The sequence below is a fragment of the Magnolia sinica genome, chromosome 4 (assembly GCF_029962835.1).
Source record: "Magnolia sinica isolate HGM2019 chromosome 4, MsV1, whole genome shotgun sequence".
Lineage (NCBI taxonomy): Eukaryota > Viridiplantae > Streptophyta > Magnoliopsida > Magnoliales > Magnoliaceae > Magnolia > Magnolia sinica.
Window position 1 is genome coordinate 16,282,083 of NC_080576.1, and position 123,615 is coordinate 16,405,697.

The 123,615-nt window shown below is 39.9% G+C and overlaps 6 protein-coding genes, 1 non-coding gene and 1 pseudogene across 11 annotated transcripts; 7 read left to right on the plus strand and 1 right to left on the minus strand.

Moving 5' to 3' along the window:
• The first annotated feature begins 2,166 nt into the window (after window positions 1-2,166).
• Window positions 2,167-25,194, plus strand: LOC131242585 (zinc finger CCCH domain-containing protein 55-like). Of its 3 annotated transcripts, none has more exons than XM_058241324.1 (4): window positions 2,167-2,327; window positions 21,101-21,571; window positions 22,191-24,822; window positions 24,969-25,194. In XM_058241324.1, the coding sequence occupies exons 2-4, from the start codon at window positions 21,141-21,143 to the stop codon at window positions 24,996-24,998; spliced, it is 3,093 nt and encodes a 1,030-aa protein (XP_058097307.1). In that variant the 5' UTR covers window positions 2,167-2,327; window positions 21,101-21,140; the 3' UTR covers window positions 24,999-25,194. The 3 variants fall into 3 exon arrangements, with proteins under 3 accessions (XP_058097307.1, XP_058097308.1, XP_058097306.1); XM_058241325.1 differs by having other exon boundaries at window positions 21,105-21,571; XM_058241323.1 differs by lacking the exon at window positions 2,167-2,327 and adding an exon at window positions 21,021-21,043.
• Window positions 25,195-42,534: 17,340 nt separating this feature from the next.
• On the plus strand, window positions 42,535-43,975 carry LOC131244383 (transcription factor HEC3-like). The gene has a single exon (XM_058243999.1). It carries the CDS (start codon window positions 42,545-42,547, stop codon window positions 43,292-43,294), a length of 750 nt encoding a protein of 249 aa, XP_058099982.1. The 5' UTR covers window positions 42,535-42,544; the 3' UTR covers window positions 43,295-43,975.
• A 6,593-nt stretch (window positions 43,976-50,568) lies between these two features.
• TRNAK-CUU (transfer RNA lysine (anticodon CUU)) lies at window positions 50,569-50,641 on the plus strand. The gene has a single exon. It is a non-coding gene; the product is annotated as a tRNA-Lys (tRNA).
• A 4,675-nt stretch (window positions 50,642-55,316) lies between these two features.
• Window positions 55,317-69,257, plus strand: LOC131242591 (uncharacterized). Its single transcript, XM_058241330.1, has 5 exons — window positions 55,317-55,680; window positions 57,091-57,158; window positions 57,238-57,413; window positions 67,668-67,776; window positions 68,770-69,257. The coding sequence occupies exons 1-5, from the start codon at window positions 55,422-55,424 to the stop codon at window positions 69,076-69,078; spliced, it is 921 nt and encodes a 306-aa protein (XP_058097313.1). The 5' UTR covers window positions 55,317-55,421; the 3' UTR covers window positions 69,079-69,257.
• Window positions 69,258-70,981: 1,724 nt separating this feature from the next.
• LOC131242588 (serine carboxypeptidase-like 42) lies at window positions 70,982-79,033 on the plus strand. 3 transcript variants are annotated; one of them, XM_058241328.1, is made up of 11 exons: window positions 70,983-71,335; window positions 72,684-72,791; window positions 73,317-73,409; window positions 73,652-73,744; window positions 74,272-74,357; window positions 74,513-74,554; window positions 74,645-74,791; window positions 75,199-75,332; window positions 78,031-78,123; window positions 78,207-78,324; window positions 78,628-79,033. In XM_058241328.1, exons 1-11 carry the CDS (start codon window positions 71,104-71,106, stop codon window positions 78,790-78,792), a joined length of 1,311 nt encoding a protein of 436 aa, XP_058097311.1. In that variant the 5' UTR covers window positions 70,983-71,103; the 3' UTR covers window positions 78,793-79,033. The 3 variants fall into 3 exon arrangements, with proteins under 3 accessions (XP_058097312.1, XP_058097311.1, XP_058097310.1); XM_058241327.1 differs by having other exon boundaries at window positions 70,984-71,335; window positions 74,513-74,791; XM_058241329.1 differs by lacking the exons at window positions 74,513-74,554; window positions 74,645-74,791 and having other exon boundaries at window positions 70,982-71,335.
• A 6,119-nt stretch (window positions 79,034-85,152) lies between these two features.
• On the minus strand, window positions 85,153-87,020 carry LOC131242586 (uncharacterized). The gene is made up of 2 exons (XM_058241326.1): window positions 85,399-87,020; window positions 85,153-85,312 (listed from the first exon to the last, which is right to left on the minus strand). Exons 1-2 carry the CDS (start codon window positions 86,855-86,857, stop codon window positions 85,170-85,172), a joined length of 1,602 nt encoding a protein of 533 aa, XP_058097309.1. The 5' UTR covers window positions 86,858-87,020; the 3' UTR covers window positions 85,153-85,169.
• A 14,210-nt stretch (window positions 87,021-101,230) lies between these two features.
• LOC131242592 (uncharacterized) lies at window positions 101,231-105,131 on the plus strand. Its single transcript, XM_058241331.1, has 2 exons — window positions 101,231-101,378; window positions 104,591-105,131. Exons 1-2 carry the CDS (start codon window positions 101,259-101,261, stop codon window positions 104,897-104,899), a joined length of 429 nt encoding a protein of 142 aa, XP_058097314.1. The 5' UTR covers window positions 101,231-101,258; the 3' UTR covers window positions 104,900-105,131.
• Window positions 105,132-107,319: 2,188 nt separating this feature from the next.
• On the plus strand, window positions 107,320-113,971 carry LOC131242587 (serine carboxypeptidase-like 42; annotated as a pseudogene).
• The last annotated feature ends 9,644 nt before the right edge of the window (window positions 113,972-123,615 follow it).

The following is a 123,615-nucleotide window of genomic DNA, read 5'->3' on the forward strand; positions in this document are numbered from 1 at the left end:
TGGGTCAGAAGTATTCTAAGTCAGGCCAGAGGGTAATGGGTTGTGCGTCAGGTTTAGGTAAGAATTCTTGCCCTATGTAGTAACTGGGTTGGGCTTGGGCTGACCCCAACCCTCAACCCGGTCCAAACCAGATCCATTGCCACCCGTCCTCGTCTAGCCTCAACCAGCACCAGCCAACTCGTCCGAGTCACGAGTCCACTCAGATCAAACGTGTCGGAAAAGGCCTGAGTGGCCGAGTCTTAAAACCAGGCGCTGAACACGATCCGCACAGAAAACTAATTTTCTAAGTGGATCCAACAAGGGAGTATATATTAGAGAGGTGAACCATAGGACAAGTGACAACGTGCCATACGCAATGGAGATCCGGACCACTAATCATATCAATTACTGGACGAGACCAACGGTGGAGCGTAATGCAGGTCAATCCACATCAGGTGCCCACTTGCATGTGTATTATGGAATGTTAGAAAGAAAATCACCAAAAAGCGTACATTCAAGGTTATTTTGGTAGATGGACATTGCTTATTCAAGTAGAGTCCGACTCCTTACACGACCTGGATCTTGCACAGGTGGGCTGCGATTCCTCTCTCCGGAGCGAATTGTCTCTGTCCCCGTCGAAATGATCAGATACTGCCTACTTCTCATTGGCTAAACAACTCAAGTGGGCTTATATCATAGCAAACAAGGATGGGACCCCTAACATAATTTGCTGTGTGGGGCCATCCTTTTGTATGCATTTCATTAAACCCATTCATCATTAGGTGTACTAAGGAAATATAAAAAATCAGCCGAACCAAGAGCTGATCTTTGAACCTGAGTGGTTATGACCAATTTTTCATTGTTACTGTTGTTTTCTGGAAGCCGATTGCCTCTTGTCCCACCTACAGGCATTAAATGCTTAATACGTCCATGTAGGGGCTTTGTAGGCTCACCATGATGTATGAGTTTTATTTATGCTGTTCATTCATTTTTTAAAAATATTTTAAGATACAAACCCAAAAATGAGGTAAATGCAAGTCTTTCGTGGACCACATATTAGGAATTGAATTTACACCATTAAAAATTTCTTATGAGTGACAGAAGTTTTGTATCAATCTAATATTTGTGTTTTATTTTCTTTAGGGTGCATGTGACTTTATGAAAGGGTTCGATGGAAAATAAACATCATAATAAGGTTTTAACGGTGAGTTTCCTTATTGCCAGCGGGTTTCATTCCACTCGAGCATTGTACTTAATTTTTAGACTCATATCTTAAAATGATCTCCCTTCTCCATCACTCTCTTATGGATGAAAAATGAATCAATCTTTAACTGATTCATAGCCTCTAGCCAGGGATAGGAACTAGCAGTTTGCAAGTGCTCAACCAGCTAAAAGGATGATATGAATCTGAAAATATGATTCCATTCTCAGCTAAGTAGATGAAAGAAATAGAAGAAGGAAAGAGACATCAATTAGTGAAAAAATAAATGTACAATGTTAATAAACCCATACATAATAATGGGCCTCACAAGATCCCTGCTTGGAAGGATTATCCTCAGACACAATCTACTTCTTTATTGGGTCCTTGCTCTTGCTCCAATGGTAGACTCTTAGGACTTTCAACACCGGGTCAAGGGTTGGAGTACCCATAGGTGGTGAAAATCCCACTAAAGCGTGAGTGTGTGGTGGTGTGTGTGAGTGTGTTAAAATAAAAAATAAAAAAATCTACTTCCTTATTGTAGATAAGGTGCAAAATCATCTTCATGTGGGAGAAAAATAATGATTTTTCTTACATGATGGACACACTAAGTTTCACATATGTGAGATGACGACAGCTTGTGTATTTTATGCACATAAAAGATATACTCATAATCCAAAATAATCAAATGGTCCCGTACATGCCAGCATAACACATAAGTAAAATATCCAAGCCATCTATCCATTCTCTATTACAAGAATCACATGGGTCTGATCAGGTGGGCCACAATTAATTGAATAAATGTACGGTTATTAAATATCGGACAAGGTCGTCTAGCCGTCCGCGTATTGTTAATACAATGAAATATTAACTGAGTGGACCACCTTGAGATGAATAGGATATTTTACATTTATACCAGGCTCGTATATAAGGTAGCGTGTGCATTAGGTAACTTCCACACGTGTGTGGGATTAGCAAAGCTCCGTTTTTCCTACCCTAAAATCCGCAGCTGCAGGAGCTGTACTCGGGATATCTCTCTTTCCCTCTCTCTCTCTCTGTATACATGGAAATGGCAGGCCTTCCAATTCTACCCCTGTTGCTTCTAGGACTCTTTCCATCGTTCTTCGGAACGGGTTTTCCTTAATTCAAGGTGAGATTTCTTTCTTCCATTCTTAGGGTTTTGTTCATACGTCTGTATTGCTTGGATGGAACTCCATTTTCGTGAATTTTGTAGTGTAACCCTAGATTGTTCTCTTCGAATACCCGAACAACGGTTTTATACTCTGTAGAATCGTGGCGGCTTCTGATCTCTGTGACTTCAGATTTGAAACATGGTTTCTGAATTGTTTGGTTTTGAATTATTGCATTTCCGTTGGTTCTGCTGTGTTTGGATTCTTTATGTAACTGGATTTCCGTGTAATGGTGATTTCTCTGTTGCTGTTTGGATGTTGGAGATGAATGTTTATGTGCGGGGTGGTGTTTGGATAGTGTGAGTTTGGTGGGGCGTTCCATTCATTTTTCCCCCTTGAACTGTTGCTGTTGTTTTTTTGGCGGCACATTTTGGCTAGTTAGCTGCTGTGGGTGCTGACCGCTGATTTATTGCTTCTTAAGGCACCTGAATTTACTGTGCCCCCATGTCATTGTCCCACCAGTGTGGTAGGATCTGAAAATAAAATTCCATCTGGATAGGGATCAGTGGGATAGTGATTAGGGCCCGTTTGGGAGCGTGGATTTGGAACCCCTTGGATTTGAAATTCTCTTATTGTGTTTGGCACCCTAGATTCGGAATCAACTTTAATCCAAAAGTAGCTATGCATAGTATATTTATAGGGGTTTGAATGTAATTACTAAATCAACTTTAATATCTATAATTAGTGAATGTATGTAATGTTTGACACAATAGTTGTAATAAGCCCACTGAAATATTTACTTTGCCCGAAAATGATGAAATTCCAAGTCTTGGATGGGCCACAAGGACAAGATCATGTCCGATAACCAACTATTTTTAACTGTTGATTTACATGGATAATGTTTGGACGGCGCTGATCATCGTATTAAAGTAATTATATGATGCAATTAATAATTTAATTATTTTGGGATATCATTAGTGGGCCATGTGTCCAATAGATTAATAGTCTAGTGACACACATGTTACACATGCAACTCTTGGAAGGATTTTAGATGTAATCCAACCTTTTACCATGGATTTCAAACCCCCTGTTTGAGGGGATTTGAAACCCCTTGGATTTGAAATCCCCTGTTACTTTATGGTGCCAAACAACCAGGGGATTTGAAATCCCCTCAAATCTCCCCAAATCCATGGTGCCAAACAACCCCTTAGATTTGATTGGGTGATATCGTGTATTCATTGCTATCTTTGGGATATCCAAATCTTGGATGGATCCTATGTTTAGATTAGATAGATCCTTGGTTTTTCTTATATATTTAGTTGTTATCAAATAATAAAATTGAGGTTGATTTCCATAAACCATTAAGTGTCTTGTGCACTAGTAGGTAGAACCCCTCGAAAAGGATCAAGCATTCATCCCTACTTCTGGAGTAAGGACCATATCATTTGGTACTAGAGCACGAATTCTGGGGATGACCATACTTGCCACGTGAGCTCAATAGATGGAATCGATGGAGGCCAAGGTTGAAACGATGGAAGAACAAGTTCAACAACATTCTGGATTGTTGTGGGAGATCAAAGAGACCCTGTCTGCTATGAGTCTTCGATATGAGCGGTTGGCATCGCCGGTGATCAAGGATGTAGGAGTTTCGACCAATGATCGAGATGCAAGGAGCAAATCAGGTGGGTCCAATGGGAGGCCCAATGGAGATGTGCGGTACCCATCCAAACAAGGTACACATGTCTCAACTTTCCAAAGTTTGGTGGGAAGATCTGATTAGTTGGGTCTATCGTGCTGACCTTTTCAAGTTTTAGAATGTGCCAGAGGATCAGAAAGCTCTATTAATGTCTTTTTCATTTGGAAGGAGATGCAACGCAATGGTATCAATGGTATAAGAAAACACAAGTGACCTTGCCGCATGCCAATTTCATATAAGCCTTGTGCGTCCATTTCAGACCAATCAAATACGAAGATTTTGATGTTGCACTCTTGAAATTGTAACAAACAGGAACCATTCGCAACTTTCAAACTAATTTCAAGCGGCTCGCAAATTGAGTCGCAGGATGGACAGAAAAGGCATTCGTGGATTGCTTTATTGGAGGGTTAAAGGAAGAGATTGGGGTGGAATTAGAATGTTCCAACCATTACTTTGGTGGCCACAATTAGGCTTGCGCACATGCAATAAGAAAAACTCCAATGGCTTTATCGCGTTGAGGAGACCCAACCTACACCCAACACTAATTCAATGATACCCAAGGTAGGAGCCACTTCCATAAAACTGCCATGGGCAGAGATGCAGGCATGCTAGGAGAAGGGCCTGTGTTACAATTGTGATGAAAAGTTCGCCCTAGTCATTGCTGCAAGTTGTAACAGTTGTTCGTACTAAATGGTTATGCTAAAGAGGAGATTAAGGAGGAGGAGGGACTGAAGAAAGAATGAACCTTGATGACAAGGTTCTTCAAAGGGAGGTAGAATGGTGGGATTTGAAAACAAAACACAATAAAATAAAATAAATCCCTGCTGGATAAGGATTACATTTAATCGGGTGATATTTTGTATTTATTGCTATCTTTGGGATATCCAAATTCTAAACCTTAGATGGATCCCGCCTTTGGGATATCCAAATATTGGATAGATCCTTGGTTTTTTACCCCCTATATATTTAGTTGTTATCAAATAATAAAGCAGAGATTGATTCCCATAAGTCATGTCTTGTGCACTAAGAGGTAGATTTGCCTTGAAGAGGATCAAACACCCATCCCTGCTTCTGGAGCAAGGACCATGTGAAAGTGGCATACATGGACGAGATTGGAACATTCCTTCAGCAGGTGCAGGAGTACGTGCCACGGTCCAAAAATCATACTCCACAATTGATCTTAATCCTTCAATCCAAATGGACATTAAAAGACAAAGAAATCAGCATGTTCACACACAATCATAAGAAGTTTGGTTATTAGATGGTTAGGTAAGTCTGGTCAAGGCAATTCTCGGTTGGTGGCCCATCAGTGGAGAAGCCCTTAGGATGCATGGCTTGGATCATCATATACATGCACCAGATATTGAGGCATGGAATACTCACAGTAATTTTGAATGGGAAATTAGTGGATGTTCATAGGTTCTGTTGGCTGAAGTGGTGGGTCCCTCCCATGGTGCCACCCAAGTAAAGTGTGAGTATTCAATAGGAAAAAAGTGGTCATCCATCATTTCAGGCAATGAGAGCCTAGGGAGTACCTAACCAGATCTCTATTAAAGATTGTTTACTCCTTGGAGCTTGAATTCAAAGAAATTCATCTGGACTTGGAGCATAGACTTATGAAAACCCAGGACTCAGTTCAAATGGTTTGCCTTGCCAATTTTGAATATTAGTATATTTTTATTCTTTGGGTTGAAGAGTTTGAAGTTTGGGAAGAAAATTCCAGAATTCAAGCCTAACCATGTGAATTTTCTCCTCTTTTCTTCTTCTTCTTCCTGTACATGCCTGCAAGATTCAGAAGCCTGACTGTTTCATTGTAAAGTACATCCCAAAGGAGAAATCAGAGACTGAAAGTAATTCCAGAAACACCAGTAATGCTCTCTGTGAAATGGTTTTTTTCCCTTGTCAGTGACAACTCTCTCTCTCTCTCTCTCTCTCTCTCTCTCTCTCGCTTTAAGTAACTGAAATTTTATTGCCAAAGAAGAAGAAGAAGAAGAAGAAGAAGAAGAAACTACTACCACCTGAAAACTAAAGAGATGATGAGAAATCATCTCAAAGAAAACAAACTGACATGAATGCAAGGGATTCAAGCCCAGATGACCAGAAAATCACCCAAAAACAAGTTGGTCCCAAGAAAGACATCAAATGCATCTTTGAAATATGAGTAAACAATGCCCATCAACACCATGGACTGACTCTTCTATTTGACAGAATCTGAAGAGGAGTTTTTCTCTTCAAAAATTCTCAGATTTCTTCTTTCCTGACCCTATAAAAGTGCACATAGGAGCATATTCCACTGTGCATGCGTCGGAATAACCAAATGAAGATCGAATCTCGCTGCTTCAATCTGTTCTTCTTCACAATATCCGTCCACTCCTTTAAGAGCACATATTGCTTGATGCTGGGGCACTACTTGATGACCACACCATGCTGCCGACCCGCCTGATCAATAGCCATGACCAGGAGGTCCTTACTCAGATCATTCACCAGTGACACCTCCCTCTCCGTCATCTGTGGGATGAGGATGGTCTTCATCTCCTCTGTGTTGAGGAAGACATGACTTTAGCTTGGGTTGACACTGGACATGGTGAGCTCTCTCTCGAGCACAAAGATGGTATGTCTGCCATCCATCTGGCCATGGGCCCCAATCCAGGAGGAGCTGGAGTTGCTGTCTGGGAGCAGTGGCAGCTGGACTCCACTCCTGCTCTTCTTAGGCTTCTCCTTCTCCATCTTCTCCATTATTTGGCAAGATACTTCCACTAAGGCCTCTCCATCATCCCCTTATGGGGGGAAAGGGCCTTCATCCCAACATGAAAACAAGGCTGGAATAGGCTCATTCAGTGCCCAAGCAATGCCACTTAAGTTGAAAAAAAAATCATACCAAATTACCTCCATGATATTACAATGCAATCAGATTGTTGAGAGACTCTGCTTTTCTACACAAGGCACCTGTCTCTATTTTGTAGCCTTTGGCCTTTTTTTTTCTTCCTACAAATTGCTGTACTGCCATCCCTCTTATCCACCTTTTTGAATGCTTTATTGTCGTTTCAGAAAAACTTTCCAATTTCTAGATAAATGCATGTTCAAAATGAAGTCAAAATGATCAAGAGCATAGCCTTGATTAATGTATTATCCTGGGGAAAGGAACATTGGAATGTAAAAGAGATGTCATAATAATAAATTAAAAACACAATTGCTGCGGCATTTGATCAAACCAATGGGATTTCTGGTAATCCTTCGTTGCAAAGTACAAACCTATAATCGAAATCTTTATGGAAGGTGTGGTTGCGAATCCTTTGGATATGTGCCACAATATATAGAATCTGTTGATTCTTTAGTTATGAGGTAGCAAGTGTGAAAGCCATCTCATGTAAAGTGCTTACCTCAGCCCTATGGGTAAACATATGAAAGAGTAAGCATAGGCTAAATGTTTGGAGAGATTTTTGTGATGTGCTTCCTTCAGAGCCATCTTTAATCTTGGATAATGATTTATGGTTGTAAGCAATATCTACATTCTTGAGGGGAACAATTGCTTTCCAAGGCAGTGGGCCTTACGCAGGCAATTCTCTCCAATCTCTCTTGGTTGCCCATAAAAAATTTAACACTCACATTTCCTTTTATTTTATAGCTGTAGGGGTTTAAATAGATGGGGGTTAGGAGTTGTTAAATGAATTCATTTACGAGTTGAAGAAAGTTTATGGGCGAAAGAAGCTAGGAGATTTTTGGGAAGTTACTATTTTGGAAAATTTTGGGACAATCTGCAAAGATCCTTTCCTTAGGACAATTTTGTGAGGTGACCTTAGCATGCCATTAGATGAGTTAGAAAATTCTAGTTAAATTGCACTTTAACTGTTTACCAAAAAGTCAAAAGTAAATGTCATACCATTGGAATGAGTTGTTTAGTTGATTCTAGCATAGCTAAAGTGATGCAGGGACATGTGTTGACCTAATCCTAGATGCATGTATGATCAGCTTAAAGAATGTTCAAGTAAATACACGAATCAACTAACCATTTCCAATCAAAGGGATTAGTTAAATTTCAACACAAAGATGAGGTCATTCCGTTAGGATCATGCCCCTTAGCATAAAATCATGTAAACAGTAAAAAGGGAGGACCTAGGGATATGAAGATATCCCAAATCTAGCATAAGTTAGTCCATGGTCAAGTTTGGATCTGATTCTATTGACTAACTATTCCTCTTTTCTGTTCAAACTAGAAAGGGGGTATCCAGAGAGGAATGAAGGGTTCGAGATGAAGAAAGTACTGGTCCTTTTGTCGTCAAAGGAAAAGGAGGATGATTCTTACTTTTTCCTGCACCTCGAAGATCTAGAAAGAAGGAAACCTGAAATCGGGGTGGAATTCTCAACACCCAAGGGCCAATCCTGAAACCCTAATTCTTGAATAAAGAGGAAGAAAAGAGACGAATTTCTACTCATTCAATAATTATGAAAATAGGGTTCTCACAACGTATATATAAGCTACGGAAAAAGTAAAAGTGTACTAAAGTCCCTGAAAATAAGAAAAATAACAAAAAAAGACGAAAAATTAAAGAAAGTGCAATAAAGCCCCCGAAACAAGAAAAAAGAACAAAAACGCCTAAGACTATTACACCCATGTGGTAGGGTGTGAAATCTGACCCATGGATCTATGGTCAGGGTGCGGTCATGCCACTCCTACACTCGTAGCGCATCAGAAAATGGGTCCGATGGACCCAACGTTCATCCACATCAACTCCTCTGCTCCGATACTCTGTTGGCGACTCCTCCTCCTCTGGTACACTCTAAAGGGTGCACCACTGATGTCCGCATCATAAAGAGTGCTTGATTCATTCTTTAAAAAAAAAAAAAAAAAACATAATAACAAAAAAAATTGAACAGAACAAAGAGGAAACAGAGGCGGTGAAATGTTGAGAGACCAACCTAGCATGTCCCTCATCGAAAATCACATGCATTACCAGAAAGACCAAAAAGATCTTCCTTTTTTTTTCCCCTTTTACAAATATGCATTTACAAAATATACAAAGGCAAAGAAAACGGATTGGCAAGCAGTTGAATCCAAGAAATGGACAGACTATGATGAGTTACTTATAGGCAATTCTATTTTTTTCCTTGCTACAATTATTAAAATAAGGGATCCCCAAAGCCCAGAACAACATATGACCTTTGTGTTTTGAAACACCAAAGCCTTAGATCCAACTTTGCTATTAAACACCCTACTGTTTTGCTCTTTCCGCGAACCATATTGCGACTAGAATCGAGATGAAGAAAGTACTGGTCCTTTTGTCGTCAAAAGAAAAGGAGGGTGATTCTTACCTTTTCCTGCACCTCGAAGATCTAGAAAGAAGGAAATCTGAAATCGGGGTGGAATCCTCAACACTCAAGGGTCAATCCTGAAACCCTAATTCTTGAATAAAGAGGAAAAAAAGAGACGAATTTCTACTCATTCAATAATTATTAAAATAGGGTTCTCACAATGTATATATAAGCTACGGAAAAAGTTAAAGTGTACTAAAGTCCCTGAAAACAAGAAAAATAACAAAAAAAAGACGAAAAATTTTAAAAAGTGCAATAAAGCCCCTGAAACAAGAAAAAAGAACAAAAACGCCTAAGACTATAACTCCCATGTGGTAGGGTGTGAAATCTGACCCATGGATCTATGGTCAGGGTGCGGTCATGCCACTCCTACACTCATTGCGCATCAAAAAATGGGTCTGATGGACCCAACGTCTATTCACATCAACTCCTGTGCTCCGATACTCTGTTGGCGACGCCTCCTCCTTTGGTACACTCTAAAGTGTGCACCACTGATGTCCGCATCATAAAGAGTACTTGATTCATTCTTCTTTTTTTTTTTAAAAAAAAAAAAACATAACAACAAAAAAAATTGAACAGAACAAAGAGGAAACTGATGCGGTGAAATGTTGAGAGACCAACCTAGCATGTCCCTCTTCGAAAATCACATGCATTACCAGAAAGACCAAAAAGATCTTCCTTTTTTCCCCTTTTACAAATATGCATTTACAAAATATACAAAGGCAAAGAAAACGGATTGGCAAGCAGTTGAATCCAAGAAATGGACAGGCTATGATGAGTTACTTATAGGCAATTCTATTTTTTTCCTTGCTACAATTGTTAAAATAAGGGATCCCAAAAGCCCAGAACAACATATGACCTTTGTGTTTTGAAACACCAAAGCCTCAGATCCAACTTTGCTATTAAACACCCTGCTGTTTTGCTCTTTCTGCCAACCATATTGTGACTAGAACCATCAAGCATCATAGAATTCAGCTTCTTTTTGCTCAATAGAACCCCTCTCCTTGCTTGAAAGAGCTCCAATACCGATGCTGGCATCACCCATTAGATACTGAATAGATTGAGAATCTTCCACATGGCTGCAAGGAGAGGAGAATTCACAGTGGATGATCGGATGGGTGGCTGATTTTCTTTCTTCAAGGCAAGGATGCAACCATTTGTATTAACATATTCCTTTTTCTAATTCAATCAATTTTGAATAATTTTTCCTTTGCTGTCAACCAACCAATGGCCATAAGTTTTGGGGGCTCAAGAAACACCAGCTGTATGCCTCCAGTTTGGCACCGCTTTTTTTTTTTTTCTTTTAAGATGAGAATTTATTGCTGGAAAAACTACAAGGATTTGAGAAACAAAAAGAATAAAGAAAACAGAAAACTAACAAGAAAAGCCAAGAAAAAGGAAAAGAATATAGAAACCAGTCCCACAATTGGCAAAAAGCCCTAGAAGAGATCTACACAATGGAGCCCAATCCCTAAAAAGAGCTAACACCCTCAAAAAAACCCCTATCGAAGAAACGCTCAGGTTCTGGAAATGACGTTTTTTTCTTTCGGCCTAAACAACCCAAAGAACAGCCAGCAGGAGGATCCTCCATTTGCTTTTACCTAGGCCTCCTCCAGTCTCCCCATGCCAGTTGTAGAAAAGGAGCTCCACAGAGTTTGGCATTGCCTAGAAAAATTTAGCCAAGCAAAGGATGCTCTTAGATGTCTAAAGAGAAAGGGCAGTGGATAAAGAGGTGATCTACCGATTCCTTTGCTCAAAGATAGAGAAGGCACAAATTCCTTTCCCTTTTGTTGTATGAATAAAATGCTTTTTCTGTGAAGATTCCATTAGTATTTAACTCCCATTTCCATCTATCACCTGCCTTATCCTTCGTATTGCATTTTGTATTTTTTGCTGTAGACTGGTGAACTCCTCGATTTCCACCTCGGATAGGTTCCTTTGAAAATGTGGATTCCATATTAAGCATTTGCCAATCAAAATACAACAGTCACACATCCTTAGCCCCTTGTACAACTCCACTCCATGAAGGCTACTGTACATAACTACATATCCTCAAATGAGGGAAGCATACCATAAGATGCTTGGTTGGTCCCCAATACATAAAGGAAGACCAGGATGAAAAGAATGAAGCTTTTTGACTTTGCATCCAAAAGTCCCTTAGCAAAAACCCTCCAATCATCTCAGTGTTCAACAAATTTAGTTTTTGACTGCAAATGGCCCCAAAGCAAACCAGGATCATTTTCAAATTTTCTATTTAATAAGTTTTCGCTTCACAAAGTAGGAGTCTATTATCTACATATCTGAGATGGGCTACCTGGATCATTCTTGCCAGTAGAAAGGCCTTTTAATGCAGAGGCATTTTCACACTGGGCTCGAGTGGGGTTGCCTCAGCCAATGTGAGGCGGTACCCAGGTGATTTGGGGCCCACGAGGGGGGTTTGGCCGAGGTCCTAACCCATGAGATGTGGGGCCTGAGCTATGAGATAAATGAATTGATTCGCCATGCTCTAATGGTTCGAGCTTTTAGAGCAAGTGGTTAATTGTCTTGCATCACCTTTTATGCCTCTAACATCCCGCTCAAGGCTTTAACTTTTACAACAAAGAAATACGGGGATGTCTATGCATTCATGAGCAACAACAGCCTCGTCCTTGATGGGTCTGCCGTAAAGGGTGGCTCTTGAGAAAACAAAGCTGCCTAGAACTATTCTTAATATGTCAACAATGACTTTTGCCAAAATCTCATATGAACTACCAGTAGACTGACGACCTAAAATCTTTTAGCTCCATGACATCTTCCTTGGGGATCAATGCAATGAAAGAAGCCCTAGTTCCTTGGAGAGCTTGCCTATTGAATAGAACTCTAAAATAAATTCCATTAACTCACTGTTAACCTCCTCTTGAAAGATTGGAAAAATGTATTGGGAAACCATCGAGGCCAGGGGCCTTGTACCTAACCAGATCAAAAACTACTTTATCGACCTCTTCTTCATTGACCGAACACTCAATTCAATCGATGTTTGCTTCGCCAATTTGGTCAAATTGAAGATTGTCTAGGTTGGGTTGCCGCTAGATGTTGATGGAAGGAAGATTGGAATTGTAATCCACCACTTAATACATGTACTTTGTTTATCCATAAATTTTCTTCTTTCTATTTCAATGCAGTGAGTTTTGTTGAACCTTTCGTTTCTATCCCATTGAAGAAACTTGATTTCTTACTCTCTCATTCAACCTCACTACTCTAGATCATTGATCCCATTTAATATCGTTCTCGCAGACCTTCCTTCTAAAAACAACTTTGAGGACTCCCTTCTCAACCATTCATCTGAGGATAAACGTCCGGCTTCCTCTTTATGTTCAAGCTCTTGAATAGCTTGAGGAATATTTTCTTTTGCCTCCTGCAGAGAACCGAAATGCTCCTTCTAGGTTTCTAGCAAAGCTTTTAACTTCTTTTTTTCAGCTTTAGCATCGACTTGTAGCCAACCGAACATTCCACTTGTATATAATGCCACAAATCTTGAACTTTTCAATAAACCCTCTTCCAACCACATGAGCTTAAATAGAAGGGAGATTGCCCCACTTGAGAACAACCGGGCATTGATATGAAACAAACTTTTGGATGCCAAACATGAATACATCTGGGAATGGGTGTCCAACTCACTTGCAACAAGGAACATGTCAAGACAGGACGTGATTGGGTTAGATTGATTGCCTAACCAAGTATATTAGCAGCCCCTAATGGGAGGTCAATCAGCCCACGACTGTTGACTCAATCTGAAAACTCACGCACATAGGAGATTAAATGCCCATGACCCCTTTTCTCACCCACTAATCTGACTAAATCAAAGTCGCCCCCATGCACCATGGACTATTCCACTTTGGTCTTAGAGAACTGTGCTGTCCCCAAAAGGCATCTCTTCTTGATGAATCAAATGGGACTTAAACAACAAAACCTTTCAACAAAATATAAAAATAAAAAATGCTATCGACTAGATCCTGAAAAGAATCAAAAGAGAACTGACCAAATAGCATATTCGGTTTGTGGAGAAAATTTGAGTTCCATCCAACAACAATTCCCTATGCTCCCTTCAAATCCTGAATCCTTCTCTTCGGGAATACAATGAGGTGAACCTTTTGAGAATGATAAAGCTCTTTAACATGAGTCTTCTTTAGGCAACCAACCCCCTACATGTTCCATATAAGCAGTTTCATTTACAAGATATGCTAAGGCCAAGCTGTTCCATATCAGTTACGATACGGCCGTAAAGGCTGATACATATAGGTAACGACCGTAATCGTTACACAATATGGGGAGTGAAACAAGGTAGTTGGTTTTTTTGGGATTGTATTGGCTGTTACGGGGCCTGTAACGACCATTACAGGGCATAATGAGCATCACCCCAGTGACGGTTGCAAACCGGTTACTTTTTTCTATTTAAATCCATTTTCTCCTCAATTTCTGTTTTTCTTATTCCAAAAAATTTCCCAGGTTATTTTACAACAGATTTTGACCACTCTTACTATAGTTTTTAGGATGAAAATCGTAGATTGAAGCGATTGGGCAAATAGAAAGCTTTAAGGGCCATTTAAAAAAAAAATAAAATGAAAAAAGTGTTATTAATGCCATTTTATTTATTTATTTATTTATTTTTTTGATTTCTTGTTCTAATGCTTGTTTGGGATGTGTAAATATTAGAGACACATAACCACATCCATAAATTCACCAGATAACTAGATATAACACTTTCACCAAATGGTAGACCGTTACACTACTGTAAATATATGTTCAAGATAAAAAATGAATACATATTTGGAATATTTACATTATTTTGGATTTTCTAAATATTTTACAGAATTTGTCAGGCAGAAAAATGTTTCCGGCCGTATTAGCAGTCGTTACGCCACTGTATTGGCCGTTTGGTGGATACCTCTATTGGTAACGATGGTGACTGTTATGGCCACTGTTACCGATACGGAAAACCATGGCTAACGTTCTAAGCCTTCGTGCTTCCAAGCTTGCCATCACTATGATGTAGGACATGAAAATTAGATATTATATGCAAGATTTCGGGCTTTAGATCATAATAATTTAGAAACAATCACAATAATTCCATATCCCACATAAAGTCAAGCATTCAACAAGGGGAATCTACGAGGGTCCAAGCCTACACATGTTAGGGCTGAATCAATTAAAAATTATAGACCAAACAATGCTCAAAGGATAGTAGATTCATCCACACATGCAAAGGATTATTTCCCAATCCAAGGGATTTTCACGTTTCAATTCGGGAAAACCTACGGTTTCAAAAGTGGAATAGAACTTGGGGATTTGAGATGATCTAGGATTAGGATTATGGAAACGAGGCGAAAAAGGAGTGAAATAGATACGAGAGGGAACCTGTGATCAGCCCGCATGTGTGGACAACAAATTGGCCTCACCCATGTGCGTGGATGGTGGCACGCACGTGTGTGGGGCCCACGAATCTGGAATCGACCAACTAGGGCCTGGTCGGCCAGGGATAGGCCACCTTACCTTCAAATTTTAGGCCAAACGGATGATCGGTTTGAACAAGGTGCTCCATCGAAGTTTCAGCTCTCCTGTAGGGCTAGATTTTGGAAATCTGTTGTAGGGGAAATATTAGCTGCAAACGTGGGTGGATTTGATGAGGGGATGACTGTAGGAGATGAGGAATATGGAGGGTAGGAGATGGGGGCAATTTGGGATGGGTATGGCTTCGCACCACGGTAGTTAGCTCTTCGAAGAATTGAGGGTTTCGCACCCAATTAGGTTTCGACAACTCAGAAAATTAGAGAAGAAGGAAAACGCAGAATTTTATTAATCATCTTTAATGAGAAAAAAAAGGCTATAAGGGGTGCCTATTTATAATAAAACCATTTACCCCAAAACTCGCGCCATGTATGCAACCTATTACTTGGAGACGAAGTCATAAAAAATAACAACTAATTAAAGCAATCTAAACCGTCCATGATATTCCTAATAACAATAATAAGCAAAACCCAAAGTACTAGATTATTTAGAATAATAGGTCACGATCATGAGAAGCCATGGTGGGATTCACATGACGATCGGGTCCACTCCAACGAATCAAAATGCAGTCCTCTAACTAGGAGGTCCTCTCTGGACGTCGTCATCAATCCAGATCGATGGTGGGGCCTTCCTCCTTGCGTACGTGCGTAGGGGGGCATGCGTGTGATGTCCCCATCACACTGATGGCATTGAAGTCCTGATGCCTCCCGCCCTCTATCATAGTTAATTGAAGGAGACAGGCTTAGTGATTCCCACAAACTTTTTAGTTTCCTTTTACTAGTACCCTACCCCGAGCACTGAGGATTCTGGTGGCGCTCTTCCAAGGACTGTATAATTGCATTTAAGTCCTCTTCTTTCTGCTAAAAATAGATTCTTACAGCTTCCCCAAATTTAAGAAGAATTCTATGGGCCTAGGTTATCCTTTCCTCTATCTTCATAGATTCCAGAGGCTGACTGTACCCAAATGGGCTGCAGTGGGAGTGATCACCAAACTCTAGTGAGTCATCGAGCACGTGAAGCCGACTGTTGACGATAGTCAACATTGCCTGCTTCAATCCCTGGCACAGATAGGATGAGGAGAAGATGGCTGCAGATGGCCATCATCAACACCCAGGACTTGGATGGAATGGGCTGGGGTGGAAAACAATCTCCGCTTATCATGGATCAAAATGTAGGTGACTCTAACCTGAGTGTGATGTAGGGATTTCTTTTTTCTGATAACAAATTAGCTGCAGAGTTCAAATCTGTTATTGAGACCATTCTCATGGAAAATGATTATTCACATGGTTAGAAAGGTGAAGATGGGAGACACCACTGTGAAAATAATTTCATTGTCACTAATGGAAAAAACACTTGAATTTTCCATAGACTAAGGGGCTCGTGAATCTTTATGCCAATCATCTTTGTTTTATTAACCACGTTTTGCATGAAACATCAAATTCATGTACAAAATTGGGAAGAAGGTTCTTATCTCTTTCAATTAACAGGTATTTAGCCATCTTACAAGGATACTTGTTAATGTTCTTGTACATCCATGAGCTAGCAGGGTAGTTCCTTCAACAATAGTGCTTTGTATCTATGTTTTTATATGCCAATAGAGTTTCTCAAATGGCTGATATAAACTATATCTGTCTGCAGTATTATTAACGGATTGCATGCGACGAGGGTTTAGCAAGCCCCTCCAAAGTAGCTGATATGCTTACTAAACCCAGGGTCATCCTACCTTGCCATAAGCCACAGCCTCTTTCTCCGTATGATTGACTTGCTTCACAAATGACAAAAAAATGATATGATAAGATGATCTTCTTCAAGATGGTGTCAGGAGATCCACTTACATCCAGCTTCATGGGTTGGGAACCAAAAGAGGAAGCATAAACAAGTTCTATAATGGATTTGACACTTGATGTATATTGATGATACATACTGCCAAAGTGATGATACATACTGCCGAAGTGATTTATCAGAAGTGATTCAATTAACAAGATTATTTTGATTCGACATTCATTGCCATGTGCAGTTCTGCTTCTTATGATGTGTGGAACAAAGTTTAAGCTCTTTTTCAACCTCAACTTGTGAGAACTGAACATGTTTGTCATAAAAAGCATGACTAGATTGGGCTAAAAGATTCGCAGAGTGACTTCAGTTAGGTTTATATCAGAATTGAATCGAATTAATTAAAACATGTCATTTTCGACATGCAGCAGGCCCATCAATAATCTTAACAAGCGTAACCAGCGTTGCAGAAGCTTGTGGTTTTTGGGTTGAAGATGGAAAGTAGAAATCTTTTTGGTACATAGTGTGATCAATTGAGAATATGAAGCTCAAAATCATATTGGAGAGAGAACTGCTTCCAAAGTCTGTTCATTGCCTTGCATACGTTGATCCACATTGTGTTGAGTTGGCATCGTTTGAGTCTGTTTTCTGCTCTCACATGTATAGAGCTTCAGCGATCTGGACAGCGGTAGCAAAAATGGAAAGTAGTTTTAAGGAAGAAGTCAGTTTATCATAGGGTGATGGTTCTCTCACATTCTTTTCTGGGTGGACTTCTGGTGTGGGGAGAGACCTTTGACCCGGAAGCCTCTGTGCTTTTCTTGTGGGTAGCCAAGTGGTGTGGTCTCTTTCTTGCTGTAGGAGCCTAAGGGAAGAGGAATTTGATGACATGGTCCAGTTGCATTCTATCCTTCAGAATCATAGACCTTGCAGTGCTGATAGGTATGTGTGGGTGTGAAAAAGGGAGAGATTGGGTTGATTTTCTATTTATTCTTTCTGAGGCAGTCAGATCCCCAGAGCCGAGATTGAATAATTTGGTCATGGTATTCATCTAGTTATTCAGGGGCTGCCAAAGGTGATAGATTTTGCATGGTTGGTGGGACGGACTAAGGTCCTTACTGTGGATGACCTTCAGAAAAGATAAATGATTATTCCTAATGTATGGTTGTGTATGAGGGACGTAGTATCAGCTGACCACTATTCTTGCACTATTCTTGCACTGCGTGTTTGCCAGATCAGTGTGGGAGCATTTCTTTTGGTATCTTTCACTGCTGCTGGGTGATTCTAGAATCGATCGAGTCCTTCTTCCCCGTGTTGCATGGGGAAACTGTGATCAGTGTGTAGGCTTGCCTTTTTAGCAGGAATCTGGACTATCTGGTAGCAGCGAAATGATAGAGCTTTTCAGAACCAAAGTAGGTCATCGATTGAGGTGTTCTTAGAAGGGCAAAGATGGATGTGGTGGATTAGGCATCAGATCCCTCCTCAAGTTGTTATGCTGTTCCCTCTCTTTCTTGAGCTTTTGTGTTGTTTTCTTGGCATATGTATCTCATCTATGTCCTTTTAATAAAATTCAGTTCTCTCTATTAAAAAAAAAAAAGAAGAAGAAGGGAAAAAATGTTGATCTACAATGTGTGTACGAAAAATTTCTTGGGCTTACTAAGTATCACGCCAATACAACAAACACATCGCCACATCTTGATAGTTCCATATTTCCTTCATGGCATTGGCATGGAAATTATGAGACTTGGATTGATTCTCACTTGAGTTGATTAATGCCTCGTTTACTTTCCAAGATTCAGGATTACATCTTTTATTGGCTTTGGAGTGCAGGTCACGTGCTTAAAAAATGATCTTTTGCATTGTGCATATAGGTGCAAATTCTCTCTTTTGGCTAAATGTAGCTTAATGTTGATGGGAACCATTGATGGCTTGGAAAAATATAGGGTAGAGAATGTATAGAGATGTGTTTGAAGTAGGATAATTGTTTTAGGCCTCATTTCTGTTGTTCTTCAAAAGGTGTTCTAGCCAGGAGCCATCATCTATGCTTGCAATGGTTGAAGGCAGACACGCAGTTACTTGAGATGGTGGTTTCTATTTGTGATGGCATTGTTGAGATAGTTTGTTTAATGGCCTGTTTTATAACTCTTTTTTAACAATGAGGATGGCGTATGGACTAGTGGAAAATTGGTGGGTTGGTTTAAAGGGTCTCCCTTGTGGGTGCCCTTGCTTCTTCGACTGGTATATGTGGATAGTCTTAGAGGATCTTTGGGTTTCCATATATGCTTCTTCTTTAATTTAAGTCACATTTTTCACAGAATGATTAGAAGAAGAAGGAAAAAAGTAAATCCCCTTTGCATTTTGTGTAGAAAAACATTTTGGTAGAGCCAGATTTGTCACCTTTGATTTTTTCAGGCTTGCTTATCCAAACATTAATTGGAGAACGCGATGTCATACTATTAAAATGATATAAAATTATTCACTTCAATACCTTCTTGCTTAATACCAATTCATGGTGCCCTAGGAACTCTTGATTGATTTTTCTGATTCAAAGCAAATAAGAGATGGGTTTGGCTATGACGAATTCAATGTTCTCAATTAGATTAAACTTGTTTATAAGTGGATGGTATGCCAAACTTTCTCTTCAAAGCATATTGGCTTTGAACACTTATCATTGATTTTGCCAATGCATTTGGGTTGCCCTGCAATGATTGAATGACCAAATGTGATGGATGATGCATCTCTTTCCCATCCTACATTCTCCTTAGAGGTTCGATGGTCGAAGGCTTCTTCTGAAATGACTATATCATTTTATCAATGTAGTTGCACTACAGATAAGTGAGCATCTGTCCTGAAGTTCGGTCACTGAAAATGAGAAATTAAGATATTGCTCCAGGATCATTTTGATGAAGGTAGAAAGGGAGTTCGATGGCATCAGGTAGACCCTCCTTTCAAGGACTAGTAACTCACCTAAGTCGGATGTGGCTAGTCCAAGTTAACTTAGTGATGTAGGACAATTAACCATTTGCTTTAAAAACCCGATGTGAAAATCCCACATGCCACCCCACTCAAGCTCGGTGTGAAAATGCCCCTGCATTAATCACCCTTGGTGAGGAGTCTCGAACAGGAGACCTCCCGCTCTAATACCACTTTGATGCAGGACAATTAACTACTTGCTCTAAAAGCTCGAATTGATAGAGCATGACGAATTAATCCCTTTATCTCATGGCCCAGACTCCACATCCCATGGGTTAGGACCTCAGCCAAACCTCCCTTGTGGGCCTTACTTCACACTAGCCACCTGCCTCACATGAGCCACCAGCCTCACACGGGCCGCCCACCTTGAGTGCGCCTTTGCATCCCACAGGCCACCCCACTCGAACCCGGTGTGAAAATGTTCTTGCATTACTCAGACTTGGTCGAGTCTGATGCAGTTTGGCACCACTGGTTGGGATTGAAAATAGAGGGTGACATGGATGAGTCTTGACTCGAGTCGGGGCCGTACAAGTCGGTCTGAGTCACCGAAGAAGGAAAAATGCATGCCTCCTTTGCTTATGGCATTATTGAGGGACCATTGCAATATGGTTTATGCATGCATCTGTTGTTGTGTACAAGTGTGCATGTGCCTTGTTTGCAGCGGAATGTCTGTTGAATGTCCATCCATGGCCCTCCTTTGCTTGCTTGCCTTTCGGGGTGTGTGTGTATTAATTAGGCTAGGGATTAGTATTGGGTCAGAGTGTGTTGGGTGTAAGTATTGTCAATCCAAGCACTCTGCGATGGCTGGTTGTAGAGCACAGGTAAAAGAGGAATTTCGATATCTGGTGGGCAGTCAATCATAGAAATTTTGCAAATCAACCATTTAATAACGGACCTCAAATTGTTAGGGGAGAGGCTTTGATGATTGTGATATCACGATATTTATTGTTGTAACAATAAATTGGTTATATCACAATATTTGAACAATGATTTTCTTTTCAAAAATATCATTATAATGTTTCAATGTCAATATATCTCCTATATTTGCAATTATGATCATGAGTCATATGGCGGTGTCTTTTGGAACTAATTATCTGGTTGAGACATGATGGGATGATGAAAAATTGTACCTTTTTTTTTTTTTTTTTTTTTTGTAAATTTAGGCATCAGTGTTGATTTTCCTTAACTGATGTATCAGGTACATTTAAGCTCGTTGGTCTCTCCTTTTGATTGCTTATATTTACAATCAGATGAAACATTACTCTTTCTTTTTCTTTTTCTTTTTTTTTTTTTGGGTAGATTTCAACTGCTATAACTGGTTATTTTGTTTGAAGATGTTGCTGTAATAACATTTGTTGAGAATAGCTGTAGTACTGTACAGCTTGCTTCGAGCCATAAACTCAGTACTGCTGCGTTAAATTTCTGCAGATAATTCATGGAAAAGTAAGAATATATGTTATACGGATCCGTATGTACTGCAGGATTTTTTTTGGTTTGAAGGAAGTTTGGTATTGTGAAAGGAGCTTCTTTTGGAGGGGCAATGGCCGAAAATGTTAGAAAACGAGTTTCAAAATGGGATTTGGTACCAGAAACTCATTTTTCAAGTGAAACTGTACAAGAGATTCCTCTGTCTGGGAAAGCAGGCAATTCTTGTCATGAAAAAGAATCAAATTCAGGGTGGGGTTCTTCAAAAAGTTCTGAAACCCATGTCACAAAGTCACCTGACATGGAAGCCAACATGGCTGTGAGATCTAAAGATTCTTCTGGAGCATCATGCTGGGAGCACATGCCTAGAAGCAAAAATGAAGGGAAAGATGGAAACATCGACAGTGACAGAGGGGAGATTTCACCAACCGCAAGGATATGTGATAGAGATCAGGGTTATGGCATGCACATGTCTCCAGTTCTTGATGCTTGGGGGCAGCAGAGTCGCAGTCACTCTCCGAAGAGTAGGTGGAGCAGGTCACGCAGGTTTGTGGCTCTCAGACCCAACTCATGTTTTAACTGCACATGCAGTCCTATGACTGTTATTCCAAATGTTTTATCATCCAATGACTTGAAATTCAGGAAAAGCCCTTGCTGTTATGATTATTCAAATGCCAGCAATGTTCCCCTTGTGGTTTCTGGATGAACTGTATGGTTCTATTTGTATGCAAAATTACAGTTTGTGGTTTTGCAGGATCCTATAATGTGAGGACCAGCTAGACCACTGATCTGATTGGCTACGCTGTTTATGGAGGATCCAAAAATCTTGCAGATTGGAAGATCCTAACCCTTGGGTTGATGGCCTACAATAAACAACCCCAAAAGTCTTGCTGATTGAAAGATCCTAACCCTTGAAAGAAGGGGGTTCACATTGGCCAACAAACTGAAGGGTTTAGTTCTTCCAATCTGAGAAAATTTTAAGACATCCGCCATCAAGGATGGTGCCTTTCAGATCACTGGCCTGGATTGCTGAATCATAGACCTCATATACAAGGAATTATGAGAAATGGCAAACTGTACACTTGCAGGGTTCAAAAGTCAGGACCCTACACTTTCTTTGGGGTTGTGTATGTTTTAATTTGGTTTCTTTGGATATAATATGCAGGAGTAGAAGCAGAAGCCCTCCCCATGGTTTTAAGCGTGAACGGCGTGACTGGAATCACAGTGGTGGAACAGGAGGATCATCTGCACCATGTCGGGATTTTAGTAAGGGAAGGTGCAGGAGAGGAAGTCAATGCAGGTTTCTTCATCAGGACGGCTATGCTTATGATGGCAGGAGGCATTATGATGGTGATCCTGCAGAAGGCAGGGCAAGCAGACAAGACCGAGGTCCTGGGTATGCTGGTGATGAAGCCTATTCTGATTCACAGGAGCCAAGTGATTACTCACGGGATAAGCTCTCCCATGGCTCTGGGAGTCGCTATGATGGAGACCGAGAGAAGCATGACCGACAGAGGAACATAAGATCTTTGGTTCGCTGTAATGATTTTTTGAAAGGCAAGTGCTACAGAGGATCCACATGCAAATATGTTCATCATGGTGACTCTACTGATGGTTATGGTGGATGGTCATCAAAAGAAGGGGCAAGAGAAAGGGCCCATGACAGAAGAGAGTCTGACATATCTTTTGGACATGATCAGAGGCGTGAACCTCCCAGGAACAATGACACTCCTTGCAAGTTTTTTGCTGAAGGCCGTTGCTACAAAGGTGAAAATTGTTGGTTCTCTCATCTGGGTTCAGTGCGTGGTGTTCCAGAAGGGAGGTCTAGGGATGATGGGTGGAGCCTTAGTTTAGGCACTGAGGATCCAAAATTGAGTGATAAAGCTCCTGATGGAAATGTATGCACTTCCCCTCGTTGGGGTGGTCCCGAAAATGAACCATGGGGTGGTCCAACATGGGGTGATAAAGGATCCGACAATGATGTGGCAAATTCCCCTCAGTGGGGCCACAACAGCAGTGCAATAGGTGTTCCCGAAAAGAATAGACTGTGGGAAGGACCAAAATTGGGTATTGATGAAGCATCTGACAAAAATATATCCACCCCCCCACGGTGGAAGAGCAATGAAATTAATGCAAGAGGGGATGCTCCCGAATCAGGCCTTCCTGAGTCAAGTGATACAGAAATTTTTCTTGATGCTACAGGAGTGCCTCCTACAGGGACAAACAGAGAGGGATTTCCTCACCACATGGATAGTCAAGAACCCATACACAATCCTCAGGATTCACGATCTCGAAATCCTGAAGAAGACATCAAGCATCAAATTTTACCAAAGGAAGTCCCTGATATCAATTTACCTGCCTGCGAACAGAATACAAATCCTGAAGTTTCAGGCAAGCAACCACAGCATGCTTTGGAAATTCCAATGCAGCCAGAGGTATCAGAAAATTCTTATATTCAACAGCATCCTGGCTTGAAAGCAGATGGTCAGGTGTTGTTACCCTGTGATGACAGAAATAAGGTCACTAACAGCAACAAACCACACAATGACATCGACTCTGCAAATAATTTTCCTGCTAACATTTCTGCGCCTGGACAATGCTTCAATGAGAATGGGCATAGACGACAGATAGTCCCTCCACCGCTTCCTTCAGTTGTACAAAGCTCTTTTCCAAATGGGCAGAGTCAATGGCTAGACTTTCCATCTCCAAATAGTGAAAATTTTAACCCAAGTGCGCATACTCAACAAACAGTCCTTCCACCTTCAGACCGTCAGAATTTCTACCCGAGTGGCCACAGTCAACAGATAGTCTTTCCGCCTCCAAATGGGCAAAATTTCAACCCCAATAGCCAACAGATGATCCCTCAGCCTCCTTCAAGTGTGTGCCCCCAGACAATGTTGGGTCAGGACGAATCGACTAAAAGGCCTGGCGTACCAGATGTAAATATGTTGCCCGTGGCTTCTGAGACTCCGATAGCTCGAAACACAGCCAGTGAGCAATTCTCCCAAATAACAGATATTTCAGCATCTCTTGCTCAAATTTTTGGAAATGGGCCCCATCTTCCACAATTATATGCCTCCCTAAGTAATCTCAGTGCTGCAGGACTGGTGCCTTCTCTCCCCTATTCCCAGTCCAAAAACATGCAGCCTCCTGCACCCACTGCAGCTCCATCCATTCAGCCCAATCAACGCTCTTGGCCCCAAAATCAGTATGACCCCTTGTGCAATAGCATGGAGCCTGTCAATCTGGATATCAATGATCATCCCCTGGGGGTTTTATCAAATTCCTTTGACCAGAAAACTACTGGCTGCATTGAAGAATCACAAGCACCCTTGAAGAGCATGGTCCCATTGCCAGCTACTAGTGGGCATAATGATGGTGATCCTCATGGTAGTGGTGGGCCAGAGGAGAAGTTACATCAAGAAAATCAAAAGAACATGGATTCTATGGCTAAGGAAGTGAATGAAGAGACAAATGGCCAAAGTGAGAAAGAACAACAAACTGGCCATTTGAAGGACATGGATGCAGATGATGCTCAGGTCGACGAAGAGAGTAAGAGAAGCAAGGATGGGAAGGGGATGAGGATGTTCAGATTCTCACTCGTGGAGTTTGTCAAGGAGCTGCTGAAGCCCACTTGGAAGGAAGGTCACATGAGTAAGGAGGCTCACAAAGCCGTAGTGAAGAAAGTAGTCGAAAAAGTGACGGGTGCCATGCAAGGTCCTCTTATCCCTCAGACTCAAGAGAAAATCGACCATTATCTATCTTCTTCCAAACCCAAGCTTACCAAACTTGTACAGGTTCGTGAGTCGTCTCAACAAGGTTATGATACTTCTTTTCTGCATATATCATCATCCTTTAGTTGGGATAAGGCTTAGATGGTGATGATATCATCATCATCTTGTTCCCATTAATGATTTAATATTATTATTTTTCTTTGATGCAGGCTTATGTGGAAAAATATCTGAAGACTTGAGAGCATGCTTGAAATCTCAAGTATTGTTTATCTGTTTATTGTATCATAAAGATGCTCTTACATCTTTATTTCCTGACTGGAAATTTTGTAAATTCAAGCTTAGGCTTGGTCTATGTAGTGCTACGTCAGTGTAAAATTGAATTAATTCACTGCAGTATTTTTGTTTAGTTGAACTGCTTTGCATTCTTCTCTTTCAGATGTTGTACACCTTCTTTCATTAGCTAGCAATAGCTGTGCCAGGCATGACTTCTGCTACAAGTTGGGATGCTCCAAGAAATGGGATGTAACATTGCTTGCATCGTTATCTAGACACTTTGAAAGCAAGTGCCAAACCTAGGTATTTAGTCCCATGCACTTCAATAAATTGTGAATGCTATAGGAGTGCCATACAGTCATGCCTAGCACGGCTAACAATAGCTGTGGTAGGCATGACTGTATCTGTGGGCTATATGGTGGATGGTCCACGGTTCAAAACCCATACCAGTCAGACAATTATATAGCCTTCACTTTTGTCGACTCTCTCCAGGCTGATTAACCTTAACTATTTTAAAAAATTAAAAAAAAAAAAAAACCCTTTTTTTTTAAAAAAAAATTTCATCGGTTGGTTAGAATAGTCTGGATAGCATGGTTTCTGAACCTTGAAAGTTGGGGCCCAGTAGATGGAGCATCCTGATCTTTCTCCTTTGACACATATACAATGCTGAGTAGGTTGTGCTTGCTTGCCAAGTCGAAGTTGGATGATTTGTTCTTTGTTGGTTGATGTTGGGTCATTTTTTTCTGCATTGCCATCCTCTTAAAAGGAATCCGAAATTTGTTACTGACAAAACCATGTTTGATGCAGCAATGAGGAAAGCAAACTGATACAGTAAGCTATTCAGTCATATCCCTCTGATGTTGGGAAGATAATTCTCTTTTGCTATTCACCTACATTCCGTAAACCATTTGCATGCATCACTTTCGAACCCCATGGAATTTCTTCTCTCTCTAAATCACGCCATTATACCCACTGGATTTTGTTGCTGTCTCAGTTATTCCAGACTGACAGCCATTCCATTCCTTTGAAATTTGGTAGTTAAAATTCGTACTTGTATTATTTCTACTAGTGCTGCTATTTGAATTGTAGGCTGGACAGTTGGTGTGCTTTCAAAGGCCTTGCCAATATGCGTAGGTTCTTGTTATTGAAGTGCTGTAAGGTTTTACCTGGCAGACTCTTTCTATGATGGTATGTTTTGCAATGCCTGACCCCAGAAGATCTATGATGGTATGTTTTGCAATGCCTGACCCCAGAAGATCTATGATGGTATCCTCAGGTTTTTAGTTTGTACGAGTGAGGTCTCTGATTCAGTTAGCTAAGGTGTGTGTACTTGGCCCCAATGTGGACACCCTATGCACCAAAGAACTTGACAGATTGGAAGATCCCAGCCATTGAATCTCTTGTCCTTTTACCACTGCGATTTTTTCTTCTATTCGCAGGCTACAGATAAAGTGCTTTCCTTTTGCCTTGCTGATATTTTTTGGTTAATTGACATCTCCCGAGCGGGTCCACTTGGGATCACTGAACCGGGAGCCTTGCTTACATGAACTGAATTCATGGTATGCTGTAGATATTCTTAGGCCCCTGTAAAATACTCCCATATCAAGAATAAATAAATGCCACTCTCCTCTGTTCTAGTGTGGCATGTCCCAGATTAAAGCCGTTCATCAATGGGTCCAGTATGCAGTGGTCCAAAAATCAGGCTGATCCTGTCATCGGGAGCAAGCACGAATGAAGGGAATATTTAGTTAAAACGGTCCACATTTACTGTATGCATGTGGCCCATAACCACAATAGCAGCTTGCTTATTTTGGGTCCTAATTTGGGCCAGGGTCCCATTTGAGTCTCACATGTTTAGTAAGGTAAAGGATCCTGGCCCACTGGATTAGAAATAAGCAATGGTGAAGCTCTTGACAACCATATATAAATGGGCCATGACTTGACCCTTCTTCTAATACTAAAACATATCAAAATTGGGCAAGGATTGTAGGCCCCCTAACTCACGCAATATTTTCGGCAGGGACCCATGCAATTGGAAGGTAGGACCTACCTACCACGTCAGCCAATGTGGACATCTCACCATTGTCCGGTAGTAAACGAAGAAAGACCTGAAAATTGAGGCCGGTTTGTAAAAACAAGCTTTATCCTAGGACTACGTGTGTGAGGCCCAACGATATGTGGGAATGACATCCACTCCGTCTATTATGTGTAGCTCCTCATGTGTTCTTTTGAGCCTAAAAGTGGGGTCGATCCAAAATTTTATATATATGGGAAAAAGTTCTATACGGTCGAGCCATACCATCTAAAATCATGTAAAGACATGCCATGAGCTCATGGGAACTCCCCATGAGCTCGACCGTATAGGATCTTTTATATATATAGCCAAACAAGGAAAGGGTAGACGGCTGAAAAAAGAAGTTGACCAAGGGTCCAGATTCAATGCTTAATTTAGAAGCTAGCATTATTCTATTTGTCCAAAAAGTCAAATCCTTAATAGGCTGTGATGAATGGCCCACATGTGCTGAAATTATCACAATTCATTGCTCCTTTCAGCGCGATTGAATAGGTTGCCACAATGAGTCAAAACCGCATGTAATATAATATCTATTACATTCGTAGCTGGACATAATATCTATATATAAGAATGTTCAATATATATATATATATATATATATATATATATATATATATATATATATATATATATATATATATATAATATCTATATATAAGAATGTTCAATATGATATCTAGAGCATGTAAAGCATTTAGAATAATTAACAAGTTTAAAGAAAGAATTACACAAACTAAAATTAACATTTATAACTAAATCCACTAGAAGATGATATAAGTAAACTAAGCATAAGTACTAGATTAAGTAAATTAACAAATCAAATGAACTAAACCTAATTATCATAATGGAGGAAAGCTTGAAGGGTGAATTATCACCTTTCAAAAGAGGTTCCCTCGAAATAAGCGAAATTTAAGTATGGAAATATGAAAAGAAATGAATTTCTACATTTAATATCAAAATTAAATATTAATTATCCTAATTTGAGTCATGTAGCATTTCAAAGGGAGGAATTGAGGTCCACTCACCTCAAGATGCAAACGACTTGATTGATACGCACCTGGCACAAACTAGGCCAAATAATTTGTAATCGGATGAAGCATAATTATGACAAATCTATCCCTACATTTACCAATTAAATGAGCATTTAATAACCCTAGATTATCCATGAATTTGACTCTAATAAACATCCAAATTACAACTACATTAGAATGTTTTGAAGGTTGACTAACCTTAGTTTGATTAACTTAGCGTGATTGGGTCCCCACTCAATCATGACTCAATCTCGAGCATGGTCGTGACTTGGTGCGAGTTTGGACTTGTCACAGTAGAAACTGTTGTTGTAATAATCTAATTAAACTTATTAAACATATTGAGAAAGATTTGGACTAGGTTATATTCAACTCTGCACAAAGAGTGATCCACTAAGTCAACAACTCGGTGAATCGGTAGTGAAATCGACTGCATTAACTAGATAACTCAAATTTTGTTCCAAAAATTTTAAAAATTTGCAGAAAAAACAATGACTAGATAACCCGGGCTCATCCACTGGATAGAGGCACTTGCACCCAGCTCAGACTTGATTCTCAGACTCGGTGAAACTCACTGAGTCAACCCAACAATGAGTCAAAACCGCACAGTTATTTCAAATCAGCGAGGCAGCGAGAATGGCGAGATGATTGGATAAAACTCCAACTGCTTCCTACTCTCTCTCGATTCAACTATAAGGAGCTAACTTACGTGGTTTCCAAGAGGTTTGAGCGTAAGAAAAGGACATCGATTACAATTGATACATCAGATGTATCTCCTGATAGGGTTTTCCTTCTCAGTTCAGGGGAGAGATAATGCAGCGGGTTAAAAATTCGGAGTATTTCACCGTGCTGCTCGACCGGTCAAGTGGGCTGCTCAACTGATCGTGGGTGGTGCTCGACCGGTCAAGTGGGGCTCGACTCAAAGTCCAACAACCATTTGATGATTTTTCTCTGAGGTGCTCGACTAGTCGAGGGAGGTGCTCAATCGGTCGAGTGGGCCGCGCGACCGGTCGAGGACTCGTCTCGAATAGTCGAGGTTACGCAGATTCGTTCTGCGATTTTGTGCGGATTGCGAAATTTTGAGGCCCTTTCGCAAGGGGTGGGAAAAGGGAGTTTCCTAAACTATAAATAAGGATGCCTAGGGCTTTTATAAGCAATGCAAGAGGGTTTCCTAAAGCTTTGCAAGGGTTTTTCAAAGGGTTTAGAGCTATCAAAGGTGAGAGAGAGAGAGAGAAGAAAGAAAGGAAGCTTGTGGAAGAGAGTCGACGTCGCAGCGCTTTTACGTCCTCGTGATCGGTGAGATCTCTCCATTTTCTTTTTAAATTCTCTTATTATTTATCCACTCCTGCATGAGTGAAGAAGGTTTGATCCAAGAGATGTTTGCTTGTGATCAGTTGTAACGTTCTACTTCATAGTGGATTGTTGATCTGGACGAGGTCCCGTGGTTTTTACCTCTTTGAGGGTTTTCCACGTAAAATCTCTTGTTCATATGGTTTATACTTTGATTGTTTTCATTGCTTTATTATTCCATAATTCTGGTGTTTTGGGAGGCTAGATCCTAAGGTTTTGTGCAAGTCCCCCAACATCTCCTAAGTTGGTTTGCTGGGATTGAACGACGATCAAAAGGGATAACTAATGAATGTATTAGATCTAGAATTGATGGTCAGGTGAAGATCTTCAGTTGCGATAGCTTACTAAGGAAGAGAAGGTAGCCATTAATGGCATATTGTCGCCCGTAGGGTATTCCTTCGAAGAAACTCTTCTAGACAGTGCTGATCAATTACAGGAAGCTTGAGTAGCATTAATTTCGAAGGTCCGGGGTTAAAAACTCGACGGTTCATGAGTTTGAAACTCTTGGTTCAATTCTGGAAAAATCGGGAGTAAGCGACAACGACACCATTTCTCTTCTTACAACTAGGGTTTTTAGGGCTTTCTTGGATCAAAAATCATATTTTGGATGGTCTAGATTGATTAAAAACTAGTGTTTCCTATTTTCAAATGCAAGAAGAGAAAGAATAGGATAACTTTTATATTTTTATACAATCGAGTCAATTCATGTGAGTTGTTATGAACGACTGTGATTGCAAGTTTTAAGATAGTCTAAATGGATTAGATTTGTCAAGGACCTCTCCCACGGATTCATCCAGCTATGAGAGAGTGTAGATGCTGGAGGGTGGATTTTTTGAGAGAATGGGAGATCTACTCTCTTATTTTCACTGGTTGCTTCACTGGAGGGCTTTTGTGAAGGGGGTAAAATGATATAATATTTAACCAGAGTCACCACTAACCAATTATTATAATTCTATATTCGGTTAAACCCCATAGAAATGCTTAAGATTGAGGACCCCAAGATCCTTAACTCTATGATGACTTGTGAGTTTACATTCCAGAGATTCCAAGCAAGGGACCACAGTTATAAAAAGGGAAGGTGTTAAGTACCTACTTTGCCCATACGGACATACGGTCTTTACTTCATAAAATCTGACTAATTTATGAAGAATAAGGTAATTCTCGCGTGCAGAAAATGTAATACGATGCAATGATAGTGATGATTGACTTATCCGGATTTTTTATGGGCAGGATCCGACTATGTCAAGAGGCCGCAGAGCATATGTTCGAGACTATCAAGTACAGGGTGCAAGTATGTATGTATGGATGCTTATGATAAAATGACAGCCAACTAGTAAGGTTTTTGGTGGACTAGCTATGATTATATCGGCAGGTCTTAGAGGATACGTCCGCTAGTCAGACAAGAAAATGATAGAACGCAATGTGTATGCTAAAATGATGGTTAACTGACTAAGGTTTCTGATGAGCAAGATTTGATTATATCGACAAGCCACAAAGCCTACGCCCACCAGTTAGATGTGTGAAAACGATGAAAATGTACTATGATGCTGATATATATATAAGGAGCAGGAGGGTTGAGAAAGGAATGAATGTTGCACAATGATAATGCGTCGATTCTATAAAATTGATAAAGGCTTGAATGACTGAATGAACGGTAGTGTTGTAAGGCTAGATTGAGTGACTCAAATAATTTGAACTCAGGTGGCTTAGGAGGCTTGAACTCTGGCTAGGCTAGGTTAGACTAGGGCTGGGCTCTCTCTCTCTCTCTCACACACACACACACACACACACACACACACACATACTTTCCTTAGTGGAAGGAATAGTTAAATGGTTAAGGGACCTCTTGGTGAGAAGGGATGCTTGGGTGTGTTTGGGTTTTCCGAATCTATTGGATGATTGAAATGAGAAAGGGAGAGAACTATTTATAGTCTCCCAACTCAGTTTTATGGTAATTCCTAGTGATCTTAGAGATAAAAAGTAGTTGAAGGGTTAGGATTTGAGATTGTCACATGACATCATTTCATGGGTTGGATGATATGGTAAAATAGTAATTTTGTGTAAGAAAATGGTCATCGAAGTAAATGCACTTCAACCGCACACTTAATGTTTGAAAAAAAATAGTTCTTGAGGGACACAACCCTAAAGAGGGAAAGTACCATGTGACCAATGACAGCCTGGCTACTGCTGATCCTCATTTAGACTCTCTACTTTGATTGAACCAGCTCAATTGCAAGCCCATGTCCATCCATGTTGTGGTCCATTTGATGAATGGTTTAGATATTGTATAAGGTGTGCAAAAATACATTTACGAAAATAATTATTCTAAAGAAAATAATTATAAGGTGTGCTAAAATACATCGGTTTAGTTCCATGGTTCGGTTCCACGGTTCGGTTCTACGGATCGGATCCACGGTTTGGTTCTACGGATCGGTTCACGGTTCGGTTCGGTTCTATGAAAATGGGCATCGAAGTAAATGCACTTCAACCACACACTTAATGTTTGAAAAAAAGAGAGTTCCACATGCTTGAGGGACACAACCCTAAAGAGGGAAAGTATCATGTGACCAACGACAGCCTGGCTACCGCCAATCATCACTTAGACTCTCTACTTTGATTGAAAGTATCTTTCAAACATGTAGAGGCCTTGCTGTGAAAGTTGTTGCTTTGAGGTTTCAGACATTTCTCCAATCAGGCTTGGTTTTGGGCTTAAGTAAGTGAGTTGACTAAGTTATGGGGTTGGGTAGGCTGACCGGGTGAGTTGATTTAATGAGTTGACCGAGTGAGTTAACTTGACGAGTTGACTCGAGGCTTCAGGGTTTTGGATTCATAGGGTTCAAGGTTAGGCTGACCATGTTGACTGGGTTGCATGGCTCAATTTAGAGTTTAGGACTCAGGTTCTTAGGGTTTAAGCTTATAGAGTTAGGGTTTAAGATTGTGGTTCGATTGTCCATCCATCCGTTCAAACTCAATCAGCTTATCAGCCTGGGATAGAGTGTTTACAGAGAGAGAATGAAATCTTTACATTTCAAGCTCGTTCATGCGCACAAGAGAAGGTTTTCGTGTTCGCTTTCGCCGCACGCATGTGCACATTCACCTATGCATATTTCAAACCCTTGATCGACTATAAGGGATCTACAATCCAAATGGTTCCGATCGTTTGTAGGTGGCCCACCCGGGTCATGGTTTCGACCGATCATTCGAATCGTAAAAGGTGGGAGGAGAAGACAATTTCGTGTCTTTTAGTTGGGTCAGCGGGTCAAACCCGCATGCATGGGACTGGTGCACAGCGGCAGAGCACATGCTGCGCACACAAAGCTTAAAGTGGGGTCCATAGTGAAGTGTGATCAAATCCACATTGACCACTTGTTCTAACAAATCATGATAGGACATGGTCAAAAATTGATGTAGTTCCAAAACCCAGGTGGGCCACATGCTTTGAAAATAATCAAGAAAATGCCCAGGGTCCTTACTCTTGCTCCGGTGGTAGACTCTCGAGAATTTCAACACTCGGTCAAGGGTTCGAGTACCCATGGGTGCTGAAATTCCACTATGGCATGGGCGTGTAGGGGTCCCTGTGAGTGTGTAAAAATTTTTTTTAAAAAAAATCTGAAAATTACCCATTATTGAAATCTTAAGGAAATGGGTAGGTTGGATTGTTTTTACACCACTGATTAGTGTTCCTAGGATATCTTAGAGATGTCTAAATGGAAATGATCTACCTGTTCCGAAATTAAATGGTTGTATTGATGTGAATTTTAAGTAGGTACAATGTGGATCTAATTTCACGGTGAATCTCGTGGTCCCGCAACTGGTAATGACCGCTTACTATAATGTAAGGGAATGCCTTCCAAAGTTTCATCATGTTTGGGAATTCAGAAACGCATCTTCTAAGGTTCAATGTTAATTTCTTGATGATATAATAGTCCATCTTAAAAATTAATAATTAGATGGCTTGATCTCCGAATGAATATTACTCCCAACCATCAAATTTAAGTACAAATGAAGGTGGACATTTTAATAAGCTGGATCTATATTTATACTAAGTTAGGCTTTCATAGTATCACCCGAGTACCAAAAATTATTACAGGTCCCGCAGCGATACTATTTTTTCTTCTAGCCATCCATTTGTTTTGTACAATATTGTAGCCTACCTGCGGACTGATACAGCCTAATCTTTTTTAAGCTAGAATATGTAAGTGTGACCCACCTGATTAAAAGATCTGATCTCATACGTGGGTCCCTTAAAGGCACGTGTGCTTTGGTGTGGATGAGCAGGGGGTCTCTACATGCGCGTGGCCAGCAAAGTTCGTGTATTCCCAATGAGCAGAAACTGTTCCTTTTAAGGAAATGCTCATATCACACATGAGGCTCCCAAAAGCTGATACAAAACCCAATTAAAGGAACTTAGGCTTTTACAAATTGCACTTGAAGTAGAAACATGAAAGGTCCATCCACATGAGCCATTTTGCCTTTGGACAATCACCCCATGTGTTTTCTTTCCTGGGGTCTCAATTCATACTCTGCCAGACTTTGATGGTTCATACACATCCACATAAATTGTACACGTGGCATACAGTAACTAGTATTAAGCCGTACGAATTATCGTACCTTATGTAGATGGGACATCATCCCAAGATCGGATTTGTTATAACAGATCCTAAGTCTCTGATTAATGGAAATTTGTTTATTGAATTTGTACCATTGAGTAGTATTCATCTCATCCGTCCATTTTAAATGTCCTCCGATCGGCTTGATAGGATATCGAGTTGGTTTAAATTTTAGCTTTACCATCCATCAGAGGTTTGGCCGACATCTGGATGGTTTAGTTTGATTTGATTCTATGCCATGTGTGCAATTTCTTATTACCTGCGTACCAACTATCACACTCTTCCAGAGTATCAAAGTTCCTCTCTTTCATTCCCAAACATCATCAGGGCCCACCTCCCATCTATGACCTTATCTTTTTTTACAGTGTGAGAATGAATGCGGTAAGATTGGGAGCATCCATCTCGTAATATGTTTTTATTTCACCAGGAAATGCATATTTCATAGGGAGATAAAAGGACTCTATAGATAGGGATGTAATATCCACCTTTTGTCAACATGGACGCTTTATCTACGTCTTTAATTTTATCAGAGGCTGAGTCTGGTTCGTCGCGTATGGATGGTTCACAGTTCGGTCCCACTCTTCATGGACCGTTCACCGTTTTGTCCCGCCCCACTGTAATTTTTTTGTATGGATGGTGAATCCGGACCATCCATTTGGTGGGTCCTGTCGTGGATGGAGTATGGTAGGAATAAAGCACCGAAATCATGCTCCAAGCTTTAGATTCTTATCCTTTGAATGACCAGTGGTCCATAGAGTCTTTAAATGGGATAGAAATCTTAATCGGTATGACCTTTTTTTACAGTGGGCTATCCACAGAGGGGCCCATCAGGTGGACGGTCTGGATCAACCTACCCGCTGTGGAATGTCGACTAACCGTGTTGGTTCATTACGCAAGGAACAGGAATGGCGCAAGATTAAACAGTCCCAGGGAGTTATATGATACTCTGGTAGCGTATTTGGCTTCCTACACAGGCGCTCAGAAATCGTACACATGACATACATTAACAAAAATTAAACCAACTAAATGTGTAACAACTGTTGCTAAGTCACACTCCCAAAATTAGATTTGCTGAGAAATCCTAAACTTTGATTCGTGGCCACTTGTTTGTGGAAATAGGAATCATTGGATATTTTTCATTTTAACCGTCCATTAAATTTCCACCAATCTGATAGTCATATAATCAAATAAGAGTAATTAATGGTCCATGATACATCTAAATTCGGACCAATAATTTGGACAGTTTAATTTGAATTATTTAATGCCATGTGAGGTAAAATTCCAAGTGCGTGAGCACAATCTGCCAGAAAAAAAGAATTCTCTCAAAAATTCAATGTATATGCTGTTAACTACCCCGAGGGTATCAGCTGCTAGAGGTGTGGGCCATGGGCCCACACCTTCTATTGGCGACTCCCAGTCATCACAGCCGTCTGATGGCGGTCATATGGTAGGGAAAAACATGCAAGCAGATGGTATAACGTTTGGTGCACCAAATACCTGAAGTCTCATGACATTTCGTGATTGATTTAATATTTTGTGAAATGTGGTGCAAGCAAATGTATCCATAACTTTAAAAAAATAAATGGGTCCTTACTCTTGCTCGGCAGGTAAAAAAAAAAAAACTTAAAAAAATAATAATAAAATAAAATAAAAAATTCTTTTACATCACAATAATCTCTAACAGGACTCACTCAAAACCCAGTTCAGTTGAGTTGAGTTGACCCAAGAACTCAGGTAAGTTTTTTGAAAATTTAGATCAGTTTTGAGTTTTATTGAGTTTTGTTGAGTTGTGCTAAGTTGATTTTTTCTCAAGTTTTGATCCGATCATATGACCAGATGAAGTTTTTCTCGAGTCTTGTTGAAATCTAGTTGAGTCAAGTCAACTCAGGTGAGTTAGATTTAGTTTTTTGAGTTTTTAAACTATGATCTCTAATGTTAGTTTTAAAAGATTTTCATTAGAATCTCTATAATTTGTTTTCACCTGCGCCGCTCATTTATAATACAGGCTGTGAATTTGAAATTTTCAATAATATACTACTTAACCGCTAAGGAACGGTTACTCCTTTTTTTTTACTTTTCTTTTTCAAAGATTTTTTTACTCCACTCATACAAAATCACAACAACCATTTGATGCAAGATTAATTTCCTAGTTGGGAACAATGATCTGTTAGCGACGGGTGGACGCATACGTCGTTTGATAGTAACTTACCCTATGGTGCATGATTCCTTTCAAAAAGGAATGGTAAATATGTAGACAAACCAGCTCTTGTGACATCATATAACTTTCCAAGTCAATGCGATGAGCTCAATTGCATGTTGGATGGATCCATTCATAATTCTACTTGATTTGGGTAAATTCCGGTCACTTTTAGTGTGTTAGAAAGACAGAAATCTGGCGAGGTTTTCGCACTAATGACATGGGTTTTCAAGCCATTCTTTTTCATTATTCAGTTCCTAATGTTTGTCTCAATCTCTAGTTAGATCTTTATTTTGATAAATAAACATTTATGTCACATGTATCGTTTATTTGTTGCTTTTGAATATGCAATTGATAATGACAGTTAGATAAGTAATGACGAGATTGGAGATTGTAATTGAAATGGTTGTCTTGCATGCATATGCATTATGTACTTCTTTTCTTTTTATGGATTTCTTTAATGAGATCAGAGGAATTTTGGGTACTGATTTATCATAATGTAAATAATCCTTGATGGGTCAGTGCATACAAGTGGGACCCATCAATCTGTGATCTAGAGAGTTGATTTGATGGCGGGTTGTCTCCAATGGTAGGCCTTATCCCTAATTCCCGCCTGACTCATAGCTCAGGTGGGCCACACCAAAGGAACAATGGGGGACATTAGGTAAAAAAATAATTTAAAAAAAAGAAAAGAAAAAGGAGGGGGCACCTACCAACGAAACTTACAGATAGAAGTAGGGTCCACTGAATTGTATGTGTCATCCAACCCCTTCATCAGGTTAGCTCCACCCGGATGAAGGGACACACCCATTCAGGCATGCCACAGCAAGTGAATATATAAGTTTTAGGGGTGATTGAACATTGCTGCCCGTGGTGTGTCTCACCTGACTTATGGATCTTCGTGATTCTTGGGATGTACGGTGAAACTGAGGAGACACACTGGATGCACCATTTGGATTCCACACTGTATACATACATACATACATACATACATGATCATTCATGCATTGTGTGCATGTGAGCACCTTTGCACACTAATTATAAGCTGAAATTTCAAATGATCCATGTGATGTGACACGCTACGAAACTGGAGATCAATTTTCACCTTAATCCAAAACTCTAGTGAGCCATAGCGAAGAGAAGCAAATCAAGGGAGGAAATTGATTTTTTTTTTTTGCCATGGCCCGCCAAAGTTTTAGATTATGATAAAGGTTGGGTCCATGGGTTTCATAGGGTACTTCATATTATGAACCATTCAGATTTTGAGCTCACATCATATGTGATAAGTTCTTAAAAAGATTTCATGGGAGCTAGTGAGAATTAGAGGTGTACATGAACCGAGCTAGCTCGGTTAGCTCGCTCAACTTGACTCGAAAATGCTTGATTCAACTCGGTTCAAAGATGAGTTTGAGCTGAGTCAAGCTGATTTTTTTAGCTTGAAAATGAGTTCGAGCTGGCCCCAGCTCGACTCGACTCGGATCGAACCTAACTCGAATCGAACTTGGATCGAACCGGTTCAGTGACTTGATTACTTTGATATTGATGTTGCTCACCAAGTGTTTGATGAAATGACTCAAAGAAGTGTGGCTGGTGGTAAAGAAGGTATTTATATGAAACCAACACTCTTTTTTTTTTCTTGATTTTTATGTTGCTTAGAAGGTGTTTGATAAAATACCTTTAAAATCATTGTTGTTGTCTCAAATACAATGAGATTTTGAAGGTGCAGTTCAAGTGTTTGTAAAAATGCTGCGGTAATAACCCATTTTTTTGTGGGAACCAGCACACCGTCCGCTTGTGTGTGGCCCACCTGAGGTTTGAGTCAACCTTATTTTTTACCTTATATCCTCTCATGGCCAGGCTAAGATGATGGACGGAGTAGATTTATATCATCGTTAGTGGGACCTACCATATCTAAAAAAATAAAATAATAAAATAAAAATGAAAATTTTATCTTCCGCACGTCTCCGCCGCCTAACCCACCTTCTCCATTCTTCCTTCTTTTTCGTACGGTAATGGGCATCGAACCCTCCCACGAAACGAAACTACCCACATTCCCCATTCTTCCGCGTCGTTCCTTACATCCATTAAAAATGAAGGAAAAATATAAACAAAGATTCAATCATATCGAAATGGAGAGAGAAAACCTGGTAGATCAAGAGAGAGAGAGAAATTAAAGCGGGGCCGGATCATCGGACTTTTAAGGTAGGTGATCTTATCTTGAGGTTTATCATTTTCAATTAATTATTATACTTATTTAATCTAAAATTTTGATAGGAATATTATTGTTAGTTGATTATTATGTAGGTAATCTTACTCATTTATGAATTTCTATTTTACATATTTATGATATTTAATATTGAAATAATATATATATATATATATATATATATATATATATATAAAATAAATTTATAGAATAAAATAAACAATTTATCTAAGTTTATATTTTAATTTAGAAATTCTATATATATAAAAATATTTGTTAATATTAAAATTAAAAAAAGTTATTCCTAAAATTTAAAATTTATTTATATAAAGGTAAATTATTAAAAATAGAATATGTTCAATTAAGTTATGAATTTTTTAGTTAGATGTAATATAGTATATGTAAATAGATTTTATTCTTTTATATCAGAATTGTTGAATTTAACTAAGAATTATTTTTAGAAAAAAATAGAATTAATAACTTAAATTAATTTGTAAATTTTAAGCCTTGTTTAATATATGTATTTAATTTCATAAGTAATAATTAATTTAATTAAATTAATCTAGATCGAGTGAAATTTCAAATATTAAAATGATTTATTAATTTAATTTAAAGTAAAGTGGTTTTAATTAAATTGCTAACAAGAAGTTAAATTAAAATTTTATTTTTTTTTAGAGTTTGAGAATTAATATTAATTATACTAATTGGGAATTAAAAACTATTATTATTATTATTATTATTATTGTAAGAATTAAATTAATGTAAATCTAAATTTAATGTGACTTTTGAAGGCTTTAAAAATAATTAATTATAATTCAAAATTTTAGTTATTTAATAAGTATTATGAACTTTGACTTGTATGATTCTTAAATTAATTAAGTTAAAATTTAATATGATATTAATTCAAACTTCTAATTATTATTCTAATTTAAACTCTAGTTTAAGTTATAGAAATAAAATAATAATAGTAATAATAATAATTTAAATATAAGGTACAACTAAACTTTTATAAATTAATAAATAAGAATTTAAATTTCGAATAAAATAAATTATTTACATTGCAAATAAGTAAATAAATTCAAAATTCAAAATTTGAGACAAAATTGGTATTTCAGCATTTTCAGGAGTTCTTGTAAATTTTCCAGCACTATTACAGAAATCAACTTATATTTTAACAAATTTCAGAAACTAAATTTTAATAATATCGAATTTATGCACCTCGTTTAGAACCTGCATTATAATGTATAAATTTAATTTATTAAATTATTATTTATTTATTTTTGTTGATTTTAGAATTGTTCATGTTATTCATGCTTCTCTATTGATTATTTAAATTGTGAGAAAAAATATAAAGTTGTATCAGTAAGTAGGGCGATTGTGTTCCTTGGGTGAGAGACCCTAAAGCTATCAAGTAGGGCAATCGTGTCCCTTCGGTGAAAAATCTTAGAACCCATTGGATCCTTTAAAGTCTCTTTTATGTATGACGTATAAGTACAATTGTGTGCACGGATATACGTCAGAGGTACAATTAAAGCAGTAGTCTGACCAGCTAACGCATAAATTAGTCCATCACCATGAGGTACCAGTACGTGGGCATTAATGCAACTTGACCATCCACTTAGGTACGGTGTTGTAAGAAATGATATAAATGTTATGAGTATTCATGGAAAAATATCACATGCATCGCATTTTCACAATTCTTTTGCTTAAATTCATTATCAGTAATCTATTTTCCTCCATTGTTATAAAATTTTAATTTTATTTGAACATGTTAAATTTTGAGGAAGAAATGACCCTACTGGGCTGTTATGCTCACCCTACTATAAAAAAATGCACAGGTGCAGAGCTGGAATACTACGAGCAGGCGGGCCTCTATTATTAGTTTTATTTTCTAGAAAATTAGGTTTAGTTTTAATTCAATTCAGTTTTTTGTTATTTAGGTTTAATTTATATTCAAATTTCGATGTTGAAAGGAAAAACTATTAAGAGAGTTGAATTTAGTAAACATTTCAGCTGTATTTTCTTTTAGATGATGTTGAATATTTATTGAATTTGATTAAATCAACTGGATTATAATAAATGTCATTATATTATAACTCACGAACCTTGGGATTTGGGCCCCGAAGACCTTATTCAGGTACTCGAATTTTGGGGCGTGACAACTGCAATGGCGAACTCGGCTCGAACTGGCCCGAGCTGCTGACCGAATCGAGCTAAGCTGGCCAATCAAGCTTGAGGACTGAGCTGAGCTGAGTTCTAGCTAAGGTCAACTAGTGGTCGAGCAAAGCCGAGCTGAGGCCAGCTCGACTTGGTTGGACTCCATGTACACCCCTAGTGAGAATATATATATATATATATATATATATATATATATATATATATATATATATATATATATATATATATATATATATATATATATATATATATATATAAGAGGGGAGTGGGGGAGATGATGCCAAGATGAATGAGGATGATTTCTAGATCGGGATATAGGATCTTGTCAAGAGCCAATCAAAATCCACACACACCCAAAGGAAAAGGAGCCCTACATTGATGGGAAAACATGGAAATGCATCACATCTCTCGTGGGAGTCCTCGAGAACATGTGCAGTGGAAACACGGCCCTTGAAATTGATTGCATGCAATCGTCACCATTCAAGTATTAGAATGAGAAAAACTAGGGATGTGTAAAAGCCTGCAACCCTTCACGAGGTTCACAGCTGGACCCTTGATCCTTGTGGGCCCTACCTATCCTCCCTCATCTCTTAGCCTTTTATATTTGAGACACCATGCCCGATACAATAAACAAATAAAAGATGACATCATCCTAGTCATTGTGCTTCTCTCCTCATTTTTTTTTTGGGCGGCTAGATGATCCCCAGCATAACATACACCAAACTCGGTGTATACACTTTCAATACTATCCACTTAATGCAGGTGCCCATTGATCTAAGCCGTCGAAATTACCAGTCATCATCTTAGATATTTCATAGGCTAAAAATTAGGCTCTTCGGATGCTCCCAACCATCCGATCAACAGTCTGATTTTGAATGGTTATCAGAAGTTGTGACCACAGTCCACAATTAAGTCCATTGGTCCAACGCCGAGGATTATCAGTTTACTAACTCATTGGATATGCTTATAGACCCTAGGGGTTTGGATCAATGTGCTTGTGGCCCAGTTGGACTATTGGGATGGTCTATACACCGAAATTTAGTGTACGTAAAATACATTTCTACCTTCTCTCATATGTCATCAGATCTCCAAAGTACCAGAGTAATAATAGGTTTCCTTTCACCCCCCAACCTATCCATCTATATATATATATATATATATATATATATATATATATATATATATATATATATATATATATGAATGCTCACTTATGTACTAGTTCTCACTACCCACGGGAACTCTTGAGAACTTTTTTGGAAATCATCACACATGATGTGAGCTCAAAATTTGAATAATTCATGTGATACAGCTACGAATGGAACCCCAAGGCTCTACTTTTACCCTTACCTAAAACTTTAGAGGGCCATGGCAAAAGAGAGACAAATCAAGGGAGTAAATTGTTTCCTTTTTTCGTGGCTCACCAAAGTTTTGGATTAGAGTAGAAGTCAGGTCTTGAAGGTTTAATGGAGCGTTGAGTCACATTGACTGTTTAGATTTTGGGCCGTGTCATGTGTGATGAGTTCAGAAAAAGTTCTCACGAGTTCTCATTAAAACAGGTGCGCATGTGAGCATTCCTCTCTCTCTCTCTCTCTCTCTCTCTCTCTCTCTCTCTCTCTATATATATATATATATATATATATATATATATAAAGGATTCATGTGATGCGGCACCTCAAGAAACAACTCTTAGGGCCCAATTTTCTCTCATTTGGATTAATTAATTAATTAATCTTATATATATACAGGTGTATTGAAGTTCCATTCCAAGATGTAATGAAATATGACAAGACTTTTATAAAACTTTTTAGTGTACAAAACCCACATGCCCATTTATTTATGGAGACCAGCACAAGTAGCACTTTGGGCATGAGCATGGGAAATCAATTCCTCCTTGATAATCTTCCCTACGAATTACCTTACTCTACAGAAGATCCTCTACAACCCCATCAAACACCTTTTCCCCATGTTCCCATTTCTACTCTCCAAACACCCCATGTCTCATCTTCAACTGTCCAAACACTCCATATACAATCTTCTTATCATGTCCACAACTCTACTCTCCAAACACTCCATGCATCCAATTCAATTTTCACCATTGGAAACCCCAGAGAAAGACGAGCAGAGGAAGAAGAAGAAGAAGAAGAAAAAGAAAAAGAAGAAGAAGAAGAAGAAGAAGGGCTGGGCCCCATGAAGGAGATGATGTACAAGATCGCCGCGATGCAGCCGGTAGATATCGACCCAGCCACAATCCAAAAGCCCAAGCGACGGAACGTCCGGATAAGTCACGACCCCCAGAGCGTCGCAGCACGCCACAGACGTGAACGGATAAGCGAACGGATACGAATCCTCCAGCGCCTCGTTCCAGGTGGAACGAAGATGGACACAGCATCGATGCTCGACGAGGCGATCCGCTACGTTAAATTCCTGAAGAGGCAAGTTCAAGAGCTGCAATGCAACCAACACCCACCACCCATCGGTCCGGTTGGACACTTGTCGGCCTGTGATTGGCCCCTCAGACCCATCCCTCCGGTCCCCTCCTCCATAAGACCACCTGGGGATCTAGCGTTCAGCTTCAATGGTGACGATGGCACGTGCGGTGGCAACCACATGCTTTAAGAAATGAGGTACTTAATTAGTTATTAGTGATTGGTAATTAGATGTTTTAAGTGAATATGATGTGTGTGTGTCTGTGTATTGGATTAATAAGAGGGGTTGTATGGAGAAGGAAGTGTACATATGTGACGTATAGAGAAATGTACTTGTGACCAAGGTGGTTACGATTTCGTTGACAAAGTGGCCCTCGAATCATGATAACCGTTACCTTGTGTTACGTATATACAGATGTTAGGATGTGAATATTTTATTATATTTGAGGTTGAGTATGATCCATCGTGTTGGTTGAGGATCCGCGTACGTCACCCATTAACTGACATGCTGTAGGTGGGAGGATGGATCCAGACCGTCTGTTTGGTTGATATTTATTGTAGATGGTATGCTGTTGAAAATCGAGCTAATTGGTTGATACCAGGCTTTAGTTTATTTCCTTTTTCTTTTGACCGTTCATTTGAAGGCGGCCTTCCATATTCACATGGTATTTTGGTTGCTGTGGCTTTCATTCATGGGCTGGCCTTCAGTTATGTGTATATTTCCAATTTTCCATGCGAGGTTTGCTAGAATATATCCGTATTTGGGATGGAATACAGTATGACTTAGCCTTTAGATCTGGGGTCATTTTCCAATGATCAAGACCGTTTATACCATGGATCTACCTTGGATGGTGGAAATAAAACAGTAGTATCTTTTAAATTGGAGTATTTCAAATCTTTGAGCATTTAACATATGGATGGCTTTCATGAACTTTGAATAATCAAGGCTCCTCATCTAAACATTTGGGTTTTTGAAAAAGGTCCAATTGTAATGGCTAAATCTTGATGTATGCTGTTATAATATATTAGATGTATTGAAGCAAACCTCCATGTATGCTACTATTAAAAGTTAAAATAATTTTTAATAAGTACTTTTTCATACCCTTGCAAATCCACACCATGAAACTATTTCCACTGTTCGAAGGTTAGATATTGTTCCTGTGAATCCATGGATCACCAGTTCAAATTGTTGATATCATGTGGACAATAAAAAAATTCAGTGGGTGTCATTTCCATTAATGGTTTTAATGGCCAAATATTTAATGGCGAAGATTTAAGAAAAAGGATGGATAGAATTGTTTAATCGGTGAGATTTTTGAAAGATAAGCCATCCATGATAAGGCCCAGTAGATGAATGAACACATCTCAGTCCGGTAGTGAATGAGGTAGATCAAGTCCATCCATCACATTATCACATGGGCAACACGACACTAGATCTAAATGACTTGACTGCCATCAAGCGTCCCTTCTAATACATACAATTGGGGCCAATAGCGAAATGATCTAGACGGTTGATTTGATGGACCCTATCATGGATAGAACATCTGCGAAAAAATCTCTCAAATTGAATGTTGCTAACCCTTATAAGAAGGGTGCAAATAGAAAGTCAAGACAAAACATTGCCTAGAATCTTGCTCAATATTTTCGTGATTCCCATAATATCAACGGTCTAGATTAACAACATATTGATGCGGGTGCTGGTATAAACTATACATGTGATATGACACATTTTATTTGTAAAATTACATGTTTTTTTAAAAAAAAAATCGAAAACAATACATAACATCATCCATGACCCACACGTATGATCCAAGCCGCTGTTTTCTACCGGTAGGATGTTCTAATCAGCGGGAATTTTATGCTTGAGTTATCATTGGTAAGAATCATCTTATAAGCGGTTTGGATTTCTGATCCACGGGACCCACATGTAAAATCATATATATGCTCAAAGCCACTGTTTTATATTGGTAGGATCTTCCAATCAGCCGGAATTTTTGTGCATTAATCATCCATGATACGATACATCATTTCAACGGTTTGGATTGCTGATCCATGGTACCAAGATGTACAAACTATACTTATACTCAAAGCCACTGTTTTCTATGCTTAGGATCCGGCCAATCAGCAGGGAAATTTTGTGCATGGACATCCATGATCAGACTCGTCATGTGAACGGTTTGGATGGATGATCCATGGGACCTAAGTGAATAATCAGAGAACGTAAAATCAAGAGATTGTATTGGACGCAACAAATTGAGTTGGAGTTAATAGGAGTTGAAAGCTCTTATTAATTCTTTGGTAAGAGCTCTTGGACATCCGTACTACTACCATAATACAGGGTAATAGATGTTGTTCAATCCATATCGTTCAAATCATGGCCCCAACATAGATGAAGCAAAAGCCATAGATCACACTGAACGAATGATCCCAGCTGCTTGATTGGCGGCCATCATGAAACATGCCCCATCCAAAGTTGGGCACACCTATTGGACGGTTTTGATTAAGATAAGTTCATGATATTTATACAATAATGTTATGCATGTGTACGTATCTTTGCACTTCACTGGCTTATGATCCCAGTTTCAAGCTGGACCTCTTGATTTGGGTGTTTAGATCTTAAGTTGCTTAAGATAAGTTACTTATGCCACAATGCCACAAGTAGCTTATCTTAGTTTTTACTTATTAAGAAGATAAGCTTATCAACTCCTCCACTCTTTCGTCTCTCCTTACGCCTCTCTTCAGCAACGTGTGAAAAGTAAAAAAGCTAAAAAATAATTAATTGAAGTGATAATTAAGTGATCTTAAGTAAAAAAGTTACTTATAACTAATCATATATAAACTAAACTTACTTATTTTAATTAAGTCACTTATCTACTTCTGTAAGTAGAAAAAGTAATTTATCTGGAGGTATCCAAACGGGCTCTTATTGTTCCGTGCCGGAGGTTTGATGGAATTCATTGAAACAGGATGTGTTGGGACTTCAGCCTTTGGATTTGGGTCATTTTTCAATGATTTAAATGGGCCCCACATTGAATGGGGGATGACCAAAACAATAAAATAAGAACTCTTTTGTTTGGATTATTTCAACCATTTGATCGTTGGATTCTTTTCGTTTGAAATTTGAGGGTCCCATTAAATCTTTGAATAATCAAAGGAATGATACATGTCAATCAGCAGTTTGTTTTTTTTTTGCCTTCAAGATGCTGGTGTTCATCGTGTATATAAATGGTTAGGATCATTAGGGACCTGGATCCAAGGGTGTGTCAGGATGTAATCTAGGAAACCATTAAGATAAGACCATTTGATTCGACTGGAGGTCTGAAATCCATATAAATTTGGGGAGCCGTTCTATGCAGGCCCTCTCCACACCATGGCTAAAAAAATGTCATACAGGCACACCTACTAACTTCTTGTCATGTGGGTGGAAAACCAAATATCTACAAGTAAAGAGACCCTTATTTTCTAGAGAGGAAGGAAAAATTATACCTGTGGAGCTAGTGTAATAAACACAAGGTACAATGTTGAAAAGAGAGCACCAACTGAAGCTTAAAAGCACTTGGTATAAATTTTCCTACATTTTTTTTAATTAAAAAAAAACATCTTAGGATGCTTTCATTGCAATGTTGGATGGATAGATGACGACTTAATAGATGGTCAAGATCACATGAATTCCACTTAAAGGGACTACAAATGGAAAATTAAAAAATAAAATTAATCAAGCCTTGTCGCATGTTATAGCTTCCGACAGTCATAACTTAGTAATTGGTTATTTTTTTCATGCGTATAACATATTATTTGAAAGATATAAAGTGTTCTATACCTTGTTCAATCACGCAAGATTTAGTAATGTTAAGCACCTTCACAAAATTCAATTATTTTAAGGACTAAAGTCGGCTTTTAAATTAAATTTTACTATTTTTGTAAGTTCCATATATCTTTACTGCTTTTATGATTTTAAGAGTTTGGTTATACTCCGGTGTCCTTGTTTTGGCCATTTAAGAGTTTTGAATAGGTTTAGACAATTTTTACTACTCTTCATTATTTTAACTATTTTCGATAAATTTCCAAGTTTGAGTCAAATTTAGTTTTTAAGGCTTAGATGAATCTATCAAATATGTTAATAATATCACTTTTATTTCTTGTTTTTAAATAATTTTTTCTACTTATGAATTTAATAGCTATTTTTAAGAAGAAGATACTAATCTTTTATCTTTTATTCATGCACCTACCATGTTAGATTAGTACTCTAACTCTCTTGAAATTTCTTTTGCAATTGTTTGATTATTTTGACATGGTAGACCTTACTTGAATGTGTCCGGCAAAATCTTCACACTGATCAAGCGTTTTAGAACCTTATACTCAATTGACCTGACTTTAGATTGGCCACTTTGTGGGAGGTGCACTAATGACATGATTAGAATCGTCTGACGTTTGTAGCTTATCCATGCAAGGTCCACAAGATAGCTGAAATATTATAATACAACGTTGGACTGTCCTGCATATATAGGCCCAACCAAGTTGAACTTTTGAATAGGCTGGCCGTAGTAGAGTAAGGCCTAGATCCATTTCTTGTATGTCAACCCTTCGTTAGGACCTTTGATTTGTTGGGCCATTATATGAGTGGCAATAAGACAAAGGCCTATATAATGAGCTCATGATGGCCATCTAATCACTGGTGAAATTTTGATGGTTGACCAAAAGTTCAACAAAAATTAGCAACCTTAAGGGTGCAATAAGCAAAAGCTCCAAACTGATTAGGACGGCTCCTCCGCCATAGTTGTTTGGATTTACCTGACTTTTGGGATGGGAGGAGAAGCTGACGGAGCATACATATTGAAAGGCTTGGATGGATGGATGAACTTATAAGATCTGATAATATTTACACAATCTTAAGAACATTGGCATAAAGTTGGAGATGGACAACCTATGTCTAGTTGTCCGACTAACTACTATAGGAGTGGAAATTATATATGATTAGGACGATCCCCTCCACACAATCAGCAGTTTAGATTGTCTTGAGCTGCCTAATGAACAAAATATTAACCAGTTAACCCTCTTCCAATTTATTTTTTTTCTAAGATTCTCTTGAATGCAAGGATGCATTTACTAAGGGAATGTCTCCCTTTATAAGGGGAGAGATTGAGAGGATTGAGGAATATGAATGCGATGCGCCCTTTTATCATCCAATTTTTCTCCTTCATCCAAATCTTCTTTTTTCATTGAACTGGAATTCAAATTTTGAGCCTTGAGAAAATGAAAAGAGAGAGAACGACTAAATGTATTTCAAGAAAAATCGTGTGAGACCGACCCATTAATGATTGCCAATATGGGCCCCATGGCCAAGTATCCAACGCACATGATGGACAGATTGGATGTTGCTAAAACATTATGGTGAGGTGTATATGTCGAATTGCATGTTAAGCTTATCCTACATGCATTTGTAGTGGACTAGCATCATACAATGATACAAGCGTGCATAAATGTGTGTATATGATAGTACATTCTCATATATGTTATGCATACAATCAGAATGTATGACTGCGGATTCATACATCTTATATACATGCACGCAGTATGTACGAGAGAGAATGATGGATCACCATCATCCTTTTCTAAGACTGACATCCCATCTTCCATACTGAAAATTCACAATGTTCGAATGATCTATCCCTTGCTATTTCACTCTTTGAAATTGGTCCAATAACTATTTTATTTTTAACGGTTCATTCGGCTGCGACCATTTGAATTGGAATCACTTGGCCACATGATCACAATGGATTTGATGATCTAACGGTTTGTGTGGACATGATCACTGTTTTATGTACACAGGCCAAACAAGAACTCTAATAGAGATTGTAGATATGGAAGGCCATAGCGCCAAAAATCTAAGCTATTGAACAACTCTGATCATTGGGTTTTTATCGTTGAAACCTGAAAGTACACAGTTGCTCTGACCATTTCTTTGATAGGCCACTGATCAAACGGCTACTAGAGCTTAATTCTCTTAGATTTTGGAACATGGCCTACCCAGGTTTTGTCCCACTCAGATGACTTATACCCATTTAGCATGCATGTGTTTGTAACATGTAATGTGAGGAAGGAATTCTGTGGAGAGTAGCACCGGTAAGTAATAAGATGGTTTGATCATATGCAAAAATATCAGTTAGAAAGAGTGAGTTGGTATAAGTTGAAGAAATGCAAGTTAAAAGCCCCAAAAGAAAGTAGATAGAGGTAGTAAGAAAAGACATAATAACCTATGGTCTAACTGAAAGTCTAGATATTGACAGAGTGAAATGGCAGAACAGGATTCATGTAGCCAGCCTCGGTTCACCAAGATAAGGAATAGATGATGACTAGGACGACGACGACTTATGCAGCAATATGCATATTACCAGCCATTAAATTGGAATGGGAATGGTGATAGGTCGTCTACTGGCCTGAGCTTGGTGAGCCCAGCTCGGTTTTGGACTGGGCTTGAACCTATTAGTTTGAAGGATGAGTTGGGCATGAGTCTAGAATGTAGGGTCCAATCTTCTTCTTCTTTTTTTTTTCTTTTTCTTTTTTTTTTAATTTTTGCCCAACCTTGGGCTTAAGTCATTTTAGCCCGACCGAGCCCAACTTAATGTGCATATATGTTCTATTCCACAATTACCTACTCTAATCTACGGTCAAGGCAACACATGCATTTTGCATGCCTTAAAGTCTCTTGATATACATTAATATACTATCCTCTAAAGGCCTGAGCTTTTAAAGTAATTGATTGTTTGAAAGTGTAAATTATCTATTTTTATTTTTCTAGATGTCTATTCATTTATGCTTGTGCCGGCGGTCACTTGATCAATGAACGGAGTCCGAACATCGACGTTTATAAACTGGCTTTTGATTAACTTTCAGGCTCAGGCCCAACAATTTTTTGGGCTAAACTTGGGCCTCCTATGATAGGTGCATTCCAAGGTTGTACCATATAGTGTAGGGTTGGGCTGGGTCAGGCCTTTGGTCAATTGTCACCCCCATCTTGGAAGCTACGGCCTACTTCCATGATATGTGCATGGCATCTTGAACTTGGTACAATTCGCATGGAACTGATAGGGCTGCAACTTGGTTGGGTTGATGGTTAACCCGAGCCTGAGCTGACATTAAGAGGACCCGGCCCATAGCCTCATCTGACCTGAATTCCAACCCTATATGAAACCAACCGGACCTAAATAGCCTGTGATTATTCCTAACCGGACCTGTGTTTTCTCAACCCGAACCAATCCGATGTTAAGCCAGGTTCGTGCTTTACAACAGTAGTCCGACGCAATGATCTTGAGAAAACGATTTTTTTTAAAAATAATATCCGTATTCTGGGTCAATGGGAATGGGTTTGTCTCGACAGGCAGTCCTGAAATCTGTGGGAATGTGGGGGAAAAAAAAAAAGAGAAAAAGAAATAAATTGAAAACATACATAATCATTAACCGACAGCCCGTCTAGCTCAGTTGGTAGAGCGCAAGGCTCTTAACCTTGTGGTCGTGGGTTCGAGCCCCACGGTGGGCGTTAATTAAAATTTTTTGCTTATGTCACATCTGACCCATTCATTTGTTGGGGCTTTTTTTCTTCGTTCATCCAATTTTTTTTTTTCTTCTTCAGATGAACGGCAGGTATAACGAATATAACGTTTGATTGAGCATTTGTGGCCTATCTCAGATCTAGCCCATTCATTTGTTGGACTTATTTATATTTAAATTATCAAACAGATGAACGGTTGGATATGAAATGGATAACGGGATGACGACGAATATAATGTTTGATTGAGCATTTGTGGCCTATCTTGGATCTAGCCATTCATTTGTTGAGCTTTTTTTTTTTTTTTTTTCTACAGATGAATGGTCGTATGGAATGGATGACGAATACCGTTTGATGGAACATTTGTGGCCTATGCAAGCCCACCTCTTGGCGAACCGCTACTTTCGTAGCCCGCGGTGCATGAGAGTTGCCGCAAAATATCTCCCTTGGGATAAGCCTGGCCGTCAAGCTTAGCAGTGGCTAAACGTGGACCAGTGTTTTTAGCTATCATTTTCATTAGATGGATTAGGATAATCACAATTCATTGCCTGTCCCTTGATCTAGCGCATCTGATCAACACCTTGGTTGCTGAGAGGTGGACCCCATCTGAAAAGTCCAGTAAAGTGTGTTGCTGCAAATTCAATCAAACAAGCCCATACGTGTGAGCAAGGGTCTGGATTGGTTTTTCGTGCGAGGATAAGATGCGCCGGTGTGCTGGAGTTTACTTGATTCAAAGATCTTGATTAAATCCCCTGTGTTCCCTACGTCGAGATGAATAGATTGGAGATTGGACTGAGATTCAGTTATCCTATCAACCATCAGTTTACGTCTTGTTTATGCTATTAGTGAAAGGGTGGGAGCCAACCTTCCGGATGAATTCTTTTTGCCTTGGGACAATAGACATGAGTATATGGATTTAAATACCTTTTTTTTTAACGGGATTTGCGGCCATAGTTTAGCAATAAAAATAATGGAGAAAATCAGTAAAATTCAAAAATGTTCTTCTATTAATGATTTTTAGTACTCACGGTTCGCTTGAGGGATGGTGATATGTTTGTTGCCTAATTACGATTGAACTTCATAATAAGATGGTCATGATGTGTGCGATTATCATTCGTTCGTTACTAGGTTGAAAACGAGCATCATGGTAAAATGGCTTATGACGGACAGATCTTCGATAATCTGTTTATTGCTCGGTTGGAACTGAATTTATGGCAAGATGGCCGGCGAGATGACGACATGTTTGTGGTCTTGATAGGAACCAAACACGTGGCGAGACAATCGTGATTTAACTATTCGTTTGTCATCTAGTGTGGACCAAACTTCGTGGCAAGATGGTCGGTGAAATCACCTAGTACGAGCAGGAAAGCCTTGCAGCTTTCCGTTCGAGATTGGGCAATCTTCCTTACAATACAGTGGGATGTCATGGATAAATGACGGAAATATAAACTAAGTATTAAAAACTAAGTGTCTCATGCTATGGCTAACTATGGGATTAAAACTAAATTAACATAAAATAAACTAAAAATGTCCATGGTGGACCAATAAATAAGAGCTTTTTTATTGTATTGGTGTGAGGCTTAGAGCTTTTCATGAAGTATTATTTATGTAAACTTTTGGGATGCGATGGCCTTGCATAGTCTTTAACATTACGAAGGATTCAGACGTTCAGCTATGCAAATCTTATTGCTTCTCCCATGTAAGCGTAGCCTATCACATGCAGTCACGTGTGCAAGAAAGAGAATCGTGTTTGCCGGCCGAAATCCTCACATCTTTGGACTCCAGCATTGGAAAGTTACTAAAGTCCTTACATCACTTGGCCTTAGCATCCCTAGAGAGTTATTTTTTACAAGGTTTTAGCATTTAATGCTAGATAGAGATCTCATTTAATGAGATTCTGACATTTAATGTTAAACGAGATATTTGCTTTAATGAAAGTACCTTTTTTAAGAATTCTAGCATTTAATGCTCTCTCATGTACATATCTCTACTTCCTCCTCTCGAAGTCATCTACACTGATGGTATGGCTAACACGTGACGTCTTTTGGATCATTTGATTTGGGCATGTCAAATTGGGTGTAAACAATGATGGAAGGCGCGGGTAAGATTTCTCCCATCATTTAGTGCATAGTCCAACACATAGCATCATATCATTGGCCCATGTAAGTGTGCTAAATACGAGTGTAAACAATGCCTCCCGCGTCTTTTTACATTTGGAGAGTGTATTTAGAGAATGCAAAGAGACGTTAAATAATAATTTTTTACATTTTTTCCTTTTTTACTATTCATGATTGGTACTATTCACCCGGCCGACACTATTCGTCAGTCATTATTCACCGACTGATACTATTCACCAGGCACTATTCATCATCGACACTATTCATCAGTCACTATTTAACCAGACATTATTCACCAACCGACACTATTCACCCGTGCACTATTTCATAGCCAACCCAATTCATCAACTGCTATTCACTAAGCACTATTCACTTCGACACTATTTGTCGGCTATTATTCACCGAGTACTATTTATCGACCAATTTTACTATTCATCCGACCAATTTTTTTTTATGCAATTGGCATAATAGGATGCCTCCCATGCTACTCGACACCTAAAGGTGTGCCACCAGAGGCATAAGAGGTTGCCCCTGAGCTGGTTGGTACTGATGCAGTGCTACCCTCAAAATATGACTTATGGGGGGCATATTGGTTGTATTGACTGTATGGTTGGCCATCAGTTATTATTCTTCAATTAATTTGAGAAACGATAATATGTTTTTATCAGCTAAGCCTTGATTAAGGCTTCGCTACTCTTCAAATGCATACCTTAACTAAAAGGAGCGTATTTTAGGTCGATTGTTAAAAAGTAGTATTCTCTCTACAAGACAACATAAATTCCACAAATCTACCCATGTAGTCGGTTTGTATTCTCCATTGTTCTAAGAGAGCGATCATGTTTTTTAGATAGGCAATAATGCTTTCCAATAAATGATTGTTGGAAGAGGATTCAAACTCATGTATTGCAGTGCCTGAGGATGATTGACTTCTAAGGGCACTTCCTTCTACACAAGCCTTCCTTGATCGTTTGGCTTCTTCTTGAGTTTAGATCTTTTAATCATATTTTTGAACTGTTGAACTTCTGATTGTACACGCGTCCTATTGGCATGCCAAAAGAGTAGTGTTACTAATTCAATCAAACAATGCCACACATGTGAGTAAGGGCCTGGATTGGTTTTTCGTATGTGTGCAAGATATACATGTGTGCCAGAGTCTACTCGACTCAAAGGTTTTGATTGAATTATTGGTTTCCCCCGCGTCGAGATGGATAAATTGAAGACTGAACCGAAATCTAATTATCCTCTCAACCACCAGTTTGCACCCCGTTCAGGTGATTTGTGAAAAGATATGGGTTAGCCTATCTGAATGAGCTCTACTTGCTTTGGGATAATAAATGTGAGTCTATATACTTAAGTAATTTTTCTTTCAACGTGATTCACTATTATAGTTTAATAATAAAATTAATAGAGAATCAATAAAATTTGAAAATGTTTTTCTATTAATAATTTTTTAACTTATAATCAACTCATGGAGAGACAAACTTGATAATTAGACTAGATTTCACTTAAATATATCGATCAATAAAATGCATATACGAAGGTGCCAAATGCAAAATTTGAACTCAAGTGGAATCCATCTACATTGTGCCAAACGCAAACGAGCATTGATATTCACATAGAATCCATGGTGCCAAAGGACCTTTATGTGCATGTGAAATTTTCAATCTAAAATCACTTCTATAAGTGACCTGCAGCTTGTAACTTCTTTGTACCTGAAATTTTCTATATAAACGCCACCCATGAGTTAGTTACTGTGAACCCTTTGCAACTAAAATCTCACGGCCCAAAGACTCCTTAAACACGATCAATCAAATTGGGTTAGGCCTGGGCTCAATGAATTTCAAGGGTATGATTGTCACCATACTTCTTACATAGGTCGCGCTTAGCTCACCGGACCCTGCCTGGCCTGGACTCGGACCGAGTAGTAACAACACCTATGTTATTCATGCTGTCTATCCATTTTTCCAAATCATTTTAGGGCATGATACCAGCTGGGCCACACCATACTAAACAGTGGGGATTGGACACCTACCGTTCAACCTTGTTTTGGATCAAGCTGATATTTGTGTTTTCCATTGTCCAATGTGACCTGATAAATAGGTTAGATGGCAAATAAACATTTCTGCGGGTGTGGGGAAGGTTCCAAGAGTGGGCGTCATGGTCCCCATTGCTTGTTATGGTGGAAGCACTTTTTCTTTGGGTCTGCTTATTTCTGGGCTCATTCCTATAAATGATCCCGCAAAATGAATAGACCGCGCGGATAAAACACATATATCATGGCAGAGAGCAGCTTAGGTGGGCTGGTCCTCACTTAAGACTGTGCACGACACCGATAAAACACCTATATCATGGTGCACTTGTGCTTTGGATCTGCCTATTTTTGGGCTCATACCTTAAAATGATCGGCAAAATGAATACATGATCACTACTGTTTACGATAGTATGGTCCACCTAAGATTTGAATATACTTCATTTTTGATGGCCTAACATGATCCGAAAAAGCCGATGGAAAGCGTTGATACAGAATACATGCATTAAGGTGGGCCCACGGCAGGTGCCGCGCCTAATCCGTGCAATCCCAGTCCCCTGAACCGGCGCTGCCCTCGCGCCTCTTTCTTTCTCTGTAGAGAGAGAGAATCAGAAGTTCCGGAGAAATGGAAATCGGTGCAATGAGGAGTTTGAATGTGAATAGGGTATTTCCATTTTCCAGTCCATCGGACTTGCACACTTCATTTGCCACTGCACATGCCCTCCCCGCTTTCCCATTTTGCCGTTGCCGGTTTCCATATTCCCCAAAGAACCCCTACATTACACACGCCAAGAAGTGGAATTCGCAACTCGAGCCAGTTCTGAAAGGAACTGCCACTGAAGAAGAAGAAGAAGACGAAGAAGAAGTTAATGAGTTCGGAAATGGTAATTTCTTGTAATTTTCTTAATATCATTTTCTTCTCTCTCTCTCTCTCTCTCTCTCTCTCTCTCTCTCTCTCTCGGCTGTAGTTATAGCTCTTTGAATGATTTATTCTAGGAATTGGGTTTTGTTTATTCTGTCATACGAATCATTGGTTTTGATGTAATACACAAACTGGTTAACTCTGCACTCGATTTTCGATGCTCGAAAAAAGGAAAAAAAAGAAAAAAAAGAAAAAGAAAAAAACTTTTCTTTCCATTTTCAGTTGTGACTTGCAATTCCTGTGATTGGGGTAGTTTTGGAAATGTGGGTTTACTAGTAAATCACTTGAAGGCCTGTCTATTTGGCTTTAAGTTGATCATTTACAATGTTTGGATAGCCTGTAAATGGTAAATGAAATCTGCTTGATAGGCTTTCATTCAAAAAAATAGAACCGTTGCCATCTCCTCATTTACTAGTAAATGAAAACTCACCTTTTTGCTGGTAAATGAGAAGGGGGCTTTGCTAGTAAATCATTTACAAGTAGTAAATGATTTACTAGCAAATTAGAGCATCCAAACACAACTAGTAATCATTTACTACTTGCCCCATTTACCACCATCCAAGCAACCCCTTAGTTACTTTTGGATAATTTCATATTTTCAACTTGATTGACGAACTCTAGAAATTGAGTTTTGTTTACTTTGTTCCATGAGTTGTTGTTTTGGTGTATGATATAAACATGGGTTCAATTAACTCTAGAAGTTGAATTTCCTATACTATGTCCTCTGAGTTATGGTTTTGGTGTATGCCATAAACATGTGTCCTGTTCATGGTTGTAACTTGCAATTCCTGTCATTGAGGATGGTTTGGGATGTGGATTTTGCTTTATTTGGATTTGTGATGTGTATGGTTTGAAATGCAAGCTCTACCATTCTGATTGTTTTTCTTTCTTATTTAGGTTGCATTCTGAAAGACAAGCAAATTGAATTTGCATACATTTAGTTTAATCAAGTGGAAAATAGAACTTTTGAATGATGTTTCCTATAGTCATGATGAGAAAGCATCCCTCAAATTGCAGTTTCTATGAAGTCCGACTTAAAAACTAATGTAAGTCTAGTTTGAAGCCCACACACTCAATGTGAATGCTATGGAAGGAAATTACAATTTGGTTAGTTCCACTTCATTAGTGAATTATCACAAATCAATATGATAGTGCATCCAAACATGCCATTATTGTTATAATTGGCATTGGATAATTGTAACTTTGTCATGCGCTCGCGTGTGTGAGTGTGGTTGTGCATGTGTGTGCGCGCGCACGTACATGCATGCGTACTTGAACATTACAAGTGGTTGTGCATTTAAATGCTATAGTATGAAGAAAATGCTTATTTGTTACATTAAAAGTATCATGCTTGAGCTCTTGAATGGTATAGGGACATTCATGGATGATGATGGTGATTATATTGAGGATGACTTTGAGGTGGAGGATACAGAACTCTCTGTAAGTCATCATTGTACATTTATGGTCATTTAGTGATTTGGAGAGTGTTACCGCTTCATGAAACTCACTCTTTATGAAGGTTGGAGACGGAAGTGGAAGGGGCGGGATTCTGCTTGCTGGTACATGGTGGGACACAAAAGCACTAGCTATTGCTGAAGAGGTTTCTAAGTCATTAGACGGTGACTTCAAAATATATGCTTTTAAGACATCTGCATGTTTCACTATTCGAGTACGCATTGAGAAGCTTTCCAATAAGTAAGTATCTTGCCAAATTTCAGTATGCTGAGACAAAATCAGAATTTTGTAAATTTCTAGTGATATCCTTATAGTTTTGTTTCATTTTATATGTGAATGGATGTTTTCCTACATTACAAGTTTGTGATATTCATGTGACCATGTGAAGCAATAGATGTCATAAAGCCTAGGATCTTAAGCTTTTTCTTGGAGAATTTTGACAGTGCCTTACAGGTAGTCTACTCTATTTTCACAGGCCAAAAATGAGAAGTTGGATTTGTTTTTTCCTTTTGCCTCTATTTCTTCCAAAGGATAGGTTAGTTTTCTTCCAAAAGATGGTTGGTTAGGACAACTCGAATATTGAACTAGGATAGGTTACACACCAATTAGAAGATCAAACCTCCAAGGTTATGACAAAAAATTGATGATCTCTTCACTTGAGTCGTACCAAAGGGTTCTAGAAGAATCATTCTCCTAGGCTTTGGTTCCTGTCACATGAAGCAAATAAAACCTAATTTTATTCATTCAAGACCCGGGTCTTGAACCCTATTGGTCAAAGCTTCCTTTCCTAATTGCATAAGGACTCTTACATTTACCACAAATTGGTATTTAAAAGAAGGTTTCCACTAAAAAATGTTCAGCTAATACTCCAACCTGTAAGTGCCTTCAAAAATATGTTGGAAGCTATGGACCATGTTGAGGAAAAGGGGCTCAAGAAAGGATTATGTAGTGGGTTTGTATTGCCAAGGAGTCCGCATGTGTTATAAAGTGATTTTCAAAGTGGATGGATTTAAATCATTAAGGAAGACACTCTATCCTTAAATCCTCCATGTGGCTTGGATGCCTCCTCGAAGGTTAATGTGGAAGCTTAATTTTGATGGTTGTTCTAGGGCTAACCTTGGTCAACTGGTAATTATGGGATTATCTTCGTTGACTAAGGAGATGTCTTTCTTGTCTATGCTTTTTCCTTTTTTTTTTTGATAGGTAAGGATTTTATTGGTTAAGAAGGCCAAAACAGCCAAAAACTTACAAAGAAGCCCAAGAAATAGAGGAAAGAGGACAGTCTTCGAGAAAAAAACGAGTTCAAGGCCCAGTCCATTGCAAAAAATTTTGCTCTCCTAAATACCTCTTGCCCTACTCCACTCGAGTTGCAAAAACAATGGTTATTCCTCTCAACCCATAAAACCCACAAACTAGCCAATAATGACAACCTCCACGGCAACCTCCTGCGCTTCCCCATCCCACCCACATGCTAAGAGAGGACAAGGCCCTCAAATAAACATGGCATCATCCGTGACATGCCGAAAATAGCCAAAAATTCCACAGCTATCTGACGAAGGAGCAATGGATGAAGAGATGGTCTACTATCTCCTCATTCTGCAAGCACATTAGACATACATTGCTAATCATCTTCCTTTTCCTGAGATTATCTGCTTGACGCACACTGCTCCTTCCAACCCATGTTAGCATTATGACCTTGGGAGGGACCCCGTAGGATCAAATGAAAAAGTATGCGCTTTTTCTTTTGAAGAGGACCCAAGAATTAAAGAATTAGACCGTAGAAGGGCCGGATTGAAAAACGCTGAGACGTTTCTACAATCCACACCATCGAATCTCCAGTCTCCGTGAAAGGGCAAATATTGAGAAGTCACTTCAACAAGCTTAAGAACTCCCATGCGTTCTTCTCTTGGCTCAGTGGTAGACACTATGTGACTCATATCGGAGGTCAAGGGTTCGAGAAACCATGCGTGCGTGGGGTGGTAGTGTGTGTTTCTCACCTTTCAAAAAAAAAAAAAAAAAGCTTAAGAGGGGTCCAAACCACCCCACGACCTGAAACTGAGTAGCAATGATCAATGGTGACATCTGCCTCTGGAGATGACTATAGGGATTTAAGATCAATGGTTCTACCAACTATCCCACTGTCTATGCATGGCTATAGGGATTTATATTTTAATGAGGCGTACCTGAGGGCTGTGTGGACAGTACTAGAAGAGCTCGTTCCAATGCTGCGCCTCCTTCAATCACTGAGGATGATTCTGCTACCACTATCTAATGGGCATCTTCACTCTTCAGAGGATAAATACCTGTGGAGGTTGGGGATGGGTGGAGGAAATCAGGAAGCTGAGGAGCACCTCTCTGTTGTTTTCTCATGTAAGGAGGAATGGAGTTTTGTAGCTGATCATTTAGCCAAAAGGGCTTCAATTCCCAAGTTGTTTTGTTTGTAGATTCTCCCTATTTAATTTCTTGTGTTTTCTTCCTATATAAGATTCATTCATTCAAAAATACAAATAAAAAACAAAAAGGAAAGAAAGAAAGAAAGAAAAAGGTGAAATACCAAAAGTAAATGCTTATCCATAACCATATGGGCTATAGGTCTGTATGGTTTTTACGGGAAAAAATAAAAATAAAAATTCCTATTTCCTTATATATGGTTTGTATAATATCACTAAAGAGCTGATGTAGTTGGGTCCTTGCTCATGGCTAATTGGTAGACTCACAAGAGTTTCAACACAAAGGTCATGGGTTCATGCACCCATTGTGGTGTGTGTGGGTGTGAGTGTGTTAAAAATAAAAGCTGATGTAGTTTGGACTTGTGAGCTCCACAGTCTAACCGATTGCTGTTTTTTGGTCATCCAGTTAATCCTATGGGTCCCAAGTCAATGATTAACCATTGATCTTGTCAGAAACATTCATATGGACCGTTGATAGGGTCCTTATCTTTCATCAAATCAATATTGACAATATGGCCCAAAATCCAAATCTTTAATCCGGATGGCTGGATGCTCGGGATCTTCAATATGGATAATTGGATCTTTAATTAGGACCCTCAGATGGCCATGATTTTCAATTGATCAGAAGTGGGACCACCTCCCATTGGATGATTAGACACTCTTACATCATTGGTAAGGAAGTATTGTCTATTTCTCCATTGATATCACCTTATTGGAAGAGTGCGACATGCACCCTACTATGTTTGGAGCAGATATGTTTGACTTCCGACTACATTAGAGCCTGTTTAGATTTGCTGAAACATACATTGAGAAAATGCCATTTCCATGAAAATGGTGTTTCCATTGTTTGTTTTTGTAAATTTCTTATAAATGCCTTTTTCCATCTCCCTCTCATTTACTTAAAAAATACCCCCTTTTCGTTTCCTTGCCCATACTTAAGAAACGTCATTTCTCAAAAAATTAAGAAAAATGAGAGGAAACAATGCGCCTCATATGGTAGTCACATGTGCACCCCCCCACGTGCAATTATCCATGTTCAAGTGCCTCACATGTGCAATCATCCATTTTTAACTGCCCCACTTGTGCCAATGCGCTACCATCCATCTTAAAGTGCCACACGTGGCAATGTGCCATGTGCAACGTATGCCACCCTTATCTTCAAACACCCAGCATGCAACAACACGTGCTATTAAGCCCCATTTGCCGCATGCCTGTCGTCCATCTTTAAGAACTTCGCATGCGTGACATGTGCCATTGTCCACCTTCAAGTCCCCCACATGTGCAAATGTCCATTCAAGTGCCCCACGTGTGCCACACATACCACTGTTCATCTTAGAGCAGTAGAGAATGATTTGATGATAATAATAGAGGAGAATATTGAGAGAGAAGAAGAAGAAGGAGAGCTTGGGAGAGATGTTGTGTTAGGCTTGCTTGCCCTAACACATAATATTTTATTATAATAAAGCATATAATACATCGTAGGAGAAGAGGGAAATGTGCACATGCACTTATACTAAAAGGGACCAGTAATCCACTAATCACATACACAATACACTAGCATTTTCTATACTCCCCCTCAAGTTGGAGCATAGATGTTGATCATGCCCAACTTGTCACGAACACGATGAAGAGCATCTTGACTCAAGGGCTTTGTAAGAACATCAGCAAGTTGATCCCCAGATCGAACAAAATGAGTGACGATTTCCTTAGAAGCTACTTTCTTCCAAATAAAGTGACAGTCGACCTCAATATGCTGAGTTCGCTCGTAGAAAACCGAGTTACGAGCAATATGGATGGCCACTTAGTTGTCATAATGAAGAAGAACAAGATCCAAATGAGGAAAGCCAAGTTCTTCAAGAAGGTTGCGAAGCCACACGAGCTCACACGTCGCATGAGCCATAACACGATATTTTGCTTCAGCCGAGGACCGGGCAACAACTGGCTGCTTTTTGCTCTTCCAAGTTATAAGATTGCCACCTGGGAAGGTACAGAAGCTGGATGTAAAGCGGCGATTAAAAGTACTACCTGTACAATCAGCATCGGAATAGCCAGAAAAATGAAGATGACCATACAACTAAAAGCGGAGGCCAAGACCATTTTAAATACCGGAGTATGCGGTAGACAGCGTGAGATAGGAAGTACAAGGAGCTTGCATGAATTGGCTAACAACTCCCACTGCAAATGAGAGATCTGAGCGAGTAATAATTAGGTAAATAAGCCGGCATACAAGTCGTCGATGCATCTCGTGATCAGTAAGGAGAGCACCATCATTTGGTCGAAGCTTCTGTGAAGTATCCATGGGAGTGGGAGCAGGCTTGCACCCTAACATGCTGGTCTCTATGAGAAGATCGAGCGCATATTTTCGTTGTGACAAGACCAATCTAGATGATGAGCGAGCAACTTCAATTCCGAGGAAGTAGCGAAGAGGACCAAGATCCTTAATCTCAAACTTGGTCTTCAAAAAATCTTTGACCTCCCTCATTCCAGCAGAATCACTGCCGGACAGAACAATATCATCCACATAGGCAATGAGAACCATGATGCCCGTCGATCAACGGCATATAAAAAGAGAATGATCGGCACGACTACGAACAAAGCCAAACTCCAAGAGAGCCTGACTAAATTTTTCGAACCATGCACGTGGGGATTGTTTGAGTCCATAAAAAGCCTTCTTCAACCGGCATATAAGTGCAGGGTTGTGAGAAGCAACAAAGCCAGGAGGTTGATGCATGTAAACTTCCTTTGCAAGATCCCCATGGAGAAATGCATTCTTAACATCAAGCTGAAACAAGGGCCATGATAAATTAACGGCCAAGGAGAGCACAACGCGAATCAAATTAAGCCTAGCCACTGGAGAGAATGTCTCAAAGTAATCCACGCCATGAGTTTGTGTGTAACCCTTAGCAATAAGACGGGCTTTATAGTGATCAATTGAGCCATCTGGAAGAAACTTGATCGTGTAACCCATTGATAGCCAACAGGTTTTTGGCCTAAAGGAAGTGGCACAAGGTCCTAAGTATGATTCTTCTCAAGAGCAAACATTTCTTCTATCATCGCCTTCGTCCAATCAGGACTTTGAAGAGCATGCGAGAGAGATCTAGGAATAGTCTGTGATGAAAGGGAAGCTGCAAACGACTGAAAAGATGGTGAAAGATGATCATATGAAATAAAATTACTAATGGGGTGTTGAGTACAAGATCGTGACCCTTTGCGCAAGGCAATGGGAAGATCTAAACTCGAGGTAGGAGAGTCACCTGAGCCAACATCCAAAGTGAGTGGAAGGGTGGATGATTGAGCGTGTGAAGATTTATCTCGACGATGATACACCTGTAGAGGCTTAGGCTCACCCATATCACTAACAAGATGCTGAATAGAGGGGAGAGGAGCTTTCCCATGATCACTAGTGGAAAGAGGATAAGAGTCATACTCCCCCTGAATAGCAAAAGGATCATAGAGGGATCGGCCTAGAGCGGAGAAAAAAGAAATATTCTCAAAGAAGGTTACATTGGCAGAGATATATTTCTTGCGAGTCAATGGGTCAAAGCATTTATACCCTTTCTGACTCCGAGGATACCCTAGAAAGACACATTTAATTGCCCTGGGGCTAAGTTTATCATTACTCCCATCCAAAATTTGAATAAAGCATGTACAACAAAAAACTTTAGGTGGTAGAGGAAATGGATTATCATGAGGATACAATATAGTAAATGAAGTTTTGTAAGACAGGATACGTGAGGGTATACAATTAATAAGAAAAGTAGCAATTAGAAGAGCATCACCCCAAAAATGTTTAGGTAGATGCATACTAAGCAGAAGAGTGCGAGCAACTTCAAGGAGATGACGATTCTTGCGTTCTGCAATACCATTTTGTTAAGGTGTGCGGGCACATGATGTCCTAGACAAAATACCACGTTCCTGTAAGGACAAAAAGGCAGTTGACACGTATTCCCCTCCATTATCAGAATGGAGGGATTTGATGGAACAATGAAATTGAATGCACACTTCATGATAAAACACTTTAAACGCATCAAACACTTCACTTTTAGATTTCAAAAGATAAATCCAAGTCATGCGTGAATAATCATCAATAAAGGTAACAAAATATCTAAATCCAAAAGTGGAGGTAACTGGAGCTGGTCCCCAAACATCCGAGTGAACCAGAAGAAAAGGTTGAGATTTCCTTCCAGAAGAGCTAGGAGGAAACGTAGCACGATGATGTTTAGACAATTCACAAATATCACAACATAATGGTTTAGTGACAGATAAGGAGGGAAACAAAAGTCTCAATCTAGATATGGATGGGTGGCCTAGGCGGTAATGTCACCGAGTCATGGACTCGATTTAGAGAAATGGTACTAGAAGCGGTAACGGGTGTATCATCGAGAAGATAAACGCCTCCTTGCTCATGCCCCCCACCAATCACTCTCTTCGTTTGTAAGTCCTGAAACAAATAATAAGAAGGGAAGAAGGTAATGGAACAATTGAATGATTAAGTAAGAGAGTTAATAGACAATAAGTTTAATGGAAAACGAGGCACATGCAAGACTGAGGACAAAGACAAAGAAGAAGGAAGAGGGATGGAACCAATCCCAGAGATAGGAGATCGGGTTCCATCTACAACTGTGACATACTGAGCGTGAGGAGAAAGAGAATAAGAAGAAAAGAATTGAAACTTACCAGTCATATGGGAGGAAGCTCCAGAGTCGATGACCCAGGAGGTAGGAGAGGATGACGCAAGAAGGGCAGTACCTGACTGGGCCGAAGCTGCGTGAGAAGGCTCAGGAATATCACGAATGTGAAGCCGCATAAGGGCATCATATGCAGCCTGAAAAATGATAAGAGACTCCCCCGAAGTGGACTGCTCAGTTATCGGGGTGGAAGACTATCTCAGAAGCAACTGTGGATGCAACAGAAACAGCGGCATACGTAGGACGACCATGTATCTGCCAGCAATAGTCAACAGTGTGATTAGTTCTACCGCAATGTAAACAAATGCGGGAACCATCACGTCCTCGTCTACGTTCACTACGACCATGAAGACTACGACCACTACAACTGCGATCTCTCTCGCAGCCTTTACCACGACCACCAAAACCAGAAATGCACCCTAAACTCAAGGATGGTACTCGAAGACCAAGAGAGAACTGATCGCCAATAAGATGTGCTGAACACTCGGGTGGCACAAATGAATGAGAAGGAAGAGTAGAGACAGTAGCACGCTGACACATGGCATAGACTGTCATCAATGGGGGAAGAGGATCCTGCATAACAACCTGATCTCGAACATGAATATAATCAGAATTCAACCCAGCTAGAAACTGCATGATACGAGTATCATCTCGCTACTTATGAGCATGTTCATGATCCTCTTTACATTTGGAAGGAAGAGGCTGATACATATCCAACTCATCCCACATACCCCGAAGCGTCGAATAGTAATCTTTTAAGGATCTGGAGTTTTGTTGGAACCGACCAATTTCTTGAATAAGTTGAAATACTTGTGAAAAATTTTGAGATTCCGAGAACATATTATGAAGCGTATCCCAAATGCCTTTAGCCGAGGATAAAAACATCACTAAGTGGCTAATCGAGGAATCCATACTATTCAACAACCATGCAATAGCTTGATAATTCTCCTTTGTCCAAGACTTGTAGGTAACATCTGTAGAGCTTGGGGGATCATCCAAAATATACGACAACTTGTCACGGGCTCCTAAAAATACTTTTACAGATTGTGCCCATTGAAGATAGTTGTCACCATTCAACTTAGTGGAGGTAATCTGCAAGGGGTTGGATTCAAGAGACCCTATGCCAAGAGATGAGGGCCCTTTGTCAGCCATAGGAGAGTCCAAGAGAGATAAACCTATGCCAAGAGAGGCCCTACGCCAAGAAGGATTGATTCAAACAACTCTATCTCACTCAATCCTTCAAGATAATAAGAGATAAACCTCAAATAAATATCAATCATCCAAAATACCATGAAACGCAGTAAAAAAAAGGCCAAACCGAGTGAAAAACGGCCCAGCCGCACGTCCATTTGAGGTTAAAAACCTCTCAAACATTGATCTTAAGTAAAAAAATCTCCATGGGTAGCTTGGGAGGAAGATTTCGGTCCATCTTGAGCAAAGAAACCAAAGAAAAGCTTACCGATTTGAGGTAGATCGAAGAAAAATGGAAGATGGACCCGATTTTCGAATTTCTCTATTTTGCCTAAAATACCATGAAAGGAGTTCCAATAAATTCTGAAAAAATCATGACAAATCTTCTAAAATCAAGATCAATCAAACCCCTAAACTTTTAACTCAAACGGAATCCATGCGTCCGTACAACGTTGACGTCAGCCATATGGCTGCTGACATCAGTAAGGTGACATGTCGCCTCTCAATCTGTTGGATGCGGAATGCCTAGATCTAGGCTCTGATACCAAGTAGAGAATGATTTGATGATAATAATAGAGGAGAATATTGAGAAAGAAGAAGAAGAAGGAGAGCTTGGGAGAGATGTTGTGTTAGGCTTGCTTGCCTTAACACATAATATTTTATTATAATAAAGCATATAGTACACCGCAGGAGGAGGGAAATGTGCACATGCACTTACACTAAAAGGGGCGACTAATCCACTAATCACATACACAATACACTAGCATTCTCTATAAGAGCACCATACATGTGCCAATGTGCCACTTGCATGACATGTACAACCCCCCATCTTTAAGTGTTCCACATGCACCACATGTGCAACATATGCCACCATCCATCTTCAAGCACCCCACATGCACACATGTCACCTTTTGTCTTCAAGTAATTTCCTTTTTGCCAAACAACATATTTGGAAATGGAGAATTTTTTTTTTTCAAGAAAATCTTCTTGAAAAGCAATCAAGGCAAACAGCTTTTCATTTCTTACCGTATTAGAAATGGTATTTCATGAAAAACACCATTTCCTCAATTTGGAACTGAGTATCATGTCTGATACTCAGTCCAAGAATGGATATTTGCATGAGCCTGCTCAAAGGTTGTATTACTCCTTGTAGGAAAGGCATAATTTTCGCAAGGTTTTCTAGCATGGGTCAACCTTGTTTTTCTCTCATTGTTTCACACCTCTTGTTCCTTGCCATTCAGTGATCCAGACGATTCATCTAGTAGGCCTCTCCATGGATGGGTCATGTGGCAAAGATCCGTCTGGTATCTTCACTGTCTGTACAAAGAATGGTTGCAGTCAATCCATCCGCGTGCCGACACCTGGTAGGGATCACTGATCAATGGGTTCTTTTTTCCATGCGACCCATCTGCGGTGGGGCCTAGTAGATGCCTGATCTGGATTACCAGGTTGTGAAGCACAGGGGGAGCGATAAATGGCTAGCAATGATATCAAAGTTTCAATTTTTATATGTTCACATGTGCGTCATACGGTTGTCACAAACTTTTTGAGGCTTTTAGGCAAGAAAAATTTAGAGCAGGGTGTTAATACTTGGGTTACATTCATCAACTTGTTTTACCTAGGTTGCTAGATACATTCATCAACTAATATGAGTTTATCTCATATTAGTTAACAGTAATTTTATATTAGAGATCTTGATCTCTAATATATAATGAGTTCATGTTCACAGTACTTATGTGTTAGAGATCAAGATCTCTAATACATAATTACTGTTAACTAAATCAAGACGATTCATTTTAGGTGTCTACCAAACAGGGCCTAATATTATTATTTTTAAATCGATAAGACATCTTATTAAGAGACCCCTGAAAGGAAAAGAAAAATTATATTCTAAGATTGCAGTCTTTGGTGTGTTACAGACTTCATCAATATTTTTATTTTTCTCTTATTTTTGTTTTAGAAAAAAGATTTATTTTCGTACTTCATTAATTTAGTTATTTTGATTTACACATCTATGTTGTTTTGTGGACTTTGTTTTTAGTTATTATCTTTTCAAATGGCATCCATAGTAAATCTTTTGAATGATCAATTACAAGTTGCAAATGTTCTCTATTTCATGATTAGTATTTTGTAAAATATTTCTAATGGATGAGGATGTTTCATAGGTATGGCTCTCCCAGTATGATTGATATTGAAGTTTTCTCATCTGCCTATCGAGCGCGTTTGGCTGAAGCAGAGCTGGCTGGAGCTATACCAAATAACATTTCGTTGGAAGTAGGCCTTTTCAACTGTATATATTCCCATACTCATTTTAGCCTAACTCTCTGTAACTTTACTGACGTGTATAATCTTATTTCCACATTCCTTAAAAGATAATTTTCTACTCCCAATATTGGGCTTGCTTCTGCTGTAATGTGCAGCGTCTATTGTGTAAAGGGGTTTAAAGTAGGAGTAATTATTATATTAGAATGAAAGGGTACATATGTCATTTCATGTAAGTTATTAGGGATATCTTCCTCTCCTTTTCTTCTTTTAGGGTTTCGATGGCATTTGGTACGAATGTATTTTTTCTTTTTGTAATATCCAACCCTACAAACACAGCAAAGACAGCAATAGATCAGGATTGATGCAACCCTTAGATATCCTTGATTGGGAACTGTGGAAAGGTCTCAATTATCCTGGTTTATGCGCATTTCCCTCTTTTATTTATTTATTTTATCTGTTTTGAAGGGTCACTTTTATTTATTTATTAGTATTTTTATTTTATGTTTGGGGTGAGTTTTTCTTAGCTTTAAGATGAACACTGAAAAGAACTCGTTGCTGATTTTTTTCCCCTTCACAGATTCAGGTTAGAGATTGATCCAGAGTCTATAAACAGATGAAAAATGAGTGTTTGGATTACAGATTATTTTAAACTTTTTTTTTATGATTATCATAACAATGTTCCAATACTCACATTTTCAAGTTGGTTGAAGGAGTCGTGATTTTCAGAAAGTTAGTCCTGAGATGGAAGCTTTTCAAAATTTGTCTTGTAATTCTTTTGCATGCAATTTTTGTGCCAGGCACTTGTTATATATTATGTAACACATGAAGTGGGCATGAATTCCCAACAATTCCCTTTCATCCTGTGTGTAGTAGCACCTGAACTATTCTTCATTTTTGAATTCCTCTAATCCATACTTACAAATGATACACACACACACACACACACACACAGTTCGACAAGTAACAATCACTTGAAAAATGACAAGTAATGGTTCTTTTCAGGTATCTTCTCCTGGCATTGAAAGGCTCATCCAAATTCCCCAAGAGCTTGATCGGTTCAAGGACTTGCCAATGTATGTGAAGTATGTCACTGAGGTGGTTGCAAACGGGCCATCACAGGAAAGCGATGGTGTTTTCAAGCTTGTTTCGTTTGATTTGGATTCAAGACACTGCACTTGGAGTTTAGCAGATGTGCGGATAAACAGAGAACAGGCAGGGAAAGGAAGGCCACTGAGCAAAAAGCAAAGAGAATGGCAGTTGCAGACCCCTTTCGATTCCTTGCGCCTAGTTCGATTGTATTCTGAATTTTGATTTATGCTACCCCTTTGACTGTATCCACTAAAATTGTAATTTTAGCTTATTTTCATGAGCTGTTACCAGTGTTGGATGATGAAAGGAAAGCTATACAAAATCTGTATGTATGGCAATGTTGAAGGGGCTAACTGTATAATACGCATGATTGGTGCATCACAGAGTGGTTCTTGGGATCTCGCCTTAAATTCTTGATTTTTTTTTTTTTAATGGACTTGAGATGCAGTTTTACATATTCTTATTCAAATTTCAAAAGCTTAGAGAGAGAACAAGGCAAGTGCCGTATGGCAGTCGCTGACACATGACCAAAGGGTGCAATGTACTGTGGATTTAACAAACCGAAAGCAGGTGGGAATAGGTACACAGTAGGGAAAGAGATTCCCAATGTGCAGCTTTATTTGTGGTTTTGGATTATTTGTTTTTTTCTTGCATATGGTACCCACTGCTTGGGATATGCATCCATGTAGAGTCAGCATATGCCAACTCCTTTTGTCCATAGTTTATTATTATTATTATTATTATTATTTTCTTTGAAGATGAGAAATTTTATCAGACAAAGCTGAAGCAAAAGGAAGAAAAACAAAACAGGAAAAAAGGAAACTACAAAGGAAAGAAATAATACAGCGAGGACCCAAGACCGGGAGAAAACTTCAAATTTTTTGAAGGATAATGAGACTTATTGAAAAGCTGCCAACTCCTTTTGTCCATACTTGGAAAACTCGACTCAACTCGATGTTCAGCTGGGTCGAGCTGACTCGAAGACTCAACCAAACTCAAGTCCATATTTAATTAAATATAAATTGAAAAAATTAGGAGTGTTAATAGATATTTGAAAAGAAGATAGATCTGTTTTAAGTTACAAACTCAAAAAGTAAACACATTACCAATGCTTCACCAATTAAGGTCGTTGCTTCCTCTTGATGATGTTGGGGGTTCAAATTTCCCTCCCAACATTATTATTTTTAATGTAAAATCCCATGACCTATGTGAGTGACTCAGTTCGAGTCACGCTGATTCGTGTCAAGTTGACTAAGCCATCGAATCGACTCGATGAGTCTCTTTGAGTCCAGGCGAGTCAGGCCCATTACCGAGTTTCCCAGAGATGTACACAGTTAAGGTCGTTGCTTCCTTTTGACGACGTTAGGGGCTTGAATCTCCCTTCCAACATTATTATTGTTAATATAAAATCCCACAACTCAAGTGAGTGACTCTGTCCAAGTCACACCAAGTCATGTTGAGTTGACTCAACGAGTCCTCTGCAAGTCCGGGCAAGTCAAGCCCAATATCAAGTTTCCCAACGACTCAGCTCGATATCTTGCCCAGTTGAGTTGACTCAGCCAGGTTTTGGGTCATGTCAGTGAGTTTTAGAACTATGCTTTTATCAACTGTACTTCTGCAAACCCCACAAAGATGCCTTCAGCAGCATTACTTTAATCAAAATGATCTGGTCTAATCACTTGCACAAAATTTTCAGTGTGAATGACCAGAACAACCATTTGATCTGCTCAGATGGTTGTTCCATGTGGGGATGGGCACTCGCTTGGTAGGCCATGCACTATAGTATCTGTTCCAGTTGTTGAACCCATTGTCTGACAAGATAGCTGGTTTTTTTTTTTTGAAGTTACTACTGAACTGAAAATGTGTAATTTAAACCCCTTAAGTGAGCTTTGGTTGCACCAATTATCATGAAATTCATTATATTGCATGATTAATCAGGCCAATTTGGTTCAACCAAACACAACCTTGACTTGGTCCAATGTATGTTCTGGCTGCCCCAACAGTGGGCCAGCCTTTACTGTAATTGTAGGACACTGACAAGAAGAAAAATGCTCATTTTCTTGCACATGTATTTGACAAAGAACATAGGATTAAGATGTGTCATTATATCTTTGTCTTCTTTTGCTGACCTCTATTGAAGTATCCTTGTCTTTGAAAGTGAAAGACCAAACATATGCATCTCTTCTCTACTCCTTTTCAGTATCTTCCTCACCTCCCAAAGTCGAAGAGAAGCAGTATCTTCCTGAGATGGATTGGTGGGTTCTTGGTCTTTTGTTGGGTTTGGTGGCTTTGGGTACTGTTGATGGATACCCAAATGAGGATCTTGTTTTGAGGTTGCCAGGGCAGCCAAAGGTGGATTTCCGGCAATTTGCTGGGTATGTGGATGTGAACAAAAAATCGGGGAGGAGCCTCTTTTACTACTTTGCAGAAGCAGATGGGGATGCGGAGAACAAGCCCCTCACTCTCTGGTTGAACGGAGGTTAGTTTTTTGCTCCTATTCGAATCACACCCGTGTGGATTATTATTATTATTTTTTTTTAAAAGAACATGGCAGGAACAAATGGCCATATGGATTTAATGGCAATTCTCTGCATAGATTTTTATTTTTTATTCTTTGTACCGTAGATTTGTGTAAAATCAGAGAATTTGGAATAATTGGGATGATTTTTTTTTTTCTCCCCGTTTTCTATTAATTTATAATGAAGGAAAATATACAGATTTGAAAAATGATATAAGCTAATATGGTACAAGTCTTATGGTGGTCCACATGGCCATACATGTATACGCTAATACTCCCCCTCAAGTTGGAGTATGAATTTCAGGCATGCCCAGCTTGGAGACTGTCAAAAAGACAAGGTCAGTAATTCTTTAGTGAAAATGTCAGCAAGCTGCTCATTCAATGACTAATAAGGAGTACAAATAACACCACTGGATAACTTTTCTCACACAAAATGACAGTTGACCACCCACCAGGGGTTTGGGTGAATGGCTAGTGTCGTTGGTTAACTCCCCACGGATGCAAGTTTGAATCCCCTTCGTGGTTTGCGGGTAATTGCATCCATTGCAGGGAGTAGTCTTGCCTTAAAAGGGGCGGGGACATCCTGTCATCATTAAAAAGAAAGAAAAGAAAGAAAGAAAAATGCCATTCGACCTCATTGTGTTTGGTGTTCATGAAACGTGGAATTGGATGTAATATAAATGACCGCTTGATTCTTGCAAAATAAAGGAACAAGAGACAGTCAATGCCGAGTTCACAAAGAAATGAACGAAGCTAGATAATCTCACTGGTATAATTATATAAAATTAGAGAATTTGGAATAATTTGGGACGATTCTTTTCTCCACATTTTTCATTAATTTATAATTTTAAAAAAAATGTACAAATATGAAATGATACAAACTAATATGGTATAGGTTTTATGATGGTCCACAAGACCATACATGCATACACTAACACTTTGGAACACATTAGTGAACTTCCTTCGCTATATCTGTTAATCGTCGACCATGATTTTTTCATGGTGTATGATCAAATTCTCACAAGTTGCTGATTGCTTTGCACTAAGAATGCAAATTTCAAGTCACCTTCATCTCATGTTTCTTTGCTGTGTTTCAACCTGCATGAAAATAGACTCACAAGAGTTTCAACACAAGGTCATGGGTTCGAGTACCCATTGTGGTGAAAATCCACTGGTGTGAGTGCGTGCGTTGAAAAAAAAAAAGAAAAAAGAGAGGTTAGCATGTTTCCAATCTTCTTTCTAGTATATCACAAATATGACTGTTGGAGCCGCACATGAATTTGCATCAATCAAACCCTTCACTGCTCAGGCCCAGGTTGTTCTTCAATTGGCGGGGGTGCGTTTACAGAACTGGGCCCATTTTTTCCTAGAGGTGACGGTCGCAGCCTTCGAAGAAATCCAAGATCATGGAATAAAGGTCTTATTTTCTCCAACTGGTTATTTAAATACATGAAGAACTCTTCTAGTATATCCTACTTCTGTTATCTTTATTTCTTTCATGAATGAGGACATAAACCATATTCAATCTAGCATTTGCTCAACCCAGTAAACTATACATATGGGCCCTTTAGTGATCCAATTTGTTCGTATGTTCAGCCCGATGGTGGGTGATCCCGAATGTCTTTCCTTCATTGGATGATCCTAACCATCTGAACAAGCCCCCTTTAGTATTTAAGCGATTAGATGCCTAGGATTTTCTGATAGGGGACCTGTTAGGCATGGACCATCCCTTGGGGCAACCAGAACAATGCCTTTGGTTACCTGTTACCTACAGTTAGGGCCCATCTTTACCATAGTTGCAGAACGAAAAAGACGCTGCTTTTTGGCAGATGTTGTATAGTACTGATTATCAATGGCTTCTTGCATTTGATGTAAATTAGATTATCCATTCCACTCAAACCGTTTTATAACTCTTTTGGCTTTGCCTTTGTATTTTATGTAGTATCAAATCTCCTTTTTGTGGAATCTCCTGCTGGAGTAGGCTGGTCTTACTCAAATACATCCTCAGATTATACGTGTGGAGATTCATCTACTGGTATGTGGAGAACAAGCATGCAAGTTTTATTTTTGTTTGATTTAGATGAGTGGTGAAGTACTAGGATTAGCAATTTCAGCACTGAAAGGTATCAAAGTTATCTCTAGATCTTCATGTTCTTTACGAAAATTTCAACATGTATTGGTAGTTTGGTAGTTCTCCATTCATGGTTTAAAACTATCTTGTTATAGAAAAATCTTGTATCTTGATCTGACCATGTGCCCATCTTTTGTGTTTGCTAGCAAATGACATGCTTGAATTCTTGATGGGATGGTATGAGAAGTTTCACGAGTTCAAATCCCGAGACTTGTTTCTAACTGGAGAAAGCTATGCAGGTCTGAGTGAAAGTAGCAACATGTTGGATTCATTTTTTTCTTATTGGTAAAATTAAAAAAATAATCAGTAGTTTGATTTGTACTTGTTTCCACACCCCCTTCTGTCTGCTGACATTGATTAACATGTTGATGGACTAGACCAAGTTGTGTTTTCCGCCATTTTGTAAGTTTTGGAAACTCATCCACAATAGACATGGCATACATATACATAGATCTAGACTGCCCAAAATTGCATTGGACCCATTTTAGATGGAGCATATCCAAAAAATTGCTCTGACTGGACAATCATAACCACTTGATTTTGGCTATTGAACTTGGACCTCTGACCACTTTCCTCAAAAGCATAACAAACTGGTTGGTAGGACTGTCTAACCAGTGTGATTTTCAGGATATGCCCTATACACAGCTCACCCATCATTTTGGACACTCTAGATCGATGTTTATTCTTGCTGTCTTTTCAGTGGATGTATCGCCACAATTTACAAAATGGCGAAAACGCATATGGTAGTCTAGCCCCGTATTCATAGGGCACTACATACCACAACTGGCAATTGTTCTGCTGAACCACAATAAGCATTCAATGGGTTTCAAGTTCAAGATCAAAGGAGTAGCTGTAAGAAACTTACTACTCTTCTAAAATTATCTTTTTTGACATGGGTCTTTCAGTTATGTATAGAAATTATTCAAATGAATGGGTCACACATCTTTTACTTAGTTTCTCATTTTTTATACTGATCTCTCTTCCTGCATCTGTTTAAAATTAAATAGATCGGAAATCCACTTCTCAATCCCAAGATAGATTTCCAGGAAAGATACAGGTTCTTTTGGTCGAATGGGATGATATCTGATGAACTCAGTCTCTCCATCATGAGTCATTGCGATTTTGATCATCTTGTCTTCAGTGATCCTTACAACGTGACGATTGAGTGCTATGAAGCGATTGCTGATGTGGATCAGATGGTTAGCCATTATGTAAACCGATACAATGTAATCCTTGATATCTGTTACCCATCGATCGTGGAGCAAGAGTTTCGGTTGCGGAAATTCGTACGTTTCTCATTTCATTCAAAAATATTACTCTGTCATTCTAGCATCTTATCTCAATTCCTATTCTAAAGGCTGCATTTGGATGCACATGTGAATTAAATTGCAAAAATTCAGTTTAATCACGAGTAGATGACAAAAGTTGATGATTCCCAGTGTTCAGAATGAAGGAGTCACCTACCAAGTGAGGTGATTGCAGTTTAGAGCCCATACCCTCAATGTGAATACTAAGGAAATTGCAAGTTGGTTTTCCCCAATTTATTGGCTAGTGATTGCAATGCAGTTTGGTAGTGCATCCAAACACACCCTAGCAGTGGATGTGGTTTATATAGCATTAAACCAAACACACCCTAGTTGTAGATGTGGTTCATATGGCAATAAACCATATTTGTTCTATCAAAAACTTGCAGGCTACTAAGATGAGCATTGGGGTGGATGTGTGCATGACTCGAGAAAGAGATTTCTATTTCAACCTTCCGGAAGTTCAGCACGCTCTTCATGCAAACCGGACTAATTTACTGTATAAATGGGTGCACTGCACTGAGTAAGTATTCTTAACCTACCTAAATGTCCTGCAGCATTCTGATCTGTATGTGATCCCCTAGTTCAGTGATCTGGGCTGTTGGCCCGATGAGCTCTCCATGGACATTCCAGATTGGAAGATTCAAGCTATTCAATGTCTGGCCTCTTTTCCTGTACATGTGGAACTTTGCTGCAGTTTGTTCTTAATCACCCTTTTTAGGTCTTAGAACATTTCTACTGGGGAGAATTTTGGGGAATGGTTTTAAGACTCAGCAACTCAGACTGGCTCATTTGATCCTAAGTTGAGTCGTAGCGGACAAGTTAGGGGTGTTTTGGCTGAGTCAGACCAAGTCAGTCCCCTCTCTCTCAAAATGTAAGGAAAAATTATTTTAGAAAAATAAATAAATAAATAACCCTACCAAGGGTAATTTTAAAATTAAGTGTCTGACCTACAAAAGCAAAAAATATCAATTCTCAAACATTAAATGTGTATCTGACTGATTTTTTATAAAATATTTTAATTAAATCAATAAATCTAGTGAGGGCTCCTAAATAATCTGTAGAGACTTCAATAACCTAGATCTAGAGTTTGGAAGAGAAAACGGGCGGAATATGAAAAAAGATCACAAAAAAGTGAACGGAATTCGAGTTAGACTGAGGTTGACTGGACCTGACCAGCCCGAGTCTCCTGTGATACGTCCAAGTTGGGCCTAGTCAATACCCCAATTCAGTGAACAGTGGTCCTGAACTGGACCAATCGAATTGTCAAGTCACACTAATGGGGACATCATGCGCACACGCACGCACCTCCCTACGCACATACGCAAGGAGGAGGGCCCCACCATCGATCTGGATCGATGATGATGTCCAAAGAGGGCCTTCTAGTTAGATGACTACATTTTGGTCCCTTGGAGTGGACCCAATCGTCATGTGAATCTCACCATGGGTTCTCATGATCGTAGCCCACTATTTTAAACGATCTAGTACTTTGAGTTTTCGTTATTTTTGTTATTGAGAACATCATGGACGGTTTAGATTGCTTTGATTAGTTGTTATTTGTGGTTACTCGTCTCCAAGTAATGGGTTACGCACATGGTGCGAGTTTTGGAGTATAGGATTTTTATTATAAATAGGAACCCCTTATAGTCTTTTTTCTCATTAAAGATTGAATAAAATGTCTGCGTTTTCCTACTCCTCTCTGAGTTGTGAAAATTCAGTTGGGTGCGAAACCCTCCCTTCTTCGAAGGGCTAACTTCCGTAATGTGAAGCTACACCCATCTCGAAATGCCCTCATCTCCTACCATCCATAATTATCATCTCCCACAGCCATCCTCTCTCCAAATCCATCCCTTTTTGCAACTAATCCTTCCTCTATAGCAGATTTCTGGAATCTGGCCCTGCAGGAGGGCTGAAACTTCGGTAGAGCATCACGCACGAACCGTTCATCGGATCGGGCCGAAACTTGGGGGGTTTGTAGCCCAGCCCTGGCCGACCAGCCCCAAGAGGGGGTTTTTGGGTTCGTGGCCCTCACACATGTGCGGGCAGCCATCAGCGCACATGCGTCAGGCCTGGCCTACTGTCCACACGCGTGGGTTGGCTTCAGGTTCACTCTCTTCTTTTTTTCACTCCCCTTTTACCTGATTTCCCTAACCCTTACCCTAGATTGTCCTAAATCTCCAATTTATATGCCCTTTTCTTCAACCCTAGGGTTCCCCAAATTGAAACCTGTGAATCCCTTGAATCGGGAAAATATTTTTGTACATGTATGGATGAATTTACTCTCCTTTGAGCATTGTTTGGTCTATAACTTTAATTGATTCAGCCCTAGCATGAGTAGGCTTAGACCCACATAGATTCCCCTTGTTGAATGCTTGACTTTATGCGGGATGTGGAATTTTGTGTGATTGTCTCTGAACTTGTATGATCTAAAGCCTAGAATCTTGCATAGCATATTCAAATTTTCATGTCCTGCATCAACACCCAACTCAGACGACTCTTAGAACCATGGGTAAGATGCATCAGATTAAGGGGTCGTCTGGCACAGTGGATTGGAGGGGATTGGAGGGGGTTTCAAATCCCCTTGGTTGTTTGGCAGCATAAAGTAACTGGGGGTTTCAAATCCAGGGGGTTTGCAATCCACGGTGAGAGCTTGGATTACACCTAAAATCATTTCAATAGTTACAAGTGTAACATGTGTGTCACTATACACTATCATTCTATTGGGCACATGGCTCACTAATGATGATCATCACCATCCAAACATTGTTCATATTAATCAACGATTAAAAATCGTTGGTTAGTCACTCAGACATGATCTTGTGCTTGCGGTCCATCCGAGACTTGGAATTTCATCATTTTCAGGCAAAGCATATATTTCAGCGGGCTTATCACAACCATAGTGTCAAAAATTATATATCTCACTAATTAGGGATATTAAAGTTGATTTAGTAATTAAATTCAAACCCCTGTAAATATACCATGCATAGGTATTTTTGAATTAAAGTTGATTCACACTCCAGGGTGCCAAACACACTGGGAGGATTGCCAATCCAGGGGGTTTCCAATCCTGGGGGTTCCAAATCCACGCTCCCAAACAGGCCCTAATGGTTTACAGAGTGGGGTGCTGCAGGACAGGAAATTCACCATGTGATTCCTCTTCCAACCCTTTCGGCCTTGTGCTTCTAAATCATACTAACTGATTGCTTTGTTTCTTGGTTAAGTTTATTGAATTATAATCAAACAGATGGTGACGCCATCATGGTTCCCTTCCTCAAGAGGATAATTCAACATGGGATACCTGTTTGGATATACAGGTGATCATTTGCTTTATAGAATAAAAAGAGTTTCTGATCATTATTCGAATAGGCCCCATAATCGGTAGTTGTTGTAACTGCAGCGGGGACCAAGATTCTGTCATACCCGTCACTGGCTCTCGAAGAATCATCCGCGAACTAGCTCATGATCTGAACTTCAAAATAACAGTACCATATGGTGTTTGGTTCCACAAAGGGCAGGTATGCTACTTTTACTTTCTTCTTTCCTACAATATCTATAAAATTGTGTTGCCTTATTAATGAAAGAGCTCATTACTTGAACTAATGATCAAATGCAAGTTGGCTTGATGACCATTTGATCTTGATCCAATGGTTGTCAGATGTGGTGTGGCCTACCGCAAGTTAGGTTGGCAGGACATGGATCCGTGCTTGATCATTGCTCCATTATCTCTTTCCTTTTTCTTTTTTCTTTTTCTTTTTTTTCTGAACTTCATTTGTATTAGTCCATCCTCTGTCTTCACTTCTAATTTTGTTAATGAAAAGGTGGGCGGATGGGCAACTGAGTATGGGAATTTGCTGACCTTCGCAACTGTCAGAGGTGCGGGTCATATGGTACCATATGCACAGCCAGGAAGAGCATTGCTTCTGTTCAAGTCGTTTATATCCGGTAAGAGATTGCCAAACACAACCCATCCTTCCATATATTGAAAGATGGAAAGGCCTTGGTTCATCTTCAGAGTTACACGACAGTGGCGGTTTAGCATTTTGTATTTCAGATGCGAAGTAGTAACATATTTCTTGTTTGGCCAATCATCGTTGCACCCGTCTGGTGGCGGAATGGTTGGAGTATTGTCAAAATTTAAATAAATAAAAAACATTTTTCTTCTTCCCTGGAGAAATTTCAAAATGTTGTTACATTCCAATCCACTTAAATGTTGTCTTGATTTCATCTTTCCTCTTAATTTTTGGAAATCACTTGTGTTAATTACACGCAAGGAAATGAGAAGAGCATCTTCCAGCAACCAGGAGGGAAATGGAAATGTTCTGGAAAATTTACAAAGACAAACACCAAAAATGCTATTTGGGGAATTGGTGTTTCTCAATTCACATCATCCGAACATGCCCTAGATATAATAATTTTTTGATTTTATTAAATTTTAAATAACAAAGTGTTGGCCTGGAATTCGACCACGTGACACAAGTCTAAGATTTGTGGGCATGCCAGAACCTATTGGGTCATACTGATCGTATTGACCATATGATTGGCCATCGGTTATCGTTCCTCAATTAATTTGAGAAATGATAATATGTTTTTATCAACTAAGCCTTGATTAAGGCTTCTCCACTCTTCAAATGCATGCCTTAACTGGAAGGAGGGTATTTCAGGTCGACTGTCAAAAAGTAGTATTCTCTCTACAAAACAACATAAAAATTCCGCAAATCTGACCATGTAGTCGGTTTGTATTCTCCATTGTTCTAAGAGAGCGATCATGTTTTTTAGATGGTCAATAATGTTTTCCAGTAAATGATTGTTGGAGGAGGATTCAAACTCATGTATTGCAGGTGCTTGAGGATGATTGACTTCTAAGGGCACATCCTTCTACACAAGCCTTCCTTGATTTCTTGGCTTCTTCTTGAGTTTAGATATTTTAACCATATTTTTGAACGGTTGAACTTCTGATTGCACACGCGTCCGACTGGCATGCCAAAAGAGTAGTGCCTACTAATTCAATCAAACAATGCCACACGTGTGAGCAAGGGCTTGGATTGGTTTTTCGTATGTGGGTAAGATATACATGTGTGCTAGAGTCTATTCGACTCAAAGGTTTTGATTGAATTGTTGGTTGCGCCCACGTCGGGATGGACAAATTGAAGACTGGACTGAAATCTAGTTATCCTTTCAACCACCAGTTTGCGCTCCATTCAGGTGATTTGTAAAAGGATAGGGGTTAGCCCATCTGAATGAGTTCTATTTGTCCTTGGGACAATAAATGTGAGTTTATATATTAAGTAATTTTTCTTTTAGCGTAATTCGCTACCATAGGTCAACAATAAAAATAATGGAGAAAATCGATAAAAGTTGAAAGTATTCTTCTATTAATGATTTTTGCACTCATGATCGACTTGTGGAGAGACTTGGTGATTAGACTAGATTTCACTTAAATATATCAATCGCCATGTGTGTGTACATTGATAAAATTCGTATCAGGAAGGTGCCAAACGCAAAATTTGAATTCACGTGGAATCCATTTACATTGTGCCGAACACAAACGAGCATTCAAATTGACACGGAATCCATGGTGCCAAAGGACCTTTATGTGCATGTGAAATTTTTGATTTAAAACCACCTCTATAAGTGACCTGCAGTTTGTAACTTATTTATACCTGAAATTTTCTATATAAACGCCACCCATGAGTTACCCCCCCCCCCCCCCCCGATCCATAGCTCAAGTGGTAGACTGAGTGAAAGATATCTCGTTTCAACACTGAGGTCATGGTATCGATTCCCTAGTGGGGGTGGCTAACAGTGAAGTGTGAACTGACAGTGGGGTGTACTAACAAGCTAACAAAAAAAAAAAGGAAAAAAAGTGAACCCCTTGCAACTAAAATCTCACTACCCAAAGACTCCTTAAACATGATCGATCAAATTGGGTTAGGCCTGGGCTCAATGAATTTTAAGCTAGTTGGATCATGGTACAAGGTAATGGGTCAAGCTTGCCGACCTAGACTCAGATTGAGTACTAACAGCACCTATGTTATCCACGCTGTCTATCCATATTTAGAAATCATTTTTGGGCATGAGCCCAAGTGGGCCACACCATACTAAACAATGGGGACTGAACGCCCACCGCTGAACCTTCTTGGGGGCCACATAAGTTTTTGAATCAAGCTGATATTTATGTTTTCCATCCTGTAATGCGCGACCTTATAAATAAGTTGTATGACAAATAAACATTTATGTGGGTGTTAGGAAGGTTCCAAGGGTAGGCATCATTGTCCCCATTGATTGTTATGTTGTGGTGCACTTGTGCTTTGGATCTACTTTTTTTTTTTTTTTTTTTGGGGGCGGGTTCATTCCTTTAAAATGGTCCCACAAAATGAGTAGATACATGGATAAAACACATATATCATGGTGGAGATCGGCTTAGGTGGGCTGGACCTCACTTGATGGTGCAGCACAGATAAAACACATATATCATGGTGCACTTGTGCTTTAGGTTTGCCTATATTTGGGTTCATTCCTTAAAATGATCTTCCAAAATGAATTGACAGCATGAATAAAACAAATATATCATGGTAGAGAGCAGCTTAGGTGGTCCGGGCCTCACTTAAGACGGTGCAACCTTTACCACAGGCCCACCTTGATATATATATCAGCTTGATCCAAAACTTTTAATGGCCGCGGTAAGTTCTTAATGGTCAATCACCACTGTTTACTGTGGCATAGTCTACCTAAATTTGAATCTACTTCATTTTTGTGCTCATGCCCTAAGATGATACGAAAAAACCGATGGACGGCATGGATATTGAATACATGCATCAAGGTGGGCCCACGGCAAGTGCCGCACCTAATCCGCTGCCGACGTAGTGCAATCCCAGACCCCTGAACCGGCGCTGCCCTCGCGCCTCTTTCTTTCTCTAGAGAGAGAGAGAGTGTGTGTGTGTCAGAAGTTCCGGAGAAATGGAAATCGGTGCAATGAGGAGTTTGAATGTGAAGACGGTATTTCCAGTTTCCAGTCCATCGGACTTGCACACTCCATTTGCCGCTGCACATGCCCTCCCCGCTTTCCCATTTTGCCCTCGGCGGTTTGCATATTCCCCAAAGAACCCCTATATTACACACGCAAAGAAGCGGAATTCGCAACTTGAGCCAGTTCTGAAAGGAACTGCCACTGAAGAAGAAGACGTAGAAGAAGAAGTTAATGAGTTCGCAAATGGGAATCTCTCTCTCTCTCTCTCTCTCTCTCTCTCTCTCTCTCTCTCTCTCTCTCTCTCTGTGCTGTAGTTATAGCTCTTTGCAAGCAGTGTTCGAGTTATCGGTATCGCTACAAGTTTTGCTGGCCGGAGATAAAGATATAATATCATTATCGCCGATAACCGAAAATGCAGGGAAAAAGGGGGAAACATGGAGAAAATGGTGGAAATTTTCAGTGAAACTTCAGGACATGCCTAAATGCACATATTTACATATTCATGAATGAAAAATTTGTAAAAAGAATGCATTAAATTAGAAGTTTCTATTTAATGGGGGCCAAAAAGCATGCGTTGTCATAAGAAATCTCTCAAATAGTAACCAAAATGAGTTTATATAATACAAATGTAAGCTTACAACAATTAAGACATGCAAAAGTAAATGAATTGAAAAAAATACACATTTCTGGCCATGTTTCATCCCCACATAGAGTGACGAGGTGGCTCGTAATCATTGTCCGGATCCCGTGGCAGTTGAGAGTAGTACTACTGCCCAACATATTGGCGGTACTGTTCCCAGGTCATCCTCTGCTCGTACCAATTGAAGAACTCTCTTATGTACCTCTGATAGTCATCCTCCCCAAACTGTACGAATACGCCTAGACGTGGGAATTGCGTGACATACATTGACGGCATTTCCTGAGTAGGGTACTGAGGAAACAGATCAAGTCCAACCCCGACTCCTTGATAGTATTGCTGCCAGTCATATGGGTACCCCGAATATCCTCCTGTCATAGGGTCATGACTCGAAGAACTATCTTCCGGCTGCCTGTACCCATGGGTAGATGAGTAATAAACTCGGTAAGACCGAAGTCGAATCCACAGGGACTGATACCTGTACGTTATCTGAAACCAAGTAGAACTAGAACTAGACTAAGATGTGATTTAAACCAAATAGAATTTAAGAAATAATTGTGGAATAATTATCTAAGACTTTAAGGAATTCAGAGAAAGGGAACTAGGGATTCAGAGGATCCACTTGTAGAGATCAGGGAGATCGTATGCCAGGATCACAAATTATGGAAATTTACTGAACTGCCATTGATATAGGTTTCAAGAGATGAAAGGTGTATGAATTAGAATGGATTCCATCACCAAACCATGCCCAGGAGACAAAGCAAACAACAGTAATTAATCTAATTATCAATCAATCAACATGCCATGAAGATCAGGAAGGGTCTGTCATCCTACCATGCCCATGGGACAATGATGAACAACAGGGGTTCCTGACTTCATCAACATAAAAAGAAAAGGAATATTCAAAGCCATTGCAAGCCCATTGTAATTTCAGTCACAACATGCCATTAAAAAAACTAAAAGTATTCCCATAAAATCAACCCAATACCAAATCCATTCTGTTTAAAATAGAATTAAAGGCATAAAATTCTTCCCATCACGCTACAAGCTTCACCCCTTAGCCCTAGCTAAGGGGTTTAGCCACACATGAATGGGCTAAAATAAACAAATAAACAAAAGAAAAGGAAGAAAATCAATAAAAGGAAAAGAAAAAGGAAACAAAAGAATTTCCCTGTTTTCTCCTTCAATCATCCAAGCCTGCTCCTGAGATCACGTGCATCCTCCCCAGCCATTGAAAAACTCCAAGCCGTGCTCACGTCCTCAACCTTCCCTGCTCCTGTTCCAGTAGCTGATGCAGCAGACCGTCCTTCTTCTTTTTTTTCACAACCAAAACCGGCTCCTCCCCCACACGCTCCAGCGGTGTCTTCTCACGCTCCAGCAGCCAACCTCCTCACGTCCCTCAAAAAAAAACTTCCCTCCATCAGCCACCGATCTCTCTCTACCTTATAGGCAGCCGAACCTATCCCCTGAAGGCGTGCTGAAGGGGGACTCTTTTCTCCCCGTCTTCGATCAGGAATCTCCGCAAAAACAATCGGTGCGGAAACTCCATTTACGCAGCAAGACAATATTGCTGATTTGCGTTAGCTGCAGGACCCATGATTTGAGTCTAAGGAGAAATCCACCCCGTCCATTAGATGAGGCTAGAAATTATGGTCGAGAATATATATTTTTGGTCCTCTGCTAATGCGGCATACTGCATATTTTATCCGCCATCCATCTTGCGTTTGAAGTATTGAAATCCGATCATCGCTATCTCTTGGACTTTTGTCACCTAGGTCTTGCTCAGATGGACCAAAGGATTCTAATGGATGGTCCGGATTGGACCTTTGAGTTCAGATGGTGGCCCACAAGGATCAACCGGCGCCCCTGTTTCATGCCAGAAGAAACGGAAGTTTCCGTCTTTTGATTGAGAGTCGGTGGGGCCCATGAACACTATCATAAAGTAAATCCACTCCGTTCATAAGATTCGTGACAAAATTTTGGTAAGAGGGATGGATTTTGGATCAGATTCGGCGTGGGCCCACGGAAGAAATCAGCTGCAATAGTTGTAGGGCAGTCCATTTGTGACCATTGAAACCAACAAGTGTGCATGCATGAGTGCATAAAGTCAACATGGGTTTGGCTAAATCGAGCCCCTCTGCATGATGGACGGCTCGGATTGAGCATTTGGACCATGATGATGGCCCACTGAGATCATTCTCAGTCTCTGTTTCATGACAGAAACGGAGTTCACGTAAACAGAGTCTGTGTTGCCACGCACTCTTAGTGCAAAAAGTGTAGTATATACACTGTATAATGATTATGAGAAATCCACACCATTCATCTTGTTCTCCATTTCATTTGAACCGTGGGGGCCAAAGTTAAAGCGTATATGGACAGCGGGTGGGCCCCAAATCAGGATTTTATGGACTGATCTGTTAGTTCAGCCACTTTCACGAGGATCCAATGGCTGAAATTTGACTTGTACGGTTAGTTTTTGGTCCTCGAGCCATGTATAAAGTTTTGAGCTGAGCGGATGGCGAGAACCCCGTGATCTTGCATTTTTCACCAATTTCGGACCTCTTTAATGTGAATGGCCTGCTTTCCTCGGATCCTTGATGCATAATTCCATCGATCTTCGTCTCCTGGAGTCCGTCCCTTGCCTTGGGTGTCATCGGAGGCGTTAAATCCATGCATTTACCACCTTTTTCAGTCCAGGCTTTAAACACAACCTGCATTTAATCACCCATATTTCTAGAGGCTATAATGAAGAAAATTTATTGCATTACCTGGTTACCGAAATCTGCTTGCGCTGTCGATTCTGGGAACAATCGTCCGAACGCCTCGTGAACGACCATCGTCAAATCTTGATTCTCATGGAGCCGACGTTTATAATGAAATTTGGGATTCAGGTAGTATGCTGAAACCCAAATATTAGTTACTCAGTTGTATTAACATGCAAACAGAAATGATGCTTAAAGTACTCAGTTGTATTAACAAACTTACCAGCTTGGTGGAGTGGATGCTCGAGAGTCCCAGTCCATCGACGATCGATGATATCGATCACCCACTGATACGAAGTAGGGATTGCAGTCATTATCCCCTGTCTCATAATTCTCATAAGCTCATACATTGACCCCATCGAAGGCCACATCTCATTATCTACGGCTCGTAGGACCTTGTACATCGGATGCAGGAAGGAAACAACGTTGTGAACTTTATCCCAGAAGGCATCGGAAAGCACTATATTTGAACATATCTTTGCACCCTCAGTCTTCTTCTGATTCCACTCCATGTATCTCTCGGATCTGAACAAATTTCTGAGACCCACGCGGTGCCTGTATAAGCTGTCAAGTGCAATGAAGTTCGTGGCGAATCGTGTCGCGCCTGGTCTAACGATGTCCCCTCCACAACACTCACGCATTGCAGCCAACAACCATGAGTGATTGTATATAAAGTTTGTCACTTTCCTCGCATCCTGGATGGTTTTCCTGACAGAATCCCTCTGGCCAATCTCCTCAAGCATTAAATCAATGCAGTGTGCGGCACACGGGGTCCAATAGATATTGAACTTCCGCATCAATTTCCTCCCCGCCTTAACGAACGCACTGCCATTATCCGTCACAACTTGGACAACATTCTGGGACTCAACATCTCTAATCACTCCTTTCAAGAGAGCATATATGTATTCGTGATCTTTTATTCTGGCCGATGCATCAATGGATTTGAGGAAAACCGGTTGTCCTCTACAGTACACCATGAAATTGATAATGGACAATTTCGTGGGTCCTGTCCACCCATCACACATGATTGTTACCCCATACTGCTTCCAATTCGGCTTGAGTCCACGTACCCAAGCCTGCATCTCCTCGTGCTCCCGATCGAGGTAGACGCCAAGAATCTCCTGTGGCGTGGGAGGCTTCACGCCGGGCCCGGCACGCTGCACCTCCTCAATCATATTTTTGAAGTGAGGACTGGCTGCTGCATTTGCTGGTACATGGCTCGAGATGAACCACCTAGATATAGCGCCACCTACTTTCTCCCTGAGCCCCTTGCTCCACATATTTTTTAATCTTTTTTGATTAACACCTGCGATGGGTGCATCTGGGACACGAGCGCTTTGCGTGCGTTGTAGGCCATGCCTGCTGCCTCCCTCAAATCGTCTGCTACTCCCACCAGCCTCATGTCGGGACGTCCCAAACGACGGCCTACTCTCATCAATCCGTCTTCTTTGCTCTCCCTCCCACTCTGAAGCCCGAGACTCACGAATCACTTGTCTAAAATCACTCCTTTCTCGAGCCGTAACACAGTCATCGGGGTACACAATCCCCTCATCGTCGTCATCATCGTGCTCGTCGATAGCACCTAGGCCCCATCCAGTGCCTCGTAGCTCCTCCCTCATATCCCTCTCCCAATCTCTTTGCTGCAGCTTGCGTGACTTCGCTTCAGTTAAGACTCTTCTCATCTCCTCTCTCACTGGCCTTGTTACACTTGGACAGTCTTTCACATTCTTGTATCCCCCTGCCAAATGTTCCTTTAGCCTAGACACTCCCCCACTCCGTATCACTTGGCCACAATAATTGCATATGGCTCCATATTTATTTCCCTCCACTGGCCGTCCATGTTTCCACCCAATGTCCCGTGCTCCTCCTTTTCCCGATCCAGACGACATTTTGCTCCCTAGTAGTATACAAATTTGCAATAATTGACAAAAAAGGTGCATCGGCTCGTATTCAGTGTAATAAGCCCAAATCATTTCAAGGGTTAAGATGTTAGATCAAATCAAAATTTCTTATTAATTACAATTGAGGAAAGAGTTTGCAGATTACATACTAAGTAAACTTTAAGGGGCCTATTGTGATTTATACATACAACATGATGAGTATTGGAAAAAAAAAATGAAACAGATATAGTCTCAGGTGGACAATGCAAAAGGAAACGGTTGTGATTGTACGGTCCACCATTAAACACTTATTAGGACCCACCATAATGTGTCCATAATGTTTATTTTCCATCCAACCCGTTGAAAAGGTTACATAAATCTAGATGAAGTGAAAAAACAAATATCAGCTTTATACAAAACTTTTGTGGCCCATAATAAAGTTCAAGTGGACCCCACCATAGAAAATAGGGACTGTGATTGCATATCCACCATTAAAATCCTCCTAAAGATGGCTGTACTGTTTACTTGACATCCAATCTGTTGATTAGGTCATACAGATCCAGATGAAGGGAAAAAACAAAGATAAGCTTGATCCAAAACTTTTATGGCCCTCAAAAAGTTTATAATAGTTGAAGCTTATTCAACGCCTTTTCCAATAATGTGGTCCACTTGAGACTGTTATATACCTAAGTTTTGGTCTCATTCTATCAAATGATTTAGGAAAATAGTTGGACGGCATAGATGAAACACATTCATCATTGTGGGGCGGGCCCACAGAGCACCGACCACCATCCATGGCTGGTGGTAGGGGGCATAGCCAATCTAGTTCCTTTGGCTACAGTTTTTAGCTACAGCTTTAATCTGTAGCCAATGCCCCTGAAATTGGTTTGTTTATTGAGTTAACTCTTATTGTACCGAGTAAACTCAGTTGGGCCCATTGTAAATTTATGTGGTTTATCCACACCTTCCATACGTTTTTCTGTCTCATTTTAGGCGTTGAGCCCAAAATTGAAGGTTATATAAATCTCAAGTGGACCATACCACAGGAAACAGTGGAAATAACGATTTCCACCGTTGAAACCTTTCTATGCCCCACAATGATGTTTATTTTTCATCCAACCTGTTCATAAGATCACTAAAACATGGATGAAGGGAAATAGAATATACAAGCTTGATCCAGAATTTCTGGGGGCCCCAAGAAATTTTCAATGTTAAATGTTCAATTCACACTGTTTCCTGTGGTGTGGACCGTGTGGTCCAATTGAGGTTTGGATATATTTCATTTTTTGGTTCAAGCCCTAAAATTATCATGTAAAATGGATGCACGGAGTGGATAAAATACATAAATCAAGGTGGACCCCACAGAGTTTACTCAGTACGCAATCTGCTTCCGTACGCAAACAGCCCTCCTCTTTCAACAGCACCGCGAAAGCGGATTGCGTACTAAGTAACTCCGTTCCCTTAGCGTACTGAGTAAACTGTGTGGGGTCCACTGTTATTTATTTATTTTATCCACTCTGTTAATCCATGTTAACAGATAATTTTAGGACTAGATCCCAAAAATGAAGCAAATTAAAATCTCAAGTGGACCACACTACAGGAAACAGTTTGATTGAAACTCTACCATTGAAAATTTTTTGGAGGCCAAAGAAGTTTTGGATCAAGCTGATGTTTGTATTTTCTCTTCATCCATGTCTTTGTGATCTTATGAACAGGTTGGATGACAAATAAAAATTAATTTGGACCCTAGGAAGGTTTCAACGGTGGAAATCATTATTCCACACTGTTTCCTGTGTAATGGTCCACTTGAGCTTTGGATTCACTTCAATTTTTGTATCAACCCCTAAAATTATCAGTAAAAATGGATGGACGGTGTGGATAAACTACATACATTAACAGTGGGCCCAACTGAGTTTACTCAGTACGGTAAAAGCATACGGAGTAACTCAGTACGCAATCCGATTCCCAGCAGCGCAGGACTCGGTTTTCCTTCCTGCGCTGCAAGCTTAGGTGGGACCCACTGTGATATTTGTGAAAAATCCTCCCCGTCCATTCATTTTGTGAGTTTATTTTAGGACATGATGCAAAAAACTAACCGTATCTAAATCTCAAGGAAGCCTAAAATGTGATAATTAAGCGTCCACAGTTGAAATATTCGTGGGGCCACGTAAGTTTTGATTCAGCTAATATTTTTTTTTTTGAGTTCATCCCAATAGTAATGACATTATTAACGGTACCGATGGCATCTAAACATCACTGTTGAACCCCAGGAAGGTTTCAACGGTAGGAATTTTCCTAGCCACATTTTTCCTGTAGTACGGCTCATTTGAGCTTTGGAAATGGACTGGCGACTCGCCTGCCGTGCTCTGTGGGCCCCACCACAAGGTATGTGTTTCATCCATTCCGTCCATCTATTTTTATAGATAATTTTATTATATAGTAAAAAAAGACACAGGTATATCCCAATGTCAATTGGACCACATTATAAGAAATAGTGTTGGATGAACTTTGACCATTCAAAACTTTTGGAGGGCCATGAAGGTTTTTGAACAACCTGATCTTTTTTTTTCCCCTTAATCTGGGTCTATATGACCTAATTAACAGATTGGATGTCAAATAAACAGTATCGTGGGCCTTAGGAGGATTTAAGTGATGGATATCCAATTAATATTATTTTCCTGTGGTGTGGTCCACCTGATACTTTTATCCATCTCGTTTTTGGGATAAAGCCCTATAATGATCTGAAAAAATTGATGAACGGTGTGGATAATACACATACATCATGGTGGGGCCCACATACATCATGGCTGGACCACACCGTAGGAAATAGTTGAATTGCACATCTACCGTTGCAAATTTCTTGGGGCCACGGAAGTTTTGGATATGCTTAAATTTTTGGGCTCAACCCCTTGAATTAGATGGAAAAACGGATGAACGGCTTAGATAAACAACACATGCATTTAACGTGGGCCCAACTGAGTTTAGTCAGTACGATCGGAGCGTACTCGCACAGCGCCCGTTGGATATACCTCCCGACTCCCGTATTTCGTTTTCACCTTCGCTCGGCGCGAACTCCTCACCGCGAGAGGTATTTTCGCGCAGGAGAGGAATTTTCGCTCCGCGAAATCTGATTTGCTGTTGCGAGAGCGATTTTCGCTCGGTGTGAAATCCGATTGAAGGGATTTTCGCTCTAAGCAAGAAATTCAAAAAATCAAGAAGCTCTGTCGAGAAAAGAGGGGAGATGGCGAGAAAAGAGGGGTTTTGCGTACACATACCGGCTCTGTCGATCGAGAAGCTCCTCTTCCAGCTCCGGTTCCGACTTCCGATTAACCAGGTACGAAAATCACTTTGAAATTTTTTTTCCCCGATATCCCCAATATTTATCGCCGAAAAGAGGGGTAGGTGGCTACAGTTTTCTCGTGGGGTTGGTGGCTACAGTCGAGATTCCGAAAATATCGGACGGACGCCGATAATATCTCCCGATATTTCGTCGATAATGGAGTACAAAATGCACATTCCGATAATATCGCCTATCTCGAAAAAATCGCCGATATTTCGCCGACAACTGGCAGAGAAACGAATTTAGGGGGTTTCGGTGTCGCAGAGCTGGCGACACCGATATTATCGTCGATATTATCGACAATTCGCCGATAACTCGAACACTGGCTCTACCACATCTCTTTCAGCACGATCTAGATGATTGCCTCCACGGATTAGTCGTCGGGCAAAACCTTATTAAGGTTCTCGTCGCTAAAACTTGAGTCATCTGGTGTAGCCCTACGGTTTGCCACTGGTAGTGCTCTATAGAAATCGGTGTTGGGCTGTACAGCAACCACGGGCGGTAGATCAACCACAGGTGGTGGAGCACCGCCTAGGGCTTGGGGTGGAAGTAGCGCATCCGCAAGACGGTCAAGGGTTGCCTGCAGCCCTTGCATGGTCAACTAACTCTCCCGATGGAAAGCTTTCATTCTTTCCGCAAGATCACGAATCTCTGGATCACCGTCCACAGGATTTTGACTCATACTTTCGTCGTTTGCCATCGGTCCGAGGGGAATCCTCGCTCTAATACCAATTGACGCAAGGATGAACATGATGAAGTCGAGCACCGTATCCCTCAAGAGGATAAGTATTCCGAATCCACACAACTTCTCTGCACTCCTCACAGAGGCTTCTCGAATCCACGAGAAAGAAAACAAGCAAAATAGAAAATAAATTCTATAAAATTCGAAATTGATTAATGAATAAAATAAACGAGTTCACAACCCTTTAAATAGGGATACCAAGCAATGGGAGAGAAATCAGAAGCAAGCAACAACTAAAACTCCTAGAATTCGCAACTTACTATAAATAGTAAACTTACTATTTATAAATGGTCGTGATGTCTACTAGTGCGCAAGGTTTTCAACCAAAAATAATAAGTGTCCTATTTGGCTTCACCAAGCTGTTTTTCTAATTTTTCTAAGCCCTTTTCGCGTTAGGTGCAACTCTAAAGCCCAACGGATGAAGAATTATAATCAAACTAAAACTTACTATTTATAGTAAAAATGGAATTAAAATTAGGAAACGACCGTCGATCTAGGGGTATTTCGCAAATCCAGCTTGTGCAACCCGGCATAGCTGGGTTGGTTGGCTAAAGTACCTCATTCTACCCTAAAATCATATATTTTACGCCCGATAACTCATTCCGAATTGTGAGATATGCCCGATCTAAGGTCCGACGGTCCGGATCACTTCTATCGTCGACCAGGCCTTTTCTGATCCATCTTGGTCATGAAATTGTCCACGACCCACTTTACATCAGTCCCCTCCACTTCAAAAGAACTCGTCCTTGAGTTCTCGCCCTACTCTAGTTTATGGTACTCGGTCAGGTCCGCAATGTTGAAAGTTCGTGAGATCGCCATGTCATTGATCTTTCGGATGATTGGGACGTGTCCAATCTTCTTATTCTTCAAGTTGTTGTACGTCTCGATCAGAAGTCTCTCTTTGCACAGATGGGCTATAACGTAGTCGCCCACCTCGAGCACTTTTTGTCGCCGATGCTTGTCCGTTTGTTCCTTGTACTTCTCGTTCGAGGCATGTATCTTAGTCTGCACTTTCGCATGGATGCCCATGATCCTATCTGTCATATGTTTTGCTGCAATGCTCGTGCCTGAGAGCTTGGACAAAGGGACCAAGTCAAATGTGTGGCGAGGTACTCGTCCGTAGATAATTTGGAACGGTGATTTCCCTGTCGAGCGGTTCACTATGTTATTGAATGCAAACTCTGCTTGAGACAAGGCAAAATCTTACTAATTCGATTTTTTTCCTGAAATACAGCGAAGGAAGTTTCCCAACGTGTGATTCACAACCTTGATCTGCCCTTCAGTCTGTGGGTAATAGGCACTACTGAATTGAAGTCGTATATCAAATCGAGTCCACAAAGTCCGCTAAAAGTGGCTAATGAACTTCGTGTCACGATCAAAAGTAATGGTCTTGGGGACCTCATATAGTCGTACAACCTCCCTAAAGAATAGATTCGCCATGTGTGTTGCATCGAGGGTCTTCTTGCATGAGATAAAGTGTGTCATCTTAGACAAACGATTTACCACCACGAACACTGAATCCATGCCGCGTTGTGTTCGTGGGAGACCAAGCACGAAGTTTATACATAAATCCTCCCAAGGACCATCAAGCACAGGTAACGGGGTGTAGAGGCCCGTATTCTGATATTGCCCCTTGAAGGTCTGATAAACATGACAACATTATACAGCTTTTCCCACATCACGTACCAATTGCAGCCAGTAATACCGCTCTTCCACAAGAGCTCGCGTCTTGTCTCACCCAAGGTGTCCACTAAGGCCACCTCCATGTAGCTCCTGAATAATCTGCTCTCTTAGAGAACTATGGGGGATGCATAATCGATTCCCTTTAAAGAAAAAACCGTCCTGTATATGAAGGTCACTAGGGTGACCTTCTTGACACTTCATCCAAGAATCTTTGAAGCCCTCGCCCTCGGCATACAGCTCCTTGAGACAGTCGAAGTCGACCACCTCGTTGCTCATCGTAACAAATAGTGATGCACGACAACTAAGTGCATCAGCCACCTTGTTCTGTTGCCCTGATTTGTGCTTCAAAACGAATGTGAATTCTTGTAAAAACAGAACCCATGTAGCATGCACACGATTCACGTTAGTTTGACTGTTAATAAACTTTAATGCTTGATGGTCAATATACAAAACAAACTCTCTTTGAATCAAATAATGTCGCCAATGTCGCAGCGCTTGAACAACCGCATACAACTCAAGTTCATACATCGACCACTTCTTTCGGACTTTGCTGAGCTTCTTGTTGTAAAAGGCTACCGACCTGCCTTCCTGTGATAATACTCCAATTCCGACGTATGAAGTGTCACACTTAACCTCAAATAGTTTGTCGAAATTAGAAAGCACCAAGACCAGTGTTGTGAACAAACAATGCTTGATCTCATGAAAGCTCTTGTCAGCTTTATCGGTCCATTGAAACGGTTCTTTTTTTCATGCAATCTATAATAGGCGCGACTATTGTGCTAAAATTTCGCACGAATCGACGATAGAAGGTTATCAACCCGTGAAAACTCCTCACCTCATGAATGTTTGTAGGGATCGGTCATTCCCTAATGGCTCGTACCTTTTCATCTTCCACACGAATGCCCGTGGACATTACAAAAAATCCTAGAAACAACAGGTTGTCCGTTAAAAAACTACACTTCTTCAAGTTGAGGTACAACTTGTTAATTTATAGGACCTGCAGCACCTACCTGAGATGTTTCCTATGCTCTGTCTTATCCTGGCTATATATCAGTATGTCATCAAAATATATTACCACAAATCGGCCAGTGAACGGTTTTAGAACTTGATTCGTCAAACGCATAAAAGTACTTTAATGCAGGGCCTTTTTCAAACCGGGCTTGAGTGAGGTCGCCTGTGGGATGCAAGGGCACACTCGGGGTGGGCGAGGCCCACGGGGGAGGTCTCGTGTTCGAGACTCCTCATCAGAGGCGATTAATGCACATTTTACATCGGGCTCGAGTGGGGTAGCCTGTGGGATGCAGGGACACTCGAGGTGGGTGACTCATGTGAGACGATACCCATGTGATTTGGGACCCACGAGGGGGGTTCGGCCGAGGTCCTAACCCATGAAATGTAGGGCCTGGGCTATGAGATAAACGGATTAATTCGTCATGCTCTAACAGTTTGAGCTTTTAGAGCGAGTAGTTAATTGTCCTGCATCAAATTGGTATTAGAGTGGGAGGTCTCGTGTTTGAGACTCCTCACCGGGGGTGATTAATGCAAGGACATTTTCACACCGGGCTCGAGTGGGGTCGCTCGTGAGATGCAGGGGCACGCTCGGGGTGGGCGACCCGTGTGAGGCAGTACCCATGTGATTTGGGGCCCACGAGGGGGTTCGGCTGAGGTCCTAACCCATAAGATGTAGGGCCTGGGCTATGAGATAAAGAGATTAATTCGCCATGCTCTAACAGTTTGAGCTTTTGGAGCAAGTGGTTAATTGTCCTGCATCATACTTGATGCGTTCAATGGGCCGAAGGGCATGACCAGCCACTTATACAACCCTTCCTTAGTTTTCAATGTCGTTTTCCACTCATCACCGGGTCGAATACGAATTTGATGGTACCTGCTCCTTAGGTCTAGTTTAGAGAACAGCTCGACCCCTTCTAGTATATCGAGCATGTCATCCAACCGTGGTATTGGGAACCGATAATTGATGGTAATTTTGTTGATTGCCCGACTATCGACACACATGCGCTAGCTTCCATCTTTTTTTGGCTTTAATAATGTTGATACGGCACATGGGCTCATACTCTCTCTCAAGAGACCCTTACAGATCAATTCCTCCACTTGTCCATGAAATATCTCATACTCCTTCGAAGTCATCCGATAATGAGGGTGGTTGAGTAGGCTAGCACCAGGGACGAGGTCTATGTGATGTTGGATGTCCCTCATGAGGGGCAATCCATCAGGTAAATCTTCAGGCCAGACTTATTTAAATTTGTTTAACAACAGTCTTAAACTTTGGAGAATGTTCGAAGGTTCCAATTCCTCGCCCTTCACCACTACAGCGTATATATCCCGATTTTCTTGGATTCCTCCATGAAATCCTGAATGGTCAAGAGGGAACTCTCCTCCACTTTAGAGGCTTCAGTGTGGTTCTCTGGTGCCATAGGGGCAAAGATTATTTTTTGACTATCCGTGACGAGTATATAAACATTGTCTCATCCTCGATGGGTCACATCACGGTCCGATTGCCAAGGCCGACCAAGTAACATATGATATGCTTCCATGTTGACCACGTTGCAAAGTATTTGATCCTTATAATTTTTACCAATTGAAAATGAGATGATATATTGTTCAGTTACTTTGGTCATGTTCACCTTTTTTATACAACCAATTGAATACGGGAAAGGATGTTTTGTCGTTGGTAGCTACAACTTGTCCACCATCACTCTTGAGACAATGTTCTCGCCACTACCACTGTCTATGATCACATCACAGACCTTTCCGTTGATAGTGCACCGAGTACGGAATATATTGTGTCACTGTGGATGTAATTCCTTCCGTGAGGTATACAGTAATCGCCTCACAACTAGAGATTTGCCACCATCTTCACCCGTCAATTCATCACTATCTGCTATTTCTTTAGTGGCTTGTTTATGTTCATCAAAGCCAGGGTCTTCTTCTGTGGCCTCATATTCAGTGCCCCCGTCATTTATTGTCAAGTGTGTTGCGGGACGTTAAGAACAGGTGTTTGATAAATGGCTTGGTTGGCCACAACGGTAACAATTGTTCGACCTTTGCTGAGCACAAGGATTTGGAATCCTACTTGGGCCCGCTGTTGTGGGTGCTGCACATTGAGGTCTGAATGAGCCGCTCCCCGTATCACGGTTTGCGGTTGCAGGAGGTTGAGGACGTTTTTCTACTGGATCTTTTCCTCGTGCCAGCACTGGATCCTGCGTAGGACTTGTCATGAGGGGTCGAGTTGAAGGATATGGCCGAACAGGAACTCTTGCAAGTTGTGTTTCTGCCCTACTCGCCAATTGAACTACTTCATCCACGGTCCTGACTGGGTACATCTAAACTTGGTCCTGAATTGTCAGTCGCAACCAACCTATAAATCGTGCCACCTTCTGTGACTTAGATTCTGACAGCCAACCGCTAAAATTCTTCAGTGTAATCTGTAACAGTTCGATTTTCTTGTCGGCAATTCTGGTATTACTGAAATAATATCTACTCATAATCAGTGGGGAGGAATCGTGATCGAAAAAGACGTCTCATCCGTGACCATGATGAGATGAGGGCCTTATTCTGGCGGGCTTGTGAGAGTTGTAATTGCTCCCACCATGCAGAAGCACCAAATTTTAATTTAAACGCTATCAATTTTACCTTTTTATGATCCGGTATGTCTATATAATCAAAATATCTCTCTACTTCGGCTAGCCAATCAAGGAAATCTTCTATGCATAACAAACCATTAAAACTATGAATTTCAGCCTTATCTCGATAGTCTCTTTCAGCATAATCTAAATGATCGCCTTCATGGATTGGTCGTCAGGTAAAACCTTCATTAAGGTCCTTGTCGCTAGAACTTGAATCATCTGGTGTAGCCGTACGGTTTGCCACTGGTAGTGTTCTACGAAAATCGAAGTTGTGCCGTACAACAACCACGGGTGGTGGATCAACTATAGGTGGCGGAGCACCGCATAGGGGTCAAGGTGGAAGTAGCACATCTGCAAGACGGTCGAGGATTGCCTGCAGCCCTTGCATGGTCAACCGACTCTCCCGGTGGAAAGCTTTCATTCTTTCGACAAGATCACAAATCTCTGGGTCACCGTTCACATGATTTTAGCTCATACCTTCGTTGTTTGTCATTGGCCCGAGGGGAATCCTCTCTCTGATACCAATTGACGCAGGGATAAACGTGATGAGGTCGAGCACCGTCTCCCTCAAGAGGATAACTATTTCGAATCCATGAAACTTCTCCGCACACCTCACAGAGGCTTCTCGAATCCACGAGAAAGAAAGCCAGCAAAATAGAAAATAAATTTTATAAAATTTGAAATTGATTAATGAATAAAATAAACGAGTTCAAAACCCTTTAAATAAGGATACCAAGCAATGGGAGAGAAATTAGAAGCAAGCTACAACTGAAACTCCTAGACTATTTCTAGACGGTCGCGATGTCTACTAGTGCACAAGGTTTTCGGCCAAAAATAGTGAGTGTTCTATTTGGCTTCACCAAGCTGTTCTCCTAATTTTTATAAGCTCTTTTCGTGTTGGGTGCAACTCCTAAAGCCCAACGGATGAAGAGTTATAATCAAACTAAAAATTACTATTTATAGTAAAAATGGAATTAAAATAAGGAAACGATCGTCGATCCAGGGGTATTTTGTAAATCCGGCTTGCATAACCCGGTATAGCTGGGTTGGTTGGCTAAAGTAGCTCGTTCTACCCAAAAATCATATATTTTACGCCCGATAACTCATTCCGAATTGTGAGATATGCCCGATCTAAGGTCTGACGGTCCGGATCACTTCTATCATCGACACGGTCCTTTTCTGATCCATCTTGGCCATGAAACTGTCCGCGACCTGCTCTACATCACTTTTCCTAAGATTATCAGCTTGACAGACGTTGCTCCTTCCAACCCATGCTAGCATTATGGCCTTGGGAGGGGCCCTGTGGGATCAAATGAAAGAAGTATGCGCTTTTTCTTTTGAAGAGGACCCAAGAATTAAAGAATTAGACTGTAGAAGGGCTGGATTGAAAAACACTGAGACGTTTCTACAATCCACACCATTGAATCTCTAGTCTCTGTGAAATGGCAAATATCGAGAAGTCGCTTCAACAAGCTTAAGAACTCCCCATGCGTTATTCTCTTGGCTCACTGGTAGACACTGTGATTCATATATGAGGTCGAGGGTCAAGAAACCATGCGTGCGTGGGGTGGTAGTGTGTGTTTCTCACCTTTCAAAAAAAAAAAAAAATAGAGCTTAAGAACTCACCCCCTTAAAAAAATTCCTGTGGCATTGAGGGGTCCAAACCACCCCACGACCTGAAACTGAGTAGCAATGATCAATGGTGACATCTGCATTTGGAGATGACTACAGGGATTTAAGATCAATGGTTCTACAAACCATCCCACTGTCTATGCATGGCTATAGGGATTTAGATTTTAATGAGGCATACAAGAGGGCCACGTGGACAGTACTAGAAGAGCTCGTTCCAATGCTGTGTCTCCTTCAATCATTGAGGATGATTCTGCTACCACTATCTAATGGGCATCTTCACTCTTCAGAGGATAAATACCTGTGGAGGTAGGGGATGGGTGGAGGAAATCAGGAATCTGAGGAGCACCTCTCTGTTGTTTTCTCATGTAAGAAGGAATGGAGTTTTGTAGCTGATGATTTAGCCAAAAGGGCTTCAATCCCCAAGTTGTTTTGTTTGTAGATTCTCCCTATTTAATTTCTTGTGTTTTCTTCCTATATAAAATTTATTCAAAAAATAAATAAATAAAAAGAAAGAAAGAAAGAAAAAGGTTAAATACCAAAAGTAAATGCTTATCCATAACCATATGGGCTATAGGTCTGTACGGTTTTTATGGGAAAAAAAACCCTATTTCCTTTTATATGGTAGTTGGGTCCTTGCTCATGGCTCATTGGTAGACTCACAGGAGTTTCAACACGATGGTCATGGGTTCATGCACCCATTGTGGTGTGTGTGGGTGTGAGTGTGTTAAAAATAAAAGTTGATGTAGTTTGGACTTGTGGGCTCCACAGTCTAACCAATTGCTGTTTTTTGGTCATCCAGTTAATCCTATGGGTCCCAAGTCAATGATTAACCATTGATCTTGTCAGAAACACTCGTATGGACCGTCGATAGGGCCCTTATCTTTCATCAAATCAATATTGACAATATGGCCCAAAATCCAAATCTTTAATCCGGATGGCTGGATGCTCAGGATCTTCAGTATGGATAGTTGGATCTTTAATTAGGACCCTCAGATGGGCATGATTTTCAATTGATCAGAAGTGGGACCACCTCCCATTGGATGATTAGACACTCTTGCATCATTGGTAAGGAAGTATTGTCTATTTCTCCATTGATATCGCCTTATTGTAAGAGTGCGACACGCACCCTACTATGTTTGGAGCAGATATGTATGACTTCCGACTACATTAGAGCCTGTTTAGATTTGCTGAAACATACATTGAGAAAATGCCATTTCCATGAAAATAGTGTTTCTATTGTTTATTTTCGTAAATTCCCTATAAATGCCTTTTTCCATCTCCCGCTCATTTACTAAAAAAATACCCCCTTTTCGTTTCCTTGCCCTTACTTATGAAACGTCATTTCTCAAAAATTTGAGAGAAATGAGAGGAAACAATGCGCCTCATATGGTAGTCACATGTGCACCCCCTACCCCCATGTGCAATTATCCATGTTCAAGTGCCCCACATGTGCAACCATCCATTTTTAACTGCCCCATATGTGCCAATGCACTACCATCCATCGTAAAGTGCCACATGTGGCAATGTGCCACCCCCATGTGTCAAGGTGCCATGTGCAACGTATGTCACTCTCATCTTCAAACACCCAGCATGCAACAACACATGCTATTAAGCCACATGTGTCACATGTCTGCCATCTATCTTTAAGAACTTCGCATGCGTGACATGTGCCATCGACCACCTTCAAGTGCCCCACATGTGCAAACGTCCATTCAAGTGCCCCATGTGTGCCACATATACCACTGTTCATCGTAGTGCACCATACATGTGCCAATGTGCCACTTGCATGACATGTACAACCCCCTATCTTTAAGTGTTCCACCGGCACCACATGTGCAACAGGTGCCACCATCTATCTTCAAGCACCCCACATTTACCACTATGCCACCCAACTTTAGTGCACACATGTCACCTTTTGTCTTCAAGTAATTTCCTTTTCCCCAAACAACATATTTGGAAATGGAGAATTTTTTTTCAAGAAAATCTTCTTGAAAAGCAATCAAGGCAAACAGCTTTTCATTTCTTACTGGATTAGAAATGGTATTTCATGAAAAACACCATTTCCTCAATTTGGAACTGAGTATCATGTCTGATACTCAGTCCAAGAATGGATATTTGCGTGAGCCTGCTCATAGGTTGTATTACTCCTTGTAGGCGAGGCATAATTTTCACAGGGTTTTCTAGCATGGGTCAACCTTGTTTTTCTCTCATTGTTTCCCCCCTCTTGTTCCTTGCCATTCGGTGATCCAAACGATTCATCTAGTAGTCTTCTCCATGGATGGGCCATGTGGCAAAGATCCGTCTGGTATCTTCAGTCTGTACAAAGAATGGTTGCAGTCAATCCATCCGCATGCCGATGCCTGGTAGGGATCACTGATCAATGTGTTCTTTTTTCCATGCAACCCATCTGCGGTGGGGCCTGGTAGATGACTAATCTGGATTACCAGGTCGTGAAGCACAGGGGGAGTGATAAATGGCTAGCAATGATATCAAAGTTTCAATTTTTATATGTTCGCATGTGCGTCATACGGTTGTCACAAACTTTGTGAGGCTTTTAGGCAAGATAAATTTAGAGCAGGGTGTTAATACTTGGGTTACATTCATCAACTTGTTTTACCTAGGTTGCTAGTTAGTAGTTACATTCATCAACTAATATGAGTTTATCACATATTAGTTAACAGTAATTTTATATTAGAGATCTTGATCTCTAATATATAATGAGTTCATGTTCACAGTAATTATGTGTTAGAGATCAAGATCTCTAATACATAATTACTGTTAACTAAATCAAGACGACTCATTTTAGGTGTCTACCAAACAGGGCCTAATATTATTATTTTTAATCGATAAGACATCTTATTAAGAGACCCCTGAAAGGAAAAGAAAAATTATAGTCTAAGATTGCAGTCTTTGGTGTGTTACAGACTTACAGTAGCAATATTTTTATTTTTCTATTATTTTTGTTTTAGAAAAAAGATTTAGTTTCGTACTTCATTGATTTAGTTATTTTGATTTACACATCTACGATGTTTTGTGGACTTTGTTTTTAGTTATTATCTTTTCAAATGGCATCCGTAGTAAATCTTTTGAATGATCAATTACAAGTTGAAAATGTTCTCTATTTCATGATTAGTATTTTGTAAAATATTTCTAATAGATGAGATGTTTCATAGGTATGGCTCTCCCAGTATGATTGACATTGAAGTTTTCTCATCTGCCTATCGAGCGCGTTTGGCTGAAGCAGAGCTTGCTGGAGCTATACCAGATAACATTTCCTTGGAAGTAGGCCTTTTCAACTGTATATATTCCCATACTCATTTTAGCCCAAATCTATGTAACTTTATTGACGTGTATAATCTTATTTCCACATTCCTTAAAAGATAATTTTCTACTCCTAATGTTGGGCTTGCTTCTGCTGTAATGTGCATCGTCTATTGTGTAAAGGGGTTTAAAGTAGGAGTAATTATTATATTAGAATGAAATAGTAAATATGTCATTTCATGTAAGTTATTAGGGATATCTTCTCCTTTTCTTCTTTAGGGTTTCGATGGCATTTGGTACGAATGTATTTTTTCTTTTTGTAATATCCAACCCTACAAACACAGCAAAGACAGCAATAGATCAGGATTGATGCAACCCTTGGATATCCTTGATTGGGAACTGTGGAAAGGTCTCAATTATCCTGGTTTATGCGCATTTCCCTCTTTTTTTTATATATTTTATCCGTTTTGAAGGGTCACTTTTATTTATTTTTTAGTATTATTATTTTATGTTTGAGGTGAGTTTTTCTTAGCTTTAAGATGACCGCTGAAAAGAACTCGTTGCTGATTTTTTTTCCCCTTCACAGATTCAGGTTAGAGATTGATCCAGAATCTATAAACAGATGACAAATGAGTGTTTGGATTACAGATTATTTTAAACTTTTTTTATGATTATCATTACAATGTTCCAATACTAACAATTTCAAGTTGATTGAAGGAGTCATGATTTTCAGAAAGTTAGTCCTGAGATGGAAGCTTTTCAAAATTTGTCTTGTAATTCTTTTGCATGCAATTTTTGTGCTAGGCGCTAGAAACTTGTTATGTATTATGTAACACATGAAGCAGGCATGAATTCCTAACAATTCCCTTTCATCCTGTGTGTAGTAGCACCTGAACTATTCTTCATTTTTGAATTCCTCCAAACCATACTTACAAACAGTGTTCGAAATATTGGGATCGCACAATGTATCGCACCCTTGGGATATAGATACGTATCGGTTATCGCATGGGATATATCGTTTGTATCGCATAATTTATCACACTTTTGGGAAACATGGGGAAACATTAAGATAATTGTTGATTTTTTCAATGAAACTTCAGGGATTATTTAAAAAGATCTTAATACACACTTTTAAATCATAAAATCTCAAAAAAGAAATGGACATAATAGGTTTCCTTTGTATATTGTACTAAGATATGCGCTGTGCGATTGAACTATGACAACTATATTCAGTATCCACCCCATCCATCCGTTTTTTCATATCATTTTAGGACATTATTCAAAAAAAATGAAGTAAATCCAATAATCAAGTGGACCATACCATAGGAAACAATGATGATTGACCATTAGTGGGCCACAAAAGGTTAGATCAAGCTGATAATTGTTTTTTCTCTTCATTCAAACTTATGTGAAGTTATCAATAAATTAAGTGCCTAATAAAATATAAGGAAAATCAAGGTGCACCCTAAAAAGTTTTTAATGGTACTGTGTTCAACCATCATTGTTTCCTTGAGTATAGTCCACTTGAGACGAAAAATAAGACAGATCTAACGATCAAGTGGACCACATTGAAAAAAGTAATGGGGGGATTAAACGTCTGCCATTGAAACCCTTTAGGGGTTCACGGAAGTTTTGGATCAATATAAAATTTGTTTTTCCTCTTAATTCATGTCTTTGTGGCTTTATGAACAGATTGGATGGAAAATAAACGTTATGGTGGGCCCTACAAAATGACTCTTGCATTTAATCCCACTGACATTTAATGCTTAGTGCATTTTAATGCAACCAAGCTTATTATTTGGTGTGATCCACTTGAGCGTTGGATATGCCTCATTTTCGTACTCATACCTTAAAATAATATGAGAAAAGGGATTGACGGTTTGGATGTACAGATACATCACGGTGGGCCCAACCACAGACCTGCCCGTTCGGAGCTAGGGACGGGCGGGGGTAGTACGCAATCCACGTCCTCGTGTGGCACACCAGCCAATCCGCTTCCTTTTGGACCAGATTTAATGTTATATGGCCCCACAATAATATATTTATTATATACACACCGTTCAACCATTTGGAGAGATTATTTTAGATCATGAGCCAAAAAATAATTAATATCCAAAGCTCAAGTGGACCACACCACAAATAGTAGTCGGACAGTGATTCTCACTGTTAAAACATTCGTAGGGCCCACCGTGACTTTTATTTTCCATCCAATCTGTTCACGAGGTCACACAGAGCTGGATGAAGAGGAAAAATAAATATCATATTTATCCAAAACTTCTCTGACCTCAAAAGGGTTTCAATGGTAGACGTTCAATCTCCCACTATTGTCTGTTGTTTGCAGTGTGGTCCACTTGTTCTCTGGATCTGTCTTATTTTTCGGCTCAAGCCTTACAACGAGCTCGCCAAATGGAAGAACGGTTTGGATATAACGCATGCCTTATGATGGGACCCACAACACTTGATGACGTCAACACTCGGTGGTGTGTGGTACACCACCCAACCCAAAATCACTTAAAGAGGGCTCGGACGCTCTTGTTTTTCGACGCAACGAGGGTTCCGGCCTTCCGGAACCCTAAAATCTCGCCCAAATCCAGAAAATTTCAGATCTCACGATGATTTCTCGACATTTCGGAGAGGATTTCTCCGGATTTCGCTTGGATTTCTTCGGATGTCGATAGATTTCTCTCCTGTGACCCAGAAATGTCGACCACGGCCTGATTCCTCGCCAGAATCTCCAAGAAAGGGAAAAGTTGAAGAAAATTTGCAGAAAATCCTACTTGTCGAGTGGCCCACCTCCAGCCAGGTACGCTCGATTTCTTCTTTTTTTTTCTAATTCAATTTTTTTTAATTCTCCACAAGCCGGATCCGATTTTTTGTCCGTGCATTTGTCTCCGACGATAATGGAGAAGAAATCTTGCCATATCGTCGATATATCGTGCGATATCAACTATATATTGGCTGATATTGGGATTTTGAATTTTTTGGTATCTTCCGGTGGTTATCGGGGGTATATCATCTCGCAGTGGTGCGATACTGATAATATCGGCCGATATATCGGCCGATAGTATCAATATTTCGAACACTGCTTACAAATGATATATATATATATATATATATATATATATATATATATATATATATATATATATATATATATATATATATATATATATATATATCCAGCTCGACAAGTAACAATCACTTGAAAAATGACGAGTAATGGTTCTTTTCAGGTATCTTCTCCTGGCGTTGAAAGGCTCATCCAAATTCCCCAAGAGCTTGATCGGTTCAAGGACTTGCCAATGTATGTGAAGTATGTCACCGAGGTGGTTGCAAACAGGCCATCACAGGAAAGCGACGGTGTTTTCAAGCTTGTTTCGTTTGATTTGGATTCAAGACACTGCACTTGGAGTTTAGCAGATGTGAGGATAAACAGAGAATCGGCAGGGAAAGGAAGACCACTGTGCAAAAAGCAAAGAGAATGGCGGTTGCAGACCCCTTTTGATTCCTTGCGCCTAGTTCGATTGTATTCTGAATTTTGATTTATGCACCGCTTTGACTGTATCCACTAAAATTGTAATTTTAGCTTATTTTCATGAGCTGTTACCAGTGTAGGATGCTGAAAGGAAAGGTATACAAAATCTATATGTATAGAAATGTTGAAGGGGCTAACTGTATAATACACATGATTGGTGCATCACACAGAATGGTTCTTGGGATCTTGCCCTAAATTCTTGAATTTTTTTTAATGGACTTGAGATGCAGTTTTACATATTCTTAATCAAAATTCAAAAGATTAGAGAGAGAACAAGGCAAGTGCCGTATAGCAGTCGCTGACACATGACCAAAGGGTGCAATGTACTATGGATTTAACAAACTGAAAGCAGGTGGGAATTGGTACACGGTAGGGAAAGAGATTCCCAATGTGCAGCTTTATTTGTGGTTTTGGATTATTTGTTTTTTTTCTTGCATATGGTACCCACTGCTTAGGATATGCCCATGTAGAGTCAGCATATGCCGACTCCTTTTGTCCATAGTTTTATTATTTTATTTTATTTTTTTAGTTGAAGGTGAGAAATTTTATCAGACAAAGCTGAAGCAAAAGGAAGAAAAACAAAACAGGAAAAAAGGAAACTACAAAGGAAAGAAATAATACAGCAACGACCCGAGAATGGGAGAAAACCTCAACTTTTTTGAAGGATAATGAGACTTATTTTATTGAAAAGCTGCCAACTCTTTTTGTCCATAGTTGGAAAACTCAGCTCAACTTGATGTGTAGCTGGGTTGAGTAGACTCGAAGACTTGACCTGAATCAAGTAGATATTTAATTAATTATGAATTGAAAATATTATGCGTTAATAGATATTTGAAAAAAAGTTAGATCTGTTATAAGTTATAAACTCAAAAAGTAAACACATTACCAATGCTTCACCAATTAAAGTCGTTGCTTCCTCTTGATGATGTTGGTGGTTCAAATTTCCCTCCCAACATTATTATTTTTAATGTAAAATCCCATGACCTAGGTGAGTGACTCAGTTCAAGTCATGCCGACTCGTGTCAAGTTGACATAGCCATCGAGTCGACTCAATGAGTCTCTTTGAGTCCAGGCGAGTCAGGCCCATTACCGAGTTTCCCAGACATGCACACGGTTAAGGTCATTGCTTCCTTTTGACAATGTTAGGGGTTTGAATCTTCCTTCCAACATTATTATTGTTAATATAAAATCCCACAACTTAAGTGACTGACTCGGTCCAAGTCACACCAAGTCGTGTTGAGTTGACTCAACGAGTCCTCTCCAAGTCCAGGCAAGTCAAGCCCAACACTGAGTTTCCCAAAAACTGGACTCAATATCTTGCCGAGTAGAGTTGACTCAGCCAGGTTTTGGGTCATGTCAGTGAGTTTTAGAACTATGCTTTTATCAACTGTACTTCTACAAACCCCACAAGGATGCCTTCAGCAGCATTACTTTAATCAAAATGATATGCTCTAATCACTTGCACGAAATTTTCAGTGTGAATGACCAGAACAACCATTTGATCTGCTCAGATGGTTGTCCCATGTGGGGATAGGCACTGGGCGCGGATTAGATACTGACAAGGTCAGTATCCAAATCGCTACTGAAGTGACGTCACTAAGCTCTGTGGGCCCAACCATGATGCATGTGTTATATCCATACCGTCCATTCATTTGGAGAGATCGTTTTATGGCATGATAAAAATAATGAGATAGATCTAAAGTTCAAGTGGACCCACCATAGAAAATAGTGGGTACAGTGACATCTACCGTTCAAAACCTCTTAGGGCCACAGAAGTTTCTGATCAAGCTTATATTTTTGTTTTCACTTCATCCATCTCTATGTTAATTTATGAATAGGTTGGATCTAAAAAATACATCATGGTGGGCCCTATAAATGTTTCAACGGTGGGCGTGACTGATCCTACGGTTTTCTCTGGTGGGTCCACTTGAATTTTAGATCTATATCATTCTTTTTCTAATGACATAAAATGATCTCTAAAAATGGTTGGACGGTATGGATACAACACATGCATCATGGTGGGGTCCGCAGAGCTTGGTGACGTCACTTTAGAGCGATTTGGCTACTGACCTTGTCAGTATCTAATCCGCGCCCATAGGCACTGGCTTGGTAGGCCATGCACCATATTATCTGTTCCAGTTGATGAACCCAATGTCTGACAAGATAGCTGGTTTTTTTTTTTTTTTAAGTTACTACTAAACTGAAAATGTGTGATTTAATGAGCTTTGGTTGCACCAATTATCATGAAATTCATTATATTGCATGATTAATCAGGCCAATTTGGTTGACCAAACACAACTCCAATGTACTGATCTGGCTGCCTCAACAGTGGGCCAGCCTTTACTGTTTGGTAGGATACTGACAAGAAGAAAAATGCTCATTTTCTTGCACATGTATTTGACGAAGAACATAGATATGCCATTATATCTCTTATCATCTATTGCTGACCTCTATTGAAGGATCCTTGTCTTTGAAAGTGAAAGACCCAGCATATGCATCTCTTTTCTCCACTCCTTTTCAGTATCTTCCTCACCACCCAAAGTAGAAAAGAAGCAGTATCTTCCTGAGATGGATTGGTGGGTTCTTGGTCTTTTGTTGGGGTTGGTGGCTTTAGTTACTGTTGATGGATACCCAATTGAGGATCTTGTTTTGAGGTTGCCGGGGCAGCCAAAGGTGGATTTCCGGCAATTTGCTGAGTATGTGGATGTGGACAAAAAATCAGGGAGGAGCCTCTTTTACTACTTTGCAGAAGCAGATGGGGATGCGGAGAACAAGCCCCTCACTCTCTGGTTGAACGGAGGTTGGTTTTTCGCTCCTTTTCAAATCACAACCATGTCGATTATTATTTTTTAAATTATAAAAAAGAACATAGCAGGAACAAATGGTCGTATGGATGTTAAACCATTTCTCAATGGATTTATGATCGATTTTTGATTTGTGTGCGTGCACGCTGATAATAATTTAATGGCAATTCTCTGCTTAGAGAATTTTTTATTTTTATTTTTTTATTTTTTTTTTTGTCCCATAGATTTGTGTAAAATCAGAGAATTTGGAATAATTTGGGATGATTTTTTTCTCCCCATTTTCTATTAATTTATTATGAGGGGAAATATACAATTTTGAAAAATGATTTAAGCTAATATGGTACAAGTCTTATGGTGGTCCACAGGGCCATACATGTATACACTAATACTCCCCCCTCAAGTTGGAGTATGAATTTCAGGCATGCCCAGCTTGGAGACAATGTCAAAAAGACAAGGCTAGTAACTCTTTAGTGAAAATGTCGACAAGCTGCTCATTTGATGACTAATATGGAGTACAAATAACACCACTAGAAAACTTTTCTTGCACAAAATGACAGTTGACCACTCACCAGGGTTTGGGTGAATGGCTAGTGTCATGGGTTAGCTCCCCACAGACGCAAGTTCGAATCCCCTTCCTGTGCTTTACCCGATGCACATGATTTGCCGGTAATTGCATCCATTGCAGGGAGTAGTCTTGCCTTAAAAAGGGGTGGGGACACCCAGTTGTCATTAAAAAGAAAAAGAAAGAAAGAAAAATGCCATTCGACCTCATTGTGTTTGGTGTTCATGAAAAACAGGATTAATCAATGCCAAGTTCACAAAGAAATGAACGAAGCTAGATAATCTCACTAGTATAATTATGTAAAATTAGAGAATTTGGAATTATTTGGGATGATTCTTTTCTCCACATTTTTCATTAATCTATAATAAAGAAAAAATGTACAAATATGGAAATGATACAAACTAATATGGTATAGGTTTTATGACGGTCCGCAAGACCACACATGCATACACTAACGCTTTGGAACACATTAATGAACTTCCTTTGCTATATCTGTCAATCATCGACCAAGATTTTTTCATGGTGTGCGATCAAATTCTCACAAGTTGCTGATTGCTTTGCACTAAGAATGCAAATTTCAAGTCACCTTTAAAACCAGCTTTGATTGAAAATGGCACCTTCAATGTGCCATCTCATGTTTCTTTGCTATTTCTCAACCTGCATGAAAACACGAGGTTAGCATGGGTCCTTGCTCATGCATCAGTGGTAGACTCACAAGAGTTTCAACACGAGGTCATGAGTTTGAGTACCCATTGTGGTGAAAATCCTCTGTGGTGTGAGTGCGTGTGTTAAAAAAAAAAAAAAAAAGAGAGAGAGGTTGACATGTTTCCAATCTTCTTTCTAGTATATCATAATTATGACTGTTGGAGCTGCACATGAATTTGCATCAATCAAACCCTTCACTGTTCAGGCCCAGGTTGTTCTTCAATTGGCGGGGGTGCGTACAGAACTGGCCCCATTTTTTCCTAGAGGCGATGGTCGCAGCCTTCAAAGAAATCCAAGATCATGGAATAAAGGTCTTATTTTCTTCAACTGGTTATTTTCATACATGAAGAACTCTTCTAGTAGATCCTACTTCTGTTATCTTTATTTCTTTCATGAATGAGGACATAAACCATATTCAATCTGGCATTTGCTCAGCCCAGTAAACTATACATATGGGCCCTTTAGCGATCCAATTTGTTCGTATGTTCAGCCTGATGGTGGGTGATCCCGACTGTCTTTCCTTCATTGGATGATCCTAACCATCTGAATGAACCCCCTTTAGTATTTAAGCGATTGGATGTGTAAGATTTTCTGATAGGGGACCTGTTAGGCATCGACCATCCTTTGATGGGGCAACCAGAACAATGCCTTTGGTTACCTGTTACCTAAAGTTATGGCCCATCTTTACCATAGTTGCAGAACAAAAAAGAAACTGCTTTTTTCCAGATGTTGTATAGTACTGATTATCAATGGCTTCTTACATTTGAAGTAAATTAGATTATTCATTCCACTCGAACCATTTGATAACACTTTTGGCTTTGCCTTTGTATCTTATGTAGTATCAAATCTCCTTTTTGTGGAATCTCCTGCTGGAGTAGGCTGGTCTTACTCAAATACATCCTCAGATTATACTTGTGGAGATTCATCTACTGGTATGTGGAGAACAAGAATGCAAGTTTTATTTTTGTTTGATTTAGATGAGTGGTGAAGTATTAGGATTAGCAATTTCAGCTCTGAAAGGTATCAAAGTTATCTCTAGATCTTCATGTTCTTTAAGAAAATTTCAACATGTATTGGTAGTTAGGTAGTTCTCCATTCATGGTTTAAAACTATTTTGTTATAGAGAAATCATGTATCTTGATCTGACCATGTGCCCATCTTTTGTGTTTGCTAGCAAATGACATGCTTGAATTCTTGATGGGATGGTATGAGAAGTTTCATGAGTTCAAATCCCGAGACTTGTTTCTAACTGGAGAAAGCTATGCAGGTCTGAGTGAAATTAGCAACATGTTGGATTCATTTTTATTTTTATTTCTTATTGGTACAAAAAAATCAGGAGTTTGATTTGTACTTTGTTTCCACACCCCCTTCTGTCTGCTGACATTGATTAACATGTTGATGGACTAGACTACGATGTGTTTTCTGCCATTTTGTAAGTTTTGGGAACTCATCCACTATAGACATGGCATACATATACATAGATCCAGACTGCCCAAAATTGCATTGGACCCATTTTAGATGGAGCATATCCAAAAAATTGCTCTGACTGGATAATCATAACCACTTGATTTTGGCTATTGAACTTGGACCTCTGACCACTTTCCTCAAAAGCATAACAAACTGGTTGGTAGGACTGTCTAACCATTGTGTTTTTCAGGATATGCCCTATACACAGCTCACCCATCATTTTGGACGCTCTAGATCGATGTTTATTCATGCTGTCTTTTCAGTGGATGTATCACCACAATTTACAAAATCGCGAAAACGCATATGGTAGTCTAGCCCCATATTCATAGGGCACTACATACCACAACTGGCAATTGTTCTGCTGAACCACAATAAGCATTCAACGGGTTTCAAGTTCAAGATCAAAGGAGTAGCTGTAAGAAACTTTCTACTATTCTAAAATTATCTTTTTTGACATAGGTCTTTCAGTTATGTATAGAAATTATTCAAATGAATGGGTCACACATCTTTTACTTAGTTTCTCATTTTTTATACTGCTCTTAGTTTCTCATTTTCTATACTGATCTCTCTTCCTGCATCTGTTTAAAATTAAATAGATTGGAAATCCACTTCTCAATCCCAAGATAGATTTCCAGGAAAGTTACAGGTTCTTTTGGTTGAATGGGATGATATCTGATGAACTCGGTCTCTCCATCATGAGTCATTGCGATTTTGATCATCTTGTCTTCACTGATTTTATCTTCAGTGATCCTCACAACGTGACGCATGAGTGCTATGAAGCGATTGATGATGCGGATCGGATGGTTAGCCATTATGTAAGCCGATACAATGTGATCCTTGATATCTGTTACCCATCGATCGTGGAGCAAGAGTTTCGGTTGCGGAAATTCGTACGTTTCTCATTTCATTCAAAAATATTACTCTGTCATTCTTGCATCTTATCTCAATTCCTATTCTCAACTCTGCCTATTCTAATCGCTGCATTTGGATGCACACATCAATTAAATTGCAAAAAGTCAGTTTAATCAAGAGTAGATGACAAAAGTTGATGATTCCCAGTGTTCAGAATGAAGGAGTTACCTACCATGTGAGGTGATTGCAGTTTAGAGTCCATACCCTCAATGTGAATACTAAGGAAATTGCAAGTTGGTTTTCCCCAATTTATTGGCTAGTGATTGCAATGCAGTTTGGTAGTGCATCCAAACACACCCTAGCAGTGGATGTGGTTTATATAGCATTAAACCAAACACACCCTAGTTGTAGATGTGGTTCATATGGCATTAAACCATATTTGTTCTATCAAAAACTTGCAGGCTACTAAGATGAGCATTGGGGTGGATGTATGCATGACTCGAGAAATAGATTTCTATTTCAACCTTCCGGAAGTTCAGCACGCTCTTCATGCAAACCGGACTAATTTACTGTATAAATGGGTGCGCTGCACTGAGTAAGTATTCTTAACCTGCCTAAATGTCCTGCAGCATTCCGATCTGTATGCGGTCCACGGACATTCCAGATTGGAAGATTCTTAACCAGTGATCTGGGCTGTTGGCCCGATGAGCTCTCCATGGACATTCCAGATTGGAAGATTCAAGCTATTCAATGTCTGGCCTCTTTTCCTGTACATGTGGAACCTTGCTGCAGTTTGTTCTTAATCACCCTTTTTAGGTCTTAGAACATTTCTACTGGGAAGAATTTTGGGGAATGGTTTTAAGACTCAGACTGGCTCATTTGATCCGAAGTTGAGTTGTAGCGGATAAGTTAGGGGTGTTTTGGCTGAGTCAGACCAAGTCAGTCCCTTTTCTCTCAAAATGTAAGGAAAAATTATTTTAGAAAAAAAAAAAAAACCCTACCTAGGGTAATTTTAAAGTAAAGTGTGTGACCTGCAAAAGAAAAAAAAAATATCAATTCTCAAACGTTAAATGTGTATCTGATTGATTTTCAATAAATTATTTTAATTAAATCAATAAATCTAGGGAAGGCTCCTAAATCATTTCTATAGACTTCAATAACCTAGATCTAGAGTTTGGAAGAGAAAATGGGCGGAATATGAAAAACGATCATAAAAAAGTGAAGGGAATTCGAGTCAGACTGAGGTTGACTTGACCTGACCAGCCCAAGTCTCCTGCGATACGTCCAAGTCAGGCCTAGTCAACCACCCAATTCAGTGAACCGTGGTCCTGAACTGGATCAATCGAATTGTCCATGGGTAAGATGCATGAGATTAATGGTTTGCAGAGTGGTGTGCTGCAGGACAGGAAACACACCATGCAATTCCTCTTCCAACCCTCTCGGCCTTGTGCTTCTAAATCATACTAACTGATTGCTTTGTTTCTTGGTTGAGTTTATTGAATTATAACCAATCAAATGGTAACACCATCATGGTTCCCTTCCTCAAGAGGATAATTCAACACGGGATACCTGTTTGGATATACAGGTGATCATTTGCTTTATAGAATAAAAAGAGTTTCTGATCGTTATTCGAATAGGCCCCATAATCAGTAGTCGTTGTAACTGCAGCGGGGACCAAGATTCTGTCATACCCATCACTGGCTCTCGAAGAATCATCCGCGAACTAGCTCATGATCTAAACTTCAAAATAACAGTACCATATGGTGTTTGGTTCCACAAAGGGCAGGTATGCTACTTTTCTTTTCTTCTTTCCTGCAATGTCTATAAATTTGTGTTGCCTCATTAATGAAAGAGCTCATTACTTGAACTAATGATCAAATGCAAGTTGGCTTGACGACCATCTGATCATGATCCAATGGTTGTCAGATGTGGTGGCCTACCACAAGTTAGGTTGGCAGGACATGGATCCATGCTCGATCATCACTCCATTATCTCTTTCCTTTTTTCTGAACTTCATTTGTATTAGTCCATTCTCTGTCTTCACTTCTAATTTTGTTAATAAAAAGGTGGGCGGGTGGGCAACTGAGTATGGGAATTTGCTGACCTTCGCAACTGTAAGAGGTGCAGGTCATATGGTACCATATGCACAGCCAGGAAGAGCATTGCTTCTTTTCAAGTCGTTTATATTCGGTAAGAGATTGCCAAACACAACCCATCCTTCCATATATTGAAAGATGGAAAGGCCTTGGTTCATCTTCAGAGTTACACAACAGTGGTGGTTTAGCATTTTGTATTTCAGATGCGAAGTAGTAACATATTTCTAGTTTGGCCAATCATTGTTGCACCCGTCTGGTGGTGGAATGGTTGGAGTATTGTCAAAATTTAAATAAATAAAAAAACATTTTTCTTCTTCCCTAGAGAAATTTCAAAATGTTGTTACATACCAATCCACTTAAATGTTGTCTTGATTTCATCTTTCCTCTTAATTTTTGGAAATCACTTGTGTTAAGTACACACAAGGAAATGAGAAGAGCATCTTCCACCAAACGGGAGGGAAATGGAAATGTTCTTGAAAATTTACAAAGACAAACACCAAAAATGCTATTTGGGGAATTGGCGTTTCTCAATTCACATCATCTGAACATGCCCCAGATAAGATAATTTTTTGATTTTATTAAATTTTAAATAACAAAGTGGTGGTCTGAAGTTCAGTCACGTGATACATGTGTGAGATTTATGGACATGCCAGAACCGATCGAGTCTTATTCAAACTGAAACCACTGACCCCTGGCGTCGAGAGAGAGCGGAGCTTAGTCAGGAGTGCAATCGGCCATCTATTCAGCCAACTATCAAGTGCGCTATCTGACAATTTGTGAATGCTAGCGATATTCCTCCAATGAGTTTTTTTTTCCTTGGGAATTAAGGACTTTCGAAGTTATAGCAATTGTGTGACTGAGAAAAAATAAGTCGCAGATGAGTGCGGAAAATGTAAAACTTACTACTCAAGATCACCAATCTGGCTGAGAGCAGCGGGGTGCTTCGTGGAACAGCGCTCTGATTACTGAAAACCGAGCAATGCTGAGATTACAACCTACTGCCAACACAGCATATGAGCGAAGGCAGGCGATTCCTAAAGCTACGGTCTTCCTTCATATCCACGCAAGCACGGATGAAAGGGAATTACATCTATTGGCTATCACTAAGTCGGTCTAGCATGATCGCAGAAATGGACTGGACTACTCCTAATGGCTAAGCTAGATGTCCCGGAGGACTAGATAAACAGCGTCTCGCTGACTGATTTGACTGTGTCTAGGTTTTGTTGATTGATCATGGATGCTTCTCTTTTTGACTTCTTCTGCTATTTATAGAATTCTTGATGCAGTCGTGAGAGTAACCGCTGCTTTCGTGGCAATTTCTCATGCTGCCAACTATAAAGTAACAATTGTCTTTATTTGATCGTACTTGCCTTTTGTCAAATGCGTTATTATCTCGTCAGTAACCTTCCACACGTTCTCATGCTGATGTGGCCTTAATAGTTACAAGTCCTATCTCTAAGTCACGTGCTTGGCACTCCTCTTCAAAGTTTTGCTTAGCAATGAGTTGTCTTTCGTATATCCAGTCTATCACATTGAGAGATTATGTGTGGCACATGACTATATCTTCATTGTTCATCTAGGACTGCTAGATCTTGTCTCAGCACAGAGACGTTTTGTTTTGTTTTGTTTTTTTTTTTTTTTTTTTGTATTTTAAAATATTTTTAAAATAAATAAATAAAAGTGTTTCAAAATTTCCTCTTTTTTTTTTTTTAGAAAAGTGTTTTGTTTTTATTATATCTTTTATCCCACATCATCAGAAAGGACCAAAGATAAATCCAAGTATATAAGATATAAGTTTTGCGTGAGGCTTGAGCCCCTTCTCAGGAGGCATGTGAATCCGGTCTAATGGATGGATGGTTTGAATACAACACATACTTTATATTAGGGCACACAAAACTTGGCAACCTCAACACACTACAGATGTGGCACACCGTTGTTACCCTAGTGGCTGTATATCCACGCCGTCAATATGTTTTTCCATCTCATTTTAGGACAAGATCCCAAACCTTAAAAAGATCCAAATATCAGGTGGACCATATCACTAGAAACAGTAACGAATGACCATTAAAAACTTTTTTTGTGGGCCTAAAAAGTTCTGGATCAAACTCATCTTTGTATTTTCCCTTCATCCAGAATTTTTTAACATTATCAACAGGTTGGATTGCAAATAAAGAGTACGAAAACCTTACGTGGGCCCTTCTTAATTCTTAATGCAGAGGCACTCAATCACCACTGTTTCCTGTGGTGTGGTCCACCTGAGATTTGGATCTGCATATATTTTAAGACCCACCTTAAAATGGGCTGGAGAAACGTATGGACGGCGTGGATATCCAGATCATCATCAATATGGGCCCCACATTAAGGGGTAACACCTAATCCGCTATCCAATCGGCTTCCCATCTCTACTCTATGTTTGCTGTACACAGACCGACAGTGCCAACGTTCGCTCCTTATTTTTCCCAAGCGCCAAATAGAAACGCCCCACACGTGCCAGCGTAGTACGTGTGCAGCATCCAGATGGTCCCCTTTCTCCCCTCCTTAAATTTTGTAAGGTAAGAGATACTTACAGGCTGTATAGACACCGTTGGTTATTTCTTATCGTCCATTTCCTCGTTCACATGCGGCCCATCTGATCATTGAAACAGCCAGATTTTCGAGCTAAGAAATATTCGCAGTGCAGATCATCTTAAGAACGAACAGGATCTCCGACACGTATATTACATCTGCACGTGCATGGCGTTTGTGCTTTGCATTTGAGGATGGCTCGTCTTGGAATGTAAGGTCTAGCTTTTGATCTCCTCTTCGGCTTGTGGGATCCAGTTGATACACGATCAGGCGCATCATCACACGAGGTGGGCCTCAAGCAGCTGATAATGGCCCACAACCAAGACATAAGCTTGTGTTTTGAAGCGATTGAATTGCAGCGGAAGTCAAAATCGAAATGGATGTATATACACGCCAGCCTCCCCAGCGAAGGTGTGCAACTAATAAATAAATAAAAACTGTACCGCGAAAGTCCTCCCAGATTGGGAATATGCCAAATAGGGGCCTACCTGTAACAATCACTAATATAGTGGGCATAAACTCTGTAACAATCACGTCTATAGTGGGGTTCACTAGTCTGCTCATCGCATTAATTCAATTATATAATCTAGCCTGATAATCATGTGGGGCCCACCTAACGGAGATCTTATATAGAGCCATTCTTATGTGAAATTGCTTTTTTAGAGGTGAATTTATGCTGCTGCTGTTTATAGTTTCCTTATAAAGCAACGGTAGAGAATCATAGGGCCATGTGTTAACATCCAACACATCAGCATATGCAAAATTATTGTGGATCCAATCATAAAGTCGGCCTACACTTTGGTTACCTTAAAAAAGAATGTACCCATCTCTGACAGCATACGGCCTCACCAATCACATCTCACTAGGTGACAACACCACTGTTGAAGGTTGTGCGAGCTTGAGTACCTAATTTGTATCCTGTTATTTTTATATCGTAGAATTGACCTGATTGAGAAGAATTTTGTATCTGAGAAATGTTAAGTCTTCATTCCTTGCACTTTTAGGAGAACTTCCAATGAGATTAAGGTTTTCTCTCTTATTTAAGTAAAGGAACCATGACATATATTTATAGGAAAAAGGGTTATAGAATCATATCAATTACACTTTTCTCCTTTACAGATTCCACACCATAGATTTTTATATCTAACTTAATTACCATACGTACAGACTACGATTCAAGCATCCTGTCTCAAACCTATTTGCAATGATAACAATTATACTAGGGCTCATTGAATCGCTCAATCTTAATAATCCAATGGTCAAATCTAAACCTATAATCATGTGTAGCCCACCTGATAGAGTTTTACACATCCATCCAATATTGGATGATCTTAAACCTATAATTGGTGACCTTCGTATAAATGGTAAAGAAAGAAAAGGGCATAGCGACAGCCTCCAGTTGAGAAGATTTTTGAGAAAACCCCAACAACGGGAGGTCACGAAATCTTCTCAACTGTGTGGAGTGAGCCTAACCACATCCGGGATCCAGTACCAACATTCTTGTGTAAGTTAAGCTTAACCAAAAAAATGGAATTGTGAGGCTCACCATGATGCTTTTTATGACATCCACTCCATTTATCATCTGCACATGTGACTCTTAGAGGAGAAATGTAAAACTAGGAGATTTCTAAGCTGACACTGCAGGAAACTTGTAACCGTAGGAAAAGGACATTATTTGAACTGTTTAGACAAAACAACCTGTCCATTCTCTCGAATCCTCTTAGAATTAGCAAGATAATTGCATACTCGGAGAAAAAATGCAGCTATTTCAAATTGCAACGTTAGAAGAATATAGCTATCTAAAATAGAGGTCAGATCCGATAGAACTGTTTGTGGAATAACAAAACATATGAAGGACGCACCCACTGTGATCTCTAGCATTTTCCTTGACACCCAAAAATCCAATAAAAAGATCGAGACACCACATCATGCAAAATCGTGCGGAAAACCACGTGTTTTGACCAACTTAAATTTTGAAATGGCCTCTTCTTCTTTTTTCTTTTTTCTTTTTTTCTTTTTTTGGGAGCGTCCATTGATGGCTGGATGTCAAAGCTCTGTGGGCCACCACAATTATGTGCTCTATCCACGTCGTCCATCCATTTTGTCAATTCATTTTAAGGCATGAGTCAAATAATAGGAATAAGTGGGGATTGAACGCTTGCGTTGAAAATTTCTTAGGGTGCCATCTAACTAAAACTTTACTTCTTGGCCCAAAAAAGGTTTTCAACGGTAAATGTTCAATCTCTACTGTTTTCTGTGGTGTGGTCCGCTTAAGCTTGAAATCAACATCATTTTTTAAGCTCATGCCCTAAAATGAGGTGACAATATGTAAGATGACATCAATAACATAAATCATAGTGGGCCCACAGAGCTTCAAATCCAGCTAGTGGCTGGTGTTGGGGTCAGTATTGCGGTGGAAAAGCGATCAAAGTTATGTGGGCCCCACAATGATGTATTTATTATATCCACATCGTCCATCTATTTGGTGAGATCATTTTAGAGCATGAGCCCAAAAATGATTCATATCTTGAGCTCAAGTGGACCACACCAAAAATAGCTGTGGGAAGAGTGATTGTCACCATTAAAGCATTCGTAGGGCCAACATGATGTTTATTTTCCATCCAATCTGTTCATAAGGTCACACAAACATGTATGAAAGGAAAAAAACCAAAAAACAAATATCGGATTGATCCAATGCTTCTGTGACCCCATGAAGGCTTCAATGGTAAACGTTGAATCTCCCACTGCTTTCTGCAGTGTGGTCCAATTGATCTTTTGATTTATTTTATTTTTTTGGGCTAAAGCCTTACAACGATCTATCTAAATGTACCAACGGTTTGGATATAACACACATCATGTTGGGGCCCATATAACTCCGCAGGTCGGTGGTGTGTGGTGCACCAGCCAATCCCTTCCGGATGGATTACATGTCATATACATGGTGAGCCCCACGCCCCACATACGGTATGGAATGTTTTTAACCGTGGTGGTGCCCATCCCAATTGTTACCTTACCTATGGTATGACTACCGGAGATTTGACCCGACTTGCATCATTAGATACGTGGGTGGACTGATGCTTCAGGGTGGGCTCCACGCGTGGATTTAGACATTAAGCTTACCCTACATGGACTTGGATTGCCTATTTAGCACACAGCACCTAGGCGCCCGAAAACCTGCCTTAATGTATGTGTTTTATCTGCACTGCTTATCCATTTTGATCCCTCATTTTTTGGCCCATGCCTTGAAACGAAACACATCACTATTTCTTATGGTGTGGTCACTTTGAGATTTGGATTGACGGGAAAATTAGGGGTGTACATCAAACTGGTAGAACCATGGAACCGGACCGGAACCGACCAAATGGTCTGGTTTGGTCTGGTTCTAGAGTGCACCAGTTCTGATTTCGGTTTTAAAAATCAAAGAACCGATTACATCGGTTCAGTTCTCGGTTTAGGTGTATGTAGAACCGAAACCGTGAACCAATCCATAAAACCAAACCATGAATCCGAATCGCGAAACCGAACCTATATTTAAAATATAAAAAAAAAAAACCTAATACCCTAACCCTTATTCACGCTGACCGCCCAGCCCTGCTGTGGCTACTCTCTCTCTCTCTCTCTCTGGGCTTCACCCCGAACCATGGAACCAATCTAGAACCGAACTGGTTTTAACGGTCCGGTTCCGGTTCGGTTCTAGGGTGCTAACGGTCCAGTTCCAATTTCGAATATCTTAAAATCATTAGAAATGGTTCGGTTCCGGTTTCACCCTAGAAGTAGACTGAACGAACCGGTGTGCACCCCTATGAAAAATGGGTGGAGGGTGTAGATAAAACAAGCCTTGTAGCTTTTCCAGCACCAAAAGGAACATTCACTGTTCTCTATACTACACTATGCAATCTGTGTTGTGGGGCTCACTGTGATGTTTTTATATCTTATCCACGCCATCCATCGATTTTACAGCTCATTTTAGGGCATGAGGCCGAAATTGAAGCATATCCAACGCTCAGTGGACCAGACCATAGGAAATAGTGGGAATTGAACTCTTGCCCTTGAAAGCTTCTTAGGGTCCACAAAAGTTTTGGATCAAATGGATATTGTGTTTCTCTACATCCATGTCTGCCCACTTGAGCTCTGGTTATGCTTCAATTTTGGACCCAGGCCCTAAAATGAACTGATAAAATATATGGACGGCGTGGATAAGACTCATACAGCACAGTGGACCCCACATAGTGTGCTCTGATTTATTCGGTGCTAATCTGCCGTCTGGGACCCGATTTTCTGCAGGGTGTCTCAAGTTACTGCGTTCCAAAGCATTCTTACTGCCACATAAGCTTTTCTTTTCATGCTATGTTTTTTTTGTGTTTTCAGTTCATCCCAGTGAGAGTAACATTATGAACGGTTTGGATCACATATAAACATCAAAGTGGACCTTTGAAGGTATCAACAGTAGGTATTTATTTCCCCACAGTTTCCTCTCGTGTGGCCCACTTTAGTTTTGGATCCTCCTTATTTTTTACATAAGGAACTCAAATGAGCTGGCAAAACAGATTAACGGAATAGATTTCTCACAAAATTACGCTGAGCCACAAGCTTTCCACCGCAGGAACTTCCAGCCACATCCTGATCCTGTGACATAGGTAACCCGCGTCCGTTTGAATGGGACGCCGATTGGCAGAAGCAATGAGTGGCCACCGTGATATATGGGTTTTATCCGCACCGTCCATCATTTTGGCTAATCATTTTAGGGCACAATCCTAAAAATAGAGGCAAATCCAAGGCTCAAGTGAACCACACCACAGGTAGCAGTGGTGATAATGACATGACCATTGAAACCTTCCTAAGGCCCACCATGATGTTTATTTCTCATCCAACCTTGGTCTCCCAACACTTCCGTGGCCCCCAAGAAATTTTCAATGGTGGGCATTTAATCCCCACCATGTGGCCCACTTGAGCCTTGGATCTACCCTTACAATTGTCTTACAAAAGTGATTATTTAGAATCGGAAGTAATTCATAGTCTGCCCTAACAAATAGATGGATTTGTTGATTAGACCTATTATCATCAAACCAATCCTGACGGTCCATATTGAAGATCATTCATCAAATGGTTAATATTGTAAAATGGGTGTGATGTTTGCGTGGTGGGCCATAAAATGGTGTCTGGACATAATGGACAGTCTAGATGAATGGATTGGACTAAAAACAACTAGGAGCACCATAACTTATGGGCGCAAATCAACGTCATTACATGCATTTTTCACCATAATAAACACGCAAATACATTATAAATTGTAATTTGCACAAATAAAAAATTTGTAGCCTATTTGGATATGCGTTTTGGGATGTATTCTATTGTATTATAAGTTATAGTTGGATGTTTTTTGTCTTTGGATTGGAGTGAATATGAGTTAAATATCATGAGTACGAATATAAACTCTAACCAGATTTTTGAACCAACAATAGAGTATTGGCAGTGGATTCTGTTTGCCGTCAATACTTCGTATTCATTGCGCTGTATTCGGCAGCGGATGAAAGTTTGAAATTTATACGATTACAAGATATCTGGTACCTATGCAGTGTAAGATCGAGACCGTTCATTTGGTATAATTCAACGTGAAAATCATCTGAGCTAGAAATTAGAAAGTTCCATATATCAAACAAGCCACCCGACCCAATTAAAATTGTACAATACGCAAACATAATATGTCCTATCTAAACAATGATCAGTATTACGTATTGTATTCTTTATCAAACAATACCTCCTATTCAAACATTGATTAGTATCTAATTGATTTAGATGTATTCTAAAAACCATCCAATGTACATATGAACAATATGCAAATACAATACAATACAATACAATACTATACGCGAATCCAAACACGCCCAACCAAACGGACACCGCCAGCCTCTGGGCTTTGTTTTTCCGACCACTAGTACCCCATCTTCAAGCGCCAAATAAAAACGCCCCACACGTGCCAACGTGGGACGGGTGCAGCATCCAGGACATTCATCAGATGTTCCCTTTTCTCCGTCCTAAAAATTCGAAAGGTAAGAGACACTTACAGGCTGAATAGACACTGTTGGTTATTTCTTACCGTCCATTTCCTCCTCCTCATGCGGCCCACCTGATAATTGAACCAACCAGAGTTTCGAGCTATGAAACATCCGCAATGCAGATCGTCCTAAGAACGACCCAGATCTCTGACACATGTACCACATCTGCACGTGCAGAGCGTTTGTATTTTGCGATTGAGGATGGGATCATCTTGAAATAGTAGTCCTACTGATAATCAGCTTACAGGCGAGAAATAGGAATGTTTAAAGGATACGAGGAAGGTGGAATGTAAGGTCTAGCTTTGGATCTTCTCCTGGGCTTGTGGGACCCAGATGATACACGATCAGACCCATCATCAGACGAGACGCGTGAGGTGGGCCCCAAGCAGCTGAAAACGGCCCACAACCAAGCCATAAGATTGTGTTTTGAAGCGGTTGAGTTGCAAGAGAAATCGAAATCGATGATGTATATACATTGCTTGGTTGCTTGCAACGCAAACAAAGGTAAAAAAAAACATATGCTGGAGTGTAACTACACGCCACCACATGTGCCACCATGGCCATCAGAGCGTATATCTAAGCCGTCCATCAGGAGGGTCTGAATTTGTAGATTCTCTTCCAGAATAAATCTGATCCATTCATAAGGTGGGCGTGGATGTTAGAGACAGCTGCATGTCATCCGAGTTTTCTCAGCCGTACATTTGCATCATAAACTGTGGACCATCCAAAAAGTGGATCGAAATGATTCCTGGGAGAAAACATCTGGACAGTGGTACCCCTCTGATAAATAGATTGGATCTTATACCAATGTGTCATGCTGGCACTTGTGTGGCGTGTGAATAGCAGTCTTGTAAACGCGTGTTTGGGCTTAGAAAAGCTCAGAAATCAGTGATATTTAAATTCAGCAGCCTCTGACCAAAGCATTTAAAACATGACAACATGAGTCATACCTACCGTAAGATCTGGTCTTCTTTATTTTTAATCATCGTCTAGCCAACTGGGCTCACCAGTGATTGACCACTCCCTGAAACTTGCCTTGATTAGACTACCTTAACGATATTATAAACGAGGAATCTCCGAATGGAACGGATTTTTCGTTTTGGACTCCTTACCAAACACTTGTAAGCTCATGCATAGAGCTGGGCATGGGTCTGATTCTGTCCGGGCTAGCCAGCCCAAGCCCAACCCATTTAGTAAAAACGATCTAAGAAATCAAGCCCAAACCCAACCCACAACCCATTAGCCGGGGACCTAACTTGACCCACTTAAAGTTTATGGAGCTCGACCAGACCTGGCCCGACCCAGTTATGTGGGCTCCATTGAGACTATTATATGTGTCATGGCCGTGAGGCCAAAAGGTCCAACAGAATCCTAGTGCCTTCAAATGCCCCATAAAATTCAACGTGCGGTTGCAATATCCACACGTGCATAGCCCAAGATTACGTGTGCCAGCATTTGGTACACGTGTGGAACCTGAGCTAGCATTTAGGTGGTCTCATACATGTAAATGTCTCTATATTTTTAGTTAATGAAAAAAAAATTTTAATACACATCATAAATAACACTTGTTGTAACGGAATAGCAATATAGTCTAGAGTCAAAACAATTCAATTGCT

What these genes read in the sequence shown, in the direction of transcription:
- LOC131242585 (XM_058241323.1), top strand. An exon ending in AGGTGGAGCAGGTCACGCAG is followed by an intron (nt 21,572 to 22,190) that starts GTTTGTGGCTCT and finishes TATAATATGCAG; the next exon opens with GAGTAGAAGCAGAAGCCCTC. An exon ending in AGCTTACCAAACTTGTACAG is followed by an intron (nt 24,823 to 24,968) that starts GTTCGTGAGTCG and finishes TCTTTGATGCAG; the next exon opens with GCTTATGTGGAAAAATATCT.
- LOC131242586 (XM_058241326.1), bottom strand. Translation starts at nt 86,857, where the DNA reads ATGAGAAGAGTCTTAACTGAAGCGAAGTCACGCAAGCTGCAGCAAAGA. An exon ending in GCATCCACTCCACCAAGCTG is followed by an intron (nt 85,313 to 85,398) that starts GTAAGTTTGTTA and finishes TTTGGGTTTCAG; the next exon opens with CATACTACCTGAATCCCAAA.
- LOC131242592 (XM_058241331.1), top strand. Translation starts at nt 101,259, where the DNA reads ATGTTTCATAGGTATGGCTCTCCCAGTATGATTGACATTGAAGTTTTC. An exon ending in CAGATAACATTTCCTTGGAA is followed by an intron (nt 101,379 to 104,590) that starts GTAGGCCTTTTC and finishes GGTTCTTTTCAG; the next exon opens with GTATCTTCTCCTGGCGTTGA.
- LOC131244383 (XM_058243999.1), top strand. Translation starts at nt 42,545, where the DNA reads ATGAGCATGGGAAATCAATTCCTCCTTGATAATCTTCCCTACGAATTA.
- LOC131242588 (XM_058241327.1), top strand. Translation starts at nt 71,104, where the DNA reads ATGGATTGGTGGGTTCTTGGTCTTTTGTTGGGTTTGGTGGCTTTGGGT. An exon ending in TCCAAGATCATGGAATAAAG is followed by an intron (nt 72,792 to 73,316) that starts GTCTTATTTTCT and finishes TATTTTATGTAG; the next exon opens with TATCAAATCTCCTTTTTGTG. An exon ending in AAATGGGTGCACTGCACTGA is followed by an intron (nt 75,333 to 78,030) that starts GTAAGTATTCTT and finishes TTCTTGGTTAAG; the next exon opens with TTTATTGAATTATAATCAAA.
- LOC131242591 (XM_058241330.1), top strand. Translation starts at nt 55,422, where the DNA reads ATGGAAATCGGTGCAATGAGGAGTTTGAATGTGAATAGGGTATTTCCA. An exon ending in TGGAGGATACAGAACTCTCT is followed by an intron (nt 57,159 to 57,237) that starts GTAAGTCATCAT and finishes CTCTTTATGAAG; the next exon opens with GTTGGAGACGGAAGTGGAAG. An exon ending in ATTGAGAAGCTTTCCAATAA is followed by an intron (nt 57,414 to 67,667) that starts GTAAGTATCTTG and finishes GATGTTTCATAG; the next exon opens with GTATGGCTCTCCCAGTATGA.